The sequence below is a fragment of the Dipodomys spectabilis genome, unplaced genomic scaffold, assembly GCF_019054845.1.
Source record: "Dipodomys spectabilis isolate Male_0828 unplaced genomic scaffold, ASM1905484v1 ptg000030l, whole genome shotgun sequence".
NCBI classification, from domain to species: Eukaryota; Metazoa; Chordata; class Mammalia; order Rodentia; family Heteromyidae; genus Dipodomys; species Dipodomys spectabilis.
Genome location: NW_024870707.1, coordinates 6,762,269 through 6,883,901, shown reverse-complemented (window position 1 = coordinate 6,883,901; position 121,633 = coordinate 6,762,269). Strand labels below are relative to the sequence as shown.

The window sequence follows — 121,633 nt, the reverse complement described above, 5'->3', positions numbered from 1 at the left end:
TGCATTCCCATAGCATAGCTAACGTTTGTTAAGAATGTATGATTTCACAGGCTCATTTCTTTTCTTCCTTTCTTTTTTGTTATAAAGGTGATGTACAGTGGGGTGAAAGTTAAATAAGTCAGGTAATGAGTACATTTCTCTTTGAACAGTGTCACTTCTCCCCTCATTTTCTCCTATTTTTCCCTCCTGACCCCCCCCTCCCTCACAAATTGTATAGTTCATTTTCAACATAGCTTCTAGTGAGTATCATTGCTGCATTTGTTCATCCTTTGTCCCACTATTTCTGTGCTTCCCCTTACTCTCCCCCATATGGATAAACTTACATATAAGACGAAGTCTCTAAAGAAATTAAAAAACAATGAAAAGGGAGAAAAAAGGAAAACAAGGAGCAAAATAACAAAAAAATCTCATTTCCATTTCTTGTTCATTTTGATAAATGTCATGTTATATGATCATATGCCCGTAGTTATTTCACGGGCCCATTTGTAAGACTTCCACGGATTGATTCTAAAGTGCATCATGAAGTGATTTACTTTTCCAGGATCCTAGAGTAAGTAAGGACCAAGAAATAAGGCTCCACTTTTACATCTGTGATGACACCTGACTTTCATTCCTTCTGTAGGAAATTGGGCTGTTCTCTGACTCTAGGAATATTTCTAGAAAATTAAGCATTATACCCTTAACCCCAGGCACCAAGCAGGAGCTGAGGTGCAGAGATGAGTGAAAATGGTTTCCACTTATCCTAATGGGAAAAGCAGAGCCAGTGACATATAGAGCTCTAGAATTCCATCAGTCCACCAAGCTTTATCTTGGTGGATAAAGCTTCATAGAAACAGCCCTCATCTTCCTTTGAGCAGGAATTCCTCTGAGACACACGAGTTTAGATAGTTCCGGGCCTTGGAGGCAGTTCTAATTTTGGCCCATACTCTGGGCAGTGAATGCCCTCTTCACACTCCCTTTGGTGGGCCTCGCCTATTACAAAGGATGAGAGTCTCAATCCTGTTTGGTGGTGACCTTTGATATTCTCCTCTGGGATCGAGAGTGGCAGAAATGGAAGACCCCATCCTCCCAAAAGTGTGTGAGAACAGAGGTGAGTGGGCTGGGCAATGCAGGCAGGGCTGGCCAGTCCCGTCTCAGTCACCATTTCTGTACACCAGTCACTTCTTCCTCCCGCGACTTCCTGCTCCTACAGCAAGTCATACAAAGTGCAGCTCAGGCACTTGCTCTCAAGGCCTGCCTCGTCCTTCCTGCCTTTACAGAATACCCCACACATTACTTAACTTGTGTATTATTTCAATTTATTTTTGTGAATATAGCCTGCTTTTTTAACTCAGATAAGCTTTGCTAAAACATTATTTTCTCCAGGCACTGGTGTTACTCAGGAGACTGAGATATGAGGATCACAGTTTGAAGCCAGCCCAGGCAGGAAAGTTAATTAAGTTATTTTCTCCAATTAGCCACCAAAAAGTCATAAATAGCCATAAATGACTCAAGTGGTAGAGCGCCAGCCTTGAGTACAAGCTCAGGGACAGAGTCTAGGTCCCAAGTTCAAACCCCAGGGCTCACCCAGAAAAGATACTTTTCTGAGTTATGGAAGGCAGAATGAATAGATTTTCCCCATGTTATGGAAAAAATCTAAATGTGAAAAATATAGAACTAACTCAAGCCACCTCTTAGAAATGTTTTTATTCTAGATCCCTTGCCTTTAATCTATGCTGTCTTATTATTTTTAATATCTCTGCCAGAATTTCCTTCTGGAGTTGGTCATGTATATAAATATGTCATTGTATCTGTCACATCACAGTTGATAAGATGTAACATTATTTTTGTGTAGCACTAAAAAAGAAAAAAAACTACTTAACCTATGAGGCTATAGGATTTCAAAAATGGGGGTTGGGGGGAGTGAAGAATGAGAGGAATATGTGGCTCCTTAGATAGAAGATAGAATTGTCTTTTTAACATTAAGAGTAGAGAGAAAGGGTAAAGATTTTTTTCAGTTAGGCTGAAGTTTGTATCCCAATTCCTTCCTCACTAGCTGGAGGAAGTGACCCCGTCTTTGAGCTCCAGTTTTGCATCTGTGTTTCGTGTAATAAAACTTAAGTAAATTTATGTCCTTGGATAAAAGTTCTTTGTGTAAGAATGGTTCTAAACTGAAGTGCTTTGAAAAGAGGGGTCTTAGTATTACCACTGCTCATCCTTGGCTGCCTCTGTCTCCTTGTTCTTCATGACTTGTCTGATCCTGATGGCTGAAATGTAGACTTCAGTGGTTAAATGTGTGACTACTTTGGACAAGCATCCTCTGCTTGTTGAATACCTATGCATGATCACAAAAAAGAGCAGCTGTCATTTCACCTTGTATAAACAGTGGTTTGGAGCCTCAACTATATTCTCCATGTTCAGGGACTTCCTCCTGGAAATGGGGTAGAATTTTAATTGCATCTCTGATTTCTCTTTCTTGCTAATAAAATCCCAACTCTCAAACGATCTGCTACTGGTAATCCTCGCCAGAGCTTTGCTTATTATTTTCACAAGCATGGAATTCAACTTTACTTAAATGAAAATTTTTGTGTTTCTTTCATTTGAGAAGTTTTAATAAAGTTTCTACCATCTTGTGACGTACATTGTTCCTGTCATGAACTTAGATTTGTGGCAGCTGTTTCCTGTAAAATGCAAAAAGGTAATTTCAGTAAGTTTCATTTCCTACAAAGATAAAAGCACGAAGAACTATGGAGGAATCACCATATAGGTCTTTTACCATAGAAACCAATGAAAAAATGGGGCCAACACAAGAGCTTGCTTGCTTGCTTGCTTGCTTTTTTTTTTTTTTTTGACACTTTGGGCCATGGAGTAATTTGGCTTCTGACATTGATGCTGTATCCCACAAATTTCTTTCTACAATATTGTCAGTAGTGGTTATTTCTATCAAAGCTGATAGAAGATCCAGAACATTGCAAGACTCACATACACATTGTTCATAAGGTAATAAGATTTGAGTAAGTTGGCAGTGATGTGACTGAAACTTAGCTTTCTGTGCATCTTGGCACCCAACACTCCATCATTGCCTAGAGCATACACTGGTGAGAGGGAGACTAGTACATACAAATGCTGTAACCTCCAAGAAGGTATGGAGTTTGCTCTATACTACCCATTGCTGTATTCCTTTACTTGGCATGGCAGCACATGGGGCTGTTCCATAGATACTTGCTCAGTTTGCTAAATGAATGTGGCCTGGTAGCTATTTATGCCTGCATGTGCCATTCTGAGTAATTTCTTATCCAGATTTTTATGCAAACCACCAAGTTCTCTCTCTCTCCTTTCCTTTACAATCAGATATCTCAAAAGCAGAATCTGCTCTTGAAGTTTGAATGCTCTTACATCAAGTTCATTCAAGCTTAGTATTGTCAGACAAAAACAGTGTCCCTTGTCATGTATTTTTGTGTTCTGATGATATTCAATTTGCCTCTTAATTATGAAGGTATGGTTTATAAGCTCATAATGATTCATGAATGCAATGGGAGGTGCCTGGAGGTGCCTGGAGGTGAAATTGATTTTTAAGCATTTCTTTCTTTCTTTTTCGCCAGTCCTGGGGCTTGAACTCAGGGCCTGGACATTGCTCCTGAACTTCTTTTGCTCAAGGCTAGCACTTTAGCACCGGAAGTACAGTGCCACTTGTGGCTTTTTCTGTTTTTGTGGTACTGAGGAATTGAACCTAGGGCTTCATGCATGCTAGGCAAGCACTCTACTACTAAGCCCCACCCCTGAACATTTATTTCTTTATGATTATAAAATTTATAAAAATTAAGAGGATATATAATTTAAAGCCAGAGAACACATCTTTGGCTTTAGTAGGGTTAAGTATGTTTGCTATTGGTCAGTGTTACTGGATTCTTGGGAAGAAATGTTGTAGATAGACATTAAAGGTGTTAACATAAAGAGTTATGTGAATTTTTTTTTTGGTTGGTTGTGGGGCTTTAATTCTGGGCCTGGGCACTATCCCTCAGCTCTTCAGCTCAAGGCTTGAGCCACAGTACCACTTCTGTTTTTCTGAGTGGTTTATTGGAGATAAGAGTCTCATGGACTCTCCTGCCTAGGCTGGCTTTGAACCACGATCCTCAGATCTCAGCCTCTTGAGTAGCTAGGATTGTAAGCATGAGCCACCAGTGCCTGGCAAGAATTATGTGAAGTTTTAAAAATCTAATTACTTGAGATGTAAAAATCAATAGTCTTCAAACATATTTGAATCAACAAATATATTGCAGAAGTAGGGGGCATTTTACAAATTGGATCTTGCATTTTTGAAGGTTTTCTGATTTTAGTTTTTGTTCCCCTTCAACTTGCTATTGCCTTTTTTTCATTCTCTAATTCAGTATAGGAGCACTATACCCAAAGTTGAGAGGGAGAAATATATTATTAATGAGCTATTCCATAATTATTTTCCTTGGGAGTGTAAGGCCATACTAACACAAATATTTATGACATTGTTTAAGTATTTATGACATTGTTTAAATGCAGATTTTGTTCTATAAATATATACTGAAGGCTGAATGAACCTTTTATACTCTGACATTACGAAAGAAAAGAACAAGGAAACACTCATGTTGCAAGTATATGTTATAGAAAAGAACTCATTTTATTCAGTAAGCATTAATTTTGGGGACTTCACATAGAGAAATGTTCTCTTTTTTTCATAATTATAGGAACTATTTTCCATTGGTAGTCACTCACACAGTGGAACTATCACAAGACATGTAAATTACATTGCCTGTATGCCTGTTATACCAGGAACTGAGGGATTACAGCATCTGGTAGGCAGATTATGGTAATATCGTCCTAGGTTAACATTATTTTCTTAGGCAAGGTACTAGTATCTCTGAATATGAAGAGGAATTTAAAAGTAAGGTGGTTATCTGAGATTTGACATTTTAGTTATGCTTTTTCTTTCTTTTTTTTTCTCCTGATTTTTTTTTTTTTTTTTTTGGGTCCAGTAGTGGGGTCTGAACTCTGGGCCTGGCCGCTGTTCCTCAGCTCTTCAGCTCAAGGCTAGCACTCTACCACTTGAGCCACAGCGCCACTTCCGGCTTTTTTTCTTTTTGCTTATGTAGTGCTGAGGAATCGAACCCAGGGCCTCATGCATGCAAGGCAAGTGCTCTACCACTGAGCCACCTTCCCAGCCCCTAGTTATGCTGTTTCTAAGCATAATCTTTCTCCTGAGACTGTCTGTAGGATTCCATGTATGCATTGTGCACTCTGCCATAACTAAGTATTTTTGTTTCTGAGGAGTAAAAATCTGATTCTCACACTTTGACTCTCAAGCCTTGTTTGGTTCTGGTCTGAGTAGGTTCTCTGACAGAACCTGCTGCCTTGGATCTGAAGAGTGTGCTACAGTGTGAGCCTGATGAGAACATATCTGTGATTGACTTCTTATTGTTCCTCATTATATTTATTTTCCTTTAAACAATAATACCAAAGAGGAGCTGCCAAAGATGTAGAGTTCAAGATAGTAGAGGGATGGGTTGAAACAGTCATAAATCGTTTCCATCAGCTGTGGAGTCTCCACGTTGCTGGTAAAGATGTGCAAAAACTACTTCTACTACTACTAAAACGTCTATTGGAGGAAAAGTTGGTGGGAGATTATATTCTGTAGCACTTATTTTGCCCTTGTTCCAATTTAAGCAAGTTTTCTCAAGTGAGGTCCACAAAGATACAATCTGCTACAATTGCTACGCTCTTTGAGTGTGAAAGACAGAAAGCTGCAGCACTCTAGGCACTGATCAGAAGGAAATATGGAACACAACGACAGAGTGGGTCGATGATGGCCTGAAAAGCTCTAAACACTAATGCTCAGACAAGAAAAGCAGCAGCAGAAGTTTAAGATGAGCCTTCATTTTCTATTGGGGAGGATTCCTGATCTTGAGGAGGCTCTGGAAAGTTTATTTCTGTTTCTCCTTCTTCTACTTCTTCTTCTTCTTCTGCTTGGATTGGGATAATTTCAATGTCTTCTTCATTCTTTGGTTGGGAAGATACTTCAGTTAGTTCAAACATTTCTTCTTTCACTTCAATTGTCTGTTCTTTTTTTTCTTCAGCTGGCAGGAAAACCACACTCTAAAACAGAAACAAAATTTTCTAGACTTTTCCATTGACACCTTTCTCCATAATCTCTATAAATCATTTCCTAGTTGTTATGCTACTTATGTTATTTACCATAGACCTCCAACTACCAAGATTTCCTCAGTTGCTCAAATCGTTATCAGATCACTTATCAAAAGGCAAGTCTGAGTAAATCTTCAAGGGCTTGCCACTTGAAGATTTACCACTTTCCTTGGAATGCTCACACTGCCTAGGAAAAGAACACTTCAAAACACAGGTGTTTACATCCTAGTTCTGATTTTCTTTCAGTGATTATAACTCTGGGAACCATTGCTCTCTCTTTTTCTCTCTTTCTTCCTCTGTCTCCTTCCCTTCTTTTTCTCCTCCCCTCTTTCTCTTTCTTTCCCTTTCCACCTTTCTCTCCCATCCTTCCTTCTCTCCTTTCCTTTCTCTCACATTTTCCACATCTGTAAAACAAAAGAATTAGCGACAACCTCTTAAGTTCCATTCTCGATCTAACAACCTAGTACTGAAGCAGTTAATAGATCCATTATTGGAATATTCATAATTCCCTTTGTCAGAGCCTCTTAGAAAGCCTATTGTTTTGGAAAGAGAATTAGGAAAAGGGCAGGAGCAAGAGGAGAAAAATGAGAAGTGAAATTGAAGAACTAGTGACTTTAATCAGTCTTTATCTTTCTAATCACAAATTGCTTTGCAGTTCTAAAACATTTGTGTACATTACTGGTGTTCTTTGCTTTCTAGAAATGTGACAAAACCATTTCTTAAGAAGCTCCTAGTCTCCAAGTCTTACCCAATCTCATTCTCCATAAATAATCCTTTGTAGATATGAATTTTGTAGGAGGATGTGATGGGAAGAGGGTTTCCTACTTACAGCTTTGTGCCTGGAGCAAGTCCTTTTCCATTCATTCTCAACAATACCAGCAGTTACAAGATTCTGGAAGAAGGCAAAGATGAGCATCACTGACAAAATGCCCTGAGGGAAAAAACAACAACACAGGAATGGAGGTGAACATATACCGATAGAATGTGACTGATGCTCGTTAAATGACTGCTGACTACAATGAAATGATTACAAGATCAAATCATTAATATAATAATAACTGCCTGGAGGGACTGCTACTACAGCTAACAGTGTCTTCACAAGCCAAATGGCTTATGAAAGAAAAAAATGACTGAGTCCCAAATTAAATTGTATCCAAGTTTAGGTAGTATGGGATCACACCAAAGAAACCGTTCTACACCTAGAGGGTGTAGAATATCCCTGACTCTACAGTGAGACTCCTCCAAAGGAAAGATGGTTATCGCTTCTTAGGACAGCCATGTTCATCCTACTTAATAATGGGCTTGGGGCCTGGCTGAAATGGTAGAGTGCTTGTCTAGCAAGTGTGAGGCCCTGAGTTCAAAACATAGTGCTGCCTAAACAAGTTAAAGAATAGTAGCAACAATGATGCTACTAATATTAATGCCACTAATAGTATTATAATAATGCCATTAATAAACATAAATAGTACTTTATGCAAGATACTGTTCTAAGTGGTTTGCATGCATTTACTAATTTATTCCTTCAAACAACCCTATAACTAGTGTTATACTATTCTTTATACTATACCTATACTTTATATGACAGGTCTACTTATAGGTATACTATACGTATACTTTATAGTGGAAGAAATTGTGGCAGAGTATGGGTGAAATACTTGCCTAAAGCTGTAGAGGCATTAAGGAACAGACTCACACAGTCTAGGTCTAGAGTTGATTCTTGTAATAAAAAACCCCCACTATTTCTCCCCTGGAGAGAAATTCAATTTCACACTTACTAAGAAAACAGATTGCATGCTGTAACAGAATTGTGTAGATGCAGAGTTTTTCTCAGCGGGATTAGCTGGTTCACAGTTGTATATGTTAACATATGGCACGGGAGTTTTAATAAGATTCAGACTTTCCATTTTTAAAAAATGCGACATTGTAATATTAAGTATGTCCATGATCAAAAGAATTATTCCAGAAATGGCAGCAAAGAGGCTCAATGAGTTCATTATCACTTTTACTCTGATCTGAAACAGACAAACAGATTTATTAATTAGTTATGATTCCCATTGGAGAATATAGTCTAGAAAGAAATCCCACCTGCCCTTCTCCTGATTCACAAAAATGCCACATCTAAATCCCACCAAAGGTCTGAGGATTTTAGCCTCTTTGTCAGCATAAGCTTCAGTCCTCTTACTTATTCCAAATAGAAACCAAAAGCAGCAGCAATGATATGGCTACCTTCTCCTTATTGATGTAAGTTTCATGCAATCTCAGTCTTTCAAAATACAATTAAGGCTGTCATGGGTGAGCGAGCATGTGTGTGAATGTTTCACCTTGCAGGGATGAGAAAAGCTTGGAACTAGAAGGTGTATGTAACAGACACATTTTGGTACAGTTACAGTGACATTTTATGACACACATTTTTCATTTCTGGCTCTGTGACCTACCGATGGCCATTCAGGAGGTATGGCCAGACAGGAGGTGAGGCTGTCTTTGGAGAATAGAATAATTTGATCTTCATAAACAGTTTCTTTCCCCTAAAACTGAGTTTCTCAGGCCACTTCTAGAGAGGAACAAGATACTTAGACGCTGTCTGACTGAAAGTGACTCAGTTTAGTAGGTGAGAGAAAGTACAAGGAGAGAAATTTCTTGAGAGGAACCTTGTTGGTAGGGGCTTTACCTACCCAGCAGAATCAGGGGCTCTACAGGAACCCTTCTTTTTATGTATGAATGAATTGTAGGTGTTACATGAGTAACATCATACTGTAGCTTTTTCTTTTTTGCTAGTCCTAGGCCTTGAATTCAGGGCCTGGGTGCTATCTCTAAGCTTTTTTTTTTTTTTTTTTGCTCATGACTAGCATTTTACCATTTGAGTCATAATTCTACTTCCAGCTTTTGGGTAGTTTATTGGAGATAAGAATCTCATGGAGGGGCTGGGAAGGTGGCTCAGTGGTAGAGCGCTTGCCTTGCATGCATGAGGCCCTGGGTTCAATTCCTCAGCACCACATAAGCAAAAAAAAGAAAAAAGCCTGAAGTGGCGCTGTGGCTCAAGTGGTAGAGCGGTAGCCTTGAGCTGAAGAGCTGAGGGACAGCCCCCAGGGCCCAGAGTTCAGGCCCCACGACAGGACCCCCCCCCCCCAAAAAAAAGAATCTCATGGAGTTTCTTGCCCAAGCTGGCTTCAAACCATGATCATCATATCTCAGCTTCCCTAGCTGCTAGGAATTCAGGCATGAGCCACCTGCGCCTGGCCATGCTGTAACTTTTTAAAACTACTGGAACACTGTCACACATATTATTCCATTTCATTCTCATGCCGACTTCCTGGAGTGGCCAGAATTAGTATTCCATTTCTCTCTCTCTCTCTCTCTCTCTCTCCCTTCCTTCCTTCCTTCCTTCCTTCCTTCCTTCCTTCCTTCCTTCCTTCCTTCCTTCTCTTTCTTTCTTTCTTTCTTTCTTTCTTTCTTTCTTTCTTTCTTTCTTTCTTTCTTTCTTTCTTTCTTTCTAGTGCTAGGCTAGCGCCCTAGCACTTGAGCCACAGTGCCACTTTCAGCTTTTTCTGCTTATGTGGTGCTCAGGAATCAAACACAGGGCCTTATGCATGCAAGGCAAACACTCTACCAATAAGCCACTTTCCCAGCCTCTATTATTTCCATTTTCGAGCAAGAATACAGAGCTTCCTAGAGATAACTGATGTATTTGAGTTTATGACTTAAGGTTCTAACTCAGCTAAAACCTGAATCAGACAAAGCTGATTGGAGAATGTCTGTTTCAAGGATATTCTTTAAAAATATTAAAAGGGTTGTTGTTTGCATGTAATACTTAGTATTGACAAGTCTGTAAGTACAACTTCCCTGGACTTCTGGAAGATCTCATGTTTATGTACTTTCCTGAATAAAAATCACAATTGGCATAGTTAAGGATCTTTGCTTCGTAGATTTTAGTCTATGATGCCAGATCTCTTTAAGGGTCCTAGTTGTGAATGAAGAAGACAAATATTTCTCTGGTGTGTGGGAAAGGACATTGGTTTACTTGCCAGATTCTTCCTGAAGCTTTTCTCTGTGGCTGCCAGGAGTGATCCAGAAATAATGAACTATAAAAAAGAGAAGTGAGGTGGTGGATGGGGAGAAGTGGGGGGAAGAGGAGAGAAGAGAAGGAAGAAAGAGAAAAGAGAGATCATTTTTTGACACTGAAAACTGGTCATAAAAAAGCCTTCTACATATTTAGCCACTCTCACTGAACTATGCACCAGACTTTATTAAGTTCACTTATGTTTTGTTATCTGGCTACACCAGATAGGTAGCAACCTCTGTGCCTGGACCATTAAATTGAAACAACAATGTACAACAACAGTAATATGATTTAACCTTTATTGACATAGTTTGTAATCAGCCACAGTTAACTGTCTTTCAAAATACATTTAGGGCTGGTATCTCCAGATATGAAATAAGAAAATAATAAATATGAATTAAAAATTTTGATTTTCCTTTTCCTCTTGTTCACATTAACTTGTGCTTACTAGGCAGGCTCTCTACTACTTGAATTATGCCACTAGCTCTTTTTGTCTTTATTCTTAAAATAGCATTTTACTTTTTCCCTGCGATGGCTAAAATCTCATCCTACCTATGTATGCATCTCACCTAGTTTGTACATACCACCTCACCCACAAGGGGTCTTGTGAATTTTTATTTTGCCCAGGGCTGGTCTTGAACCACTATCCCTCCAGTCTTAGCCTACTGGGTAGTTGGGATTACAGACATGAAGCCACTTCTGGCTTATTTTTATTTGTTTAGTTAGTAACAATGTTCCTTGGAGTTCAGAGTAACTTAAATGGCTTTGATGTCAAGGAGAAGTCAGTGTAGAAGGAAATCCTTGGCCTGAAGTTCCTAAAAGTGTCATTCAAATGTTGGTCACGACAAGAAATGATGGTGATTATTTCTCAGCTGCTTTGGAGGGAAACCTTGTTGTAAAGAGTCTTCCTTATGAAACTTTAGTGCTGGACTCATTGCTAGAGTGGCAGCCATAAGGATAGACATCACTGCCCGGTGATGCAGTCAGCTCTGTTAATGAGTTTGGGAAACATGCGCCTACAATATTACAAAGGAGAGTTGCTATACTCCTAAACTTAGAGATTTTGAGGGGATTAGACCAATTTGTTCAGATGCCACAGTAAGCAATCAGAATTGATAGGAAGGAGCAGGTAGGAGAAGATGGGGTGCTCCTGTTTCCTTTTGCTTTTGAGCACCAGCTATCTAATGCCTCTCTACTCCCCCCCCCCCAGAATTAGCTGTGAAAAGGCCCTGATTTAAACACTCCTCCTTCCTGCACAGATCTGGGCAGAGCATCTTGCTTTGAAAAGTTCACACAAAGCGTGATTACTAATGCTCAACTATGGTACTCACACAGGTTAGTCACACTGTCTTACCATTTAATTATTTCAACCTAATAATTGTTATTCTATCTGTATACTTTCCTTAACAAAAAAATAGCCCCGATCTTGTTATTTTAAAGAATTTTTTTATTACACAAATATTACTTATTCTTACTTACCATAGTGCCTCCCCAGAGCGGGTACCACACTGTCACACAGATGGGTGCGTAGACCCCAGTGGGGATCAACAGCAGGCCACCCAGGGCAAGATGGAAGAGTCCATTCATGATCTGGACAGCCTGGGGAGAAAGGGACACTGTGAAGTGAAATAACTACAGCTGGACAGTGAAGAGGTTTGAACCCTGGGGACTGACTTGGGGGACCGCACAGGATTCCTAAAGAAAGTGGTAGGGGTGGCCTGTCTTTTTCTTGTTCATGTTCATTTCCCCACCACACAGTATATTTCCCTGTCATGTCTTGAATTTTAGCAATGGCTTGGAATAGAAGATCTTTAAGATTCAAACACAAAGAGGACCTAAGATGGCCTTGCAGTGAGCCTGGTGCAGTCTTGATTTAGGCCAATGCATCACACATAAGACTATATCATTTGGACCACATCACTCCCAGTTGGACTATACATAGCCTACAGGACCAGCGTCTGCCTGCCAGAGCATCTCTAGAATGTGAAGTATAAGGTGATGGACTTACCCCCAGAGCCTTTGATTCTCTCATGAAGAAGCTTTGCGTGGGGCCCACCAGGGAAGACACCCTCCTGAGGTTTACTTTGGGAGTAGCCTGCAGCCTAACGGGGCCTTTCATGGGCTCTGCTGGGAACATTCCAATCACTGAGTTTCTGGGTGTCGTCATTTTCTGTTCTCAAAACTCCTAGAAATAAATAATGTCAGTATAACATAGCTACAGATGTAAAACATTTGAATATCTGTTTTTAAACATTTGATATCTGCAGACTTGCAGTTCTGTGGGACTTTGGTAAGATAAATGATCTGGATTTTTCAAGTTCCTTTAAATGAGATACAAGATTTGACACCCCTGCTCCCCAAAGAAGGATTTACAGGGCTCAGGGAAAACAAAAAGAATTCACCTAAGTAGTTGATGTCAATAATAAATATCAAAAGCAAAAGGTTAGAGAGTGTTGAAATGAGCTGGACATTGTAAATCACCTTCTCACGTCAGAAACAAATCATAAGTAATAGCAAATAGCAGTCACCACATTCTTCCTGTGTTCTGGGCACATTCACATATGCCAATGCATTTCAAAGACTAGCTGGTATATTGTGGACTGAACATAGGATTTTTATCTTCAGTGATACTAAAATCTGAACTGATCCTAAAATCATGAGGCAGCTGATCACACACACTCTGATTTTATTAGCTCCGGCAACTTCTACATTAAAATTCTTATTTTCAAAGATGCTATTGTTTCTGTGTTCACCCTCTGAAGAAGCGTTCACAGTCTGTGGGTTTGGGTTTGAGCAATGACTTGTAGGTCCAATAACTCCATCATGTACTGAGACATTCAAGGCTGCCTTCCTTGTTTCCTCTACTTCCTCCTTTGCCACTCAAAATAGCTTTGCGTTTTCATCCTTTCAGCCTCTGTGCACTTATCTCTGAGAATAGATATTCTTATCTGTGATTTCTTTTCCACCAAGACCTTTACCCATTCAATGAATTGCTTCTCCCATGCTGTATACAGTCTCTCACTCTGTTGGCAGGAAAGTTAATTCCATCTTTGGTGGTACATTTGGGATCTCTCTGTAGAGTTGGGATAAGTACCTTACTCAAATACAAACTATTGTTTAGGTAACATAAGTTATTTTACAACTAAAGTGTTGCTACTTAAATTATTATTACTGAACCTTTCTTATAACTAAAATGTAGTGTCCCCAAACACAAAAGCCTCCTTTCTTAAATCTAGCAATGGCTCCAAGCACTACCCCATTTCCCCTTTACCTTAGATTCTTTAATGCTTTACATTTGACCCTTTCCCCCAACTTCCTCATCACCCACTCACCTCTCTATACTTTGCACCTAGTTTCTGTCCGAGGCATTCAGCTGAAACTGCTCATAGTGTTTAAAGACCACGCTGCAGACTTGGCTTTTTCTTCATGTTTTGCCTCAGATTGCCTTATTCTCTTACTCCCCGATTTAAGAAGTTGGAGCCAAATTTCATGCCAGCTCCTTCATTCCCCATGCTCAGCCAATTGCCAGATAGTGTTATTTCTACCTCTGCAATGTGTCTTGCCATGTGGACCTTTCTTGGTTTTGTACAAAAGTTTGTTTTTTTCGTCAGTCATGGGGCTTGAACACTGAGCCAGAGCGCTGTCCTTCAGCTCTTCAGCTCAAGGCTAGCGCCTTACCACTTGAGCCACTGGGCCACTTCCAGTTTTCTGAGTGGTTTATTGGAGATAAGAGTTTCACTGACTTTCCTGCCCGGGCTGGCTTTGAACTGCAATCCTCAGATCTCAGCCTCCTGAGTAGCTAGGATTACAGATGTGAGCTACCGGCACCAGCCAAAAGTTTTTTTTTTTTGTCTGCTGTCATTTTCTTTTCTAATATATCCTACACAGGGTTACTAGATCCAACTTTAAATCACTGCTTAAGTCATGCTTTTTCTCAGTGTAAATTCTTTTGCTGTCTTGTCCTTGCTTATTAGAGAAATTCTCCATCTGGCCTCTCTAGCCCTTTGTTCTTCAGCTCCACCTGACTTGCACATAACTTCCAAAGCTGGTGGCTCCACTGGAGCCACTGGCCTGGACTTGTCTTCTGTCTTCTCTGAATCTGCTCAAACTGGAGATGCCCTCTTCCTCCCTCTTCAGTTCCCCGAAGCCATCCTTGTCCTTACCTGATTGAAAAGATTTCTTCTAAGTCCAAAGCTTTTTTTGCATTTGTTACTGTTCATTCATTTCTTTTCAGTGTCCTACTAGGATTTCATAGGGAGCCCATCTTCTGCATAGTATGACCTCAATACATGTTCAATAGAACACTAAACTCTGTTCCTTCCACTAAATGGGTGCTCAAGATGCTGGTTTAAAGGATGATAAGTTCACTTCACTTGCCCATCAGTGAGAACAAGCCATTTGTTTTTGTCAGTCATGGGGATTGAACTCTGGGCCTGGGTGCTGTCCCTGAACTCTTCAGCTCAAGAAGAGAGCTCTACCACTTGAGCCACAGCACCATTTCTAGTTTTCTGGTGGTCAATTGGAGATGAGAATCTCGCGGACTTTTCTTGCCCAGGCAGGCTTTGAACAGTGATCCTTAGATCTTAGCCTCCTGATTAGCTAGGATTGCATGCGTGAACCACCAGCACCCGGTAAGAACAAGCTATTTTAAAGGAAATGGAAAGACAATTTTCTTTCTCCCTCTCTCAGACACAGACTCTTTCTCTGTCTGTCTGTCTGTCTCTTTTTCTCACTGGTTGGCCTCAGGAACCCATTATGATATGATTAAAATGAACCCCCTCTCCTGTCTTCTAGGTTAAGGTACAATTTTGTGCTCAGTTTAGTGTCCATCATCCCCTGTATATATAAGCATTAAAGTTTAACATCATCTGGGTGTATTTATTCTGTGACCATGACCAATTTTTTTCCTTTTTAATATTAGTATCAAAAAATCCTAAAGGCTTTTGTGTTTTTTAGCTCACTCATTCAGTATTCATGACATACTGGCAATACTTATTGTCTGTTTTGTGGATAAGCAAGCCGACACATGCAGGGATTTAGCAACTCACTTATATGGCTAGAGCTCCAGTTGGAATACATCAGGGTAGAAACCATGCTGTGGTCTCCATGCTGCATCTACTCCTTTTGTAGCCTGAATTGACTGCCCATGATAGTTTTGGAGAAGAGAACAGTTAAGAGACTTAAATGGACTTCAAGCCTTGAGGCCACCAGGATCAAACCACGGTGCTATTAGAAAGTCTGACTAAAGAAAGTCTTCCAAGAATGGAAACAGAATCTCCAATCCGCCTAGTTCTTTATCTATCATCTCATTTCAGCACTTTATTTTTTTTTTCATTTTTTTGCCATTTAACACCACAGTGTATGAATACAATATAGCTTGATTAATGTCACCTCTTTTAACACGCTCAATCATCCCTTCCCTATTCACCCCTTCCCTTACTCTTCTTCATGTTGTAGGATGTATATTAGATTCTTGGCTGCATTTCCCCCTGCTTCTTCTCCTCTTCATTTGTCTACCCTTTTCCCCCTACCCACACTCTACCACTTTCACATACCTGTTTCCTGCATTTTTCATTTTGGTTTCTCAAGGAATTATACTATTTGAGATCTCCCTTGAATCTACCACATCTCGGTAATACATTTATATACAGGCGCATTCCATCCAATGCACTTACTTAGGAATTTGTAAGCTAAAATCTAGCTTCCATATAGAAGGATCCTTTGTCTCTCTCTGGGCTTGACTTACTTAACATACTTCACCCCCCCCCCCCAAGTATTCCATTTCTTTCAGCCTTTTAAACAAAGCAAACTCACAGATTTTTACCTGAACTTCCACGACTTCCAATTTTCAAGGCTTCCAGGCTCCAAGGGCTGATCAGTTTGCTGCTTCTGGTGGCTCAAGAACTTGAAGGTGAATGAAATAGACTAGGCCGGGGGCTGCTATCTCTAGTAGATACCAGGTGACAGGAAATCAGTAGCTGCTGCTACCTTGCTCCAATTACTTTGGTTTAATATGAACTTAACCAGAGCCAAAAGAGAGAGAAAAAGTTTCTGCTACACCAACAGGTTTCACTTCTTGAAAAACACCCCCAGGGGACAGCACGGTGCTCTTCTTGCTACCTTAATTAGAAGAACTTCTGCAGCCCCCACCCTGCAAGCAGGTGTGGGTAGTGGGTCCCTAAGGGGTAAAAGAGCATTGGAAATTCTCCAAGGCTGGGCTGTTAGAACTTTTTACCTTTCTGCTTTGCTGAGGAAGCATCCATGCAGTGGTTCAAAGAATCATTGAGCACATGTTCTTGAGGGTGTTGACTTACCTGCTCACACTGAGGGTTCTAGTGTATCATGTTATGTCTCATGTCAGATTAGCAGAGATGGCTCATTCGCTTGAGGCAACAGTGAGCCTTCTCTCCATTTGGGTATGGACATTGAAATAGCACTTGTACCTGTGAACAAGTGTGTTTCTTCCATGTGTCTAGTTCCCTAGCTGCCCTCTTCAGTAGCAGATAGGGCTGCATGGTCAAGCCTAGTGCTGGATCAAGTAGGAGAATGGAGGAAGCTGGTGGCATCAGGATTCTAAACATCTGGGGAGTAAATCAAAGAAATATTTGTCCAAAGATATCAACTCCAGCTCCATATGCAAACTTTGTATTCATATGTTGGGATTTTCCATTACTTTAAAAGTTCTGTATCCAGTACTGGATTTGTTGGATACAGGACTATAAATTAATTATTTGTCCATTTAATCTAAGGATATGACAACTTTATTATCTAATCTGAGGTTATCTCTTCCTCCCCTCCCCTCCCTTCCCCTCTCTTTCCCTTCCCCTCTTTTCTTAACATGGGTTGGAATCATGTGGCTGAAAGCAGTGAATAGAAGTAGTTCTGGGGAGGGTGATTTTGGTGCAAGAAAAAAAGATGAAGCGAAGCTATGTACATATGACCATATAAGATTATGTTAAGCAAAATGAACCCCAAGACAGGGACACAGTGGTTTTTTTTTTCTTTCTTGCTATTGTTTTTAATGTACTTATAATGTACTATGTGGGGTTTTTTTTGTTTCTTTGGTATTTTACTCCCCCATGGTATAACCCTTGTTTTCACTGTATTTGATTCCAGTGCCCTGCATCTTGTATATACACTTTTCTAATTTGGGGAGGGGAAGGGAAAAAAATGAAATGCTTAAATAGGGATATAGGTTGACCCATTGTAACAATGAGATGTAGAAGACTATGTTGAGAATGAACTTTACAACTTCAATGGGGGGGAGGGGTAGTTGGAGAGGGAAGGAAGGGATGGTAGGGGGAAAACAAAGGAGGAGGCAACAATACTCGATAGGAAATGTACTCATTACCTTACTCGTGTAACTGTAACCCTTCTATACAGTATTTTTACAATAAAAAACTTATTGAAAATAAAAAAGAAAAAGATGAAGTATGTTGTTAGTGGAACAAGCTACGTTTGAATAGAGGTACTAATGTCTGTGATAATCCAGAATACTCAAGGATAGTTCATTCATTCATCTCTTAAAATGTTATAGCAAGTAGGGCAGTAGAAAGAGAAACTGTCTTCCATTTAAGATTCTAGTTGTGGGTCTGTGCTGCTGAAATGCTTGCGTGGTTACGACAGGGCTGACGATTATATAGCAGAATGTCTGAGACTGAGCAGTTTGTAAAAACAAAACAAAACAACAACAATAGAGATTTGGTTATAATAGTTCAGGAGACTAGGAAGTCTGAGGCCAAAAATCCTATATCTGGCAAGGGCCTTTTTTTTTTGCAGCATCATTTTATGGAGGAAAGCAGAGGGCAAGGGAGGGTGTGTGTATGGGAGAGAGTGGAAGGCCAAGCAGAAGTCCTCTGGTACCAGGCACATACTCCTGCAAGAACTATCCCGCTCCCGTGGCAACAGCATTCACTTCTCCGTGAGGGCAGGGCTCTCCTGACCTAAGCATGTCTTGGAAGCCTCCATTCTCAACATGGTTGTATTTGAGATTGGGGCTGGGTTGCAGATGCTGGTGAGGCGTGAGGTTTGGGCCCAGATAGGGAGTGAATGAGAGGTTGTGTGTGGGAGCAGGGTCTGGATGTGCAGACGTGCAGCCTGAAAGAGGCTGGAATTGGAATTGCACAACCTGATCTTTGCATTGGTGTCTGGTTTAGTCCTCTTTCCCCCCAACTTTGGGATGTTTGTTAATATGGACTTTGTGGCTAGTGAGATAACTTCAACACTACGTGTGATTCCTCCTAAATGAACTTGAGTTCAGTTTCTATGAATAAACATTTATCTTTATTGATTTGGTATGATTGCCCTTCCAATGATTGTGTTTTGATTCCTATTACATTTAGGATTTGATAATGGCATCTTTTTTGATGTATTATATTTCCCCCAGTTTAGTGTTTGAGGATATGTTATTATCACACATTCAATTTTTTTGACTTAGTGTTCTGTCATCATCTAGTGGTATTTTAGTTCCCAAAGATGATCTTTTCTTATAGTCTACATAAAAGCACACCAACTTTTCTTTAGTGAGTACCTGATATAAAATTTTCCTATTCCCTTCTTCTCCTACCAGTTTTTCGAATCCCTGAATGACTTTGCCTTGTTATGAAGACTAGACAGTACACTATAATTATTTAAGTCTTTTCCTTACTCAGCCCTTGGACTCTGTCTCTTGGAAGTGAGAATGGTTTTTATGATTGTTGCACCTTCTGCAGTGTCATGAGAAATATCTACGCTTTCACTCTTTCTTCCATCCATGCAATGATAGCAAGCTTTTTGGAATTAGGAAGTAACACTGCGGCCTGTTACCAGCTCCTCAGTAAGGCCCTGCCCTCCACACACATCTGCTATTAGTGGGGTTTTGTCTCAGAGCAGAGGTAGAAAAATACATGGATCTGCAGAAGTAAGGTTAAGTATCTAATTGAAAATAGAATTCAATTATAGCCCAGGAATTTCCAACATTGTACTTATAATTAGTTGTAAGGGAAATGTAAATTTAAGTATTGAAGCATACAGTGCTTTCTGTCTTCAAGAGCTTTCTTTTAACAGTTAGGAAAGTGACATTAATTGAATACTTGCTTACATGTCAAGCACTGTCTGTGTCAAGAGTTTTAAATGTAGTATGGATTGTCTTACATGTAATATAGATTGGCTGTGTTTTATACTGTCAGAAATTAAAGTTCAAAAAGTAGGGAAAAGCTGGGTGGCAGTGGCTCACGCCTGTAATCCTAGCTACTCAGGAGGCTGAGATCTGAGGATCACAGTTCAAAGCCAGCCCAGGCAGGAAAGTCTGTGAGTCTGTTACCCCCAATAAACCACCAGAAAACTGGAAGTGGCACTGTGGCTCATGTGGGAGAGCACTAGCCTTGAGCTGAAGAGCTGAGGGACAGCGCCAAGCCCAGAGTTCAAACCCCACGACCACCACCACCAACAACAAAAAACTAGGGAAACTGGCTCCAAATAATCACATAGCTACTAATTGATAAAATAGGTGATGTGTAAAAAGGAAGAAAATCTGAACTAAACATTTAATAACTTCTGCCATTACTAAGTGATTCATAAATTTCAAATGCTGATGAAATCATGTCACATATTACATGTTTCTTTGAAGGTTTACAGCAAACCTGTTAGGTAGATAGGGACTTTGTTTAGGAATTTAGTATGAGATTTTTTTTTTTTTTGCCCGTCCTGGGGCTTGAACTCAGGGCCTGGCCACTGTCCCTGAACCTCTGTGTACTCAAGGCTAGCTAACTCTACCACTTGAGCCATAGTGCCATTTCTGGCATTTTCTGAGTAGTGTATTAGAGATAAGACTCACAGACCTTCCTGCCCAGGCTGGCTTCGAACCATGATCCTCAGATCTCAGCCTCCTGAGTAGCTGGGATTACAGATGTGACCAGAGCTCGACTACCATTTAAAACCCCCAAAATTTAAGTAGTTTAATAAAGCCACACAGCTTTACATAGCAAAATGCCATTTAAATGTCGGCTTGACTTAAAAGTCCTAACCATGATGTTTTCCAGGATTCTTACCTTTAAGTACTTCTAGGACCTCATATCTCTGAATATCATTTAGAGATGGAAAATTATTGTCAAATACTTTTTACCAGAGACTTATTCCATGAGAAATAAAAATCACAGTTTTCTCCCGGTGTTACCATTCCTTATCTTCACTCATTACCTATAGATAGTGGCTTCTTCCACCCCATAGAATAAATAAAAGCCTATTTGTATATTTTCTTGAGTATAAAGTTCAACCCCCCCCCCATGTCCAGAGTACCATAGGGTAATGAAGTTTGGGCTTAGAATATTAATATTGAAATCCTGATTTTAAATCATGCTCCTTTTGTGGACTCAGAAAAGTTAGCTACTTTGAACTTCTTGTCTGTGACAAAAGTCCTGTCTCTTTTAGAGGACTGTCATGACAAGAGAGAAGACACAGGTAAGAGCACTAGTGTTCAAATACATTCAGTTGGTGAAATGGAAGGCAACAATTCTCTTAAGTGTGGTCTGAGAGTCATGACCTCCAAAGTACATTAAGAAGTTATTTCTGGGGCTGGGAAGGTGGCTCATGGTAGAGTGCTTGCCTTGCATGCATGAGACCCTCGGTTCGATTCCTCAGCACCACATAAGCAGAAAAAGTCAGAAGTGGCTATGGCTCAAGTGGTAGAGTACTAGCCTTGAGCTGAAGAGCTGAGGGACAGCGCCCAGGCCCAGAGTTCTGGCCCCTCGACTGACAAAAAAAAAGTTATTTCCTCCTTTCACAAGATTACACAGGCTATAGTATATGAGATATAACAGACTGAAGGCAAAAACCATTCAGTGGTCTTCTGTGATGCCACAGTAAAGCAGCGGATTTGAAGCATGTCCCTCTGTACCAAGATCCCCTGTAAAAAAAAAAAAAGTCTGCTTGTGTCTGGCTTTCCTGAAATTCTGATTTCATATGTGTTTGTGTGTGATACTTTTAATAAAGTTCCTCAGATGATTTAAATGGGCAGTAAAGCCTGTGATCCCCACTATATTAAAGAGACTTAAAAATATGAATCAAAGCTATTCTCTACACACAAAAAATGTAGTTCTTTTCAGGAGAAATATTATTTGTATGAATCTGAAATGACTCAATGATTTTTAAGGACATGAATTGATTCCTGTCCCAAAATCTGGAGAGAGAGGATTGGTACAAGAATTAAGACCATGGCTGCTAGAGTCCAGACGGGAAGTCTGTGGCTCAGCCATTGTAAGTGTCCTGACTAGGAGTGAGTTATCTACCTTTCTATGTAAGCATCCTGACTAGGAGTGAGTTATCTACCTTTCTATGCTTCAGTTTCTTTGATTAGATGTAGAGATGTTTACCTACTAGGATTTGCTAGGATTTATTTATTTTCTTGATCCCGGGGCTTGAACTCAGATCCTGAGGGCTGTCCTTGAGCTTTTTTGCTTCTGGCTTTATTTTTGGCTTTTTGGTGGTTGATTGGAGATGAGTTTCATGAACTTTCCTGCCCAGGGTGGCTTTGAAATACAATCCTCCAAGCTCAGCCTCTTAAGTAGCTAGGATTATAGGCACGAGCCATTGGTGCCTTGTTCCTACTAGGATTACATGAGTAGTCAAGTACAGCTTTGAACATGATTCCCACAGTGCAGAATGGCTCCACCAATATTCACCTCATTTTCTTTTCTGCTGTTACTCTAGTTGATCAGCTCGCATCTTTGATGATAACTGCAACGTCAGTGTAAAATTGGCGGATTGGACCATGCTTCTGTGCAGCTCATCTTCCCACACAACACAACAGAGCTGGAGCCACTGTGTGGCAGCTCTTAGAAAAAAGGAGCTGGAGGATGTTGTGAATCCAGGAAGTTAAATGACTAAGTCATCCCAACCTGGAGCTTTCTTTCATATCTTTATTTGTGGAGACACAATCTGCCACATTATGGCCCTCAGTTTCAAGATTTCATGATTCAGAGAAGATGACGACACCACGATGAATGTGGGATATGTGGGGGGCAGGGTGGGGCAGAGGTGCTGGCATTGCTCAGGGTCAGGTGCATGTAATCTGTCAAATTCTCAGCTTCCTCACCCATTCCTTACGCTTCTGGCTTGAGAGAATTGCCAGCCTGAATCATCAGCATTCCTTTTAACATTTCCTCTCAAATTGAGTTCATCTCTGAAGATATTCTGTCTTTATTCTGATAGCGTTGTGCTGTTTAGGAACATTACTTATAGTCTTTGTCTGAGTAGCTTCCAAAAATTGAGAAAGTCAGAGAGGTAAATAACTCAACAATGGTAAATATCAACAGCAAAATCAAACTTCCCTGTAACAGAACAGGAAAAAAGGAAGTCATGGTATTAGCACACTAATCAAATTTCCGATTAATAGTGAGGTGGCAATTCCTAGGTAATAAAAACTCCCTTTACTCCCCTCCCCCCAAGTGTATCTGATACTTGGGCATCAGATTTGGGGAGGATTATGGGACTATGCAGACCTCCTAGCATAGCACAGGACAGCATATATCACTTGAAAAAGTCACACAAAAGAATATATTTTCTAAACTATATTTAAGTACTATTCAATTTCTTAAATGTAGCAACTACAGCAAAATGCACATCAGAAAAGTGGCCCATTGAGGGAGAAGACAGGGAAATGATAAAAGTAAAATTAGAAAAGGAAAGAAAAAGAGGAAAAAAAGAAAACTTACTAGCCCAGAAAAAGAGGAACATGCAGAAAAAGACATATAAAAGAAGCATCAGCTGAGAGTACCATCTATGCTCTTTTTTGGTATTTATTTGTTTTTTAAATTTTTGAACCCGTGTATATTTATAATAGATGGGGGTTTCATTGTGGTATTTTCATGCATGTGCGCAGTGCAGTTTGAATATTTTCACTCCATCTACTGTTTTCTTCAGGGGTGAATATTCACCCCATTCCCTTTTCTCTTCTCCCGTCTCATCCCTGTTCAAATAGTGTTTAGAGGAATTTACTGCTCTCATCTTCATCACCTTATAACTTCCATTTTAGTAGCTGCAAAAGACTTAGAAGATGTTTTTGTGTTTTGGCAACTAAGAGCATGTAAAATGACATACACTTGGTCAGGAACCCTGAGTCTGGGGGTGCTGGCTCTGTGTCAGTTAAGGTTTTTCGCCTTTGAGAACTGAGCCCTTATAGTGAAGTTGTAAACATTAATATTATCAATATTCTGTCTTCCAGCCATATTTGTCTATCATATTTGAGTTACAGATTGAATAACTACTTTAGAGACACAATGTTTAGTGGCCATATAATAAGTGATTATGTAAAATGTTTTAATATTTTAAAATAGCATATGTTAGATGCACAGGAGGTTTTATTGTGACATAGCTATGCAGGCATAAAATGTTCCCTGATCAAATTCAGTTCCTTTGTCATTTTCCTTCATCCCTCTCCCTTAAAACAATTTCAACAGGTTTCATTACTTTAGTTTCATGCACATATAAAAAGTACTTTGAGCTGGGCACCTGTAGCTCACACCAGTAATCCTAGCTACTCAGGAAGCTGAGATCTGAGGATTGCACTTCAAAGCCAGTCCAGGCAGGAAAGTCCATGTGACTCTTCTCCCCAATAAACTATTCAGAAAAAGGTGAAAATGGTTTTGTGGCTCAAGTGGTAGAGCACTAGCATTGAGCGCAAAGAGGCTCAGTGACAGCACCTCAGTGACAGTGCACAGGCCCTGAGGTCAAGCCCCAAGACCCCAGCAGAAAAAAAAGCATACTTGTAATGGCAGGACCTTTTGGGTGGACCAGGAGGAAGGGAGACAAGGAATGACTGAGTCAATAGTATTGAAATACTGTACAAAGATAGCATAAGGACACTCACTAAGAGTTGCTGGATAACGTGGGGAGGAGCTGGGAAGAGAAAATAATAGGTTGAGCTGGTTGAAGTACTGTGTAAGGGTGAAATACCATGATACCATGGTACAACCCCTTTACAGCTAGCATTCAGTAAAAGCAGATTTCCTTCTCTCTCTATTTTCTGTGGACTTTTTGTGTGTGTATGGGGGGGTGGTGTTGGTCATTTGTTTTACCTCTCTAAATATTAAAAGCCAAATTAAAACAAAAAATATTCATGTTTCTAATATCTAGTACAATAATCTATGAATTATGGAGCTCTATTTCCATTTAGTATTAAATTTCATAGTGATTTGTGTACAAGTCTATCCCTTCCAATCATGTCTAATTCCCTATGAGTAGGAGTTATAACATGTTTATTGTTCTTTCAGGTATTATAATTTCCCTAAATTTTTGTGAGCAAATTTAGTTCACATTATCTGGGTGGTATTAATTGGATGCTACTGAATCTTTTTGATTAAGCCATTGGCCTCTCGCTCTAAAAAATGCAGCATACTTACAGTGAACAGAATGGTAATCTCCTCACATGGAGATCGGTCTCGAGAGTAGCCACAGATATAATTTCCATCTAGAAGGAAACTAAACACGAGGAGAATGATTCCAGCTGTTGCTCCCAGGGCACTGACAATGTTTACCACTCGGCTCACGATTAGCTGCCAAGGAATCCGAACACAGCACAAGGACAGAGATAAAGAAATGAGCAGAGCCCCAGGAGAACAAGGTTTTAGTCATAATGATCCAGTGCCATGGGCCAGCCAGGTCCTTATCCACAGAATGCTGTGGACTTTTTTTTTAATGCCAGTCCTGGGGCTTGAACTCAGGGTCTGGGCACTGTCCCTGAACTTCTTTTGCTCAAAGCTAGCGCTCTTACCACTTGAGCCACAACACCACTTCTGGCTTTTTCTTATGTGGTACTGAGGAATAGAACCCAGGGCTTCATGCATGCTAGGCAAGTACTCTACCACGAAGCCACATTCCCAGCCCATGCAGTAGACTTTTCAGTGATGTTTCTATTTGCCACATTCTGTACCTCAGTTAGCTTCCGTTCATATGAGGTGGGTGCTCAGGGGACAAAGGATGGGATATAGGGTAGCTAGTAGCCACACCTAGTGTTGCATTTTGATGCTGTGGCGCAACTCATGGCCTGTTAACACTTTTGTTCTAAAACTTGTGTTTAAGTATTGTGTTTCTCTGTCATTTTTATTTCTTCCTGGAACTACAGGCTTGCAGAAGATATTTATTTATTTATTGTGAAAATACCATACAGAGGGGTTACAATTACATGGGCAAGATAGTGAGTACATTTCTTATCAAGCATTGTTGCCACCTCCTTTGTTTCCCCTTCCCATCCCTTCCCATCCTCCCCCTACCCCCACACCCCATCCCACCAAAGCTGTAAAGTTTGTTTTTCAACATAACGTCTTGTACATCTCATCGTTGTAATGGGTCCACCTGTAACCCTGTTTAAACAGCTTGTTTTTTTCCTTCCCCTCTACAAATTATATCAACATCAAATACAGTAAAAGCAGGGCTTATTCCCTGGGGGAGGTACATACAAAGCAACAAAGAAATCATCTTATAAATATGTTGGAAAAAATCGCAAGAAAGAAAAAAAAACATTTAAACCCTTATCTTGGGGTTCATTTTGCCTAACATCAACTTGTCTGACAGTTTCTGTTTGTCTCAGACATATACTAGTTATTGCAAATAAGGGAAACCATGGGACCTATGTTTCTTTGGGCCTGGCTTACTTCACTTAATATAATTTTTTCCAAGTCTTTCCATTTCCTAACAAATGGGGCAGTGTCATTCTTTCTGATGGAGGCACAGAATTCCATTGTGTATATATACCACATTTCCTTTATCCATTCATCTACTGAGGGGCATCAGGGTTGGTTCCATATCTTACCTATGGTAAAAATGCTGCAATAAACATAGTTGTGCTATTAGCTTTAGTATGGTTTTGTTTGTGATCACTTGGGTAAATGCCCAGAAGTGGGATTGCTGGGTCATTGGGGTATTTTTTTGAGGAACCTCAATACTATTTTCCAAAGTGGCTGAACAAGTTTACACTCCCACCAGCAATGCAGTGAGGTTCCCATCTGTCCACATCCCCGCAGAAGATCTTCTTTGCTGCAAATCAGTAATTGGCTTATTGACTGACATCTAATGTCTTAGATTCTTAGAGCAAAATAGAATCATGTTCTTTATAAAATGAATCTTTAAGTTATCATCATACATTAGCTATTTTTTTGTTTAAAAATTTTCTTTAAGTAGTTGTACAAAGAAGTTGCTATTTAACAACGCAGTTTGTGAATACAATATATCTTGATCAGTGTCACCCCTTCAACGTTCTCTCTCATCCTTCCCTTCCTACCCCTTCCCTGATTCTTCTTAATTTTGTGGGATATACATTGGATTCTTGACTGCATTCTCTCCCTTTTCCTCTTCATTTGTTTACTCCTTTTCCTTTGACCCTACCCACTTCCTGGTGTTTTATTTTGCTGAATTTGACCTTGCCTGTTTAAGGCATTACATTTGGTTCTCCCTTGAATCTACAGTATTTATGTTAATGTATTTGTATATATTTAGCAATGCATTCTTTATTTCTATATTTCACTTGTAATTTAATGAGGATGTTTAGACTCGACCTTTCTTCTGTGGCAAAACCAGGGCCTGTCAAAGTGTCTGGTGTGCAGTAGGTGCACAAAATACAGAAAAGAGTTAATAAGGGAGTAACTGGAATGCTGAGGCCATTGTACCATTCATTGGCTGGGGAACTTGGGCAAGCCAGTTCTCAGCTTCATTGTCATTGTATATAAAATGAGAATTAAGCTAGATGACCTAGGAAACCACTTCGGGCACCAGTGGAATATAATTTATGATCACAACTAGCAAAGATTATCATCAGTTCTTGACCCATCATGGAATTATATAGTGGCCTAATGATTCTCCATATTCACTTTTCTTTTTGGTTGATCATGGGGCTTGAGAACGCAGGGCCTAGGTGCTGTCTCGGTGCTCTTTTGTTCAAGGCTAGCTCTCTACCACTTTGGGTCACATCTTCACTTCTGGGTTAATTAGAAATAAGACTCTCTTGGACTTGTTTTTTTTTGCTGAGCTGGCTTTTTCACAAATGAGGCAAACCATGTAACCTATGTTTCTCTGGGTCTGGCTTACTTTGTGATATATATATATAATTTTCCAAGTCTTTACATTTCCTTATGAATGGTCCAAATTCACTTTTAAGGCTAGAATGAATTATTTCAAATTTTTAATTTTTAAAATAAAGTAGAAACAACTCACCAGAGTTTCTGTGCTTTTTCTTTCCAATGCAATTAGGAAGGCTCCGGATATAATGAACTGTTAAAACAACAACGAGTATCACAATGATGGATGCGTCTGTCTGATGTTAGGATTTCTCACAGGCTAGGTTACTGCACATCCTTTTCCTTGGCAAAGTGAGAAGGATGGACTGTCTGGAAGATGCTCCCTAAATAAATAGTGAACCAAAACCCTGGCAACCTGTTCTAGCCTTAGCAATTGACCTGAATATGTGAATTAAAAACAATCGCCCCACACTTTAGTTTTCTTGTCTGATTTCCATTTCTAGTTATGATCTCATGACACATTAGTGTTGTCAGTTTACAATACTAAGATCAGAAATTTCATCTTACTAAGAGTTCAGTCTGTGTGTTCTCTTGGAGAGAAATGTGAAGTGATATTGCTTCTAATCCTTACCCTCCCCCCCCCAAAAAAAGGAAAAAAAGAAACCCCAACTATTTTCATGGAGGTGAGTCAAATGTGGTACCATCATCGCCTAGTGGAGATTTCAGATCGCATGATAGTTCATTGGTGCTTAAATCTCTAGGTGCTTAAATCTCCCCTGATGGTATTTTGCCAGGCTCATCCCTCCACCCTTACTACCTGGGGTAAAATACTGCAGGTTACAGAATATGAAATGCTTTCCCGGACTTTGATCCTTTATTCTGAAACAAGGCATCCCTGCCTTTATACCTAGATGTCCCTTGTTCCTGTCCTCTGTATGTTTCTTTACCCCATTAAGCATTTGAAAGCTTGGTCAAACTGGAAATGGCTCTGAAAAATATCCCTTACCCTTTGGTGCCTGTTCCTAATGAAGGCAGCTTCCTTAGCCTCGCTTAGTACTCACGGTTCTCTGTGGTAATTGTGTAACCTCCCTTGCCAGCAATCACAGCTGAGAGGGGCTTTCAAAGCCTGCCTATTTTCTGGCACTGTTAGATGGAATTACTGTTAATCGAATGAGCTTAAATGTAACACATTCTTCTGTGTACACAGCAGGGGCATACGAAGACTTCAGTTCTCTAAAAGTGAATTGCAAGTTGGTCTCTGCTTATATAAGTACTTCTAACTCTCCTCTTACATTGCTTACCACAACACCTTGACAGGATCTGCTCACATTTTTCTTTCTTGCTTGCTTGAGAGCTCTCAGAGGTTGCTCAGTTGCACCAGCTTTTTGGTTTCCCTTGCTTTGCTCAATGGATTTGACTTAGAATCCATAGCTATTCATTTTAGAAGACTTAATGGACAAAATAGCAACTACAAGACCCAAAGCAATATTCCCAAAGGAATTTCAGGACCCACAGATAGGATATACATAAAGCTGGTGACTTAATGGGAGGAAGTAACTTCAACCAGATTAATCTTTTTCTGCTAATTCTTTTCAAAGCACATCATATACCCGAATCTTCTATAGTTCGTTACTAAGTGTTTTCTAGGATCTCATGTGATTGACATGGCTTCCAGTGGAACGGCTGTACTCACCAAAGCGGGGCCCCAGAATGGATATCCGGAAATAAAAATAAAGGGAAACCTTGGGTATGGTTTTATCAAGAGGAAAATGAAAACAACTCCAAAAGAAAAAACCATAATTCCAAGCAGGATCTGGATGGCCTGTGAATAGAGGGAAAAGTCATGTTTAGATCTGATTTCACAGTTCTGCTTTCTCAAAAACAAGGGAAGGATAGCAGAAGTTCCTTGGTGATGCTCCCAGGACTTTTCTTAAACCCTCTCTCCGATATTTGCTGTCAGTGCTCCTACATTATGCGAAATCTTGGTAAACAAGGGTATATGACTATGGGGAAAGAGGTCTCCCAAACTACCTTACTGTTTTTCCTCTCTCTTTTTTATCTTTTAAATATTATTTTTAAAAATACGTTGTAAATGAGGGAGACGGTGATACTGTTCAAAAAGAAATATAGTCAATACCTGACTTAGGTAACTATAACCCCTCTGTACATGACCTTACAATACTCTGTAATCACCTTTACAATAAAAATTTTAAAAAAAATATGTGATTGTGGTAGAGGCAGGAGGGGACCCATCCTTTCTGAATTGAGTGGAAATGAAAGTTGGGGTTGGTTCATACCTTTAAACTGTGCCACAAGCTAGGCTTCCTTTCTCCTCTCTCAAACTTCCCCTCAACGCAATACAGAGCGGGGAAGTCTTGCTACTTACCCCTAAGATCTTCATTTTTGTAACAAGAAATTTCTGCAGGAAGTTTTGAGAGTAGTAGATCTTAGCCGTGAATTCTGATGACTTATATTCCGGACTGTTAATTTCTGGAGGAAATATCAGGAACGTGGGACTGTGTGCAGTATTTGAATTCATGATGATGCTGGTATGGTTGATATTTTGATGTAAGAGAGGATGATTTTCTGGTGGTTCTGTCTAGTCCATGTTCTTTTCTTGCATTGTCTGTAGTAAGGCTGTTTATGGCACTGGCATTGTTGTGTTTTGACTTGGAATTTTAGAACCTTTGAGTCACAGAGTCATAGAATTTCAGCTCTGCTCAAGATCCTGAGAAGGTTGCAAAGCAACCTGCCAGGTCTGTGGCTTGGGTCAGAGAAGCTGACCAGTAGTCTTAAAATGGCCAGAAACAAGCTGTCACCTTGGAGCAAGCCCCATACTCCTCTGATGTTTAAACTTCCAGATATATAATATAAAATACAAATTATAAACATATATAAGCCTAAATATGTAAACATAAACATATCATATATATCTGTACCAAATATACATAGACCACATTAATAAATTAATATATATTATAAATGAATATAAATCTCATTTGATTTGGTAGACATATACTACATAATATATGATGCCTAATATGTATGATATATAATATATGTCATGTGTAATAATTATATGTACAATATATTGATACCAAATTGGACTATGTATATTTTGTATATTATCTTTCTCCTTGTCTCTCTCTCTATACACACATATATATGTGTATATGTATGTATGTATACACAAATATATACACAAACAAACAACATAGTGACTTCAAATCATCTCAGTTTATTCTGTTGGCATTTCTCTGGGTCATACAGTTGGTTATGCTGCTGTGGTCTTGGTCTGCTCATCTCTTCCAGTTTTTCTCATGCATCTCAGATCAATATATCTAGCGGTTGGCAGACACTTGAACCTCTTCCAGTTCATAACTGCTTTCTATACTTTTGTCAATCGTATGCTTGTGTCCATTGGCCTAAGCAAGTTGTATAGACAATTTAGACTCAAAGGATAAGGAAAAGATTCTGCATCTTCATGGGAAGATCTGAACTATCAAATTACAAGGACATGGATGAATGAAGGATAGTCATTTATGACTATTTAAAATTTTTTTCAGTCTTTTTTTTAATTGTAAAGATACTGTACCAGAGGGGTTACAGTTACCTGAGTAAGGTAATAAGTACATTTCCTATTGAGCATTGTTGCCTCCTCCTTTGTTTTTCCCTTTCTATCCCTTCCCTCCCCACTTCTCCAACTCCTCCCTCAACCCACCCCTATGCCCCAAAGTTGTAAAGTTCTTTTTCAACATAGAGTCTTGTATGTCTCATCATTAAACATTTTTATACTTTGCCTTGTTTTTCTTTAGTATTTTCTACTGAGATCAGATTTCCCTTAATTGAATTTTGGCCGGCTTCTGCTGAGCTGCCAGACAGAATATCTAAAAAGATCATTCATTCATTACGGCTTTATTTTTCTGAATTTGCCTTTCATTCAGTTTTCCATGGGTGTAGAATTCTGTGATCATTCATGGGTATCAGCTGATTTTGGATTAATGTTGTCTGAGTTAAATTCTGTTCTAATAGATGTTTTTAAAATGGACAATTCTAGGGTTTGAACTCAGGACTTTGTAGCTTGCTAGGCAAATGTTCTACCAGTTGAGCTAAGCACCAATACCTTTTTTACTTTATTTTTCTGATAAGGTTCTCACTTTTGCCCAGAGCCAACTTTGAGCCATGATGATCCTCTCCCATAGCTGGGATTACAGGCATGTACCACTTCACTGTCCCCCTCCAATATACTTATAATGAACTATTTTACTCTCATTACTCATGAGCTTAGCTCTGGATGTAGTATAATGAATATTACAATATGGTCCAGAAATGACTTTATCAAATAAAATAATTATATTATTTTTTATCAAATTATATTATCCATTTTATCTAATAAATCATCTAGGCTTATTCATACTTGGATGACATCTATTCCCTACTTCTCTGTACTCCTGGGTACTTGAATTATCTCATTTTCAAGTCTGCCAAAAGCTATTCTTTGCAGGGGAATGGCTCTAATGTTAAGATAGTTTATGGATTAATAGACATTTGCGTTGCTTTGTACCCCAAAATGAAGATTTTATTTCAAGTTTTTTATTTGCTAGCTATTCCAGAGGAGTTGTGATGCCCCAGGTGATTGGACTGAGGTCTGTGGTCCAATGAGATTAGGCCTCTGCTCTGATTCCTTTGCAAAGCTGTTGCAAGAAAGGCTCTGTGTGTTCTTCCACTCTTACCTTACTGCAGATGCAGCTTTTGCTTTCACATTTCTAAGTTTTTTCACTGTTGTAAAACCTACCCACCCCTTTTGCATACCCCTATCTGTCCCCTGAAGAACGCAGTAGTGACACGTGGCATCTCTGTGGGAGCCCCTAAATCCTCTAGTTTTTGATTGCTATTTTTTTATTTATTCAATACTTGGGCTTGAACTCAAGGCCTGGGCATTGTTCTGAGCTTTTGTGCTCAAGGCTAGTGCTCTACCACTTGAGCCACTTGAGCTCCACTTTGGGGACTTTTGGTGGTTAAGTGGAGATAAAGAGTCTTATGGACTTTCCTCCCCTAACTGGCTTTGAACCACAATCCTCAGATCTCAGCCTCCTGAGTAGCTAGGGTTACATGTGTGAACCACCATGATATAACCTCTGTAATTCAGATTGATATATGAACACATATTAAATGTTCCTTTTGTGGCTTTTCAGGGATTTTATCATCAAAGGAAAAAATATTTTTTTTGGGGGGGTCTGGTTGTGGGGCCTGAACTCTGGGCCTGAGCACTGTCCCTCAGCTCTTCAGCTCAAGGCTAGCACTCTACCACTTGAGCCACAGTGCAACTTCCGGCTTTTTTCTTTTTGCTTATGTGGTGCTGAGGAATCGAACCCAGGGCCTCATGCATGCAAGGCAAGCGCTCTACCACTGAGCCACCTTCCCAGCCCAGGAAAAATAATTTTTATTTCATATGGACAGATGGCCTTTCCATGCCCTCACTTTCTTTTTTTTTTTTTTTTTGAAGTTTATCTTCTTTTTCTTTTTAAGCAGGATAATGCTTACATTTCTTACCAAGCATTGCAGCCTCCTCCTTTGGTTTACCCTTCACATCCCTTCCCAGCCTCCCCACTCCCCCCTAATCCCAATCCTTCTCCTTCCCCCCCCCCCCCCCCCCCCCGCACCGACATTGTAAAGCTCGTTTTGGACATGACAACTTGTACTTCTCATTGTTGCAACAGGTCCACCTGTATCCTTAAACAACTGGCTTTTCCCCATCTCCTCCACAAGTTATACAGACATCAAATATAGTGAAAGCAGGGGTTATACTGTGGGGGAGGGACATACAAAGCAACAAAGAGATAATCTTATAAATGCGTTAGAAACACATGCATGAAAGAAAAAAACATTAAAATACATATCTAAGGGTTCATTTTCCTGACATCACATTATCTGACCTTTTCCGCTTGTCTCATACATATACTAGATATTGCAAATAAGGGAAATCATGGGACCTATGTTTCTTTGGGCCTGGCTTACTTCACTTAATATAATTTTTTCCAAGTTTTTCCATTTCCTAACAAATGGGGCAATGTCATTCTTTCTGATGGAGGCATAGAATTCCATTGTGTATATATACCACATTTTCTTGATCCATTCATCTACTGAGGGGCATCTGGGTTGGTTCCATATCTTAGCTATGGTAAATAATGCTGCAATAAACATTGTTGTGCTGGTAGCTTTAGTGTGGTCTTGTTTGTAAACATTTGGGTAAATGCCCAAAAGTGGGATTGCTGGGTCATAGGGGAGTTCTATGTGAAGTCTTTTGAGGAACCTCCATACTGCTTTCCAAAGTGGTTGAACAAGTTTACATTCCCACCAACAATGAAGTAAGGTTCCTTTCTGTCCACATCCCCTCCAGCATCTGTTGTTGTTAGAGTTCTTGATTTTTGCCATTCTAACTGGGGTGAGGTGATATCTCAATGTTGTTTTGATTTGCATTTCTTTTATGGCTAGGGAGGTTGAACATTTCTTCATGTGTCTATTGGCCATCCTTCTTTCTTCTTCAGAGAAGTTTCTCTTTAAGTCTTTCACCCACTTATTTATTGCATGCCCTCACTTTCTTTGCCACCCATTAAGAAAAATAATAGACGTGTTAGTCTGGTTGAGATGCTAAGACAAGGTGCCATATACTGGGTGAGTTAAGCAACAGAAACGTCTCATAATCATGGAGAGTGGAAAATAAAGAGCAAGCTGCCAGCTAACTTAACTCTGTGATGTCTCTCTTCCTGGCTTATAGCTTTCTTTCCATTTCCTTGAATGACATTTCCTTTCTTCACAAGTGGACCACACTACACACACACACACACACACACACACACACACACACACACACACACACGCACGCATGCACACACGCACACGAAGTGAATGTGTCTAGTTTCTTTTCATAGGCAGGCACTCACCTTCATATTTTCATCTTACCCTAGTGCCTTCCAAGAGCCATCTCCAAATACGGTCATTTTAGGAGTTAGGCCTTCAATGTTAGAATTTGGGGGAGGGGCATGGTTTGGTGTATAGTAGAGAAAGATAGCATGAACCACTCTTACCTATCAAGTCATTCATCTATTGACTTATGGATTTCCACATCCAGATAATATTGATTATTCTCTGAAGATCCCTGATATACTTTGGACTCTTGATGGAGGACAGAATTTTAATTTCACCAACATATATACATATAGATACATATATAATTTCATCATTTGAAGATGATGATTCTTTGTAGTTGTAAAGAGAGCACTGGTAGTCCATGGCATAATCTGGCAATAAAATCTACAGACTGTTTTTACTGGATACACCTAACCCACCACTTTTGTGTGTGTGTGTGTGCCAGTCCTGACGCTTGAACTTGTGGCCTAAATCCTGTCCCTGAGCCGTTTTGCTCCAGGCTATCGCTCTCCTACTTGAGCCACAGCTCCACTTCCAACATTTGGGTTGTTAAATGAAGATAAGTGTCTCAAGGACTTTCCTGCTCAGGCTGACTTCAGGTTGCGATGCTCAGATCTCAGCCATCTGAGTAGTCAGGATTGTGGACATAAGACACAGATGCTAGCCAACCACTTTTAATAAGCAAGGGACTGGATCACAGTGTAAGATAGTGTGTTTTTGAAAACTAATGAAGATAATACCATTGACTATTTTCTCCTATAATTGCTGGACAGAATGAAGAGAGAAAAGGATGAGTTTTGGGATTTGAAATTTCAGGTGAAGTACAGCATAAAGGATTCATTTCTCTTTGTGTTCTGAAGGAGCTTCTGTCATATTTTCTAGAAACATCTGCATTGCCGTCCTTCCCTGAGTTCTTTCCCATTGCCAGGTGTGTATTTCTTTTTCTTCACTGTGCTTACTGCCACATTCTACCTCATTAAATATTGAGCAAATGTGTTGTATTTATCTTCCATATAAATTTGGAGAGAAACAATAAATGGGAGCTGGAAGCAGCAAAATGGGAAGGGTCATAGTGAGTTTGATTCCTTGCTGACTCCTTTGGTTTTTGAGTCCTTATACAGCCCGAGTAAACTTCCTAGTTAATTTTATGAACCCCCATATTGTATACAAAGTAGCAGGCAAAATACTAGTCCTATCAAAAGTTGGTTCATTAAATATTGTTTTCAAAAGAATTGGTACTCATAAATTGAAACACTAAATTTGATGACAAAATGTTTACATGAGATTTATTCCTTTACCCCCAGAAAGTTCACATATAACGTTTTTTTGTTTTGTTGTCCTTGTATTTTAATTAAGACGGAACTCTTAGAGGGTTCTACATGCCCTTCATTTTCTGGTGATCTTTATCATAATTAAGATTATAGGTTAGGGAAGACTATATTGGTTTTCCCTTCATTTGGTTCCATTTTGGGAGGGACAGTGTGGTATTTGTATAACTTCTGAGTGTTAATCAGACTCTTCAGACTGCTGTTGATCTCTTGCATAACTCGAGGAAGAAGTTATATTCATATCTTTGTTGGAAGCTGAGCAAGCTGGGCTATTTTTCTGAATTTCTTGGTCAGATTCCATGCTGCTCAGACAGGCTAGATATGTGCTTTGGCTGCAAGAAGGTTGATGGTCTGACCTGGTGTCATCTGACATCAGATCTGCAGATTTCATGTCCTCTTGTTGGCTCAGTTTTGTCTGGGTACTGTGTGCATATACAGCTTGACTTACAGCTCTGGATCCAGTGCCTTTTTGGTCTTGATACTCACTGACTTGAGACAGAACGTTTTGTGATTGGCAGCCCAGGTTTTGCTGGGCTGTGATGCTTTGGGTTGAAATTTGTTGGGAGAGTGCTTTCTGCCTTAGGGATTCTTGTTCCAGTAGATCTTGGCATCCCCAGTTTAGGGTATGCTGCTTTCCAAATTGCCATTCTTGTGCTTTCCAGTCTTTGTTTCTCCAGCCTTGACTTCTCCAGTCTTGGATTTTCTGACCACATGAGGATGTCCAGAATGGAGATTGCTTGTCCTGGGCTTCATAGGGTGGGTAGTCAAAGCTTCCATAGCTCCAGTCTTGACAGAACGGCTTTCGAGGTTTCTCCACTGGAATTTCTGGTCTCGGTTTTTGGAACTGTCCTTCTGGGCTTTTGTCTTCTTGGGATTTCTGGTCTTCAAAATGCTGATCTTGGATTTCTTTCTTTGGAGGCTTCTCCTTATCTGCTTCCTGGTCCTCATCTTTGGGCGGTTTGTCTGGCTCCTTTACAACCTGTTGAATTTCTCCATCCTGAGATTTCTCTTTTTTGACCTGCTGGACCTGCTGATCTTCATCAACCTTCTCATCTTCAGCCTGCTTAGTTTTAACCTGATCATCAGTTTGCTGATCTGAGGGTTGGTCTGAGGTTTGGTTATATTGTGTTTGCTTATCCACGGAGTGCTTCCTTGGGAACAGCCAGGATTTGATTCTTTGGTCTAGGGATTTTCGTCTTTGAGATGACAGGTCCAAGGAATATCTCTTTTGGTATTGCAAATTTTTCCTTGGTATGTCTAAGGAATATCTCTTTTGGAACTTCCTATCTTTGCTTTGGTCAAAGGAAAGTCTTCTTGGGGACTTGATGCCATGGGCTTTCTTCTCAGATTTCCATTCCTGGGTTTGTACCATGACTTCTGTTAGAATGTTTTGATATATTATTTCTGAAAGTGATTCATCTTCTGACTGATCCAGGTCTAGCTTGAGTGGTATATCGTGTGATGATGTGTCTTGGTATGAAATGTCCTTTGGAACATCCTGACATGGTGTTTCTTGAGCTAGACTGTATTGGGATGGTGTTTGTTGGGACGGTATGTCTTCAGCTGGTTCATCTTGGGATGGTTCATCTTTGGGTGCAATGTCTTGGGGTAGTTCATCGTGGAATGGGATTTCTTGGGGTGGTTCATTTTGAGATGATTCATCTTTGGATGGTTCAGCTCGAGATGGTTCATTTTCTTGGGGTGGTTCATTTTGGGATGGTTCATCTTGAGGTGGTTTATCTTGGGATGGTCCATCTTGAGGTGGTTCATCTTGAGGTGGTTCTTCTTGAGGTGGTTCTTCTTGAGGTGGCTCATCTTGGGGTGGCTCTTCTTGAGGTGGTTCTTCTTGGGGTGGTTCTTCTTGGGGTGGTTCTTCTTGAGGTGGTTCTTCTTGAGGTGGTTCTTCTTGACGTGGTGGTTCTTGACGTGGTGGTTCTTGAGGTGGTGGTTCTTGACGTGGTTTTTCTTGACGTGGTGGTTCTTGATGTGGTTTTTCTTGACGTGGTTTTTCTTGACGTGGTTTTTCTTGAGGTGGTTTTCCTTGACGTGGTGGTTCTTGACGTGGTGGTTCTTGACGTGGTGGTTCTTGAGGTAATTTTTCTTGACGTGGTGGTTCTTGACGTGGTGGTTCTTGACGTGGTGGTTCTTGACGTGGTGTTTCTTGAGGTGGTTTTTCTTGACGTGGTGGTTCTTGACGTGGTGGTTCTTGACGTGGTGTTTCTTGAGGTGGTTTTTCTTGACGTGGTGGTTCTTGACGTGGTGGTTCTTGACGTGGTGGTTCTTGAGGTAGTTTTTCTTGAGGTGGTGGTTCTTGATGTGGTTTTTCTTGACGTGGTTTTTCTTGACGTGGTTTTTCTTGAGGTGGTGGTTCTTGAGGTGGTGGTTCTTGACGTGGTGGTTCTTGAGGTAGTTTTTCTTGACGTGGTGGTTCTTGACGTGGTGGTTCTTGACGTGGTGGTTCTTGAGGTAGTTTTTCTTGACGTGGTGGTTCTTGAGGTGGTGGTTCTTGACGTGGTGGTTCTTGAGGTAGTTTTTCTTGACGTGGTGGTTCTTGACGTGGTGGTTCTTGACGTGGTGGTTCTTGACGTGGTTTTTCTTGACGTGGTTTTTCTTGACGTGGTTTTTCTTGAGGTGGTTTTACTTGAGGTGGTGGTTCTTGACGTGGTGGTTCTTGACGTGGTGGTTCTTGAGGTGGTTCTTCTTGTGGTTTTTCTTGAGGTGGTTCTTCTTGAGGTGGTTCTTCTTGAGGTGGTGGTTCTTGAGGTGGTTCTTCTTGAGGTGGTTCTTCTTGAGGTGGTTCTACTTGAGGTGGTGGTTCTTGAGGTGGTGGTTCTTGAGGTGGTTCTTCTTGAGATGGTTCTACTTGAGGTGGTTCTACTTGAGGTGGTTCTTCTTGGGGTGGCTTATCTTGAGGTGGCTCATCTTGGGGTGGTTCATCTTGGGGTGGCTCTTTTTGGGGTGGTTCCTCCTTTGGTGGTTCCTCCTTTGGTGGTTCTTCCTGCAGTGGTTCCTCCTTTGGTGATTCTTCCTGCGGTGGTTCCCCCTTTGGTGGTTCTTCCTGCGGTGGTTCCTCCTGCGGTGGTTCCTCCTGCGGTGGTTCCTCCTGCGGTGGTTCCTCCTGAGGTGGTTCCTCCAGAGAGGGCAAGTCTTCAGTTGTCATATCACTTGACGGTATGAGATGGGATGATGAAAGTTCAGACTGCAAGACTTGTGTTGATAGGGATTGTGAGAGTGGAAGTTCAGATGGCAAGTCACTGGGCAATGAATCTGCGAGCCCTTGGAGTAGTGAGTCCAGGTCCGGAAGCTGGTCTTGTGTTTCAGAGGGTTGTACTAGAGTAGATTCTAAATCATTTATGTGTTCACTTACAGAGCCTTTCAGAGAATGTGTAGTGCTTTCTGAGGACCTTGCCTCTAATGTGGGTTCTGGCTCAATTTCTTCCTGTGATGACTTGGATGGTAGAGGTATACTTTCCTGTTGCTCTTCTAAAACAGAAAGTACATGGGAACTTGTCCTGTCTTCTTCACTTGGCTCTGATCTTTCTTGGGAGGGCAAAGGATTTTTTGAGACTCTCAACTTGTAGAAAGTGTAGCCTCCAAAGAAAACGGTTTGTATGTTTGAAGTACCATCAGTGTGACTGCCCTCTTGAAGCTCAAATTGTATCTGAGCATTTTCTTTGGGAGCAGGTTGTTCACCATTTTGAATAACATCTGAAGGCAAGAAAAACACAACCTGTAAAACAGGGAGAAGAGGGCATTAATGCAACAGACAGAACCATCTTTGATGAAATTTTCCTGTTGACTTCTCCAATTTTTTTTTTTTGGTAATCTTTAGTTGTGACTGTAGATAGGAACTGACATCTAGATGAGGAGTTGGAAAAAAATAATATCCGTCCTGTCATCAGTTCATTGGCATTATTGGGGACAAGTCAGTACCCCTTGGTGTCACAAATATACCATCACAAATATTTTTTCCATGCTTAATATTATAAACTTTATAAGACATTTGAAATCATCCAGTTTGTATTCAAGTATGAAGTTTTTTTTTTTTAATTCAGTCCCCTAAGGGTGCACTTTTTTCCTGGGGGTATTGCAATACCAGGTTGATGTGCATAGTGGCCGGGCAAGCTTTGATTGCATCTTCTTGCTATAAAATTCCATCTATATATATATATATATATATATATATATATATATATATAGTCATCAAATATACATATCTGCCTAATATATATGTATATATGTAGTATGTATGTGTATGATAAGAACAAATACTACACTCAAGCTTAGACAAGAAGTAATACACATGATTTATTGGTCACATAGAGGACTAAATATTAGTCATCAAAAATAATTAGATGTGAATTTTGACCTTACAGTACTCACAATTGTTGGCAGACCAATATAACAAATAATAAAAGGGGTGCTTTCAGGGAACATAGATGACCTAATTTCATTAGGGTCAGGATTTGAATTTTAATCTATGAATATTAACAGGTAATAGGAATGTTTTAGGCAAAGATGAGGTAAGACAGACAATTCATATAGCGAGACAATGGAAACAGTTATGAAAGGATAGGGTTGTGACATAACATAGTATGATAACATCGCAGTTAGATATTGTTATAGGGTATGATTGGCTAGGGGATTGGGATTTGCCTTTAGACTCAACAGAAGGTTATTGATTTTTATATATAAAGCTAATAGTATCTGACACAAACGTTAGTGAGTCCTAGTCTTTCTAAAAATAAGGATCTGTCAAAATATTGTTATTATAAAAGCTTCTATACAAAGAGTTACAGTTAGATAAATCAGGTAATGAGTATGTTTCTTTTTGGACAATGTCACCCTTCTCTTGCTCTCTCCCATCCCCACCCACAAGTTGCACAGTTCACTTTCAACATAGTGTCCAGTGAACACCACTGCTACATTTGTTCACCATTTGTCCTTCCATTTCAGTGCCTCTCTTACCCTTCCCAAAGACAGATAAGTGAACAAGCAAGACAAAGATAAGAGAAAAGGTAGACAGCAACAAAGAAAAAACCTCTTGTTTCCATTTCCTGGAGTTCATTTAAATACTATTATTTTGTATGATCAGATGCTGCACATAGGCATTGCTTCTGCATTCCTCCCTTAAGAGTATTTTTGTTTGGTCTCTCCTTTGTGTGAGTGCTTAGAGTCTTGTATAGTTTATCATGTAGCAGTGTATTTTAAATCTAGCTTCCATATATGAAAGAAAACATATTGTCTGTCTCTCTGAGCTTGGCTTGCCTCACTGAACATGATTTGTTCTAGATCCATCCATTTTCCTGCAAATGCCTTATTATTATTCTTAATAATGGCTGTGTAAAATTCCATTGTGTATAGGTGCACAATTTTTGGATCCAGTCATCTATTGTAGGCATCTGGGGTTTCCACACTTGGCTATTGTGATAGTGAAGCAATGAGCATGGAATATGCAAGTGGCTTTATGGTATCCTGGTTTGTGATGTTCTGGGTAGATGCCCAGGAATGGTATGGCTGTGTTGTAGGGGAGATCTAGGTTTAGTTGTCTAGAGTGGCTGTACTAGTTTACATTCCCACCAGCAGTGCCTGTAGGGTTCTTTTTTCCCCACATCCCTGCCAACATTTTCTGCTGTCCGATTGCATGGTGATGTCCAATCTAATGGGGTGAGATGGGAATCTCAGAGTTGTTTTGCTTTGCATTTACTTTATGGCCAGGGTTGATGAGCATTTACTCATGCATTTCTTTGCCATTCTTACCTCCTCTTCTGAGACAGTCTTTTCTTAGCTCCTTTGCCCATTTGGTGATTTGTTTATTAGTTTGGGAGGGGTTAGTTTCTTGAACTCCTTGTATATTTTAGATGTTAGGTTTTTGTTGGATGTATTGCTGGTAAAGATCTTTTCCTAGCCTGTTGAGCCTGCTGATTTTTAATCAGTGTGTGCCATTTCTGAAGTTCTTTACAGAGTAGGAAGAGACTATCTGTTCTATTTTACATAGTTTGTATTCAGTGAATTAATTATGCTCATCTAGTTGGTAATAGGACTAGCCCAAATCCACACATTCTTGTATTATATACATTGCCATTCTCCACCCTCTTTGTTTTCTACGCCATCTGTTTTCATCCATTAGAGCACTAGTTATGTGGGGACAAGTGGCACTTTGAAGAGAGTTTTGTATTTTTCACTTATCTCTAGGCTTTTTTCATTGGCATTACCTTACTCATTTGCTCCAAGAGAGCTTTGGAGGCATGGATTATAATTTATCACTTATTCCAGCTATTAGGTGCCATTGTTTAAAAATCACTCATCCTTACTGCTGACTGTCTTCCAACAGAGGGGACTGAGATTTTGAGATGTAACGCGGCCACCCCAATGAGAACAGTGTCATAGACCTGTAGACTATGAAGCTAGAGAGCCACAGTAGAATCCTATGTCCTGTGTTTTCCTGTCTAACTTAATATTTCTTTCATCAAACACTTAATTAACCAGTTCAGTCACTCCCTCAGTAGAGAGGTGATGACTGAAGATCATATGAAATAAAAGCTGAGGACATTATTTAACCTTAGATCATTCCTTCTTATGTAATATAAGGATATTATATTAGTGCTTGGTGATGATAATAATGACTGACTCAGTATGCAATTGGTAGATACAAACTGTAATGATTATAAATGGCACTTAGTATTACCTCATATTTTTTTCTACTTCCTCTCTAGGAGGAGGAAATAGGAAGAGGAAGTAAGAAAAGTATGTCTCACGTACCCTTCTGACCCAGATGTAAGCTCCACATGTCACAGTAATTTGGATTCCTATTAAGTCTGATTTTTTTTATGTTTTGTCATGGAGCTAAAGACTTGTGCATGAACAGTAGACAGTAAGAACGGAAAGCATAGTTGTCCCATAGGGCTGTGGGGACCTTCAATCTTAAGCTTGTCCTGCTCTGGCCTTCTTGTATTTAGAAGTTTCAGTTCAACACCTGAGCATCCTCCTCCACCCACTTGGAGACTGGAAGCTACTTGGGATAATCTCATAGGGATCAGTTCTCATTTGAACGCACCTTATTTGAATGTGTCCAGCATTTGCTTCTGAAGGATGCGATAGTTACAGAGATGCCGAACTCTGCTATGCTGATGATTAATAAGATTGACAAAGCTCCCTGCAAGTAAGGAAGGAAAGTAAACAGCATTTGGAAACAAACCAGTGTCACTTTAGAGATAGTACCTTATACTTCATGACCAAGTTTGGCATTAGATATTATATAGTTTGCATATATTTCTGAGATAGCAGTAACATCCTCCAATAGCTATACCCATAGACCCAAACACCATTTTGAGTGCAACAGGAAGAAACAGTAGAGAGTATTGATACTGGTGGCACAGTGAATTGTTGCCATATGGCATCGTGATGACTTTTTCCTTCCCTTAAATTTTTTTAAAAATTTTTTTAGAGAGAGAGAGAGAGAGAGAGAGTAAGATGCAGTCATGAATACATTTCCTCTGGGGGATAGACAATATTTAATAATTATAGAGGATCATGCTTGGAACTATAGGTGAATGATTTTTATTTTGGTCCGGTTGTGGGGCCTGAATTCTGGGCCTGGGCGCTGTCCCTCAGCTCTTCAGCTCAAGGCTAGCGCTCTACCACTTGAGCAACAGCGCCACTTCCGGCTTTTTTCTTTTTGCTTATATGGTGCTGAGGAATAGGGCCTCATGCATGCAAAGCAAGCGCTCTACCACTGAGCCATCTTCCCAGCTCCCTTCCCTTAAAATTTAAATGATGTCTCTGGTGACTATGTAGACAGTGGATTGGTCTTTATGCGATATCTATAGCTCACTGTCCTAATATTTTAAGCTTAGTTTTAGCCAGAAGTTAAAACAGGCCTAGATTCTCCATGATTTTCTATGCAGGAAGACTATCCTGCAATATCCATCCAGGGAAGGCAAGAAATAACAGAATTTCATGTAGCTTTAGATTTAACTCTTTTCATATATAATTTCTTCCTGATATCTCTAATTTACATAAATAATATAATATAGAATAAGATATATTATACACACTTATATGATCAAAATATATAAGGAAATAATACACACAAAATAACTCTATATTATGTATAAATTATATATCTCACTATAATAGAGAGTAGTGGAATCCTAAACATGAATTAAATGCATATGAATTAAAATATGGTATCATGTATAAGGATAAAATTAGAATTTCATATCCAGTATTTGTTTCTAGCACTCCACAGTAACCTGAATACAATATAGAATTTGCCTCAGAACGTACGAGAAGGTCACCTGGCCCCCTTAAATGAGTGACTAAAGAAGATCTTATATTCAGTCACTGATAGCTCTTTTTTATGTCCTCCTTTATTGTGAGAACTAATTTCCCCTTGACTCTGCTTTATTCCCATCCTAGCTGGTAGAGATAGAATGGAACCCAGGACTTGCTTCGGGAACTAGAGGGAAAGGCAGGTTGAAATCTTTGATATGATTAAAAATAGTGTCATTTATTACTTCTGACACAAACAATATTGTCTGAAGTATACATCTTGGCAAAAGTACATTTTGTTTTTCTTATTGAAAAAAATTGCTAGTAATTATATAAAGTGATTTATGCCCTAAAGTTATTAGAATACCCCACTTGCTAAACATTTCTTCCATTGTATATTGGTGTTTTTTAATTTTTTTAAAACAAAATCTGGTGTCAAGGCCTGGGTGCAGTCCCAGGCTCAAGGATACCACTTGAACTCTACCACTCTACTTGCGCTGTACCCCTTGAACCACAGCTCCATTTCCAGTATTTTTGTGGTTAATTGAAGATAAGAGTCTCACAGACTTTCCTAGTGAGGCTGGCTTCAAGCCACAATCCTCAGATCTCAGCCTCTTGAGTAGCCAGGATTACAGGCATGAGCCACTAGCTCATATGTATCAACCGAGGTTGATACAACCTCGTTTATTAGAATAAAAATTAATGCACCATTGTATTATGGACAGAGTTTGAATAGGATCATACATGAGATAAAATCACTTACAACAAGAAGTGTTTTACCAAAAACGCATATTCCTTCAAGGGAAGGCATCTGGCAGAACTTGTGTTGCTGTGTAAAGCTGATAATGGTGATTATAATCCCAGCCAACGCAGCCACGGAACTGATGACATTCATGATCATGACTGATAGTCCCTGGAACATAGTTTTAACACACAATAAATTAAAATCTCCACCAAATGAGAAATCCCTTGTAAGAAATCCTTAGTGCTTTTTTCTTTGTAGATACTTCATAGGGATGAGTTGGTTCATTAGGTCAAGGTCTAGAAAGCTGAGCGAGATAAATTTTGATTCACCAAAGTTAGAAGACTAAACTACTAAATGAGCTGAGTAAGTGAGCCGGGTGCTAGTGGTTCATGCCTGTCTGTAATGCTAGTTACTCAAGAGGCTGAGATCTGAGGATTGCAGTTCAAAGCCAGCCTAGGCAGGGAAAGCCTAAAGCTGGAAGCAGAACTTGACTCAAATGGTAGAGCACTAACCTTGAGTGAAAAAGTTCAGGGACAGTACCTAGGCCCTGAGTTCATGACCCTGTACTAGGCTTGAACTTAGCCCTTGTGCTTTTGCTTGATTTTTTTTTCTCAAGGCTGCCTACCATTTGAACCACACCTCTACTTCTGGCTTTTTGCTGGTCAATTAGGCATAAGAATCTCTTAGATTTGTCTGTCTGAGCTAGCTTGAATTGCAGTCTTCAGATTTCAACCTCTTGAGCGGTTAGAATTGCAAATGGCTCAGAACCACTAGCACCTGGCTTAAAAATGTTCATTTTTAAATTTTAGCAAATCGTAACTTTTTCATAACTTGCAAGTAGTAGTATGTTGAAAGGTATCTTCACTTTGAAATCAGACTTGATTTTGAGTCCCAGTTTCATTAGAACCTTGTACTAATTACCTAATCTGTGTGTGTGTGTGTGTGTGTGTGTGTGTGTGTGTGTGTGTGTGTGTGTGTCTGTGTGTGTGTGTGTCTGTGTGTGTCTGACTGTCTGTCTGTCATGGGGCTTGAACTTGGGGCCTTGTTACTGCCCCTGAGCTCTTCTAGGCTAGTGCTCTACCACTTTGAGCTACAGAACCACTTACAGTTTTCTGGTGGTTAATTGGAAATAAGAGTCTCCAGTCTTTCTTGCTTGGGCTGGCTTTGACCTGTGATCCTCAGATCTCAGCCTCCTGAGCAGCTGGGAATACAGGTAAGAGCCACCAGTGCCTAGCTTAATCCTTTGAAATATTAGTGTCTACCTTTAAAAATGAGAAATTACATCATGTGACTTATTTCATACACATTATATACTGAATTAGTGTCACACTGCATTAGGCTCCAGAGACATCGAGATAATGAGGAAGAGGACATTCTGCCATCTTGTTACTTGTATTCATTTCCCCAGAGGAGTCACATAAAATCACTGACCTATTTGAAGATAATAAACTATTTGGATCAGCATTTAAAGGTGTTGATCTCATGTTCTAAAATGAAAGGCACGGGGCTTGGAAAGTGGTTTAGCAGTAGAGCCTAGCACGCAAGAAGCCCTGGCTTTGATTCCTCAGTACCACATACACAGAAAAAGCGGGAAGTGGCACTGTGGCTCAAGTGGTAGAGAGCTAGCCTTGAACAGGGACAGGCTCAAGGACAATGCCCAGGCCCTGAGTTCAAGCTCCAGGACCAGCAAAATAAATAAATAAATCAAATGAAAGGTATAAGATGTACAGATCACTCCATCCAATTTCTTTCCTGCATTCCCATTGTGTTGGTGTTGACTTTCTTGAGAAGATCTGCATGTATATATACATTCCTTTAAGAGAAAAGGGACATGTTATTCTCTTCTTTATACCCACTCCCAACACTGAAAAATCCTTTCTGTCTCACTTCAGCCTGTACTTACTATTCCTTTATTGATGTGTCTTTTGTGGCAAGAAATGTAGTGAATCATGTCTACAGTCTGTTCTTGGTGGAATGGCTTAGTTGGCAGGGACTTGGACATATGCTTGTGACTTAAAGCTTAATCTTTAATATGGCATATAAAAATAGAGAGAGGAAGAGTCAGCAGATGTCATCTCGCTCAATTTTCAGATTTTTGGCTCTTGCCAAGCGGTTTTTTTCCCTCACATTTGGTAAAGTACGGTCTCCAGAGAGGCGATGTTTCCAGGGTGGTTTAGGATGTGAGGCAGGCCCTGGCTGTGACTGCAGCAATCCCACCATTGGTGGAAGAGCTGTGGGGAAAAGTCAGATCTTTTGATGCCCCATTCAACATTCTTGCCCCATTTTCCATTTCATCTGTATGGTTCCTTTTGTGGGTTGGGGAGAGTTTTGCATTAACCTTAGTATATTTCTCAGCTTTGGAAAGATGGAGTCCTTTATCTTTTCCTGTTGCCTGAGAATTTCTCTATGGCATGTAACTACCTCTAGAAGAAATTGGCAGAGGACTATGAAAGCAAAGATAAAATGGCTTTGAGAGAAGACTCAGATCTCCAGGATCTTCACAAGATCAGTGTCGTTAGAAGGGAATATGAACATTTGGGTATCATTATTTCTTTTATAGCTAAGATCTTCATCTTTAACTCAGCACAGCAATGAATGGTACCCTTGGTTCAGTCCTAGACCCATGCAGCATCAATGCCCAAACTCTTTTCTCTGGGCCTTGGCAGGCCTCCCGTAAAGCCTTCATTAATATGGGGAGTCATGCCTAGGGAAGATAATTACTGGTTTCTATGCATTGATTTTGGTTAGACAGGATTTCTTTAACAGTATAGACATTTTTGGTCATGTGATTTGATTTTACGCTGAGAGGCTTTCCTGTGTGCATTTTAGAATGCCTAGAAACATCTCTGGCTTCTTTACTGCAGAGGTCAATAGCATCCCATCATCCAGTCATGACAAGCACATATGTCTTTAGACATTATTCAATACTTCCTAGGAGAAGGGACAAAATGACTACCAAGTAAGAACTACTTAGTTAGAGGGATATAAAGAATGTACCAGTTTACTTGGCCAGAATAAAAAATATCTAGCGCAAATGACAGCATCAGCAAATAAGAATGATCTAAACTGCAGATCTGATGTATTCATATTTTCTTGAGAATTTACCACAAAATTGTTTATACATTGAGATGATATAAAAGAATGAAAAGATTTTAAACGGCATAGAAATCACAAACATAACTTACCCAAATTTTATTTGATTTCCCATTGGTCATAGTGAGTAATCCTGTAACAAAGAACTGTTCGGAAGACAAGAGACAAAAGTTAACAGGTGATGAGTGGGATTACTTTTTTAGTGTCAGTTGTGGGGCTTGAACTCTGGGCCTGGATGCTGCCCTGAGCTCTTCAGCTCAATGGGAGCACTCTACCACTTGAGCCATAGTGCACTTTCAGTTTTCTGGTGGTTAATTGGAGATAGGAGTCTCACAGACTTTCCTGCCTGGGCTGGCTTTGAACCACAATCCTCAGATCTCAGCCTCCTGAGTGGCTAGGATTACAGGCCACTGGCACCTGGCAGAGTGGGATTGCCTTATGGTGCAGTCTCCATAGGATACACAAATCACCTTTGTGGGAATCTCCCAGAACGTCTTGGCCTTTCCATCCATGTATTAGCAAGAAACATAGGCATTGTCTTCCAGCAACAACTGGGGAAATAACCCCTTTGTAATGTCCAGAATATACTATCAAGATGTATGCTCCAGCAGGGATTCAATAAAAAGAGTTATTCTTGAGTTCTTGGCCTGGAAGGAGGTGGGAGGGGGCTGCATGTGTTCTGAGCAGAGGGAGGGGGCCTTTCTCAGGGAAGACCCTTTTTCAAGTTGAGAATGGGTTCTGAAGCCTTGTGTCAACTTATTTTCAGAACATACTCTAGTACCAAGCAGGGAAATGGAAAAGTCACCCAAGGTGGAAGCCCTTACTTGTATTAATGCTTCAGAGATAAGTATCTCCTCTGTGGGGTTTGCTATTTTCCTTGGGATATCTTGGGCTCATCGTGGGCTTGGAGTCTTGACATGACATGTAGAGACTGGAATTTTGGTGCTATGACCTGTTCTCAAACTCAGTTTCCTTATTTGCAAAGGAGAAAACCACGTACTTGCCTATTCTTTCAGATCAATAGCGTGGACTTCGGACCCCTCTAAGCATTGCCCAGTAGGGGTCGCTGTTATGGAAAGGAGAACAGTACCTGACCCAGAGGAGCGAAAGGTTTTGTCATGGAGGGGACTGCCTCTTTGGTTTTCTGGAGGGGCATGTATGTCACACTAGCCTTTATAGCAAAGCCTCAAAAGCTCTTACTGCACAGTACTCACAATTAATGCTCCCCAGAATGGGTATCCTGTGAGGAAAACGAGGGGGAATTTTTTGGAGAAAGTGAGGACAGATATAATTCCAAGGCTCATAATGACCAGAGCAAGCAGGATCTGGATAGCCTGTGTGGAGAAATAATGCAGAAGGTTACCAGTGCCCAAGGCCTGGAGGCTGCTGGGGCCCCAAGGCATGCTTTGTGCTTACTGCATATTTCCCTAGGTCTGAATGTCTTTCTCGCCACTATCAGCTATATTCAGAATGTGAGGAGCCTCACCCCAAATGTCTTTCCCTACTGTGTGCTTGGCTCACCCTTGTACAGCCCCTCAAATTACCAATTTATTTTGTATCATGCAAATTTGAACATCTGGCTGCCCTGGACCATAAACTTTGGGAGCAGAGACTCCAAGCTATTTGCTTTATATTTATTTCCACTTTTAGAGCACAGCATTTTAGGATTACCGTCACAGCCTGCTCCTCTTCAGTTTCTACACTAATAAAGTTGTCCTTTGGTATGCATGGGAATGCAGTGGGGTAAGAAGATTGGTTCTACCCACGACTGTGATGTTCAAGTCCTTTATGTAAAATGGCATAATTTCTCCATCCTCTCATAGTCATTTCTCATTTTTCTTTTATTTCCTCTCTTTATCTCCCTTCCATCTTTCCTTCATTCCTTTCCTTTCCCTTCTTTGCCTTTCCTTTCCTTCCCCTACTTCATCTCCATTTATCTCTCCCATATTCTTTAAGTGACTGCCAGGTTACTTATAATACTTAGGGGAATGCAAATGCTACAACAACAATTGTTGTACTGTATTTTTTAGGGAATAGTGACAAGAATAAAATAGTGGGTATACATTTGGTACAGGCATAACTTTTTTGAATGTTTTGATCCATGGTTGGCTGACTCTGTGGTTGTGGAACCTGTAGATTTGGATGGCCAATCATATATGCTTTTGAAATTAGGCTTATGTTAATTCCTAGAATATGATGAGTTTGCTGATAGATGACATTTTGATAGTGGACATTGTGTCTCATCTGCTCTCCATCTAAGCGTCTGACTAGAAATGCAAATAATCTAGTTAGCTTCTCAACATTTATATTTGCAGGAGATGGAAAATGCAATGGTCTTGTAGGGCCAGTAGTCTTTCTTGGGGCCAAATTTTTCCTCTAGCATTCTCAATCTTATCCCCAGGCCTATCCATCATAGCACCACACAAAGAATGATTTCATGGCAAGGTTAGGACTGTGTATTCAGCTCTCCTTTAGGTACATTATTGATGAAAAATTGCATATGTGTAAATAAATTTCTATCTGTGGTTTGCTATAGTGCTTTGGATATTAATATCAAAGAATGTATGATGTTTATTTTAAGTCATGCTTATGATTCAAAAAAGGTACATTGCAGGGAAAAGAAAGAGGGAGGGAATCTGTTCTTTCCCTGGAAATGATCACTTAGTGGTGTTTCTGAGGATAAAACATGAAGACAAATCTTCTTTTTCTCCCTTCCAGGATGACCCACGATTGGAGAGAACTTACCCCCAAGAGTTTTGGCTCCCCCTTTAGAATATCCAGCAGAGAGATGTGTGGTCTGTAAGGAAAGGCAGTTAACACAGTTTCATTTGGTTCTATTGTGATGACTTGGGTCCCTCTTTTCTCCTGGGATGGTGACTCCATGGTTCACTGGCGGAATTTTACTAGGAGAATATGTGAGTGAATATCGTGGCTGAAATCATGATCTCCTTTTCTACCAGTGTCACATGGAGTCCTTTGCAATGTGCCCATAGCAATTACTCCACTCCATACTAGAATCACAGAATCTCAGTCATTGAGTCATAGAATCTGAGAATTCTAGAGTGCTCCCAACCCCGTCACTTCCTGGAGAAGGAATCAGTAATCCAGAAGATCTTCAGTTTGTTTATTGACATACAGTGAACACAAGATAAAATTGATAATCATATACAAATATCAGTATAGAAGCCTATATTATATCTACACTGTATCAAATACTAACAAAAGAAACATAATATGCTGTTCAGAATTCTGTTTTCCACATTAGTTCTTTATGTTCTTATAATGTATGATTTTTGACTATTAAATCATGGAGGTAAATGGTTTCGTATAACCATACACAATATATACAGATGTTACTCCTAGCTTATGCCAAACATGAACCCCTGGAGTTCACAATTTTTATGCCTTGCTGGCATTTGGACCAATAAATCTCTGTTGTAGGGAGTTCTGTGCATCAGTGTCTCCAGCCCATGCTCATTTAGATACCAGTAGTACATACCAGTAGTACATTCCAGCCTATACTCATTTAGATACCAGTAGTACATTAGAGACTGTTCCTAACTTCTAAAAAATTATGTCCAGGGGCTGGGAAGGTGGCTCAGTGGTAGAGCGCTTGCCTTGCATGCCTGAGGCCCTGGGTTCAATTCCTCAGCACCGCATAAGCAAAAATAAAAAAGCCGGAAGTGGCACTGTGGCTCAAGTGGTAGAATGCTAGCCTTGAGCTGAAGAGCTGAGGGACAGCGCCCAGATTCAGAGTTCAGGCCCCATGACCGGATTCCAAAAAAAAAAAAAAAAATTATGCCCAAACATTGTTAAATCTTCCTTGAGGCTAAACTATTCTATTTTAGAATGACTGCTGAAGCCAGAGGCTGCACAGAATTCCCTGGTTAGTGACCAAGCATTATGACTATTTGATGACTGAGGAATTATACTATTTTGCCTAGCTTAAAATGTTTATTATTATGTTTCTGCTTTGACTTGCATTTTAGAGAGCTTGAATGGGAGTTTGGGTTGGCAAATGGCACGTATATGCATATGAACAGACACATCTACAGACATACGTACTCATTTAAAATGATGGCAAAGAGCTGCCTTCATGCAGACTATGCATGAAATACACAATTCTGTGTCAGGTATTTTATAATTCATCTAATTATATATTTTTAACCAGGTAACAAATGTCAACTTGTGCCTTTTTCTTTCTTTTCTTACTTTCAAGTTCATCAAAGATTGGGCCTTTAGTATTTCTCTCTGTAGACTCAGAACAGAAGACAAGAACTAACTTATTCCATAGAGTGGTAGAATTTCATAGTCTTTATAGAACAGCTACAAGTAGATGGAAACTTTTTAAGTAGAAATGATATTTTATCTTGGTATTCTACTTCAAACTGCAGTAGTCTAACCTTACTTGAGTTTAAAAGTTTGACAGGTAACCAACAGTTAGGATGAGCCAAGAACTCCTCAAAAATACAATGATATATATTTCCTCTCTAAATGTATCCTTCTATATGTGCTACCTAGTACCCTCCCAACAGCTTTTGGAAAGCAGGTTCTATCATTCATACCTATTTTAACGAGGAAATTGAGAATCACCATTACTGCTGGTAAGTGGTGGAGCTAACGTGTAAATATGGCTCAGAGTTGAGCTTTTCATTTTTCAGATTCTAGGCAATAACCTGATATCTTTCAGTTTATCTGCATAACTAATTATACAAATTCAATGGCTTAAACAACCCATAGTTTTATGTACTAATTTTTATGGGCTGAGTCACAGCTTAGCAGGGTATGTCTGCTCATGATCTCAGATAGCTGAAATCAAGATATTGGCCATACTGTACTTTCACTTGAAGGCTTAACTGGGAGAAAACCTAATTCTAGGCATATTCAGGTTGCTACCAGAATAAGAGAAAATCTTATTTCATTCTGACTGTGTGACTAATGGCCCTGGCTTTTGTAGACTGGGCATTGACAGATCTAGGAGATGTTCTCAGTTCTTTCTCAACATGCTTGCTTATTTCTTCTGACCAGTGAGGATAAACGTACTTGAATTGTCTAGGTAAGAGAACTGATGGGAGAGCTTGTGATGAGGATCTGAGTATGCACGGCTCAGCATTTGGGGTTATCTTTTGGCAATACTGGAGGTTTCTTTTTAAAGTCAAAAGTCAGAACTCAGGGTTCTAACATATATATATTTATCTAGATACCTATCCAGTATTACTAAATATCAGACGTATCTTCTTGGACTTGATTAAAACTATACTTTCTTGCCATGAGTTCATTAAATCTTGTTGTGATTCTTCCTTGATTAGTTTCTCACTGAATGACACAATGAAGCAAAGAAAGGACTCAGGAATGACTCCTAAATGTCTGTCTTGAGAAACTGAGTAGATGGTCACCCATCTACTGATAGAGGCTGGAGGCTGATGCATCTTTTCAACACTTTGGTAGCCAAGATGCTCTTTGAATTAATAAGAATAAAATCATAAAACAAAATGGGAAGTTAAGAAATAGGCTCTGGATAACATCTAATTTTATTTGTATTGCTTAGCTTAAGGGAAGAAAAGAAATCTCCAAGGTTCTTTAATCTTTGTTAAAAATGAGCACATTCTGATTTGTGCAGATGGTCCAATAGAAGCTGAAAACCTCAGAAGGGAGTAGTGAGTACTGATACATCTTTTGGACTTATATATTAGATATACAATAAAGGTATACATAGAATACATTGTGTGTAAAATGGTGGTGGGTACTATGGGAAAAATGCAGTGAAGGGAGGGGGTGGCAGTTTTGTATAGGTTGGTGGGGAAAATTCTTACTGTGACTGAGATGTTTGAAGAAAAGACTTGAAAGAAATAAGAAAGCAAATAATGGAAACATTTGCAAGAAACACATTCCAGACGGAGGGACCTAAAAAAATAAAACTCCTCCAGAAAGACTGTTGTGTTCTAGAAAAAAGACAATGAAGGCAGAGTAGAAGAAGCAAAGGGGAAAGTAGTGAGAGTGAAGATGAGAGAAGAAATGAGGAGTCAGATCTCATATGGACATTTGAGGATGTTGGCTTTTATTTGGAATGAAAAGAAAAGGATTTGGTGAAAGAAAGACCTTACCTGATTAATGAAAAGTCCTGCTGCATACCACGTGGAGAACAGGCTGAGTAGTGTTGCCCATTGGTTTATCATTGCGCTGGTGTCAGTGAGGTGCTGGATCAGAGTACTAGTGAAGTGGGGAGGAGTCATCGGACTCTAGATCAGCTTGTAGTGATAGGTTACGTGTGAACGCAGAAAGAAATAGAATCAAGGATAACTCCAGGGTTGGGGGGGTGGGGAAGTGATTTTTTTTAAGTGGACCTGACTGTGAAAAGAGAGATGAGAGGACTTAAAAAGCTAGACATGAACAAGAGATCAAAGACTACTGGCTTTGTTTTCCAAAGTGTTGTGTTCAATTGTAATAAAGAAATGAGAGAACATAGATTACAAATATACAACATGAGCATCCAGATCAAAAAAGAACATTACCAGAGACCCTTCCAACAACTATGCTCCAAATTAACCACTACGCGCTTCTTAACACTATATGTTAATTTTGCTTGCATTTATATATTATGTACATAGAATCATGGGCATTTGCTAATTTTTACATAGATTTTTCTCTTAAATAATTGTCATGGGATTGATTTATATGTCTGCATGTAGTTTGCTGTTTGTTCTGTGTTGCTGAATGATACTGTACTGTTTGAACATACCAGTATTTGTCCTGTGTTTATAGACATCCAGGTAATATTCATTTGGAGTCTGTTGTATTACTATGACCACTTTTGTATATTTGGGCTACTTGTGTAGACATTTCTGTTGGGATGGGACCCAATGACTAGACCCAGGGAATAATATTACGAGCTATATTGTTTAGGTCATGTTCATTTCTATGCTACAGTAATTGATATTCTTAGCATGTCCTATGTCTTATTTCTAGCACTTTAATGAGTGTATTTGTAGGATTTACTATTAACTTTGAATACAACTATTTAAGAATAGAGTCATCAAATAAGTGAATCATATTTTCAATGAATTTTTAAGAAGTTTATACAATCTCTGATATCTAATTTAAGCATTATGAGTACAAAAATAAAACAGAAATAGGTCCTGCATAGCCACATGGCCTAACTAATTCCTATGAGCAGAAGAGTTTACATTTTCCTTCGAATATACTTTTTCCTTCGAATATATAGAGCTAGATGAAACGTTTTATGCTTAGCTTCCACACAGAAGTTTATCAAGTTATTTATACCAGTTTAGTGACCTGGGCCTTGGAAAAATTATTTTTCAGGAGAAACTAAAAAAAACTTGTAAGGAAAATAACAAAAAACTTTTAAAAGTTTATTTCTATATCCAAAATGAATGAGATTATAGAAGTCTAGTCACACTTTGCCATTTGCACCAGGTTTTCTTCTGAATTGAGGGTAACTTGTATCCACAACGAACTCTTATTGACTTGTTAGATTTGCTCATGTGACTGAGGTAAGGATAATGTACTCTAGAAAAAATAAAATGTGTAAGTACCTATTGTGATTTGTATATGAAATGATTCCTCCCCCTGCCCCACGCCCCCAGCTCTCATGTGTTAAAAGCTTGGTCTTTAGCTGGTAGATTGGACAATCAGAGTGTGACCTCTATAATGAATTAACCCACTGATGAGTTCATAGCTGAGTATGTTATTAGGATATGAAGATGGTTGGAGGAAATAGGTCACTGATGGTAGTGTGCCTCTGAAAGATAAATCTTGTCTCTGGCTTTTTGTTCTCTCTGCTTCCTGGCCACCATGACGTGATTGGCTTCCCTCTGCCATAGACTTCCATCATGATGTTTTTACCTTGTCACAGGTCTCAATAGCACTGGAGATGGCCATCCCTCTGGAACTATGCACCTAAGTAAATCTTTCCTTGTTTAAGTTGACTTTCTCAAGTATTTTGTAAATGACAGGGAAACTGACTAACAGTAACTTTTAATATTTGATTTGAGGAAGTTTTAAAAATTATTTATTTATAATTTATCCCAATTGTGTATAGTAGTAGTTCTTCTAACTTTAGCATAATAATATTAATTCAGTGATAATCTATAGCCTAGTAATAATTTTGCTATTTTCTGATAGGATCATCATTAGAATTATAATTTGCACAAACTCAGTACAATGTTTCTTTTATTAACTATAGATTTTAAGAGAAATGAGAGCATTTAAAAATGATAAGGTCATAATCTAAGAGGAGCCAAACACTGGTTGCTCAAAACTACAATCCTAGCTACTCAAGAAGCTGAGATCTGAGAAACATTTTTGAAATCAGCCTGTGCAGGAAAGTCCATGAAATTCTTTATCTCCAACTAACTAGCCAAAGGTCAGAAATGGAGCTGTGACTCAAGTGTTAGAGTTCTAGTTTTGAACCAGAAAGCTAAGGGACAGTACCAGGGCCCTGAGTTCAAGCTCCAGTATACACAAACACACACACTCTCTCTTTCTCTCTCTCTCTCTCACACACATATACACAATGCTAAGAAGAAGTAAGCAAAAGTACTGGAAAGCATAAACTAAATAGAGAAATGCTTGTAAAATCACATTAGCAAGGAGACTTGGCTATGGAGAATCTAGGCAGGTAGTTGGCTGTGTTCATGATTAGAAGTTCTTCAGCTCAATTGTATAACTCATTCTCCATGCAATTTCATTCAAGCTGTAGTTCTTCATGAGGAATTGGGCCAGATGATTTCTAAAGCGAGCTAGCTTCATATAAAGTAATATCTAATGATCTACTTCTCTATATATACCTTGATCTCAGATGAGTAGGGAGTCCTCCTGTAGAAACCCACTTATTAAACTTTTTTATTGCACTATAAAAGTTATCTGCTACATGCTTCTCATGACCAGTTATTAATTCTTTGTGACACTGTCTGGACCTGGATGATTGTAGCTCAGACTTGGAACATAGTAAGTATCATAGAAGATTTTAGCATACTCACCTTGGTATTGCTGGAGTAGATATGTTTCCACCAAAAGACAGACGCATAGGTAGCTACCAAAAGTTCTAGCACACTGAAGACAAATATCATCAGCAGAATATACTGAAAATTGGAGAGTATCAGTGGTTAGTACCTGACACAAGTAACCTGGGAGATGAAAGCTCCTCCAACAGGGACAAGAAATGACAGGAAAAAATGTTTATTTCTCTTCTCTGATTTTTTCATATCAGAACCTTGGTGTTTCACATAATTATAGATAATTGTAATTTGCCTTTCTCTCTGGTTGCGTCCATTATTTTCCTGTTGATTTCAATGCTTTTTTTACATGCAGAATGTAGGATCTAGTTAGAGGGTGTGGATCACTGAGGGTGTGCCCTAGGAAGATAGGCCTTGTTCTGCCTGCATCCCATTTCCCCTCCCTTTGCTTCCTGGCTATCATGAGATAAACAGCCTCTTCCTCCACATACTTCCACTTCCATGATGTTTGGCTTCATCCAAGGTGATGGACCAGGGACTGAAACTTCTGAAGCTATGCATATGTGTGAAAATGGAACAATGAAGCTTGTTCAACTGGTTTGGGAAGCATGAAAGGGGGTGAGAATACCCGAGAGTGATGGAAGGGATGGGTCTGATCAAGGGACACTGTATGTGTATATGGACGTGTCAAAATGAAACCCTCTGAAAAACTAATTGATGCTGATGAACATAAATAAAAATTAGTCTGAATTAAAATAAGTACATCTTTCCCCCCTCAAGTTGTTTATGTCCCTAGCAACACAAAGCTTGACTAGCACACTTCCTTTGTTTGAAATTCCCCTATTTTATGTGTGACTTGGATACTCTGCCTGCTCAAGACTTAGTGAGCAGATAGCAAGATTTCATTCAACTCCTCAGAACATTGAGTAGCTATTTCCTCATCTTATTTTCAAATATTGGGTAAATATTCAGTCTGAGCTTCTAACTTTTTTCCAAGGAACTCAGTGTAAGTTCCTGTAGTTGTAGCAAAATGGAAACCTTTCCTAGGCATTAAGGCTTTATGACCCTCACCTTTAACACAAATATTCTTGTACAAATTACCCAAATTTCTCACCACTTACTTGATAATTTGACTTTATAATTCTTCTTAGATTCTGGAACATAGGACAATTTTTCTTTTGAAACAAGGTCTTACCATGTACCGCAGGCTGTCCTTGAACTACAGAGAGTCTTCTTTAGCCTTCCAGGTGCTAGGATTACATGTGTGAACAATGATGACCAGGCCACCTTTCCTTCTTGATTGCTTCCTTCTTTCTAGCTTCCTTTTTCTCCCCCCCAATCAATAATATATCTATGTTTATATCTACCTATCTATCCTGCATATATATGTATATAAAACAATAGATTAAAAAACTATATATATGATGTTTATTCATCTATTACATTTGTCTAGGTTATAGCTGCATTAAATGAAAAGGAGGTAACTGTTGGGATCAGATTAGTCTGCTCTGTTACAACTTAGTTATTTCAAGAAGTTCTTTTTGGATCTCCTTGTCTGAGTGGGAAGCATTTTGTTGTAATGAGATTAGATTTCATTGAAATAAACACCAATTATTCCAGTGGGAATATGACTCTCTAATACTCATTCCTTTACCTTGTCTTTTTTGTACCATGATTATACTATCTCCTGGGATTTCTCATGTTGATTTCTAACCCAATGGGCCTCTGTGCTCTCTTACTTCCTCAGTCTCCTGGATCAGAATGACTGCTTTTAGCAACTTTTAGGGCATATGGATAGACTCAGGCAGATGTGAGTGCAAAAATGCTCTTAGAATTATAAGACAGATGCACTCAGGGAGTTGAGAGATAATGCCTTTGTCTCCTCTTATCTCTGTAAATTTCTTCTTAGAGTACCACAAGTTTGTAGTATTGATAAGCTGGCTTTTATCACTAACCCTCTTTGCCAGCCTTGCTGGGTCAAAATATATTAATCATGTATTTGGACTTAATATTCAATTTTTTGTAGCATATATAGGCATGCACTAGTCTTGTTCTTATCTTCCCTCTCTTCCTTCCTTCTTCCCTTCCTCCCTTTTCCCCCTCCCCTTTTCTCTCTTTGCTTCTTTCTTTCTTTGGTTGGTTCATTCATTCTTCATTGCTAGGGATCAAATCCAGAGCCATTATTAGGCTAAACAAACACTTTCCCATTGGGCTACCCACTCTGCTTCATTTATATACTTAAATTCACTGATAATTAGAAAAATAAGCATCTCTAAGAATTAAGTTCTTCAGCTCCAGGAAAGAGCCTTAAGAGAGAGATTCTGAAGTTCAAAAATAATTTCAATAAAGAAAATGTTTCTGCCTATATTTGAAAACAATGCCTGCTTAAAAAAGGAGCATTTTGACAGTTCAACATATTGAGGTTGGAATACTTATAAGCTTATGAAAGAACACTCTGGGGATATAATTTCCATTGTCCTTTTCTGATTTGCTTCTTTTCACTGGATCTACCATATCACTCAGTCTGGTAACAGGCCTCTTCCAATCAAGAATTGTTTCTGTGTGACTTAGACATCCAGACAAATAGGAAACAGAAACTGCTGAAAAAGCAGCAATTGGGTGAAGAAGAGACATGTTGTTTTTACACGGCAGGATATTCAATCTGAAACCGCTTACTGTTATACTGACCCCAGCCAGGAGGCAGTCCTGTCTTTATGTATTGAATGATGATACTCTGAATAAGGCGATAGAGATAGATGCTCCTTTCCTGAATTACAAGGTGGAGAAGCAGTCCCCAGGGCCTCTAGGCTATAAGCAAGGAAGAAGAGGCTGCCCCAGCAATGGCAGAACTCACTGTATTTGAAGTCAGGCTTCTCATGGCCTGGAAGAGAAATTCTGCATTAGGCCATCATCACAGAATCAGTTCATGATGCTATTTTCCCTCTGTCCATTGTACAGCATACATGCTTCCTTGGATGTGTGTCTTCCTTTAGCGTCTTTTTCCTAGTGGACAGGGATTATATCTCATTCATCTTTTATCCCTCTTCACTAGATAGTCCACCATGGGATATAATTATCAATGCTTGTCCAGTATGAAAGCACATTAATAACTTCTTAGGGAGAAGGGCTTCTGGCCTCTCTCAGCTGACTCTATAGTACTGAACTCAGAGTCAGTGCACTCAGGCCACTGCAAAGAACTATTTTGATTTCAAAATCTCTGGCAATATATCTTTAGTCCTCTTTGGAAAACCCAGTATTTGAGGTTACTTTACGTGGAGGAGCAGGTTTAGAGATAGGCAGACATAAACAGGAGAAGTTGCATGCTTCAGAGGATGATTGGCTCTACTGAATATCATATAACCTTCAACAAATGGCATGCAGTTGACCTGCAGTTGATAAGTAGTGGTTGTTCAAAATGATAAACATACACCTTCAGTTTCCCTCAGTAGCAAAATGATTGGTAGAGACGTGTGGACTTAATCCCTGTGCTTTTCTCCTTCCCACTCACAAACAATAGCCAGTTTGCTCACAAACCTTGAAGACATGGTAGGAAGAAGCAGCTACAGGTTTTGTTCCTTAGCAACCTTTCCTGTTTATCTGCCACACACTTGCAAGAATGGCTTAAGGGAAAGCCTATTCTGACTCTGGAAGACACAGGGTCTGGCTAGCCATGGATGAAGACACATGGGTGGCAGAGACTGGCAAGTGCCCCTGATTGAAGTTGTAGCGAAACTCAGAAGTAGGAGTAGGTATGTGTGTGTGTGTGTGTGTGTGTGTGTGTGTGTGTGTGTGTGCGCATGCATGTGCACGGCACACACGTGCTGCTCCTGGGTGTTTTCCCTGAGCTATTTTACTCAAAGTTAGCACTCTACCACTGGAGCTACAACTCCAGTTCTGGCCATTTTGGTGGTTAATTGGAGATGAATCTTACAGATTTTCAAACCCTGATTCTCAGATCTCAGATCTCACCCTCCTGAGTAGCTAGGATTATAGGCATGAGTCACCAGGGCCCAGCTAAGGAGTAGGTTTTAAAGAATTCGTATCATTGGGTAGGGGGTCAGGACACTTGGACTTCTTTTTTATTGACAGATTTCCGTCAGTATGAACTACTGACTTTATGTTGGAGGAAGTTATTTTCTACTCTAGGATGCCATTTTTTCATTTACAAAATGTAGAAAATGAGCAGGCTGATCTCAGAAGTGGCTTCCTGACTAGCCTGCATACACAAAGGGCAAATGGACTCCAGTTTTGGTTCTGCCAGTTGGCCAACCAGAAGAACTTAGGCACTCTAATCTCTTCTGAGTGTCATTTCTCTAAATGCTAAACATGGATATTTGGAACCAGAATTCACACCAGCTGTAATCTGATGGTATGCATACTTACAAAAGGCTTGGTTGATATTTTTCCAGAGATAATTGAGAGAGATCCACTAGTTGCAAACTGCTCAGGAAAGAGAAGAATGGCCAATTCAGTTGTCTTGAAGGATGTAGTTTTATGATACTTTCAATCATTAAGCAAAAAAAAAAGTAATAATGGAAAAAATTAGGGAAATGCCACTACAGAAATGGCATGAATTCACATAGATGAAGGTTTATATTGACTTTGAAGAATAGGCAGATGCTCTGAAGGATTAGTTTTATTTTATTAGAAAGCATGAGGAACTGAGGAGCCCTGGAGAAAGACAAAAGTTATTCAGAATCCAAGGTTGAAAGAGAGGCAATTGAGGCAGACCAGTGGCTCGAAAGGGATAGATGAGACAGTGAACAGAAGCATTCAGGATTGAGGCAAGGTGCAGAAATGTATGGGCATGAAGCTCTTGTGTGGGTGGCCTAAGACTTTAAGTTGGGGGAATTAGAAACTAGCTCAGATGTTAAATTTTCATCATTAGCCCCCGAAGCCAGTGTTTGATCCTAGTGGAATCAAAGATCCTGATGTTAGAAGTAAGATATTCTGAGAAGCTGAACCATTGGTTAAGTTCGTTCTTTGGGTACTGGATAGTCACAAAGAAGATCCAGCATGAACTAACACTAGCTTTCCCTAAGGAAACATGAGTGTCTCAACTAGTGCTTCAGAGAAATCATTTATTCTACAGGGAACGGAGCAAGACCTTGCATGGTTGCATAATTTGTGCCCACATAGGTACTAAAAAGACATTAACCAGCCTAGAATATGTGCCTTTTTCCCTTTTGTTCAGGATGTTATTGGGGGAAGAAATGATCCCGGTGGAAGTTTTTCCTTACTATTCGTGAAAAGTATGCACTTAGTCCTTTTCATGATCTGTTAGATGACAGGAAGCAAGAAAGAGCTTTAGGGTTCAGGACTGCCACTCAACACACAGCAAGAATGACTCTACTTCCCTGAGTTTTATTGGTGCTAATGTAAATGTCTGCAAACTGTGGTAGCCACTAGTAGTCTCACTTGATTGTTTAAACATGGCCGTCTTGCTCTCTGCCTGACAATGGGCTCATGAAAGTCCCCAAAAAGGAAGCAAAAGATCTCCTATTTTCCATCAGGTAGCAATAATGCCAGCTCAGAAGTGCTGCTCTGATATACCCAATGCATTGACTTCCCTTCTTGCTTTTTGTTCTCTTCATTCTCTTTCTGAGATCCTTACGCAGCAGGAGGGCAGATTAAGTCTCTCTGCTGCTCTTGTGGAAGGAGAGAGGCCTGATGTAGGGTGATAACAGAGGAAAGCTTGAGGCCTTGGCCTCCTCTCTCCCCTCCTCTTGAAGACTGAGTCACCCAGGACTAAGTTCCCAGTTAGCGTTTATGAAAGCATGTTGTCTTTTAAGATCCCACGCTACTCACACACAAGGCTCCAATAAATGGGTACCCAGATACCAACATGGTGAAAGCTTCTGGGTCCAAGTGGAAGGAGCAGGAGGTTGAAACCCAAATGGCTCCCAAACCTGAAATCATCAGGCAGCACCAGATTTGGATCACCTACAGAGGACCAGAGGGAAGATTCTGGAACACACTTCTAGTGAAAGGGATTACTCAGATACATATTGAGAGTTGTAAAGAGTACCAAACAGGATTATTTCATAACTGATAAGGAAAAATGTCATATTGAAAAGGAAATATCCACAAGGAGTTAAGCTAGACATAGTTGTAAGCTAAAAAAAGTTAAGGAGAAAAGTTATATAATTTCTCATAAAAGGAAGTATATAGAACTTAATCTCTGAAAGGATGATTAAATTAGCAAATTAGGGAATGACCATACATATATTTTAATTTATAACTGGTATTTGCCAAAAAATCTTTTTTTGGGGGGAGGGGTCCAGTTGTGGGGCCTGAACTCTGGGCCTGGGCGCTGTCCCTCAGCTCTTCAGCTCAAGGCTAGCGCTCTACCACTTGAGCCACAGCGCCACTTGTGGCTTTTTTCTTTTTGCTTAACGTGGTGCTGAGGAATCGAACCCAGGGCCTCATGCATGGAAGGCAAGCGCTCTACCACTGAGCCACCTTCCCAGCCCCCAAAAATCTTTTTTTTTCAAAGGAGTTGGAGAAAAGTTATCTGTACAGTGGTCCAGTTATGTGACTATAGAGAACAAATTTACATGAACGAGGGCATTAGTTTCAATTGACATCAAACAGAACAACAGGTTTCAGTTGTTGTCATTCACCTTTATTCATTTAGTTTTAAAAAATGGGCTGGTAAGTGGCTGTGGTAAAGTGGTAAAATGCTTGCCTTGTATGCATGAAGCCCTGGATTTGATTCCTCAGTACCACATAAGCAAAAAAAGCTGGAAGTGGTGCTGTGGCCAAGTGGTGGAGCGCTAGCCTTGAACTGAAGAGCTCAGGGACAGCACCCAGGCCCAGAGTTCAGGTCCCATGACCGACCAAAAAAAAATGAATAAAATGTGCTTGTCCTAAGACTTGAACTCAGGGCCTGAGCACTGTCCCTGAGCTTCTTTGGCTCAAGGCTAGTTAAATACCACTTGGGCCGTAGGTCCACTTCTGGCTTGTGTGTGTGTGTGTGTGTGTGTGTGTGGTTAATTGGAGATAAAAGTTTCATGGACTTTCTTGCCTGGGCTGGCTTTGAACTGCCATCCTCAAACTCAGTTTCTTGGGTAGCTAGAATATAGGAGTGAGCCACTTGTGCCAAGCTCATGGTTTTTTAATAATATTCATTTTTCATCATTCTAATTGTAGTAATAATGTATATTTGTTAAAAACCTACATTCTACACACTATTAATCTTACCTTTTTTAACAAACAAAGAAAATTAGAGTTAAGGTATTATAAATCTGCACAAATGCTAACTGGAAGAATGGGAGTTTTAGCCTTATTTAAATGAGAGCTTATCTTTTTAATCACTGCTTAAAGCACATAGCTATTGAAAGATGACATACATAGACAAAATAGTCTATAAAGTTTAGAGAAGTTAGCCACTCACATAATTAATATTTATTGAATACATGTTGTGTGACAAGAATCAGGGAATGAAGCAAATGAAAATCACTATTATTGTAGAAAACCAGAAGAGTATGATGTTCAGAAAACCAAGTGAATGCAATATTCTAAGTAGGAAAGTGCAGTCAACTGAAAATCAAACAACCTTCTATTCAGGAAAATTAACAAAAGTCTCAGAAATCAGTTTGTTAATGTGTAACTAAGACAGCAAATGCTACTTGATATAGTTCAAGAAAGAATATTATTATTATTAGCCCAAGAAAGACTATTATTCAAGAGAAATTAGAAACATTGACTGGTACTCTTCAAATGAATGTTGCTATGAAGACAACTAGTGACAAATAGCTGGAGGATGCATGAAATTAAAAATATTTTTTTCTCAATGGGATAAGTTATATTAAGCTTCTGTGCTCATAGAATTCATCAAAAATGGCAGGAAGAGTAGGTAGTATTGTTGGAACAAGTTATCTGAGATGAGATCTTGTGCACAAATGGAGGGAGAGTCAACATTCAGTGATGGATGTTCTATTCTTAGTAATGGAGAGGAGAATGCATGGGCACAAATGTGGGTAAACTGGGCATGATGTAGAATTCTGTCAAAATTACTTCAGGTTCTTTAGTGTTGTAGGAAATGTATTCAATGGAAAATGAGAGCGAGGAAGATTTATTACAGATTAGAAGGCATGAAGTGTTTTTCTGGAGTGGTCGGGGAGTGAATGAAAAAAACGCATGTCCCTTTTTGGTAGCAGTAACAATCCAGTTGAGTTGATGGCCATAAATCTTAAGGCTGTGTGCGTGTGTGTGTGTGTGTGTGTGTGTGTGTGTGTGTGTGTGTTTGTGTGTATCTTACTAGACTGAGATATGGAGCAGGAAAATGGGCAAATAATTAGAATTAAATTAAAATTCAGTTTGCCTGCAGAGTGTGCTATTGGAGGAGCAGAGACGGAGGACCAGAGAGTTCATGAAAGAGCGAATTATGGGACCTCGACAGGGTAAGGAAGAAAATGAGCCTATAGAGAGGTCAGGTTCTATGACAAAGAGATATTATTGGTACTGCTTGGCCGAGATTAAAGAAAGTCAATAGAGAGTCATGGTGAGCTATCTGAGAGAGCTTAGAGGTGGTGTTTGCAGTGTGGGGTGCTGGAAACATAGAGAAATAATAGGTTTTCTGCTGTTGATAAGGTTTAGGATGTGACCTTAGGAATGTGCATCTGAGGATGAATAAACATACGTGGGGAGAAGGAAGTCCAGGGTCTGATGGAACATGACAGTGGCTACATCACTTACATGGATATTGAAACAGTATGACTTCTGGGGAAACTCTGCTAGAGGGAATGATGATGATGATGATGATTTAGGGGCCAAGGTTTAGAATGCAACGTGGCTGATGATACATGAGGATGAACTAATAAGTAGCTCACAAAGGTTTTTAAGAGGCAAAATTCAGGGCATAGGAGACACACTGAAAGATGGATCTCCAAGTATCTCGAGAAGCAAAGATGATGCTGACTTCACTTCTATGATTAGGGTGAGGGCTGATGCTTGCCCTCAGAACACAGATTTCTCTTCTGACCGTAGATTGAGATCTTTGGGAAAAAAAGAAGTTGAGGGATTGAGATTATTCTGAAGGCACAAGTAGGAAAGTTTTCAAAGGTGGGAATGAGTAGGAGTTGGGTCTTGATTAGGAGTGTCCAGAATGCATGGCAGTATAGGGCTACTTGTTGTCTTGTCCTTAATCACATAGACAAGGAGAAAAAAATGTATAGTGAGATTAAGTTAGAGTCTATCATCTAAAATATTTGAAAAAAAAAAACAAGTTCACAGAACAAAAGAAAAGGATCTGATTTAATCATACTGAATAAGAGCATATGGTTCCATTGGAAATCTCTACCAAAGTGAAATTAGAAGAGACTGATTTGTTACTTGCTTAGCATTCTGATGGAAAAGAACTTAGTGGCTCTAGTTTAAAGAAAGGCCTGAGGTACGAGAGTGTCTTCTTAGAAAGCTCCATTTCCTATCTCGGTTAGTCTGGAGTCAGCTGGAAATAAGTGAAAGATTTTCCCAGAAGCACTGAAGATGGATGGTCATGACACATTCACAGCGTATTTCCTCCATGTTCCTGTTATAAGGAGATGGACTTAACCCAAGAACCGTGGCTTCATGCTGTTGACTGTTCTGTAGGTCCTTCTCTTTGTGGTAATTGTGTACAGCCTTCTCTCTTTGGGTTTTAACGCTACCCTTTGGAGGGAAGCTGTCAGGAGCCCCCGTAGGGTTGGGAAATAGCCACATAATGCTCACCATGCTGAAAGAGGCAGTGAACAGGGTCAGTTGCCAAGGTTTGGAGCTTCCTCCCAGGCGCAGAGCTGAGGGAACTCAAGAAGGGGTGGCCTATCCATTAGGAACAAAAGCAAATGTACAGCCCTGGAAAGCTAGCATGCTTGGCACAGTCCCTCCATTGCCAACATGAAGAACGCCGTTGGGAGAATACTGCAAACATGTGGAGCAACTCGGCAATTGGAAAGTGGACAATTCCCACAGAACTTGCTCTGTACCCTGGGAACAGATCTACCTCCCTCTCCATCCTGCAGCCTCCACTTTCTACTTCCTGTCCCCCCTCTCCAGCCCCTCTTCACCTGCAGCGCATTCCCACACTGCATCTCTCAGGACTACATTTTTATGCTATATCTGCACAGCCCACTTCTTTATTCCAGTGTTTGTTTTGTTACCATTAGAAAATTGGGTAAATACTAGCCTGCTTGCTTAAATAGAGGCTACATTCTTTCCAGAATATTTCCCTTTGCTTCTATTGGCTTGATAATGTTCAATATGAACATTTATTTAACTGTTTCTGAATTCTAGACAGTAGACCATTGTAGTTCTCATCCTTATAACAATCCTGCAATGTAGTGTTACTAAATTCATTTTATACACAAGTTCAGTGGTTTTTGTTCAATAAAACAATCACCAGAAGCACCCTGGCATGTAGAATGTGTGTACTACATGAAAGCAAATATCATTATTATTAGGCTGTATTTGCATATCTGGCAAGTGTCTGAATTGGGTCTGGCTCCTGATTTTTTCTCTATACATTGAGCCTTCCTTCTCCCTTTCCTTCCTTCATATCTTGGCAGCTGCACTGTAGATGGAAGGAGTAAGCGGTCTGCTGTCCGCCAGCTTAGAACTTTGGGCCCCTGTAGTGTCGGCACAGGGCTTGCTGGAAGGCAACACAACCTTCTCCCTCCTGAAGGCCATCATTTGGTTATGGGCTTGTGATCATCTGCTGGTGCCCCAGTTCTGTTTTTGGACACTTCCTCTCAATGTTTTAGTATTGGAGGATTTACTCCAGGCTCTCAGATGGGATGCATAACATACAAAGCTTGAAAAGGACATGTAGAATCCTGTAACTAGTGGAAGAGATGTAGACGCACACTCGGATGGGAGTCCAATGCTTCATTGTTTATGGTCCTGAAGCACTGACTGCTGCTCGTGAGTTTGCATCTTTACCACTAGGGCTCAAACATGTCAACTTGACTCCTTACTGCCCTTCATAAACAGCTTCCCTAGTTCTGGATTGCTTGTTGTATTTTTCAGGTCTCATATGCATCGACAACATGGTGTGTTAGATTCTAGCCCTGTGTTAGGACCTGGAAGCCTACTGGCCACCCTGTAGCCTACCTACAACCTGACTCACAGCATGTTTTTTCATTGCTTATTTGGTTTAAAAGGGCAGAAAAGACAGCTTCAACCCAAGGAAATAAAATTAGGATAAAACAAAAAACTCCTCAGCCCTTTACAACTACCATAAAATAAGTATTGTTACATACATATTTTTTATATTCTTTTTCTCCACTTTTTCTGTCCTTTTCATGTATGCTCATGTGCATTGATAACTCCATGTAAGTAATGATCATTCTATTCATCCCATTTATATTTTTTAATTTAACATTATTGACCATCTTTATCCTTTCTTTATTGACTATTTATTGTCTTTGACTAACATAGATGATACAGCCCCTAATGCTAAATATAAACTCCAAATGGTAAATTCTGATATTTGCATATGTTTCTACTTATATGAGTCACCTGAAGCTCAGTTTCATAGAAACTGGTAGAAAGAAGGTGGTTGCTGTTGGCTGGAGGGAAAGGGAAATGAAGAGCTTCTAAATGTAGAGTTTTACTTTGGAAAAATGACGACATTCCAAAGTTGGATAGTGGTAATGGTGTTGCACAACAACATAAATATACTTAAGCCATTGAACCAAACATTTAAAATGCTAGAATTCTGTGAATTATATTTTGCCATTTTTTTTAACAAGTGGCATATTAAAAAAGTGGTGTATTCAAATGATTTCTGGATTCATTTCTGGTTTCATTTAATGAGTCACAGGCTTATAACTACTTTATTTCTTTCTACCCACCATGAAAAATAAACAATAAGACTTTTGCACTTTTATATTGGTTATTCATTCAATTATTTCCTAAGAATTGCATGCAGAAGCAGATTCACTGGATTTCAAGCCATGCTACTTAAATGTTGATACATTTGCTATTTTAAGCATAAATTCTGTATAGTCAAGAGTCTTTAAGTTTTTTTTTTTAAGATGTCTCCCAACTGATGCAAGCGCAGTAGAGAAAATGGTTAGTCCTTCCTCCCCAACAGGTGAAGACAAGCCTGGAGTAGCCCACAACCTCTCCAGACAGTCCTGCAATCACCACTGCAGGCACAAGCGGTTGCATGGAAGCCAACAGCTTTGCACATGGCAATTTCCTTGTTCTTTTGTTTTGCTATTATAAAGGTGATGTACAGAGGGGTGGCAGTTACATAAGTCAGGTAAAGAGTGCATTTCTTTTTGGACAGTATCACCCCTTCCCTTGCTCTCAGTTTTTCCTTCCCATCCCCATTCACAAATTGTATTGTTCATTCTCAACATAGCGTCCAGTGCATTCCACTGCTGCATTTGCTCACCCTTTGTCCCTCCATTTCTGCACATGGTAATTTTCTATGATGCAGACTTAGAATAGATGAATGGTGCCCTAATACCGCATTCCACCCAACGGCACAATATTTGCTCACTGTTTACTCCATGTCAGACTGAGTAGCCTACCAGGGAAATGAAGAGTGTTGTAGGAAATCCTTACTTCGTATCTTGAGGTAAGTCTAACTCTTGCAACCAGTTTTCTTATTTGGCAAGTAAGGAAACTGAGGCCAGAAAGGGAAAATGACTCACTCGACTCACTCCAGCTCAGCAGCAGAGACGGGGTGAGAATCTAGTTTCCTGACTTTCTGTTGAAAAGCACAAAATCTCCCCCAAAAGAAATGATGCAAACCTAGAGCTTACCTATTGATATAGCCCAGTTCTGTGTGTGGTGGCTGGTGGTTCAGTTAGCTCGCCTCGGGATAGCTCTCATCCAGACTTCCCACTGGCTATTCTTTCAAGGACCATTAGACTCTCACTGCTGTTCTTTCTAGACTTTATTCTTCCTTTTCCTTTCTCAGAGAGTGTTTGTGATTATGCGACAAATGGTTAAGGAAGCCTCTGCTTCCTCTTTTCTAAATTTGGAGGTCTGGGAAAATGACAGAAAATAGGAATGGCACAGGAGAGTTCATTTCCTCCATTTTGAGGTAAGTCAAGTCACTTAGTTTCTCTTAGTCTGAGTTTTCTTATCTATTAAATAGGGGACAAATAATGATTAATCTGCTCTCCAGCTGTTGGAAGAATTAAAGAGAAAGAATGTGAAGAGTCCATGCGAAGTAGACACTGAATAATGATAATGCTAATACTACTAATAATTTGAATGTAGGAGAATTCTGGAACTGAGGAATTGTTCTTCATTTACTGTAAGTGGATCTTCCTGTGCATCAATTGAATGGAATAATCATTTTTTTTTGTTGTTGTTGATCATGGGGCCTGAACTCTGGGCCTGGACGCAGTCCCTCAACTCTTCAGCTCCAGGCTAGCACTCTACCACTTGAATCACAGTGCCACTTCCAGTTTTCTGAGTGGTTAATTGGAGATAAGAGTCTCACAGACAGCTGGCTTTGAACTGTAATCCTCAGATCTCAGCCTCCTGAGTAGCTGGGATTACAGGTGTGAGCCACCAGTGCCCGGCTTGAATATCATCATTTCTAAGGACTAGGTTCCACATATAAGAGTGAACTTTCAAGACTTGTCTTTTTATTTTGCTCAGTATAATAATCTCTAGTTGCATCTATTTTCATAAACAACATAATTTCATTCCTTTTATGGCTCAATAACAATCTATTGTGCATATACACTGTGTTTTCTTTATGCATTCACTTGTTGATCTCACATTTTAGCTCTTGTGAGAGTAGTGGTTCTATAAACATGGATGTACAGACATCTTGACTATAAGTTAACTTACCATCATTTAGATAGATGCCCAAGAGTGGTATATCAGGGTCATATGGTAGTTCTATCTTTAATTTTTGTGTATGCCAGTACTGAGGTTTGAACTCAGCACTTGATGCTTTTGCATGGTGTTTTTGCTCATGGCTGGTGCTCTACCACTTAAGCTACCTCTCCGGGTTTTTTTTTGTCGGTCGTGGGGCTTGAACTCTGGGCCTGGGCACTGCCCTCAGCTCTTCAGCTCAAGGTGAGCGCTCTACCTCTTGAGCCACAGCGCCACTTCCGGTTTTCTAGTGGTTTACTGGAGATCAGAGTCTCATGGACTTTTCTGCCTGGGCTGGCTTTGAACCATGATCCTCAGATCTCAGCCTCCTGAGTAGCTAGGATTACAGGCGTAAGCCACTGGCACCCAGCTTGATAATTTAATGCAACCTCCATACTTATTTCCAGAGTGGTTATACTCCTTTCTGCCAACAGTATATTAAGGTCCCTTTAATCCCATATTCCTTACTTCAAAAAATAAGTTTGCTTCACTTCTCTCCTTCTGTCATTTGGAGGTGCGATGGAAATACGGTCTTCTGGAGAACAGAAAGTAATCACTCACCAGCACTGACTGAGCTGCCTCGCTGACCTTGGACTTCTGGCCTCCAGAACTGTGAGAAATAAAATCTCTGGTGGTTGAGCCACCCAGTCTGTGGTGTCTCGTTATAGCCACTGAGGCTGGGGGAGACAGGCCTGAAAGTACCTGGGGCCCTGCATGATCTCCATCACAGCAGGTGGCTCTTTGGCTAGAAGCTGTTGACTCTGCATCATCTTGGGATGGTTCCTCCATGGGATTGTGACCCAAGAGGGAATGTTCCCATAATAAGAAGGAAATGTATGATTGGTTACACCTCCCGTGCACATGGAGTCCTATGCTGCCCATGAGTCCTGTCTGTAATTCAATGCTTATGTCAGTTATGAAGTGTTTTAATGCACGGTGTAACACAAAGTCAGGGTTTCTATAAATGGGAGGCTTTCAAATTACAATGAACTTGCATCCATATTGCTGTGAAGATGTGGGGTACTTCTTCAAATGATCCTTTGTACCACCTCCTTTGTACCCTCCTCCTGTCTTCTACATCTCCATTATAGAGTTTATTCAGTCTGTCATAAAAATGTGTTGAGCTTGGAGCCAGAAAATCTATGCTCAAATCATAGGTACTTATTTGGTCTTGAAACCAAGTTTTATGAGTGTAGGTAGAACCTTGGATGGTCCGGATTTTCTTTCCCACAAACATATAACTGTACAAACTGAGATCTTTGAATAAAGCTAAAGTCATAGAGCTTCTCACTGGGAAGTTGCTTAAATAAGATTCTTGCCCTGCACACACAGGTACTATAGTACAAAGATTCAGAGACTGGGTGGTATCCGAGAAATTTGGTGCACATCTTATAAATATAGAACACCAGAGAGACAAGGGTCAGAAATCTTCCCACAGAGTCTCTTACGCTGACGGGCAAAATGTGGCCCTGGTAATGGATTTATAGCTAATCCGTTTTGCCTGATACTATTTTGCAGTTCTGATTCTTTCCCTTGACATGGAAAATGATATATTTAATTGAACCACAAGAGGGAGATCATGAGCAAGGAAATGTGCTGTACACATTTTGGCACATCTGCTTAAGCTTTGTGTATTCTGGTGGTTCTCAAGAGAGGCAGAACTACATGTAGTTCTGGCTTAGAGAAATACATCTGGGTTGGATCTTGGTTCTAGTGATATGGTAATTGAGACTAGATATTCAACGTGCATTGCAAAGTGGATTCTCGATGCATAAAATTGAGTCCAGTCATTGAGCCTCCCAGTTACCCACCTCCACATTCACAGTGGGTACATTCAAATAAATCTCATGGAAGTGTTTAACTAACCTATTCCAGATTCCGCTCCTTCTTCAACTTGCTGTACATTTTGGGAAATCTGGGCACCTGCAGGATGGAGGGGAGTATGGAAAGAGCTAGCGGGAGAATGCAGTATGACAAATCTGTCCTGATTTCATGTTATGAATAATGTGAACTCCGAGAGATCTCCGTGTCCTCATTCGGGCAGAAGGTGAGGACTTAAGAGTCCAGGGGAGAGTGGGAGGTGCCCCCTGTGCGTTGTGGAAGAGCCACTGCCTGTCACACAATTGAGGCCACTTGAATCAGGTCTTCTGAGCTTCCTGCGTAGTGTTAGATGGACAGACTATGCATGAATAAAATACTAAGGCAGAATCTTGCCTTGTGTTTTCTTAGGATCACTCCAGAGCCTAGGCATGCTGAAAGCAGATTGAAAAATGGACCAGGGAAGACACAGGAGCGCTGGAGGAAGACACAGCAATAGCCCGAGAGGGAGAAGAAGGTGAGTTGAGTTGAAAGCAAGGGAGCATCATTGCTTGCCCAAGAGGAATCCTGGCAGGTGAGAAGACCCTTCACTCCTCTCCACTCTCACTTCTGTCATTTTGAAGAACCAGTGTGTGCATCAGAGTGTCCCCAGGAAACTAGGTTCACCTGCTGTGATTCATTTTAATGAGCTTCAATGAAGACCGTACCGAGACTGGGCACAATGTGGGGAAGACAAAAGGGGTTGGGAGGCATCGGAGAAGAGGCATAGCAGGAATCTGTTAGCACCTCTAGGGTTAAAAGAAGGCATAGTGTTTTCATAGTCCAGCAGGAGCAGGAATCTTGGAAGAAAAGCTGCCTCATGGTGTCATTGTGGAAGAGGTCACTTATGTTAATGCAAGGAGAAGTTGGAGAAGAAACGCCTTGCCCTTTCTTTCCTTCTGGATTCAAATCCTCCAAACAGTTTTGGGTGATTTTCTTTCTTGCCCCATTTACAAGGGAATAGAGGAGAATTGCCAGAATCACACAGAATCACACATTTGGCCAGTGACCAAATTAAGTCAGAAGCTTACATCTTCGGACTCACATTGGTGTCTTTTCTTTATACCACATACACCACTCCCTTCTTCAAACAATGGAAGGCAATTGTTAAGTGTCCTTCGTGCTTTTTGGTTCTTTGGGCACAACATCTAAGATTGGGATGTTGAACCACAAGAGTAGGAAAATACCAGGAAGTAATTTATTAGCAAAGTGGAAATAAGCCTCAAGAAGTGTGCCAGCAGTTCTGGTTAAGAAACAAAAAAGCCGGTGAGACTTGAAGTTTTATCTCATAGAATGGGGTCATGACAGAGTATGAAGTTAATACCTACCCTAGTAGCCCTCTCAAAATGGTTTGACACCTGCCTAGTGACTAATCAGATGTGGGACTTCATACACCTATCCTCATTGCCATTGCTGGTTTAGGGCCTTTAGTGGAAAGTCCTAGAGTGGTCATTACACCCTCAAGGCATATGCCTGGCCTTGGTAGGGCTCCATAGGAACCTGGAAGCACTGCTCCAGGGTGTGGAGCATCCAGGTTTGAAATTTTTTATTGTTATTATATAGCTGAAGTACAGAGCTGTTACAGTTACGGAAGTCAGGTAAACAGTACATTTCTTTTTGGACAATGTCACCTCTTCTTTCATTCTCTCCTAGTTTTCCCTCCCATCCCACCCATTTTCAACATGGTGTCTAATGAATCCATTACCATATTTGTTCACCCTTTCCTCCTCCATTTCTGTGCCCTCTTAAACATCCCCAAAAGTAGATAAATGAACAAACAGAACAAAAAGGAAAGAAAATGAAAACGGCATCATCTAGGTTTTATGATTCTATTTCCTCCAAAAGGAATAGAATCTTGTAGCACAGGGCATGTCTCTTTCCTGTCCAGGTCTATGTATATGCATGGCTGTGCTAACAATTTCGGCTCACAGAGATGATGGGCAAGGAAGTGTTTGCTTATTCCTTTCTATTTGTTTAAAGGAGAGAGAGAGAGAGAGACAGAGACAGGGAGAAAGAGAGAGAGAGATTGAGGATCTGATAGCAAGCATAAGTCCCAAGTTATACTGAGTCATTTTCTCTGATGGTTTTCCCATTGTGCTGCCCATATTTCGTGGTTCTCATATCAAGAGATCTCTTCAAACAACTGAAAAAAATATAACTTTGGCTCACAGGTGATAAATAAGGAAAATTTAACGTATAAATAGATGAGATGACCTAGTGCCTACTCATTCCTTCTCTTCCATTCTAGAATGAAAAGAGGAGAGAGGAGAAAAAAAGGAGAGGAGGAGAGAAAGAATGAGAAAAAGATTCTCTGATACTGAGAAATTTTTTATGGTAAGTTTTTGTTGTTCTTTCTAATTTGACACGTATAAAGCTTGAAACGTGTCTTTCCTGCTCTCATGAAAAATGAAAAAAAACAACAAATCCTTCTGGTGTCTTTAGAGAATTGAGGTCACAGGGCTAAACACTGTTTCTAAATGTGGAGAAACAGGCAAAATCAGATCCAAACAGGGCAAAAGTCCATCAGGAATACTTATATTGGATTTGGGGTTGAAGCGCTATGTGGACCCAGTCTTGGGGTAGGGATCCCCAAACTTTTATGCATTTCACCTCCAAGACTGCTATTAGGCTTCAGGGTGAAGATCAAAGCGAATGTCCCTTTGCTTCTAGTTAGGAGAATATGTCATTTCCATATTAAAAACTCTCAAAGGTGACATGGAAATATGTGAAATTCTGAAACAGGGGCTTCAAAGGCCTTTAAGTAATCTCTGCGTTAAGACTTCTGAATGGAGTCTGGTACAAGGTAGTAACCACTGACTATGGAAGGCTATGAGGTGGCCATTGCTAGCAGTTTGGCAAATTTCCTAACATTTACCACACCCAAATCAGTGGGCACTAAGGACATAAAAAGAGGAAGTAGTAGTGGTATTTTACAGAAAATTTCAGTGCAACCTGTATGATCCTGAAAAGTGCTAGGATGATGCAGATTGAAGCCCAGTGAGGGGTGAAGGGAGGGGGTGGGTGGGAGGGGAGGTCATTTGCATCTGAACAAAGCCACTGAGGTTCAGAACTGCTCAGAGCCTCATCCGGGTTCTTTCCTCACTGGACCAACAGCAGCCATTGCAGGCTGGAGAAAGGTAGGTTTAGGATCTGGTTTGCGATTTGGGGTGGATGGTTTTATATTTGCAGTTTCTAGAACCCCAGGGAAGACAATGAGAAAAAGATGGAGGGTGGTTTTTGGTATTCTGGATTGAGGTAGGTTGAGTGTACCTTTAAGGGGGGCTCTGGGGAAAACTTGCTTCAGAGGATGGAAGCAAGGGAAGGCAGAAGACTTCCTAAATGCCAGTGCTTCCATTCACGCTTTAGTTATTTTAGCTCTCCAGCTCCCCAGTACAGAAAACTTCTGTGAAATACTTCAGTTTATGACATCATTTCACAGGTCTTTTTTTTTTTTTTTCAGTACTGGACTTAAACTTGTGGTTTTGTGCTTTGATAGGAAGGCAGTATACTACCTGAGCCTACATTCCCCCCCCCCTTTTTTTTTCCTCTTAATTTTTCAGAATGGGCTTCATGGTTGTATTTGGGGCCCACCTCAGTCTGTAATCCTCTTACCCACAGCCTCCTTCCTACACAACTGCAATGACATGCATGTACCACCACACGCCGTTTCCCAGAAATTCTTACTGGTTGAGATGACGTCTTTCAAGCTTTATGCCCTGTATGACCTCAAACGGCCATTCTTCCCATCTCTACTTCCCAAGTAGCTGGGACTACAGATCTGAGTCATTGTACCTGGCGATTTCATGCACTCTCAGTGTTCTTTCTTCCACAGTCTCTATTCTCTGTCCAATGTGTTGTTTTTATAGCTCAGCAGTTAAGGAAAACTCTACCTCATGTAGGACTTGGGGGGAGATGGTGCAGGGCGAAGGCAGGGTCCCCACTGTACAGCACTGATCCCGACATAAACTGTGGGCTGACTTGTCCAGTCATGACTGGTACCATTCATATGTCAATCAAGCCACAAACTGAAGTGCTCACGAGAAAGGCTACTAATGGAATCCACTCTGTATATATTTACCATGGTGGCAATAAGAAAAAAGCTTGTAGCCTAGTTCTGGTGTTCACACCTGTAATCTTAGCTGAGACTGAGATCTGAGGATTGGTATTCAAAGCCAGCCATGACAGAGAAGACTATCAAACTCCCTCTGCTATTAACCCGAAGAAACGCTGAATAAGAGGTATGGGTCAAATGACAGAACACCACAATGAGGTAAAAAAAACTGAGGGAGTGCAAGGCTCTGGTAGCAGAGCGTCCATGTGCACACACACACACACACACACACACACACACACACACACACACACAGATTGGAGGAAATTGTCCTCTTTCTCAGATGAGACAAAGTAAACCTGCAAAAAGAAAATAAACAGAAGCTCACATGCTGACGGTAAACCCCAGGAATACTAGATTCTAGTCTAGGCTGTTTTCTGCCCACATGGCCACCATCATCCACTATCAACCATGCACATTCACTTTATAGATTTGTCGAAGAAAAAGCTGGCCCCTCATAGCTTACCCACTCCTTTCTCTCCATCTTCCTTCCCCTGCCTTTTCCTCTAGTACTAGTTTGAACTCAAGGCCTTCCACTTGATTGGCTTGCTTGTTCTTCTGGTGCTCTAATGCTTGAGCAATACCTCCAGTCCTGCTTTTTGTTGGTTATTTTAGAGAGGAGCTCAGTAGACTTTTCTGCCAGGGTTGGCCTCAAACTATGATCTTCTTTCATATATCAGCCTCTTGAGTAGCTAGGATTACAGGCTTGAGCCACTTATGTCCAGCCTCAGACTATGATCTCCATGCATCCCCTGGGTGATTGTAATGCAAGAAGGGGATGTTGGTATAACATGGAAGATATTTAAGCTTGCCGTTGCTTCACAGGACTTTGGGGCCAATAAAATAAGAAGGAAGGGCTTCCTCAGTTTCTTCAGCTCGCTTCCAAGAGCTATACTTTGTAATCTTCTTGTGATGTCACAATCTGGCAAAAGTTTCAGATTATCTCCTAACCCAAAAAAGAAAATGTTCCTTATGTCTGTACAGCAATATTTTCTGCAAATTTGCTTTTCTTATCATTTGAAAGTTGCTTTTTAGTCCAAGACAACAAGCATGCTTTCATATCTCTGGGCAATTTACTTGGCTTGTGTAATAAAAACAAGGATTTCTATGACATGAAGTCAAAGGGCAGCTATATAACTTGACAGGATTTCTTAAGAGGATGTAGCATCAGCTTGTGGGTCTGCCTGACCTATTCCATAAACCTCCAGAGATTTATCAAATGATCCCAGGACTCACTGACGCAGTTCTTTAGTGCAGTTTCTTGGTTGTGAGGAAGCTTACAGTCTTACCATTGAAGCACTGAATATAGAAGATGAATCACTAGGGGAGACCAGTAGATAAAACCTGCACTTCCTAAATCAGTGCCTGAGGGGATCAAGTTAGTGAGTTCTTTGCTTCAAAGAGAATGCACTAGAGCACACATTCAACTGGTGTAGAAAAAAAAATCGTCTTTACACCACCTTTGGTTTTTATGGTGTAAGAGGAGAAATGAGATTTCTTAAACCCATCCTTACTATCACAGGTTTAACAAACCTGGTGCAGTGCGAAGTTGATCTGAGAGAAGACAGGGACTATATGAGGCTGTCACTGTGTGGGAAGATCAGATACTGGGTGGGTTTTATTTGTGATTGTTGTGTAAGTGGTGGGAAACTCCTGTAAGTAGATACCGTGTGTGGAGACTCCTATAAGAACTAAACTAAGTAAAAAAAAACCCCAACAACAAAACCCAAAGGTCCAAGAGAAGTTTAGGATAATAGACATGAACCCAAATAGCAAAGTTTCTTGGAGCAATTTTAAAATGGGTAACTTTTTTCTATTTTGCTTTAAATTTATTTTTTTTTTGCATTTTTAATTGTTATATAATATAATATAATATAATATATATAATATAAAGGTGATATACAGAGGGACTGCAGTTACATAAGTCAGGTATTAAGTACATTTCTTTTTGGACAATGTCACCCCTTCCCTCACCCTCTCCCAGTTTTTCCCTCCCATCCCCACCCCCATGTTGTATATTTAATTTTCAACATAGTGTCCAGTGAGTACCACTGCTGCATTCATTCACTCTTTGTCCCTCCATTTCTGTTTTCCCCCTTACCTTCCCAAAGACAGATAAATAAGCAAACAAGACATAAGGAAAAGAAGACAAAAAAAGAGCAACAAAGGCAAAAAAAACCCTCATTTCCATTTCCTGGAGTTCATTTTGGTGCATATTATTTCATATGATCAGATGCACATAGGCATTGGGCCTTTAACTCTACAGTGGACTACACAAGAAGTATTTCACAGAGGGGCTAATTGCACATTGCGATATGATAACTTGGTCCAGTAGGTATGCGTGTGGAGTTCATCAGACATTATTAAGGTCTAGGAGGCTTTATTTATTTATTTTTATTGTGAAAATACCATACAGAGGGGTTACAATTACATGGGCAAGGTAATGAGTACATTTATCATCAAGCATTGTTGCCTCCTCCTTTGTTTCTCCTCCCCTCCCCCCGAGCCAAAGTTGTAAAGTTTGTTTTTCTTTTTTTTTAGTCAAAGTGTTTACATTTATTCATAAATTAAATTAATTGCAGTCACTTCAATGAATGAGATTTTATTTAGGATAACCTTAAGAAAAGCATTCACCTGAAGCATAGTATTTTTGCAACTTATGGTCAGAATGAAAGGCTTAAATTCTTTTTTTTTTATTGTGAAAATATTGTACAGAGGGGTTACAATTACATGGGCAAGATAATGAGTACATTTCTTATCAAGCATTGTAGCCTCCTCCTTTGTTTCCCCTTCCCATCACTTAGGCTTAAATTCTTTATTAAAATGAACCGCACTATCTTCTTTGATTATTGAATGTTCTGGTTTATTATGTTATTTTATTTTGTTTTTTGTCGGTTACGGGCCTTGAATTCTGGGCCTGGGTGCTGTCCCTGAGCTCTTCAGCTCAAGGCTAGTGCTCTACCACTTGAGCCATAGGGCCACTTCTGGTTTTCTGAGTGGTTTATTGGAGATAAGAATCTCTCAGATTTTCCTGCCGCAGCTGGCTTTGCACCACAATCCTCAGACCTCAGACCTCAGCCTCTTAACTAGCTAGGATTACAGGTGTGAGCGTCTGGTGCCCAGCTATGTTGTTCATTTTTAAAATCAATATATACTTAAAATATTTAGTTCCAATTGTTAAATCTCAAGAATTAATATCATTCAATTAGTGAACATGACATTTTTCTGCCTTAATTCTTTTTTTTAATTGTGAAAATACTGTACTGAGGGGTTACAATTACATGGGCAAGGTTAAAGTTGGTTTTCGACATAATGTCTTGTACATCTCATTGTTGCAATGGGTCCACCTTCCCCTCCACAAATTATACCTACACCAAATACAGTGAGAACAAGGGTTATACTGTGGGGGAGGGACATATAAAGCAAAAAAGAAATATCTTATAAATATGTTAGAAACAATAGCAAGAAAGAAAAACCATTTGAGTCCTTATCTTGGGGTTCATTTCTGCTTGTCTCAGACATATATTAGTTATTGCAAATAAGGGAAATCATGGGACCAATGTTTCTTTGGGCCTGGCTTACTTCATTTCATATAATTTTTTCCAAGTCTTTCCATTTCCTAACAAATGGGACAATGTCATTCTTTCTGATGGAGGCATAGAATTCCATTGTGTATATATACCACATTTTCTTGATCTGTTCATCTACTGAGGGGCATCTGGGTTGGTTCCATATCTTAGCCATGGTAAATAATGCTGCAATAAACATAGTTGTGCTGGTAGCTTTAGTATGGGCTTTTTGTGATCATTTGAGTAAATGCCCAGACGTGAGATTGCTGGGTCATAGGAGAGCTCTATGTGGAGTCTTTTGAGGAACCGCCATACTACTTTCCATAGAATGAGTTCGATAGTGAACTTTCTCTCTCAATTTCATTGAAGAGCTCTGTTCTTCAAAGCTCTGTTTTGAAGGCCTTGTAGAATTCTGCTGTAAATCCATCTGGTCCTGGGCTTTTCTTAGATGGGAGGTCTCTTATTGCTGTTTCTATTTCAATGCTTGATATAGGCCTGTTAAGATGGTTTAACGCATCTTGGTTTAGTTTCGGCATGTCAATATTTGCTAGGAAAAGGTCCATTTCCGCCAAGTTCTCAAACTTACTAGCATAAATGTTTGAGAAGTATTCTCTTATAATGTTCTGAATCTTGGTTGTTTCTGTGGTAATGTTTCCATTCTCATCTCTGAGTTTATTTATTTGGGTGTGTTCTCTTCTTTTTCTGATAAGATTTGCTAAGGGTCTGTCAATTTTGTTAATTTTTTCAAAGAACCAACTCTTTGTTTTGTTGATTCTTTCTATGTTTTTTTTGGATTCTAACTCATTTAATTCTGACTTAATTTTAATTATGTCTTTCCGTCTACTGGATTGGGTCTAGGAGGCTTTAAGTAGGATGAAGACTTGTTTTGATAAAGTAGGAGAAATATAGTCGTATGATAACAGAAGTTGGTGACTTACTTGGCACAGATGGCAGGTAAGAAGGTGATGATGAAGTGCCAGATTGCCCGTGTGTACAGCAGAGGTAATTGTTGGGTTTCTCGTGCAGAAATCTGGCCACTTGGCGTGTCCATTCTGCCTTTAGCACTTGCTGTTTTATCTTAGTAAAGACTTGTGGGGCTCTGAAATAGTCTCAGCTATGTGTCTGCCCTTTAAACTGTATTAAATTTTGAAAGATGCATTTTGAAGAAAACTCTATCTTTAACTTGTTTTCCAATATTTGAAATGAAAAGTACATCTTTTTTCACTAGCAAGCTACTAAATGATCAAATTATGCATTTCATTAAATGATAAAGATCATAGTGATTGTGTACCTAAAACTATATTAGACAGTGTGGATTAGGGATAAGACCAAAACAAAGGTCTCTGATTGTGTTCAATCACCTTGACATGATTCCTTCAATGGGAAAATGGCTATGATCTAGGCAATAGGCAGTAATATCACTGGAGCTCAATGTGAGAAGACCTGTGACATGAATGGACAGAAGTTTCTCTAATTCTCAGTGTATTTACCATAATTCTAGCCACATTTCCTGCTTCCACACATTCATCATCTTAATATCACATGATAGTCTCTCTCTCTCTGTCTTTCCTTCCAACCCATTAATGTGTTGTTTTCTTATACCCTTGTGTATTGTAACATCTGAAAGTCAGTCCAGATTTGTCATGTACTTACATGACCAGTTTCACGGCCTCATCCTAAATTATGTTTTGTATTCCAGAACATTCCTGCTGCCATGATAGCCATGCAAAGCCTGGGACAGACCACCTTGGAGGCTGGCTTTGGGGTACCGCAAGGGGGGCAGCCTGCAGCTCTGCACTCATACCTATGGAAAGGGCTGGCGGAGAAGTTCTTGAGGGGGGAACCCAAAGTCCTAGGGGTAAGTCAGCTGTGGATCTGTGAGAAGGAGCAGTGCCGCAGTGAATGGCCCACTTCTCAGGCTGGGGCACACTTTCTCCTGTGAGGCTGACTAAGCATCAACACTCCGGGTCTCAGCAGTATTTGATTTTTCAGATTTTGTCATTTGAAAAATGGTATAATTCTTTCGCATCATACTCTGTTTAGTTGTCTTAAAAATGAAGTGACTGCATATTGATCTCTGTTGTGGATCATCAGGATTAATTGTATTAACTTCGGTATGGACAAACAGCCAAAGGAAATGAGTACACCTGCCAGTCTCCCTGCATGGCCTGCCGAGTGATTGGTGGATCCACGTGGTCCCTTTACATCCCATACCCTCTCTAAGCCTGCTTCTCAGAATACAAGAAATAGGGAATCCTTTGAGCATTTACATCTGCAGTCGCAGGAGGGCTGCCTACAAGAAAGAGAAAGTTTGAAGAATGGCAGCTAAAGGCAAAGAGACGTTGAATATACAGGTTTATTGTTTGCACAAACTCCAAACCACCGGGAAAAAACATTGTTGTGGTTACTTTTTTCCACTACTCTACTGAGTGTGTGTGTATGTGTTTACATATATGTTTGTATGTGTGTGCTTATATATGCATGTATGTGTGTTTATATATGACACATATTATAAGTTTTGGAAAATGTTATATATAATAATAAAGCAATATATAAAATATAATATATAGTATATAAAACAAAATAAATTACATATCTAATATAATTTTTAGAAAATGAAATATAATATGTAAAACAAAATACAATGTATTATATATAAAATAAGATACAATATATAATATACATAATTTTTTTTGTCAGTCATGGGGCCTGAACTCTGGGCCTGGGCACTGTCCCTCAGCTCTTCAGCTCAAGGCTAACACTCTACCACTTGAGCCACAGAGCCACTTCCAGCTTTTTCTGCTTATGTGGTGCTGAAGAATTGAACCCAGGGCCTCATGTATGCAAGGCAAGCACTCTACCACTGAGCCACCTTCCCAGCCCTATAATAATTTTTGGAAAAAAAATTACTTTCCATGAAGTAGGTCATATATGTTGACATGTGCTAGATATGTATATATACAATATATAAATATAAGTATTTTAATATTTAATAAGTATATATTTCAATATATGAATAAGTATTTAAAATTAAATTTGCTTTTAGAGTAGTTTTAAGTTCCCAGGAAAACAGAGTGGACCATACAGACATAACACATAGATCCTCTGAATCCACACGTGAGCCACTTTTCCCTCTCTTTTCCCATCAGTGCTGCCTTTGCAACAATGGATGAACTTCTAATGACCCACTGTCGCACCTGAGGCTGTATTTGTATTGCTGGAAAAATTGTCTTGAATGTTGGGGATTTCTAAAGGAAACAGGTGTATAGGATTTGTACTTTTGGTGGCTAGAACAACCAAACAGTAAAGTTGTGGCATCCTGATGAAGGATGTCACAATCTGTGGGGAAGTGGACAGGAATGGGGCCGTGTGCAGAGAAGGCCAGCCACACAGTGTAGCCTGAATTGATAACAACTTGACCTTAGGAGGACTGAGCAGCTCCCTTGCAAGGATGATTCCCAGATGACTTAGCTATCATTCAGTAGGCCCAAACTCTTAGGGATTCTACCATCTCCATACTAACAGACAGGGATCATACTTTCAGCACACAAACCTTTGGGGGTGGGGGGAGGCAAACCAGATTGAAACAACAGGCATGTTGTAAAATGCTTCCAAGTGTCTGTGTCATTGTGAACATTTCTAAACAGCAAAGTTCCTGTTGCTCCACATACTTACCAGCATTTGTCAGTGTTCTGCACTTTGGCCATTCTAGTAGGCATTCAGGGGTATCCCAATGTTGTTTCATTGTGCACTTCCCTTACGATATGTGATGTGGAGCAATTGCCGTATGCCTCTTTGTATGTTCTGGGGTGAGTGTCTCTTTTTAACCAGGGGTTTATGTGCTTAGTGTTAATTTTAAGGGCTCATTGTATAGTTTTTACAACACATTGTAAATCGATTGTAAGTCTCTTCTCCCAATTAGTGTCCTGTTTTCTCACGTCTTGACAGTATTTTTTGCCAGAAAGTTTTAATTTTAATAAATTCAACTAGTTAATTTCCTCTTTCATGGCTCATACCTTTGATAGTGTATTTTAAAAAATCGTATTTTTAGGAATTTTATCGGTTTGAGTTTTATATTTAGACGCATGAATCATTTTATATTGAATATTGTGAAAGCCAAAAGGCATGCATATAAATTTATCTTTTTACTTTTGTATGTCCTGTTTTATCCAATATTAGCCTTTCTTCACTGTATCACTTTTACTACTTTGTCAAAGGTCTAAAAACCACATTTATGTGTGCCTGTTTCTATGGTCTTTAGCCCTACATGTAAAGGCTCACAAATACATTGATTTGTGGACTCAGTGTATAGATTATGTAACTTGTGTAATATATCTTGAAGTTAGGTAGTATCAACCTTGTATTTCAAAGTCTGGATGTTTTTTACATTTTCTTATAAACTCTAAAAACCAACTTTCTGACATCCACAAAACAATTTCTTGGGATTTTGATTGAAGCTATTGAGTGTATAGATGGATTTGGGAAGAACTGACAGTATTTCTTCATTCCATATACTTCATGTTTCACCTGTAACAGAGCACATGAGATGTTTTATGCTGCTCAGGCCTGAAATTATAATCCTCCTTTACCTGGATGCCCATGGAGAATTTCCTACTGTGATTCTATTGAACTTGTTTTCTGTGCCGTTAGCTTAATCATTATCTTCTTCTCCTATGCCCATGATTTGTATGGTTGGTATTTTAACAGTGTTTCAGGGGTCTTGAATTTTCTGTTCATATTTTCTCTTTATTATCAGCTGAATGTTCTAGTGTGTCTACTTTGTAGTAAACTATTATACTGTTTTCAACTTGATTCAGTTTTCTTTATTTGACTTATTGACTTTTTCATTTCCAAAATTTAAATTTGATTTTTTCCAGCATTTTCTTTTATCGCATTTTCTCTTCCTTGTTTCTTTGCTGTCTTTGAATTCATTCAGATACTTATTTTCATTTCCTTGGATTTTGTTGATAATTTTTATAACCATTATTTTGAAATTTTATTCAGAATTTCATATATTTTAATGCCATTAGGATCTGTTATTGTGGAATTGTTATCTAGATAACAATCATGTTGCCTTTGTGGTTCATATTTCTTGTGTTTCTGCATCAGGAAATACACACTTAAGGGCTTTCTTATCAGCTTCACTAGAACTTCCAGTACAATATTGAAGGAGTAGCAAAGGATTACTGACCTGTCTTTTAAAAAAATTATTATGGTGGGAAAACTTTGAATGTCTCACTACTTGCTTTGAAGGTAGACATATGGGGATTTTTGTGCATTTTAATTGCATCAATAAACTTATTATTTTTACTTTACTGGGGACTTTTTATGACTGGACATTTGAATATGTCCTGTTTTTCCTGCATCTATTGATATGATCACATGATTTCTTTCTTATCTGTTGATGTGGTAGATTATTTAAAGTATCTATCTATCTGTCTATCTATCTATCTATCTGTCATCTGTCTGTCTGGGATAAACACTTGTTTGTAATATCATTGTTCTTTTCATATAAAGATTTTGGATTGAATTTACTAATATTTAGTTGAAAATTTTAGTATCTGGGTTCATGATAGATGTTTGTCAGTAGTTTTCTGTTTCTTATAATGTCCATTTGACTTTTCTAGCTTCAAAGAATCAGTTATAAAGCACTACCATTATGTGTTTTTTCTTCATGCATTAAAAATATTGTTATTAGAACAGTGATATACAGAGGGGTGACAGGTATAGGCGTCTGGCAAAGAGCACATTTCTTTTTGAACAGTGTCACCTCTTCCTTTACTCTCTCCAAGTTTTTCCCTCCCCTCCCCACCCACAAGTTGTGTAGTTCATTTTCAACCTAGTGTCTAGTCAGTACCATGGCTATATTTGTTAACCCTGTGTCCTCCCTCCATTTATGCCTCCCTTACCCTCTCAACGACACATAAATGGACAAACAAGACAAAAGGAAAAGAAAACAAAGCAGCAACAAAGAAAATAACCTCTTATTTTCATTTCTTAGGGTTCATTTTGATAAACATTATTTTGTATGATCAGATACAAACAGCTATTGTGCCTATAAGATCTTTTCCTAAGAATAGCCTCCTTTGGTCTTGCTGTGTGTGTGTGAATGACTACAGACGTGTATAATTTATCATCTCCCAGTGTATTTTTTAAAACATCCAGTATGTCTACTTATAGATTTATAGGCACATTCTAGTTACCATAAATGAGGGAAGTCACACAGCCTGTGTTTCTCTGGATCTGACATACTTCTCTTAATGTGATTTCTGACCCCCCCCTCTGCCCCGCCTCAAGGCTTTCAATTTCCTTATGAATGGTACAATATGGAAAAGCTATAGGTAATTTTCACAGTGTTTTCTGCAGGCATTATTGACTTCTGAAAATTTCTGGGACTAGCCATTTTTGTTTTAGACTATTATTAGCTATTGATTTGTTTTACTTAATGTCACAAGCCTATTAAGATAGACTTTTATCATGAAATAAAATGTTTGATTAACTAGAACTTGAGGAGATGAGCGCAGGGTTGAGACAGATTAGAGAGGAGAGCGGTGGAGAAGTGGCACTGCGCAAGGCACACGACACTTAGAAATTGATCTGCTAAGTCGAAATACTTTTGTACAATGTAAATGCCATAAAATAATTTAGTAAAGAAAAAGGTTGGCTTTCATGGATTTTCTTTTCTTTAGGGACTTACCCATCTCATCTAGGTTTTCAAACTTGTAGGCACAGGTTTTCTCATAGCCCTTCATTTGACTTTTGATGTGCCTGGATTCTGTAGTGATAGCCTCTATTTAACTTTTGATATTACTCATTGGTATTTTCCCTTTTCTGTTCTTAAACAGCTAGCCTTGCATTTAAAACTTTAATTTATACTAAAATTCATCTTTAGATTTTGTTGCTTATGTTTATTTTTCCCTGTTTTTACCTTTACTGATTTCTGCTCTAATTTTATCTTTTTCTTTTAACTTTAATGTATCTTTTCCTACCTTATCAGATGAAAGTTGAAGTACTAGATTTTATATTTCCTCTTCTCTAATATATTTACTCGGTACTATGAATTTACCTTTTGAACACTGCTTTCACTGCACCTCACAAATCTGAGTAAGTTGCTTTCCTTTGAACCATTTTATGTCATGGGTATAATTGCACTCCAATTCTCCTACTTTTAGGGCACTGCATTCAAAAACTCCTTCCTCAGGCTCAAATCAGTGTCATACTTGTCCATTTTTTCCCTTCACCTTATATCTACTTTTCTTTTAGTAAAAGAATTGCTTCCTAATTAGTAGGTAATTTTGTCTGCTATTTATAACTATCCTGGGTATCAGAAAAGCATCTCTGGACAGGTTTTGGTATTCACCTTCTTGCCTTGAATTGACTGTGTTTACACAAATATTCTGAGGGATAATTTTGGTAAGTTAGTATATCTACTCTTCTTTTTGTGAGCAGAGCAAAAACTTCCTGAAAGTTGAACTGAGTACCTCAAAAGATCTAGAATGAGATTAACTTTGTGGTTAGACAGGAAATAGTTTAGACATTATTACTGTGGTCATTAACCTGTTTTTGCTTTCTTATCATTTCTAGGTTGTCCAGATAATGACTGCCCTTATGAACCTCAGCATGGGAATAATAATGATGAGTACCACATTACCATTCTACAGATTAGCTCCCATCTCAGTGTATTTGGGGTTCACAATTTGGGGGTCAGTGATGGTGAGTAGCAAACCTTCCTGTATAATTAGAGATACAATAACACTTTTAGTCTATTCTGGGTTTTGGATGGAATCCTACTCAAGTCTATTTTTGTAAATCTAATACTTTGAAAGAAGTCTATTTAATCTTTATTTACTTTTCTCATATGGATTAGGGCATTAATAACAACCTTGAATTTTTCCTTCTATTACTAGTTTATTATTTCAGGATCCTTGACAGTTGCAGCAAGAATAAGAACTATAAGATCTCTGGTGAGTTGTATTTTTTTAATTTGGTATCAAAAGAGTAAGAGTAAACAGAATGCGCTTCTTTGTTTTTTTAAAAAAATTATTGTAAAGATGATATATAGTTATATAAGTAAGGTAATGAGTATATTGTTTTTTGAACAGTGTTACCCCTTCCCTCATTTTCTCCTACTTTCCCTCCCTCCAACTCCCTTCCCCTGTAAGTTGTAAAGTTCATTTCTAATGTATTGTCTAGTGAGTATCGCTGTTATATTGGTTCACTCTTTGTCCCACCATTTCTGTGATTTCCCTCCCCTTCCCCAAATCAGCTAAACTTATATACAAGACAAAGGGTATAGAAATCAAAGACAGTGACAACAGGGTATAAACTAAAGGGAGAAAAAAAGAAAGAAAAAAAGAAATAATCGCAAACAGTACAATAAAAGAAAAAAAACACTTCTTGCTTCCATTTCTTTGAGTTCATTTCAGTAAGCATCATTTTATATGGTCATGTCCACATTGCTATTGAGCCTTTGTTTTTGAAAAAGCAAGAGAGACTTGGAGTTTTTTAAATTTTTTTTAAAATAAGCTTTTTGTTGGCTCCTCCTCCTTTGTTTTTCCCCTACTACACTCCCACCCCTAAAGTCATTTTTCAACATAGTGTTTTGTACATCTCATTGTTGCAATGGGTCCTTGGAGTTTAATCTAGAATTATCTGTTTTTAAAATTTTTAGCCAAACAGTTATCTAGTGATAGCATTTCTCATATAGGACTGAATTTTGCATGAAAGTTGTTGCTCAGAGAGCCTATGTATAGATGCAGAGAATTCTGGAGAAGAAACATTGAGGTGGAAACATTTAAACAAAGCTTGGGAAGTAGAAGTCCATGACAATGACACCTAGACCACCAGATTCAAATGTGTATTTAATTTATATCCAGAAAGGATTTTGAGTTTGCAGGAAATACACTCATACTCAGCTATTACTGTGGAAGAATCCAATTCCGTAATCAACCTCCTGCTTGTATATCAGTCACAAAGACAATAAAATGGAAGATCAAGAGTAGATCAGAAGCATTTTTCTGGCAAAAGACAGTAGTTGATATTTCTCTCTCCAAAGATAGACTTGGGCCTTTTAAAACTGGCCTCCACCTGTTTCCCTGGCATATCTTCCACCTGTTACTATTAAAAATTCATATTGAACCTCCCAGATTTTCATGGTAAATTTTGTTTGGTTGGGGAGAGGAGGGCTTTGTTGTTTTTTAGGGCAAAATCTTGTTCTGTAGCACAAACTGGCCTCAAGCTTTTGATCTTCCCTTCAGCTTCCTAAATGATGAGATTACAGGCACATGCCAGCACACATTAATATAACATTTAAAACTCATACTCTTACATGAGAAGAGCAATGCAAGAAGTGATACCCAGTGGAGCTATATTACAAAGAGCACTGCGCGAATCATGGGAGGCCAGGCACCCAGAGCAGAGCATAGCAGCAGGCAGACAGACCAGGCCACCAGCTCTTATGGAAAGGAGTTTGGAATTCCTGCTGGGAAACGTAGCATTTAGCTCTCACACTTCAGGGAATCATTTGATGTATTTAACCCAGGAGGGTCAATGCCACATTTTTGTTTTGTTAAGAGATTAGAGTTTAAACCACAAGAAGGAAAAAGGTAAGTTGACAGTGTTGTAACAATCAAGATAAAGAAGATGACGCACATTGGGAAAGAAATAGAGGCTGTAAAGTGATGGGCAGATGCATGCCTGATCGTGTGACCTGTTAGTGATTCTTACTCCTTTTAGGTGCAGTGCAGTGTAGTCTTGAACACCGTTGCCTCTGTGTTTGCTGCGGCGGGGATTATAATCAGTGCGTTCAGCGTGAGGATCTTTTTACAGGATTATAGCTACGGTCACATACCAAGTAGTGAGTCCTTCATCCTTCTACTGGTGAGTATATCCTCTTCTCACGGGATGCTACAGTGGTGGGCGATCTCTGCTGCACTGCCGGTAGCCCCAAGAACACTGTGTTTCTGGAAGGTTGGAAATGGTTGAGAAACAGACCTCTATTTGATTTAGGCATGAAGTGAAGGCCTCATACTGTTCCTCCTCTCTCTATGCTGAAGGAGGTTCATGTTATAGAATACTTACTCCTTCTTAAGAATTTCTCCATGGAGCATTTGATATGATTTTTTCCTATTTAATTTACAAATGCTGATCAGTGAGTAAGTTATGTCTTCCAAAAATAGAGCCCAGATGTCCTGCATGCCCCCTGCCTCGAGCTTCCTGATGGATCCTGATGGAGTTACATGATTTTAGTAATAAATTAAAATGGTCTTAAACATCATCCCATAAATTGAGAGAAAGCCAGTATCCTTGATATCTCTGAAAATCCTTGTAAGGTTAGTCCCTTGTCACCTCAACTATCATGACCCACAACTCTCAATCTTTGGTACATTTGCTCTGAAGTTTGCCTTCATTGAGATACTATCGCTATTACTTCATCCTCCAAATGATCACATACACAGCATTTTGTAAGTACAAGAAGAAGTGTTACTGTGTTACATCATAGAAAACTTAAATATGTCATTGAATTTTACCATTAAAATGTTGCTTGGCCACTCTATTTTCTGTTGGCTTCCTTCCATTTTTCATTTGCTTTTTTTTGTAATTTCCTTGTCTTTTTCAATTAGTGTCTTAAGATAATTCAGACTTATTTTCTTAGAGAGATCATAAGTTTGAAAGTGGTCTCATTTGGATAAAATCAAAGTCTTAGGGCTGTATCTCTTTCTGAGAGCTAGTGGAAAGATCAGTTTTGATTTTTTCCCCCAGCTTCCAGTAGATGTCTCTGTTTCCTGACTTTCCTGATTGATCTTCAAATGAAGCATCACAACATATCCGCATCTCTTGGGCTTTGGTACTTCTTCCTGCTTCTGCTTTCTAGAATGTTGTAACTACTCTAGATCCACCTAAACCATCCAGAATAAAACCCCCTCTTAACAACTATCCTTAACTCCATCTGAAAACTGGATTCCATTTGACTATGTAGCTGGATGCGTCCACAGGTTCTAAGATCTTCTTGGAAGTCGTTGCCTACAATAACCTACATATATATCGTATTATTGGATCAGTTATATGGAATTGCTAGTTCTCAGAAAGCCTAAAATGACAGTTATCTTAAAATTCTTCTTGCCTTCTACTCCTTCAATGTTTTAAGGTACTTTCATATCTCAGTTCTGTAATGAAAAATGATTGGGTGGAAGGAAATCAATTTTCATCCTAATCAGTGAAAACAATGACATTGGGAAGTCTATGACTTGGCCAAGGCATTCTCCAGCAGCCATGGTGATTAATAGTATACTACTCAAACTTACAGTCTCCACAGTTCCTCACATTCCTTTGTTATGGCTTCATTGTAGGGTTTGGATGGCATGGTGCTCATGCTAAGCGTGCTGGAATTCTGCGTTGCTGTGTCCCTCTCAGCATTTGGATGCAAAGCAACCTGTTGTAACCCTGGTGGGGTGAGTATTGGCCTTCATGTGAATAGGGCACTTGTTGTTTGCTGTGTAATCAACTGTACAACTGTACATATAGGCTGAAAACAACACGTTTGTTATCTCTCAGCTTCCAGAGCTCAGGTGTGTGGGCTCAGCTTAGCTGGGCCCTCTGCTCGGTTCTGCTCTGCTCAGGTTGTCACCAGGCTGTAGTCATTGAGTTGGCTGGGCTGAGATCTCATCTGCAGCTTCTGCTTCTTCCCCATGCTTATGTTGCAGAATTCATTTCCCGTCAGATGTAGAATTCAGGTCATTGTAGTTCTTCCCTGAGGAAATCTTGAGTGTTGCTGTTCACAGCGAGACTGGGAGCTCAGTGTCTGGTAGGCAGAGAGTGGCTTGCACCATGTGGGTATAGACAAAGCTTACTAAAAGCATCACATACTTAGGTATGGCATACAGGCAAGGAAAGTAACCGTCTTACATATATGCAGACGATGGGAGTTAATCTAGAGTCAGTAAGCAGGAAAAGTTAACCTTCGTCAACAAATGTGAAGCAGTTTTACATGATCAAAGGTTAAAAAGAACAAGCAAATTGCTGGTGAGCTATCTTATGCACACAAAGGGAATTTCGAGGGATTGTTTATGGGATTATTCAGAGGAGCAGGAAGGGCATGTTCTGCATGCCTTCCCCTAGTTTTATGGCTGGGCATCCTGATTGTTGCCAGACTTTGAAGGAGTTTTCTCTTCCCCGAGGCTATGCATGTTAGCATACACAACCTCACAGCACACAAATCCTCAGCTGGCATCCCAGGAGCCAGTTCCTCTGACACTTGAGGACAAAGATTTCAAGTGCTTTCAGGCTTTTGGCTCACATGCTAGAAGTTCATATGATTTTTTTTTTTGTCAGTTGTGGGGCTTGAACTCAGCACTTGGGTACAGTCCCTGAGCTTCTTCGCTCAAGGCTAGTGCTCTACCACTTTGAGCCACAGCCCCACTTCCGGTTTTCTGGTGGTTAATTGGAGATTAGAGTCTCACAGACTTTCCTGCCTTGGGCTTGCATTAAACCATAATTCTCAGGTCTCAGTCTCCGGAGTAGCTAGGATTACAGGTGTGGGCCACCAGCGTCCTGCTTGAATATCAAGACACTCAGAGTCAACTGATCAGTGACCACTCACAGGAGTGATAGCCATTCTCTCCATGAGTTTTACCTTAGAATTATGCATATTTGCATATTTCAATGAGCAAAGAAGTTACTTTTCCATTACTCCCACATCAAAGGACATCTCCTGGGTTTAGGTCCAAGAACATTTCTCAGTAGAGAAGCCCCCTTAGAGTGCCAGAATTTTATCTACTACCTTATCTTTTATCTTTTAGCTATTATATCTTTTAGCTACTATAACTATTGAGGAAATGTTGAGATAAAACTTCTCTCCTAGCTTGTGCACATCTGGCTGTTGTCTTACCCCAAAACCCACAGCAGATGCTCTGGGCTGCTACGCAGAAAGATTTCCTACATAGAAAGGGGAAGTGGAATGTAAAAAGAGAAAAAGAGTTCCAGAAAGAGGACCGAGGAATAGCAGGGTCAGGGAATCCAGCAAGCATTAAGGGTTCTAGGGAAGGGAAGTGGCTAGTGAAACTCTACCAGCTGCCCAGACACAACTCCCAGACAAACAATAAAATGATCATGGTTGTTGAGAATGTTGAGTGCTTATTTATATTGATATTTACAACCTTTCATCTTTTACATATTTTCATTTCTCAGAAAATACTATACCCCCTCATAGGCCACAGAAGGGAGACAGACCTATCATACTCCAGGGATTTCACATTACCCTCATACTTCACTCTAGAAGTACGAATTTCTCAGAAAGTGTAGAAAGCTGGGAATACTAGTGCATTAAGCATTTTGGAGATGAGATAATTCTTTAGTGAACTTCAAAGATATCTATATCCATATCTATATTTATCTATAGCTATTATAAATATTATAGATTATATATCTATATTATAGAGATAGACAGACAGATAGATAGATAGATAGATAGATAGATAGATAGATAGATAGATAGATAGATAGTGCCAGGTCTGGGACTTGAACTCAGGCCTTGGAGCTGTCCCTGAGCTTCTTTTGCTCAAGGCTAGCACTCGAGTGCTAGCCACCTGAATCACAGCTCCACTTCCAGCTTTTCTGTGATTAGAGATAAGTGTCTCATGGACTTTTCTGCCCAGGTTGGCTTCGAACCCAGATCCTCAGATCTTGGCTTCCTGAGTAGCTAGGATTACAGGCATAAGCCACTGGTGCCTGGATCCAGATTTAAATATTTAAGACTGAGCTCCATCTACTCTAGCTTATGTATAGAGCAGGTAAACGTTACTCCCACTGAATCTCCTGTGTGAAAGGAGAAGGGCAGTGGTCTATGTCTATGTTCCTGTATCTTCTATCTTTCCTTGTCCATCACTGCCCCCAAACAGCTGTATGTCACACGAGGTTGTGGAAGAAGGACCACAGTGGTATTTTAGTTTGGTGAAAATTTCTGCCATTATAGGACAGCATGGTTTTGCAGTAATCAGAAAATCATGCTGTGGATCTCTTTCTGTCATCAACAGTGCAAATAGGTTTGCAAGCACGGCTCTGCCTTCTGTGTAACACCTTGATTTCCTGACCTCACTGGGCTCACATCCACGCATTAGATTGGTTCACTCCAAGTCTCAGCAACGGCCATGAGCATTGTAGGCCAAAGATCCCTCACTGAATATGCGTTCTAGATCTAGCCTGATCTAACAAATGCCCAAATGCCTCCCAAGATGACTAAGAGATTCAAAGACAAGAGAGAAGGCTGTGGAGGTTGTGACATTATGTCTGAAGGGAAAGGGATTTCTGAGGACCTTTGGTGAATCAGTAATATTCTGATTGATTTCACAGGTTGTGTTAGTCCTGCCATCAGATCTTCACACAGTGAAAGCAACATCTCCTGCACCATTTGAAGGAAATTTGCATGCCACCAGCAAATCAACAACAGATTTATCCTGAATTAGTTCAAGAATTATATTTGAGAGAGTAACAGAACCCAGTTCATATTCATGGATGTGTTTGCCAGGTGGTCAACAGCACCTGGAATGTATTTTCTTCATCCTAAAATATTTTATGTAAGGGCATTAAGTTGTCAGAGTCAGAAAGGCCAAAAGATATTACTGAAGTGAATTAATGATGTCTTTGTACAGAATTCATATTTCTGCTTTCTCGTTTAATGTTCTTGCCATGTGTCTGCCCTGCCTTTGAGGAGTTTTGTTTCTTGTTTTTTGTTTTTGGTGCTAGTCCTGAGGCTTGAACTCAGGGCCTAGACATTGTCCCAGAGATTGTCTTTCTCAAGGCTAGCACTCTACCATGTGAGCCACAGTGCCACTTCCGGCTTTTTCTTAGTAGTTTATTGGAGATAAGAGTCTCACTGACTTTCTTGCCCAGGCTGGCTTCAAACAGCAGTCCTCAGATCTCAGCCTCCTGAGTGGTTAAGATTACAGATGTGAGCCATTAATGCCTATAAGGATGTACTTCTTTCTTCTTCAGGAAGTGAAGATGTATGGTTCTTTCCTGTCTTCCTGCTTCTTTCCATAGCTCATAAAAAGCACCACGGGCTAGTAAAGTTCTTATATGTGCACAAGCTATTGTGTGTGAGTTGGATAAAATCCTCTTTCTCTTTCTTTTTTTCTGTCTCTCATTTGTTCTCTCTCCCCTTTCCTTCTCCAACTTCTGCTATTCTTTTCTGGGTAAGACTCTATTTAAATCTATATTCATTGCCATATGTGAGGTCGTGCAGTCACATAAGAATATTCAATAATTTTTTGAATTACAGAGCAAAAATGAATACAATTAGAAAGTACATGAATGTGCTGCCTACATCTCATTCAGATGCAATGTCAGGTAAAGGTAAGCACTGATGTCAGAACACAGCAATGTTATAGAATGTGGCCTTTCTGATCAATTGTATTTGCATTTTCTCACCTGGTCCCAAGTGACTGAGACTTGAGATAATTTTATGTGCTAAAGGACATTAAGTTTCTTGTTTTCTTTTTCCCTGCACCTTCTACTGTGCGGCTCATCTTTTCCTTGTCTACTACAAGGCAAGAAAGGCTGCCATGTTATATCTGAGCACTAAGCCAAGAACTCCATGAGCCCCAGCGGCACTTCTGGTTTTCATTTAGTCAATTGGAGATAAGTCTCTTAGGGAGTTTTCTACCTAGGCTGGCTTTGAACTGCAGTCCTCAGATCGCAGCATCCTGAGTAGCAAGAATTACAGGCATGAGCCTCCTGTGTCAGGCTTCCTCTCTCTTACTAGTATTGAGCAATAAACAATTCCTCAATTCATCCCATACCCCCTCCTTATATCATCCCAGTATTCAAGGATGGACGTGTGTGTCTCAAAATCGTCTTCATCACAGTCGGTAAATATTTTCCTTTCCAGTATGCATTCAAATACAGTGTCAACAGGGCAACAACCCACACCTGAAATAATTGAAATCGCCTTTGCTCTCCAATACCCAGGATGCTGTCTCTGAGGAGAATGGCCTGTCATCTGTCTCGGCATTGAGCCCCGGGCACCGTCTGCGCTCGGTGGAGGGGTGAGGAGTGAGGGCTAGCAGAGGCCTTTCCTCCAGGACTCTGGAAGCCCTGGGATGCGTGGTGGGCCACACTTACTGTCTCACTCTCGGTCCTCATAGGAAACTCTGGTGTACCCTGAAAAGGTCTAGAATAGCTGAAGAATAGGGAAGGGAAGGTCAGAGCTCAAATGCTTTCCTCAGGAAGAGAACTTGGAGAGTTCAGAGTAGCTTGGTGAGGGCGTGGCCTGTGGAACTCACAGGAACAGAGTGCAGTTACCTACATCACAGTCTTAAAAGTGGGAGCATAGTGTAGAGAGCAGAGCTAGGGGCAAGTGAGAGCACCATGCCCGTGCTCTATTCGAGTGAATGTCAGCTGATCCTCTATAGCACTTGAAGCGCCGAGGAAGCCCCTGGAGAGACAGTCAGTGTGTCCAGTGCCAGGCATCATTCTGAAACTAGTAGAACACTGTGGACAAGTGATCCGTTGTGTGTCCTGGATTTGAGGTGAAAGGAAGGGGTGTGTGTGGCCTGGCCACATTGTAACTGTCATTGTGACATTGGGTGAGGATTTTATTGGAAGGATTGTGAATACATCCTGGATCTGAGGTCAAGGGAAGGTGACGTGTAGCCTTGGGCCACGTTACCACTGTCATCTTGACCTTAAGAGATTGTAGATAAACGATCTGGAGTGTGTCTTGGATTTAGCATCCAAGAAGGGTGGCTATCGCCTGGACCACAGAACCACTGTCCTCCAGACATCAGGAGGGGATTGTGGAGGAAAGATTCTGAATGTTTTCAGGATTGGAGGTCAATGGAGGATGTGGCCTGGGCCACTGTAGTCTGGATGTGCTTAGCCCCTGGCCAGCCAGACCCAATGGATGACATCTACACACGGTATTCTTAAAAGTTTGTCCCTTTCTCCTCCTGGGAAGAAGGATGAAGCCGGCTCCATACTTGAGCGTGGTGCTCTGGGGGGAATGTCCTCTTCTGGAGCACGAAATTGGAGTTGCCCAAAGAGTTCACGGCATAAAACGCATTCGTGTCATCAGGGATCCTCAGCTCTGGTGGAAGAGGGACAGAGAGCTAGTCAGCAGTACTGACTGGGACACACACCAACCATTTGAGAAGCTCCTAAACACCAGATGGGAGTCAGGACGCTGCCACCCACAGTCCAGCACCAGGAGTTCCAAGGGCCTGGGGCCCCTGCCTGGAAACTGAGTCTATTGAAACCTATCTTGTCTTGCTCAGGAAAGAACTTGGGACTCGAGCTCACGCCAGCTAGGCCTAGAGGGGGCACAAGGATTCCCCTCCTGCCCTTCCTGCTGCCTTGATGATCAGGACCTCCAGGCACAGCCTGCTTTCCAGAATGCACAGCACCTCCCCAGAGCACTTCCTACTGAGAACAAGGAGGTTTCCAAGGAGCACCATGGGGCAGGCCTGGACTCAGGCCCTCTGCACAGCATGCATTCCAGGGGCCTCCAACCCACTGAGCCCCAAGCACTCAGCAAAACTTGCCTTCCCTGTGGCCTCTTCTTTCTCTGCAGTTTTCTCTGGCCGTGAGGCCCCCTGCCAACCAAGTTTAGAGTGCCCTCAACTCCCGCCCACACTCTGGTCTCTCATCCACATTCATTAGCCTCTGTAGGCCTCTGCTTTCCTTTCCTAGAAGAAGGGAACCTATGCCCACCTACACAAGGGAAGGGTGCAGGAAGCTACAAAGGCTTGATGGCAGGCAAGTGGCAATCAATGCTGACCATCTCAGCAAAGCACCTGATGGGGTCTTCATCTCAGTACAAAGACAGCAGAGCAATGACACCATGCACTGTAGCCTTGTGGTCCCCAAACACAAGATCTCTCTCTGTCTCTGTCTCTCTGTCTTTGTTTCTCTGTCCTTCTGTTTATCTGTCATCCTCCTAAGGTGTTGGGTACTCTCTACTAATTATGAAGAGGACCACACTGGCAGAGAAGATTTGGAACTTTCCTGTGGTCTCTGAGATTTCTCTAGCTCTATCTGGTGCCACACCGGGACCACAACGGTAACTGTACAACAACTACACGTCCCGTGACTTCTCACAGAGCTCCATGTAATTATATTTTTCCACCAACTATCATTCTTTCAATTTATTGTTATGTCTCCTTTAATAAAGTTATATTTTAGAGGCATTTGTCATTTTACTTATCACATAATATTTATTACTTCTTACAGTTTACTTATCAATAAGTGCTATTGCTTTTTTGTTTCAACTTCAAAATATATTCTTTATGATTTCTTCCATTACACATATTTATTTTTATAGTATTGTTTAATGTTGAAATTTAATGTTTTCTGTACTATGAGGTAATTGCAGCAGTGGTGTTCATTGAGTAACCCGTGATCATTTTGTTAACCTTAAATAAAATACTTTCTATTTAATAGACATTAAAAATGAGTGACGGTTCATGTCTGGCTCGGGGTGCTGTGGGGTGGACTGGTATCAGAGAGGATGGAGTTGGCCAACATGCTTTATGTTCTTGTATGAAGACGTGGTGACAGTCACTGTAACCGGTGTTAATAAAATATGAATAAAAATCATCCTCATCTATTCCTCTACTTATCACAATATCTTAATAAAATTTGTGCTTCTCTCTCGAATGAGTATCTCTCTAATATTTAACTTTTGATATAGAATTTATTTCCATTAGTTCCACTAGTCATAGCCAGTTTCCATTAAAGACCCCTTATTTCTTTACCCCAGGTTTATGTAGAAGTGTGGAGAAAATTCTATCCCCTAAATTAGAGGTTGACCTAGTAGCATGTGTGGATACTACTCATAGGACCTCAGAGTGGCTGCAGGGAAAACACAACCTCATTCAACCCAGCTGGCCATGGGTTCTGGCTCAGCTTGATGACCAGTGGTGTGAATAACACACCATGGTCCAATTGTACCATTTAGATTCCACTGATCAGTAAAACTTCTCTTTTTGCTTTTTAGATGGAGCTCAGAACTGTGACGATATAAATCTGCCACTGTGAGCTGTCCCAAGCTACTATATATGAAGTTTGTGACAGAGAAAAACTAAAGATAGCAGAGCTGAGAGATGCCAGAAAAAGATCTGATTCTAGTGAGATGATTTGAAGTCTGAGTCAAGACAGACTGGGGCTCTAACAATGTAAAGACAGGGATATACAAGTAATGCAATAACTGGGATTCCTTCCCGAGGGATTCCTTCCTAATTCACAAGGAAAGACAAATGTTTGGCATTTTCTTGTATTGAATAAAACACCTTATAGTATAACTCCTAATTATGTCGGGTCTACTTAAAATGGCCCAAACATGCTCCCTTTGTCAGTGACAATTATCACAAACAAAAAACTTTGAATGTTAAAATTGATTTTAAAAAAACCCAGCATAACTAGTTCTGAGTTCTAGGCATCAAATTTCACAATAACACTACTACATAATTTGGCCTACATTTACTTCACATGTCACTGTCTACTTCGTTACCCTGCATCTGAATATTCTAGAGCCTATGGATTTGAGATTGGAATGTAAATCTATAGGAAAATGTTCACGAGGTCATCTCTGACTACAAAGGCAATAATACAATCATTTAAATAAATGGATGAAGTGCAGCTTGGGACTTGCACTTGTGCGTGAGGTGAGCAGAGCCAGAGACAAGAGCTAAGGCCAAACTCAGGGTTTGACAAGATGGCGGCTGCCCTGCAGGGTCATTAAGGAAACCCAGTGCTTGCTGGCTGAACCAGTTTCTGGCATTAAAGCAGAACCAGATGAGACCAACATCCACTACTTCCATATGGTTATTGCTGGCCTTCAGGATTTCCTCTTTGAGGGAGGGACTTTTTTATGATTCTCAGAATTTATTACAATACAATAGACACCAGAGTTCTCATGCAAAATGTTTTCCTAGAATTAATTTTGAAAAGGAAGTCAATCAGGAAGTTGAGAAAGGGCAGGGAAGAATTTTAAAATGTACTTCCAGCATGGGGGAAGGAACTCTAAACTTGAACTATTCCTTCCAGAAGAACACCGAAAGGCAGCACCTAATGTATGTTCCATGACCAAAATGTATCATCCTAATGTAGACAAGTTGGGAAGAATATGTTTAGATTTTTTGAAAGGTAAGTGGTCCCCAGCATAGCAGATCCACACAGCTCTGCTATACTCCTAATCCAGACGATCCATTAGCAAATGATGTAGCAGAGCAGTGGAAGACCAATGAAGCCCAAGCCATAGAAACAGCTAGAGCATGGGCTAGCCTATATGCCATCAATAATATTTAAGTCAATCTGATTATCAAATGTGTATCACTTCTCCTGTTCTGCCAAGACTCCCTCCAAAGGTTTGCATTTAATGGACACAGTCTTAGAAACATTACAGAATAAAAGCCAGACATCTTCAGTACTTTGGTGATTAAATGAATATGCACCTTAGCAAATTTATGTCTTTTCCTGATTGACTGTTGTAAGACATGAGCAGAGGTATCTGGATTGTTGTATCATCTGGATTGTTGCAAAGCATATAAAAGCAGTGGTTCTCTGTTTTTATTCATTTCCCCCATCATGATTTAGGTATAAAGCACTGTGAGTGAAGGTAGTTGTCAGGGTTAGCTGCAGGGGTTTGGGTGTTTTTCTTAAATTGGGGGGGGAAGTAGTTTTAATTTTATGGGATCCTTAACCCCCTTTGTGGGAATCTAATTGTACTGGTTAAAAGCAGCTAACCAGTTCTTTAAGGTATGCTCTCTGGCCAAGTCTAACTTTTAGACACCAGAGGTGAGCACCTCTTTTCCCACTCTTTATCATGGTTTGTCCCCCAAGGGCTCATGTGTTAGAAGAGGAGTCCGCCACATGGCAGTGGGAATTCTAACGGGTGGCAGATGGGAATTTTGCCCTCAGAAAGGTAGTGTTCATGAAACCCTGGTTGGTCCCCATTAGAATGGGTAGTTACAAGAACAGAAAGCTGGTATCCTCTCTCCTGTCTTGCATGTGATCTTAACCTCTCACACACTCTTCCGCCATTTTGTTTTCTATCGTGTTGTGATGTAGCTGGATGACTCTCACTGGAGCCAGCAGGTGCTAGGGCCATGCTTTTGGAGCTCCAAAACTATAATCTGAATAACCCTGTTTTCTTTACAGACTATCCAATAACAAGGGTTAGGTTATGACAATGGAAAAATGGACTAATTTACTCTTCCCTTAGAGTGAGGCTTATTTTTATTTGACAATCAAGGAATCTTAGTTTCTGGAGAACTAACAATATAAAACATCTCAATGCCAGTTGGATCCTTTGGCTTTGGGAAGGGGGCTCATTAGTTATTACTATGAAACCAGGTTGCTTCCAAATATCTCCGTGGACATTTGTGATGATGTTCCATCATCACAGGTAATACCACATCTGAATTTGAAATGAAGACAGGGATAATCCAGCAATGTACAAAAGCATCGAAATGGGCTTTCTGAAAAGATTGTGTTGATGAAAAATTTCAAACAGAGTCTGATGCCCAGTCCATTCTCCCCCTTGTACCCAGGGCTGATCGCTGTGGCTTGCCAAGTCCCTGCAAGTTCTCTGTGAATTTCACAATAGGTATATTCACCCCTACTAGGGACGTCCAGTCCACTCGCACTTCCGAGATAAAAAAGGAACTAGCTGGGTTTTTGTGTGTGTGTGTGTTTTTGAGAAATTCTAAGAGCCTTTAGAATTTAGAAGAAAACTTACAGATTATAACCTAGTGACAGAGCAAGGGAAGGGAATCTTATCTGAACCAAGAAGCCAGTAGACGTTCTGAGAGCCTGGGCCTCCATCAGACACCAAGCAGACATTGCAGACTTGAAGCAGGTGAGTTCTGGGTCTGGCTTTCCAAGGTATTTGAGGCTGATTTTTTTCAACTCTTCTAAGATTTCTAGGAATGGAATGGGAAAAAATGAGTTCATCTTCCATGGCATAAACTGGAATTCTGCAGAGTGGGTCAAGGGAACATTTAATGTATCCATGTGGCATTTGAAACAGACTTTGGGACAGATAAACAGGAGATGCTGGGGGCAAGGAAAAACTAAAGATTCCCCCCTAAACCAAAGTTAGGTGTCATATGAATTTGTTGGAGTTGAATTGGTTTTATGAATCTTTGGCTATAAAAAAATGTCAGAACTGTTCAGACTTTTGACTGAGCCTTCATATATCCCTACTGTTCGTTCTTGTACAGTGTTCATTCTCTGTCTCCTACCATGTTCTTATAATTTCCACCCATGAAGGAAAGCACTACCACGTGCGGAATTTGGTGGAGATGGTACAGGGTAAAGGCGATGTCCTCCGTCAGAGATCCTTTCCCTGATCTAACTGAGTTTGTGGCTTGATCTCATTCTCTGTGACATCATTTGCTAGTCTCCCAAGCTGTAAAATGAAGTTCTCCTGGGAAAGTCTACCAATAGAAAAATTCATACATGTCACCTTGAAAATCCTTACCTGTGTGGAGATTTGAAAGAAGTTCAAGAAATTCTGCCCAGTACACCTTTTTTTTTTTTTTTTTGTCGGTCATGGGGTTTGAACTCTGGCCTGGATGCTGTCCCTCAGCTCTGCAGATCAAGGCTAGTGCTCTACCACTTGAGCCACTGTGATACTTCCAGTTTTCTGCGTGGTTTATTGGCGGTAAGAGTCTCATGGACTTTCCTTGCCTGGGCTGTCTTTGGACCACGAATCTCAGATCTCAGCCTCCTGAATAGCTAGGATTACAGGCATGAGCCACTGGTGCCCGGCTTGTAATACACTCTCAACTGAGAGGAGAGGAGATAAACGCAGAGAAGGGAAATAGCTGCATGCTCACTTGTTGAGAAAAAGTAATAATAACCCCAAACTAGGCTTTAACCTGCCCCGGTCACCATTTCTACACCATCATCACCTACAACAACTCATCCATGTTCAGTCCTCTTCTGAGCTCTCTATTTTATGGGATTTTGAAAAGGGAGGATGACCCTTGAGATTTGTTTTCTTGCTTCCTCTAAAGTGATTGGGGTCCATGGTGGATCTATTGATAAAAAGATGAGGAAAGGTAAGCTTGGTGGTGGAGCTGCCCCACAAGGAGTTAATTATAAGAGGGAAGATTGTCTATTCTTCCCCATCTCTGTACCACAGGCAAAAGTAAGGGCTCTGTATTTGCCGACCATCTCACTAGATTCCAAAACCATCTGGGAAACTATGTGTTTGATTCTTTCTCTATTTTCCTATCAATGTAATATTCTCTACAACTTTGGGTTATTTGATTTGGGGAGAAATTGGGACAGTGACTCCTAATTAATAAGCATTTAGTGTGCCGTGGGGAATTGTCTTACCCTGTGTCAGAAACAAGTGGGTTACTATAAGGGAAGATATTCTTAGGAGAGGAAAATAAAGGCACAATAGGTATATCTGCTCACATAAAATAATATGTATTGAAAGGAACTCCAGGAAATAGGAACAAGATTGTTTTCTTTCTTGCTTTTTTTGTTTTCCTTTTGTCTTGTTTGTTTACCTCTTTGGGAGGATAAAGGGGGCACAGAAATGACAGGACAAAGGGTAGACAAATACAGCAGTGGTCTTCACTAAACACTATGTTGAAAATGAACTATACAACCTGTGGTTAGGGATGGGAAGGAAAAATTGGGAGAGTGAGGGAAGGGGTGACCTTGTCCAAAAAGAAATATACTCATTACCTGACTTACATAACTGTAACTCCTCTGTACAACTTTATAATAACAATAAAAATGCACTAAAATTAAGTGGGGGCCAACTGCCTGTGGCTCAAGCCTGTAATCCTAGCTATTCTGGAGGCTGAGATCTGAGGATTGCGGTTCAAAACCAGCCCAGACAGGAAAGTCTGTGAGTCTCTTCTCTCCAATAAACCACCAAAAAACCCCGAAGTGGCACTGTGGCTCAAGTGGTAGAGCGCTAGCCTTAAGCTGAAGAGCTGAGGGATAGCGCCCAGGCCCAGAGTTCAAGCCCCATGACTGACAAAAAATAAAAGTGCGTTGCTGTGATGGGAAGGTAGGAAACAGGTGACATTTTTTGCCAGTAATTCTTAGAAAGACAGCATCAGACTGAGTATAGAGAACCCGGCCCATGTGAAGAGGTAGGAATTCATTGAAAACATTTTATTTATTATATTAACTTTAAGTAGTTGTGCAAAGGAGTTGCCATTTAACAAAGCAGTTTATGAATACAATGCATCTTGCTCAATGTCACCTCTTTCAACATTTTCACCCATCCTTCCCTCACTCTTCTTCATTTTGTAGGATATACAGTAAATCCCTTCTCTTCTTCTGTCTCTCCCTTTCCCCGTGACCCCACCCCTTTCCAGCTGTTTCCTGGCATTTATTTTGTTGAACTTTGACTTTGCCTTTCTAAGGAATTATTTTATGCACTGTGTGTCCCACAGAGTTTTCCAGTCACCCTATAGAGGTACATACTTGGAAGAAGAATTACTAGCAGTGTTTTAAATTTGCTGACTTTAAGTTCATTGTCTGGTAGTCTTAAAGGCCAGTGGCGCTGGGATCATCTGTCAGGATATGGACAAGGATTCGTTTGGAGAACTTGTAAATGAACATATGGAGGCCATTGCCAACAAAGACCAACTTGCTCAGAGGTTGCAGGTGCAGGCTTCTGTAGGGGAGTCTGTAGAAGTGTAAGAGATACAGGTGTACCAGATTTCATGGTAGTTAAAATATTGGAGCCATCTCTTTCTTCTGATAAACAGGCGCCTATTATTTGTAGGTTTTCAGATATTCTGAGTTTTGCAAATGTAAAGGAAATTTACTGGTCAGAAAGTCTTGATAATTTCTTACCCCCCCCCCTCATTTTTCCAGGAATAACTAACCTTGTAGCTCATCATTAAGATTCAAATGTATCTTTTAAAATATAATTTTATTGTTTTTATTAAGGTGTTGTGCTGAGGGGTTACAATTCCGGAAGTCAGGTAATGAGTACGATCCTTCTTGGACAATGTCCTTCACTTTCCTCCAATTCCTTCCTCACCCATCCCTGCCTACAAGTTGCATAGTTCATTTTTTCCCATAGTGTATCTAAATACCATGACTACCTTTATGCACCCTTCCTCCTGCCACTTAAAAAGGTATATTTTCACAGAGAATGGTGAGAACAGGGATAAGGTAATATCGACTATAGAACAGGTTTTAGCCTGGCTACAGTCAGAGGCATGAGGTACAGCTAAGATAGAGGGAGAGGAATAATATATTTCTTAACTGTGTGACCGACTTGACTTCTTAAGGTTTTTACCCAGTTACAATAAGATAGGAGATAGGGCCTACCTTTCCTAAATCTTTGGTCTGAAAATAGATCTGAGAGCAAGGGTAGGGTTCCTTTGCAAAAAGAAAGTAAAGCACACATTCATTTTTTTACCTTGACAACATTTATGCCTTGTGTGGTAGGCATTAACACAGGTTTCTTAAACCCTTTTTGTCCCTGGTTGAGTAATTTGTGGGCAATGTGCAAATGTGTTGGAGAAAAAGCAGAGACTGCAATAATGTTAATATCTGAGAAGAAAAAAATGATGGAAATATATTTCTGTTGTTGCTGTGAACAGACAAGGAAGTGAGAAATTCCTGTAATTGGGTTTAGAATGGAGATGTCATAACACAGGATTAAAATTGCTGATTTGGAAAATATAAAGTAAGGTCAAAGTACTTAGAGCTTCAAAACTAAAAAGAGAGGTCTGGGGATGTGGCTTCATGGTAGAGTGTTTGCCTAGCATGCATGAAGCCTTGGGACCGGTTCCTCAGTACCACATAAAACAGAAAAAGCCAGAAGTGGTGCTGTGGTTCAAGTGATAGAGTGCTAGCCTTGAGCAAAAGAAACTCGGAGACAGTGCCCAGGCCCTGAGTCCAAGCCCCAGGACTGGCAAAAATAAATAAATAGAGACAGTATCAAGGTAAGTTTAAGATTAAACATACAAGTGATTGAATACAAATTTCTCTTATTAAGAAAGGAGACTGCAATTGCTTTTTATTTTTAACATAATCACTCTGGTCATTAAGTGGAGGATGGACATGAGGGAAGATTAAGGGAATATAACATAAGTGACTGCTTTTGGCAAGATGAGAATACTGAGATTGGGATAATGGGTGTGTAGGATTACAAGATCATGACTGATTTGATAGAGGGCAGTTAAGACAGCATTGATGACAAAGTACCAAGTTTCCAATACGAAGAACCAAGACAAGTATTCCACCTTCCAGGAAGATGATTTGATGTGTCGTTGCCAACCATTGGCTTTCAGGATCTAAACTAAGGCCACAGGAGGTTATGTATATGGTGCTCATATACCTAGGAGCCATAAATTCTATCCCCAAAGTCCAGAGCTTAAAGGGAAAAAAAACTCAACATGACAAAAATCACACTCAGTAAAGAAGGCCTTGGAAAGATTTCTAGCTTTTAGTGTGTAACTTTGCTCTGATCAGAAAAACTATGAAACCGTTAGTCCAGGGAGAAGCTTCCGTGTCAATCACTACTAATAATGGAAATTGTATTCGGTGGGAGAAATAGCTGTGTGAAAGCAATGGGAGATGATAGGTACAGGGAAAAATCTGAGCAGAGTCAGGATATAAACTGGGAAACGTTTCCATAATCTGTGGGGTCCAACGTATTTAACTCAATGCTCTCTGTATTTCCCTTCTGTCACATTTTCTAGGATCTCGTCTGTCTGTCTATCCCCTGCTTTCTCTTTCCATCTTTCTGACTTACTCCTTCTCTCACTTCCTCCATCTTTACTAAAAAAATGCCTCTTCTTGTACTTTCTTGGTTTCAAGAAAAGAAAAATATCAGCTACAGTATAACATAGGAAGGGAAGTTATTCCAGAATTGGTTCTCAAAAGAGGAACTGACTTCCAAATATCCTGTCTTTCTTTAGGTGTTTCCAGAACGTTGTCCTTCATTGTATTTCGTATTCCAGCACATTCCTGATTCCATGACAACCATGCAAGCCCCGGGTCAGACCACACTGGAGGCCAGTTTTGGTGTGCAGCAGCTGGGGCAGCCTGTAGGTCTGCACTCGTACCTCTGGAAAGGGCTGACGGAGAAGTTCTTGAAGGGGGAACCTAAAATCCTGGGCGTAAGTCAGCCACGGATCTGAGAGGAGCAACAATGCTGCTGTGAATGGACCACTGATCAAGCTGATACCAACTTCTTCTTTCTTTTTGGACAATGTCACCCCTTTCCTTGCTCTCTCTCAATTTTTCCTTCTCATTCCCACCCACATGTTGTGCTGTTCATTTTCAACAAATGTCTAGAGAGTACCATGGCTGCATGTGTTGTATGTGTTCACCCTTTGTCCCTCCATTTCTTCCCTTCCCAAAGACAGATAAACAAAGGCAACAGGAAAAGAAAATATCCACCAAACCCAGCAACAATGAAGGGAAAAAAACCCTCTGTTTCCATTTCCTGGAATTCATTTCAATAAATATTAGTTTATGTGATCAGAGGTACACTGACACTGTGCTCTTGTAACAGGATACATTTAATGGAAAAAGAATGAGCAGTGTGTTATGAGGATCAAGAATAAGACATGAATGGCCACTTTCCTCCCTGCTATTCAATATAGTGTAGAAGGTTCTCCCTCGTGTAGTAAAGCAAGTGCCTATGTAATGGAAAGGGACAAATAAGACTGGCCTTATGTGATGGTGACATGATCATCTATGCAGAAAATCCTAAGGATTCTACAAAAATATTCCTAGAACTGAGTGCAGCAAGTCACAATAAATAGGGGGAAACATTCTTGTGTTTCAGTCCATTAACTTATGTTCTATTGTTTACTTTCTCTCCTGTTTTCTTTAGATTTACTTGTTGCTCTTGGTGGTTTTCTAATATGAAAGATTGGGTAACTGATGTTAGCTATCTTGTCTTTTCCAATACATTGCTCCCATATGACACATTTCCCATGAGGCACTGCATCTCACAAGTTTTGATGAATTGTGCTCATTTTTTTTGGATCTGTTCTAATGCACTGGTGAAAATTGTCCCGAAATTCCTCCACAAAGATGCCTCTGTTTTCAGTTTTTCCTCAGGCCCTTTAACCCAAACGACAAGTCATATTTCTTCTTCATTGTTCTTTCTCCTGTATTCTAGTTTTTTTTTTTCAAATTACTTCTCCAAATTACTGTTAGAAGAATCTCTTCCTAGTACCTGGGTATCTCGTGGGTGAGCATGTGGCAAAGAATAGTAACAGCTAAGGCAGAGGTAGCATCATGGGTATCAGAAAAAGCATACCTGAATAGGATTTAGCATAGTCCTAATGTCGACATTTCTAAAATAATGATAGATTTTTTTTTCTCCTGAGGTATCCTTTGGCAGGTAATCATGTCTACAGTTCTTTAAGACCTTTCGGTTTCTTATTGATAAACTGTGAGAAGAGAATATCTAGAAGTTCATCTGATTACATTGAAGTTGGGGGAATGCAGGTAGCTTAGTGGATGAGTGAGAGACAGCCTAGATACCATTTTTGTGGCAAATAATCTGGTTTTACTTTCTTTTTCACTTCTAGATTGTGCAAATTATTATTGCCCTTCTGAATCTCAGCTTAGGAATATTAATGATGTGCATCCTGATTCCTTTTACTTGGCTCCTTCCTATTTCAGTGTATGCAGGGTACACGATTTGGGGATCGGTAATGGTGAGTTTCAGACCGTCTGACGCTGTGGTAGAGAATGCGACACTGCTGTTAAAATCTCCTCCCTTACAGATGAAACCTTAGCCTGATTCTATCCCATACTTCCTTGACTACTCAGTTTTCTACATTTTTAAATGGTAATGTCAATGTACACCTCACAGGAAGTTAAGGAGAATCATCACTTAAAATGTGAAATTAGGATATATTGTAGTTACAATCTAGTCACAAGCTCTATCCAGAATGACTTCAATAGTGACAGCTTTGCTTTCCTCACAAGAAGTCCAGTGGCTTTCACTCCTATGGTTGGTTTACTCAGCAGAGCAAGGACATCACTGAACAATTCCAGCAAGCATGTCAGATATGGTCACACATCTCTTTAATACATTCTCCTAAGGGGTCTGTCTCGTAGGAGTCCTTTGTTCTTATGAGGAAAAAGAAAAAAAAGTTATTAGCAAACTTCTGTGTTTCTTTTAAGATAGTCTTTTGCATGTAAATTTAAGACTTCAGTTAATTGTGGTTTTGAATGACTGTTTAAAGATTTTTCTCCCCTAATTTTGTTTCTCTTTTACTAGTTTATTATTTCAGGATCTCTGTCCACTGCAGCAGGAATAAGAATTACAAGAGGTCTAGTAAGTGATATTTATTTTATTTTGGTATCAGAAAAGGAAAGATTGAATCAAATATACATTTTGGAGTTGGGTGCCAGTGGCTTACACCTGTAACACTAGCAACTCAGGAGGCTGAGATCTGAGGATTGTGGTTTGAAGCCAGCCAGGACAGGAAAGTCCATAAGACCTTATCTCCAATTAACCAACAAAAAACTGGAAGTGGCACTGTGGTTCAAAGAGGTAGAGTGCTAGCCTTGAGCAAAAAAGCTCAGGGATGTGCACAGGCCATGAGTTCAAGCCCACGATTGACAAAAAATTTTAATTACATATATATGTACATATATATATATGCACACATTTTTCCTGGCTATGTTTGTGTAGGGGTATCTGTGTGTATGTGTTTAAAACATTAAGAGAGGCTGGTGCTGGTGGTTCACATCTGTAATCCTAACTATTTGGAAGGCTGAGATCTGATGATTACATTTCAAAGCCAGCTTGGGCAAGAAAGTCTAAGAGACTTTTTATCTCCAATTAACTACCAAAAAGCCAGAATTGGGACTATGGCTTAGGTTGTAGAGCATTAGCCTTGAGCAAAAGAGCTCAGGAGCATCACCTAGATAGGCTCTGAGTTCAAGCTACAGGACTGGCACCAAAAAAATCAAGAAAGATCATGCTTTGTACCTTGAAAGGTGTACTTTTCCAAAATTGTAATCCAACAATTGGCCTGCAACAGAACTCCTCACGAGGGGTTGGATGTTGTATGAAGATCAATGCAGAGGGAACCTTTGTCAGATGCAGAGAATTCTGGGGAAGAAATGTCAAGCGTGGCCAACCAAACACACAGTGAAGTTTGACATCCAGCCCATGAGAATCACACCAAGCATTGGAGTAGCATGATGGTTTTCTTTAACTGATAGAGTTAAAATATATAGTTCAATTTCAACCAGAAAGGATTCTGAGTTTGCAATTGAAAGGTTCACAATAAGCTATTACTTAGAAAGAAACAAGTTTAATATATAACTCTCATGCTAAGATGTGTCACGGATCCTAAAACAAAGCAAAAAGCAAGATCTCTGATGAACAAATAGTAAACTATGTTCACACACATAAACAAGAAGTTCTATAATATAATATGCCTTAATAAATATAGTAATTCCAAATCTGGCTCCAATCTGCCTTTGAAGCATCATCTCTAAAATACTACCTTTTAAAGGCACCCCAGGCTGCATTCCCACCAAACCACACGCATCTTTCTAAGCAATTTTAGTTCTTTTGTTGTTGTTGTTGTTGGTCGTGGGGGCTGAACTCTGAGCCTGGGTGCTGTCCCTCAGCTCTTCAGCTCAAGGCTAGCACTCTACCACTTGAGCCACAGTGCCACTCTGGCTTTTTTCTGCTTATGTGGTGCTGAGGAATTGAACCCAGGGCCTCATGCATCCAAGGCAAGCACTCTACCACTGAGCCAGCTTCCCAGCCCAATTTTAGTTCTTTTAAATGCTAACCATGAGAAGACAATGTAGGTAAAGACACAGAGAGATCTAAGGGACAAAAGGAACAGAGCCGTGAGTACTAAGTAGCATTTTAGGAAACATTGTGTTCAGGCATCTGTAGCAAAGCCTAGTTAGAAGGCAGATGGGCAGCACGGTCCAGCTAAAGTGTAAAGGAGTTTGCAATCTTCATTATAAAACTTAGAGTTTATCTTTTGTTGTCCGAGGAGTCATCTGAAGATACAATGCGAATGACAGGTGATATTTTGGGGAAGAGATTGAGTTGAAAGTACAATAAGGAAAGAGACCAAGGAGAGGCCTGTTGCTCAATCGAGCTACAGAAGGTGGAACATGTGGGTAAAGGAAAGAGACACGATGGAGATGTGTCAGAGAAGGCTGTTGCATTGCCTAATTGATCTTCATTACTTGTTTTCATTTTAGGTCCAAGGTAGTGTAGGTTTGAACATCACCAGCAGTGTGCTCGCGGTTGCTGGGATCATAATTAGTGCCATAAGCCTGAGCGTTTTGTCATACAGCTTCTATTACTGTGGCTATGATGAGGGCTTCAACAGTTGTTTTATCATTCTGGTGAGTATTTCTTCTTGTCCGGAGATGCGATGGTGGAAGCGAGTATATTGAGAACTGGCTGTGGCAAAAGCTATAACTTCCTTGCTGTGGCTGCTGAATTGCCTGTGGAAGTTGGAAATGATTGTGAAACAGGCCCATCTTTCCTTGAGGAATTAACATCTCATGTCTCTTTGTTCGGCATCTGCATCTGAAAAGACCAAAGGTGTGGAAGGCTTACACTTAGACATGACCCATTCCTTGTTAGTAGCATGGAAGATATTTTCTCAATTATACTTTTCTCATTTATTTTCTAAATACTGTTTAGAAAATAACTATTAGTCCCTGTGTGTCTCGGGGCTTCTGGATGGAGCCTGATAGAATTACCTGGCTCTCAAACAATAAATTAACTTCTCTTGAACACTCTGCTGGAGTGATGAGCAACCTTGTACCTTTCTTAATCCTCTTCTGTTCTTTCAAGTCTAACCACTTTTAGCACCAGCTCCTGGCCCCTGACAAATTTTCAGTGCGTACCCTGTGTGCTACTTCATGGTTGGACCACCTTTTGTCACCCACATGACATCCTACTTGCTTTGTTGTCCAAATGATTGCTTTCACAATTGAGTACTTGCAGTAAGAGTTACTGGAGTACATTATAGGTGATTAAAATGATAGCTTGGAGATTTGCTTTTGTTGTGATACTAGGAATTGAACTCAGGCCCTAGTGTTTGCTACACAGATACTCTATTCCTTGAACCATTTCGTCAGCCTAATATTTAGAATTCATACATCTATCGACTATTTAGCAGTATTGATCTATTGATCTATTTAGCAGTATTGGGGTGTGAACTCAGAACCTAGAACTTCTTTTTTTTTTTTTTTTTGGTCAGTCGTGGGGCTTGAACTCTGGGCCTGGGCGCTGTCCCTCAGCTCTTCAGCTCCAGGCGAGCGCTCTACCACTTGAGCTATAGCACCACTTCCGGTTTTCTGGTGGTTTATTGGAGATAGGAGTCTCACGGTCTCTCCTGCCTGGGCTGGCTTTGAACGGAGATCCTCATATTTCAGCCTCCTGAGTAGCTAGGATTACAGGCGTGAACCACCAGCGCCAGGCATGGTTTGTGTTTTTTGGTCAGTCAGGTGCTGGAAATCTGGTCCTGGGCGCTCTTGCTCAGTTCTCCAGCTCAAGGTGGAGCCACTGGTGCCCGGCAACTAGTTTTGGCAAGCCACATTCAGTACAGTAAGTAACTAACAAAGAGTTAAGTGTTCAGTAAACACCCTTAAATTTATAAAGAAATCCCTATTTCTAACCAGAATCCTAAGGAAAACACATGCGCGTGCATGCATGCACACGCACACCCACACACACACACACACACACACAACAAGGACCTTGCCAGGCGCTGATGGTTCATGTCTGTAATCCTAACTACTCCAGGACCTAGAACTTCTTAGGCAGGCACTCTATCGTCTGAGCCATGCCTCTAGCTCATTATTTTGCTCATTTCTACCAAAATAATCCCATGAAAATCTTTAGTGACTTAATGTAATTCTGAGATTTCTAGTGGTTTTCAAAGTAAGCAATTTTATTGCTCGCCATTTATTCCAAATAAGGTTATTTTGAGTGAGCCTAACATTTTCCCAACGTTGCTCAGAAGCTGGAAAAAGCAAGACTAGATTCTGAAATTTCCTGCCTGCAATTCACAACTGTAAAGCTTCTTCTATGTAGCAATCCTGACTTCTTAGTTCCGAAGATCTGTTTACTTAGAGACTTTCATAGAATGTGGAGAGGGTTAAAATTCTGGGGTTCACTAGCTTCAAAGGGTTGGATTTCATGGGTATGAGGTCTGTGCACTCTCAGAGTAACTGCTATAACAAGAACTTAGCCCTTGGTTTAATGCTCTGCTGCTGCTATCCTGAAATGATCAATATCATTTTTCCTTTTTAAATATTCAAAAATGAAATACAATATACTTATTTTAAATGTAGCATATATTATTAGGCAAGCCATTGATTTGGCATCACTAGAAATTATGTGTGTCTTAATATGTGAAATAGAAATTCCATCCTGAAAGTCTATGTAAGTTATTTCAATATCATTTTTAAAAGGAGGTTTTGGCAACTACATAGCTGTGTCTCTATTCATCCGTCACCCTCTCCAAGTTCCTGGTGAACTCCTGGAAATGGTGTGAATTTTGTTTTGTTCTGCCTCTTCTTCTAGAAGAAGATTTCCATAAGGACCTTTTTTATTTGAAATGCTAAGTTTGTTCCTCTGTGGGTCCCTGCATGGTCAGCTCACATACTTAGGAGCCCATATTTTATGCCAGTTCTCAGGATTGGCTCTCTCAGAGATGTTTGTAGGGGAAGAGAGACTCCGGAAGTTCAAGAAGCTCCAGTACTTCTTGGGAGAAAAAGATATTACAAAACTTGCAATGGTGCATAGAAGTCAGGAAGTGAGTTCTCTATAAGAAAGAACAAGGAGAGAGTATATTACTTGGAATTGTTGAGCCAAAGCACACAAATTTGCCAATTACCTCCTATGGCTGACCTTGAAAGAGTGCATCAACTAACATGTTATGTGTCTTTCTAAAAGTAAGAGAGTAAGGGACGTTCAGTAGGCCACAATTTGGGAAAGGTATATGCTATATTAGGAGGGAATTTTCCAGGTGTCTAGCCACTGCCTTTTCTCTATAGGCATGATAATTAGTAGTAAGAGAGTCGAACACAGGATCTCCATCACTCCCATTCTGATGCTGTGAATTTGTTCTTAGGGCCTGGATGGTGTGGTACTCCTGCTAAGTGTGCTGGAATTCTGCATTGCCATATCCCTCTCTGTCTTTGGATGCAAAGTAACCTGTTGTAACCCTGGTGGAGTAAGTGTGGGCCTCTAATAGAAGATGTCTCTACGAGCATTTTATTGGTGCCTAATTTGCTACAGAAATGCAACAAATATTTATTAGCTCTGTTTTTCACAGATCAAGATTCCCAGCACAGCTTGTCTGGTGGCACTGATCAAGTTCTTAAGAGGGCTGCACTCACAGAATGGGCTTGGGCTAAGGTCTCATCTGAAGGTTTCTTTGATTGGTTGATTGTTTTGTGCCAGTCCTAGGGCTTGAATCCACAGCCCGGGTGTTGTCCCTGAGCTGTTTTCTTTCTTTCTTTTTTTTTTTTTTTTTTTTTTTGCTCAAGGCTATCTTCCTACCACTTGAGCCACAACTCAAACTTCCAGTTTTCTTGTGCTTTGAACCACAGTCCTCAGGAGTAGCTAGGATAACACCAAGCCACCAGCTTGCTTGGATGATCCCAAGTTTTTCTTCTTCTATTCTTACAATGAGGAGTTCAATCCATGTTAGAAATAGAACTCATGACAATGTTTTTTTTTCCCCTTGAGGCTAGCAGGAGAGAAAATGTCGCAAGTTGTCTCAGGGTGTTTGGAAATTTCAAAATTATTGTGTTGGGTTCACCAGAATAATGGCTTTGGGATACACTTAAAGGAAATGGATCTGTTGTCTACTCGCAGGAGATCTTGTCATTTACAAGATCTTACACTGACTCAAGAGAAAAGAATGACCTGAGGGTGTGTCCATGAGTGTCATCTCTGAATTATACCTTCTATCATGGCAGAAGAGCTATTTTTCCATCTTTACTTGCTCAATGGGCATCAAAATTATGTCCAGTTCTAAATGAAGTGGTGTCCTAGACTTTTCTCTATTAATATAGCACCCGTCAAGGATGGAACTTCTGTCAATAGTTACAAAGAATAAAGTATCTGGCCATTATCTTTCCCTGACACCTTCAGCAGATCCTTCTGGCTGCCATCACAGAGATATGCAGAGATGGGGGGAAGTGAAATATGAAAGGAGAGAAGAGATCAAGAAAAAGGACCTGGGCATAAAGAGAGCAGGGAAATCTTACAAGCACTGAGGGTTTCAATGTGGGAAAGTAGGTAATGAAATCCGAACAGTTGCCCATTACCTTTCTTATCCAAAGGGCCTGGAACAGACACAGATCACAGTCAACTAAGGTGACAGTAGTATGATGAGACCAGGTGGCCAAGGTGCATCCTGTGTACCTCTTTACTTCCTTTTGGGTTTCCCAGACAACGTCACGCCCTTCACCCTCAACCTCCACCCCCTAGATAAGAGTTGGACTAAATCACATTACCATTTTATTGGGGCTTGCATGGTGACGCAGCTAGGACCATGAGTTTCTAAGAAGCTATCATAGACTTTGTAACTTTGTTTGGATGCATTGGAACAGGAGGGTGCATCCCTTCGTAGTAATCAAACCTTCACATCTGAGTACCTGCTCCTTCTCTTGTTGAGTACTTGTAGAGCTGAGAAACGTGGTTGCTGTTGATTCGTGTTCATTCCAATAAAGCAGAGGTTCAGGGCCTAAAATTAAGTCTACCTGTCTTCCCTGTTCCACTACTGCCTCCAGCCACCTCCAAATCATATGAGTTTGTAGAGTAAGGGCCAGAATTTCCTTTGCACTCTTGGTCATTCCTAACATTTGGGGACAAATGTGGTTTTTACAGTGCTTTATTTGTGGCCAGACAATCGTGACTTGAGTCTGCTGCTGGTATCAGCAGTGCAAATTAAATTGGAAGGAGACCTAGGCATTTTCCTTGACATCATCACAGGTCAGATTAGTGACTGACATCAAGACCTATCGCCCAGGGTGTAGTCTGTGGTCTAACCTGACCCAGGGAGTGCCAGCAAAGCTCATCAGATTGATCTTGAGTGTCAATACAGAGATGACATTTTAGGCACTAGTAATGATAACAATATGAGGGTAAAAATGAGGAAGTCCTGACTGGATTTGAATGACTCAATCACATTCTGCTTGGCTTCACAGGTTGTGCTAATTGTGCCATCAAACCCTCCAAGGGAAGAAAAAGCTTCTCCTGTTCTTCTTGAAGGAGGGTTGATACCACCAAAAGGCCAAGACCAGAATATTTGAGGAAATCTATCCTGAGTAATGCAAAGACACTTCTTGGGGAAAAAAACAGCATTGGACTCTGATGTGTGAGTGTGTGTGTGTGTGTGTGTGTACACGTGTGTTTGTGTGCATGTGGGCATATATAAATTCAGAGACCATGTTCTCATTTCTTCCCCAGAAAGTTGACAACATATTCTACTCATTCTACTGGATTTGTGTCATAGTATCAGAATCTGAACAAATAAATCATGCGTGTAATGGGTTACAGCACTTGACTTTTTTTTAAAAATTAAGCCAAGGTTTTTTTTTTTTTTTTTTTTTTTTTTTTTTTTTAATTTTATTTTATTTTATTTGAGAACATACTGTACAGAGGGGTTACAATTACATGGTCAGGATAATGCATACATTTCTTACCAAGCATTGCAGCCTCCTCCTTTGTTTACCCTTCACCTCCCTTCCCAGCCTCCCCCCTCCCCCCCACCCAATCATACCCCCCCTCCCCCCCCCTCCGACATTGTAAAGCTGGTTTTGACATGACATTTTGTACTTCTCATTGTTGCAACAGGTCCACCTGAATCCTTAAACGACTTGTTTGTCCCCATCTCCTCCACATGTTATACTGACATCAAATATAGTGAAAGCAGGGGTTACACTGTGGGGGAGGGACATACAAAGCAACCAAGAAATAATCTTATAAATGCGTTAGAAACACATGCATGAAAGAAACAAAAACATTAAAATACATATTTGAGGGTTCGTTTTCCTAACATCACCTTCTCTGACTTTTTCCGCTTGACTCATACCTATACTAGATATTGCAAATAAGGGAAACCATGGGACCTATGTTTCTTTGGGCCTGGCTTACTTCACTTAATATAATTTTTTCCAAGCCTTTCCATTTCCTAACAAATGGGGCAATGTCATTCTTTCTGATGGAGGCATAGAATTCCATTGTGTATATATACCACATTTTCTTGATCCATTCATCTATTGAGGGGCATCTGGGTTGGTTCCATATCTTAGCTATGGTAAATAATGCTGCTATAAACATAGTTGTGCTGGTAGCTTTAGTGTGGTCTTTTTTGTAAACATTAGGGTAAATGCCCAAAAGTGGGATTGCTGGGTCATAGGGGAGCTCTATGTGGAGTCTTTTGAGGAACCTCCATACTGCTTTCCAAAGTGGTTGAACAAGTTTACATTCCCACCAACAATGAAGTAAGGTTCCTTTCTGTCCACATCCCCTCCAGCATCTGTTGTTGTTAGAGTTCTTGATTTTTGCTGTTCTAACTGGAGTGAGGTGATATCTCAATGTTGTTTTGATTTGCATTTCTTTTATGGCTAGGGATGTTGAACATTTCTTCATGTGTCTATTGGCCATCCTTCTTTCTTCTTCAGAGAAGCTTCTCTTTAAGTCTTTCGCCCACTTACTTATTGGGCAGTTGTTTCTTTGAGGATTTGTTGTTGGGTGGTTTAATTTTTTGAGTTCCAAGTATATTTTAGATATGAGACCCTTGTCCGTTGTATGGCTAGTAAAGATCTTCTCCCAGTCCGTGGGCTTTCTATTGATCTTGCTAGCTATGTCATTTGCCCTGCAGAAGCTCTGCAACCTTATACAATCCCATTTGTCCAACCTTTCTTTGATTTGTTGTGTTTCCGGGTCTCTATTCAGAAAATTTCGGCCTGAGCCAAGGAGACCCAGGGTTTCTCCTATTCCATCCTGTAATGTTTTCAGAGTGTCTGCTTTGAGTTCAAGGTCTTTGATCCATTTGGAGTTGATTCTGGTGCAGGGTGATATAGAAGGATCTAGCTTTAGTTTTCTACATGTAGTTAACCAGTTTTGCCAGCACCATTTACTGAAGAGGCTGTCTGTCTTCCATTCTATTGTTTTAGCTCCCTTATCGAAGATTAGATGGCTATAGGTCTGTAGGTTCATTTCTGGGTTTTCAATTCTATTCCATTGGTCCTGAGGTCTGTTCTTATGCCAATACCAAGCTGTTTTGATTACTATGGCTTTATAGTAGAGTTTGAAATTTGGTATTGATATTCCTCCAGCAGTGTTCTTTCCGTTGAGGAGCGTTTTTGCTATTCGGGGTCTTTTATTGTTCCATATGAATTTTTGGATTGCCTCTTCTATTTCCTTGAAGAATGAGGGTGGAATTTTGATAGGTATTGCGTTGAATTTGTAGATAGCCTTGGGAAGTATTGCCATTTTCACGATGTTAATCTTTCCAATCCAGGAGCATGGGAGGTTTTGCCATTTTTTAAGTTCTGTGTTGATTTCCTTTTTCAAGATTTTAAAGTTTTCATCATAGAGGTTCTTCACTTCTTTAGTTAAGTTAATTCCTAGGTATTTTATTTTTTGTGGGGCTATTACAAATGGAGTTGCTTTCCTAATTTCAGCCACACTTTTCTCATTGTTAAGCCAAGGTTTAATTGCTCCTTTGGATGCAAGAAGATTAGCTCAAGACTTTTCTTTTTACATATGATAACTTTTCTGCCCAAGTCAAAGGCTATAAGTTCCCCTAACTCAAATCTTTGGGAAGACTCACCAAGCATACTCACAGGGGGGGTTTATTTAAGAGAGAGGGCAGAAGGGAATTGGAGATGCCCATAATATGAGCTCTTCACGTGCCCGGCCAGGCAGTGGGCTGTGCAGAACTCTGACTTGGATTGCCAAGATCTGGGCAAGTAAACATAAATCTAAGTCAATTACTATCCTCAAAGTTAAGTTTCAATTTTCTGTTTCTTTGCTCGATTTAGATACCTCTTGGTTTCTTCTGTGTGTGTTGTAACTTGTGGCAAAAAGCCAGTCATTGTAGCTGTTTAACTAGACATTGCTCTCAGGTGCTGTTAATCTTCTATCAAATCAATCTATCTATCTATGATTATCTATAGATAGCATTTTCTATTGCTGATAAAAATACATGCATATGCTTAAGCACACACACATACATACATACACTGAATCATTTGAAAGTATGATAAGCACGGGATGGCCACTAAGGCATTCTGGGAACTCCCATCCCCACCAAGACAAGTATTTATTGATGAAAATAACAAAAAGCTGTTACTTTGTGTCCTGGGGACCACTTTCAGGAACTAAGCACGATATCAAGTTCCTCTGTTGCCTCTTAAAGAAATGAAACCGTGGCAGCCTTTCCTCTCAGGACCTGAGCTGATGCAACATTCTTCCTCTCAGCGTCTGGAGTCTCAGAACCCGGCAGAGCAATCTCCATTCGCAGTCTCCTTGGTAGCATGGCGCCTTTCCTGCTGGGAACGTCATGTCTTGATTGAGCTTAGCAGTTATACCTTTAAGGGCCTGAGCTGACAGGGTGGATCCATGTCCTTGATCCTCATGGAAGTTTGGCTATACAGTGTCTTTGATCTCTGATCCCCACAATCAGAGCTATTTCTGCCTGGATGGAATCTCCCCTCCGACTCCATCCCCAGTGGTACTCTGCCTCCCCCGCCATGGTGGAGACGTCCGTTGATCACGCCTTGCTTCTCTGGTCTTCATCACAGCTCTGCCCCATAATGACCCCAAATCGTAGATGCCACTTCACCTGGCTTCACAGAGCCCACATGATTACAATGTCCAGCCATCTCAGGGTCATTCTCTAGGGTCCGAGTTGCTTCTGCACCCTGTTGGTTAAAGATCCTGATTGTCCATTTGGATCTTTGTTTCCCTGGGGCCCAGATCGCCTCCTCGGACAACTCTGCTGATACCAAGGGTAACACTGATAGACCCAGGTGTGAGCTTCTATAAAGTCCTAGAATTACAGACCGCCAGGCCCTGTAGAATGAACTCATGCCTCGATTCCAGGTAAACATTATTGGCTGCACCTCCAAGCTCAGGACCTGGCTCTCCATCTACTCCTGTGAGATGGTGCTTTGGATTTTAGAATCTGCCATGGCTGCCTGCGTATTGTCAGGATCACCCCCAAAGAGGGAACCCTTCGGATCGCCTCTCCCATGCAAAGGAAACCAAGAATGAAGGTAACCCCACAAACCCTGGCGACTGAGCCCTCAAGAGCCAACTCTCCCACCGCTGTGGTCAGCAACACCTGCAGCTCAGACTCCTGCAGACAACCTCTGCCACGGTGGACAGAGCCTACACCACAGCGAGAAATCCGAACCTGAGCCACTGCCTTGCACCCAGCAGGTGGGCAGGTGAATGACTGTCACTATGGAGACCATACCTTACCGCGTGGAAGAAATGATGCTTTCCTGATCTAGTCTGCACGTCTCCCTCCAGGAGAGGCTTCACAAGCTTCCTGCATTGGTGTGTCTCCTGCCAGTTCCTCAGCTCTCCCATTCAATGGTTCTATCTCCAGGGAGTCTCCTGTTCATTCCCAAGGTCATTGTCAGCGTGGTTCCCTTACCTTGTGGGCAACTGCTCGCTCAGCATTTGCACCTAGGTTAATTTGTTGACTTGTCTGAATTTTTCTGGGAGCCTCAAAGACTTCTGGGAGGCAGAGTTTGTGGATAGTTTTGCCTCTTTCTATCTAAGCCTATAATGTGTTGCTTAGTTGCTAATCATTTTTCTCTTACCAAATACTGAACAAACAAAAAAGTAACACTGTTTTGCTTTCCTCTTTGCTACTGAATGGATACAGTTTATCCCCGCAGGGTTCCTATGTCAGGGAGTCGGCCCTCTCTGTGGTCTGTCAAGAAGTGTAAGAGATGGAGCTTAGAGGCAGATGGCTTCAAAGAGATTAAGGGTCAGGCACTGGTGGCTCATGCTTGTAGTCCTAGCTATTCAGGAGGCTGATATCTGAGGATCCTGATTGGAAGCTAGCTTGGGCAGGAAAGTCTTTAGAGATGCTTATCTCCAGTTAACCACCCCCAAACAGAAAGTGGAGCTGTGGCTCAAAGTGGTAGAACACTAGCCTTGAGCAAGAGCTCAGGGACAATGCCCAAGGTCCTGAGTTCAAGCCTCAAGACCAATGAGCGAGAGAGGGAGAGAGACAGAGACAGAGAGACAGAGAGAGACAGAGACACAGAGAGAGACAGAGACAGACAGAGAGACAGAGACAGACAGAGAGACAGAGAGAGACAGAGACACAGAGAGAGACAGAGACAGACAGAGAGAGAATTAAGGTAGTATTCATGGTACCCTGGTTATTTCCCCGAGATGATAAGTTGTTATAAAAAGAGAAAGCTTGGCATCTCTCCACTCAGTTTTTCTACATTGCCATGTGATCTAAATCTCATATACACAAACATTGTCCTGCAGTTTACTTGATTTTGATGGAGCTGGAAGACCCTCATTAAACCCAGCGAATTCTGTGGGCATGCTCTTGAATTTCCAATATCATGAACTAACCTTTTCTCTACAAATGGCACAGTACCAAACATTTTGTGATAACAATAGAAAATGGGCCAATATGTTCTTTCATGCAAGGCTAGGACTGTTTGCGTTTTGTCAGTGAGGAATGCAGCAAGATCATGCAACAAATGGTAGCAATTGAGTTTATCTT

At 40.2% G+C, this 121,633-nt stretch overlaps 5 protein-coding genes, 1 long non-coding RNA gene and 1 pseudogene across 11 annotated transcripts; 3 read left to right on the top strand and 4 right to left on the bottom strand.

Annotated features, from left to right (window-relative positions):
• Window positions 1–5,866: 5,866 nt before the first annotated feature.
• Ms4a1 (membrane spanning 4-domains A1) lies at window positions 5,867–16,213 on the bottom strand. Of its 3 annotated transcripts, none has more exons than XM_042676315.1 (7): window positions 16,032–16,213; window positions 12,216–12,392; window positions 11,687–11,806; window positions 10,173–10,229; window positions 7,926–8,162; window positions 6,980–7,042; window positions 5,867–6,102 (listed from the first exon to the last, which is right to left on the bottom strand). In XM_042676315.1, exons 2-7 carry the CDS (start codon window positions 12,372–12,374, stop codon window positions 5,869–5,871), a joined length of 870 nt encoding a protein of 289 aa, XP_042532249.1. In that variant the 5' UTR covers window positions 12,375–12,392; window positions 16,032–16,213; the 3' UTR covers window positions 5,867–5,868. The 3 variants fall into 3 exon arrangements, with proteins under 3 accessions (XP_042532249.1, XP_042532248.1, XP_042532247.1); XM_042676314.1 differs by having other exon boundaries at window positions 6,980–7,081; window positions 16,022–16,211; XM_042676313.1 differs by having other exon boundaries at window positions 6,980–7,081; window positions 16,032–16,211.
• A 6,200-nt stretch (window positions 16,214–22,413) lies between these two features.
• Ms4a5 (membrane spanning 4-domains A5) lies at window positions 22,414–29,731 on the bottom strand. Its single transcript, XM_042675750.1, has 5 exons — window positions 29,579–29,731; window positions 28,886–29,014; window positions 27,389–27,445; window positions 24,583–24,735; window positions 22,414–22,512 (listed from the first exon to the last, which is right to left on the bottom strand). The coding sequence occupies exons 1-5, from the start codon at window positions 29,729–29,731 to the stop codon at window positions 22,414–22,416; spliced, it is 591 nt and encodes a 196-aa protein (XP_042531684.1).
• A 5,897-nt stretch (window positions 29,732–35,628) lies between these two features.
• Ms4a14 (membrane spanning 4-domains A14) lies at window positions 35,629–50,445 on the bottom strand. Its single transcript, XM_042675749.1, has 6 exons — window positions 50,308–50,445; window positions 48,777–48,896; window positions 47,655–47,708; window positions 44,488–44,637; window positions 42,508–42,606; window positions 35,629–39,180 (listed from the first exon to the last, which is right to left on the bottom strand). Exons 1-6 carry the CDS (start codon window positions 50,443–50,445, stop codon window positions 35,629–35,631), a joined length of 4,113 nt encoding a protein of 1,370 aa, XP_042531683.1.
• Window positions 50,446–54,917: 4,472 nt separating this feature from the next.
• Window positions 54,918–59,243, bottom strand: LOC122105163. Its single transcript, XR_006147006.1, has 3 exons — window positions 59,214–59,243; window positions 56,562–56,663; window positions 54,918–55,089 (listed from the first exon to the last, which is right to left on the bottom strand). It is a non-coding gene; the product is annotated as an uncharacterized LOC122105163 (long non-coding RNA).
• Window positions 59,244–66,413: 7,170 nt separating this feature from the next.
• Window positions 66,414–94,527, top strand: LOC122104825 (membrane-spanning 4-domains subfamily A member 4A-like). The gene is made up of 8 exons (XM_042675748.1): window positions 66,414–66,498; window positions 77,852–77,964; window positions 81,598–81,756; window positions 87,483–87,611; window positions 87,806–87,862; window positions 89,634–89,777; window positions 91,247–91,348; window positions 94,245–94,527. The coding sequence occupies exons 1-8, from the start codon at window positions 66,414–66,416 to the stop codon at window positions 94,350–94,352; spliced, it is 897 nt and encodes a 298-aa protein (XP_042531682.1). The 3' UTR covers window positions 94,353–94,527.
• LOC122105153 (membrane-spanning 4-domains subfamily A member 4A-like) lies at window positions 75,271–116,420 on the top strand. Of its 4 annotated transcripts, XR_006147004.1 has the most exons (8): window positions 101,549–101,748; window positions 106,805–107,005; window positions 108,434–108,562; window positions 109,132–109,188; window positions 111,093–111,239; window positions 113,984–114,085; window positions 116,070–116,239; window positions 116,332–116,420. XR_006147004.1 is itself a non-coding variant. In XM_042676295.1 (7 exons), the coding sequence occupies exons 2-7, from the start codon at window positions 106,862–106,864 to the stop codon at window positions 116,172–116,174; spliced, it is 684 nt and encodes a 227-aa protein (XP_042532229.1). In that variant the 5' UTR covers window positions 75,271–75,355; window positions 106,847–106,861; the 3' UTR covers window positions 116,175–116,420. The 4 variants fall into 4 exon arrangements, 3 of the variants coding, with proteins under 3 accessions (XP_042532229.1, XP_042532228.1, XP_042532230.1); XM_042676295.1 differs by lacking the exon at window positions 101,549–101,748 and adding an exon at window positions 75,271–75,355 and having other exon boundaries at window positions 106,847–107,005; window positions 116,070–116,420; XM_042676294.1 differs by having other exon boundaries at window positions 116,070–116,420.
• On the top strand, window positions 97,856–100,196 carry LOC122104824 (annotated as a pseudogene).
• Window positions 116,421–121,633: the final 5,213 nt, after the last annotated feature.

Coding starts and splice junctions, on each gene's coding strand:
- Ms4a1 (XM_042676314.1), bottom strand. CDS start 12,374: ATGACGACACCCAGAAACTCAGTGATTGGAATGTTCCCAGCAGAGCCC. Junction 11,807..12,215: donor GAGAATCAAAGGCTCTGGGG/GTAAGTCCATCA, acceptor CTTTCTCCCCAG/GCTGTCCAGATCATGAATGG. Junction 10,230..11,686: donor CGCTCTGGGGAGGCACTATG/GTAAGTAAGAAT, acceptor TCTTTTTTATAG/TTCATTATTTCTGGATCACT.
- Ms4a5 (XM_042675750.1), bottom strand. CDS start 29,731: ATGAATTCAAATACTGCACACAGTCCCACGTTCCTGATATTTCCTCCA. Junction 27,446..28,885: donor CATTCTGGGGCCCCGCTTTG/GTGAGTACAGCC, acceptor TTGTTTTAACAG/TTCATTATATCCGGAGCCTT. Junction 24,736..27,388: donor GAAAAAGCACAGAAACTCTG/GTGAGTTGTTTC, acceptor ATTCCTTGGCAG/CTAATCGTGAGCCGAGTGGT.
- Ms4a14 (XM_042675749.1), bottom strand. CDS start 50,445: ATGGAGTCACCATCCCAGGAGAAAAGAGGGACCCAAGTCATCACAATA. Junction 48,897..50,307: donor GGGAGCCAAAACTCTTGGGG/GTAAGTTCTCTC, acceptor TTCTCCACACAG/GCTATCCAGATCCTGCTTGC. Junction 42,607..44,487: donor TTGGTAAAACACTTCTTGTT/GTAAGTGATTTT, acceptor CCTTACTTGCAG/GGAGCTTTGTCAATCTTATT.
- LOC122104825 (XM_042675748.1), top strand. CDS start 66,414: ATGAAGAACGCCGTTGGGAGAATACTGCAAACATGTGGAGCAACTCGG. Junction 66,499..77,851: donor ATTCCCACAGAACTTGCTCT/GTACCCTGGGAA, acceptor TTACTATCACAG/GTTTAACAAACCTGGTGCAG. Junction 77,965..81,597: donor GTTTTATTTGTGATTGTTGT/GTAAGTGGTGGG, acceptor TTTGTATTCCAG/AACATTCCTGCTGCCATGAT.
- LOC122105153 (XM_042676295.1), top strand. CDS start 106,862: ATGACAACCATGCAAGCCCCGGGTCAGACCACACTGGAGGCCAGTTTT. Junction 111,240..113,983: donor ACAGTTGTTTTATCATTCTG/GTGAGTATTTCT, acceptor ATTTGTTCTTAG/GGCCTGGATGGTGTGGTACT. Junction 114,086..116,069: donor CCTGTTGTAACCCTGGTGGA/GTAAGTGTGGGC, acceptor TTGGCTTCACAG/GTTGTGCTAATTGTGCCATC.